This window comes from Physella acuta, unplaced genomic scaffold (genome assembly GCF_028476545.2).
Source record: "Physella acuta isolate Inbredline_101_S28 unplaced genomic scaffold, ASM2847654v3 ptg000065l, whole genome shotgun sequence".
In the NCBI taxonomy this organism is placed as follows: Eukaryota; Metazoa; Mollusca; class Gastropoda; family Physidae; genus Physella; species Physella acuta.
Genome location: NW_026731585.1, coordinates 55,705 through 185,000, shown reverse-complemented (window position 1 = coordinate 185,000; position 129,296 = coordinate 55,705). Strand labels below are relative to the sequence as shown.

Below are 129,296 nucleotides of genomic sequence, written 5' to 3'. Positions count from 1 at the left end.
CGTACACAACTAAAAATGTAAAGCCTATAAAGAAATATTCCTTTTACCTTTCTTTTGCGTGTTTCAAGTAGGGAACCATAGATTTTGTCTGTTAACTAGAAGTACATGAAAACATACAGGAAGCTTCTGTATCATAAACATTTTACCCATCATGCAGTGGCGGAACTAGAAAAAAAGGGCCACCCCGCAAAAAAATTTTTAGCCCCCCCCCCCCCCCCCCCCCCATATATATATATATATATATATATATATATATATATATATGTATATATATTTATCAAACTCGACATACGAACATAGGATATTCATTGTTGGCCTGTTCGGGCTTTTAAAAAAATTGTTTTTTTTTTCAATTAAAACAAATTACAACACCATGCCATGTGTGTAAGTGCATTAGTGGTGAAAATCAGTTTTATTCTATCTCTCCTATACGACCTCATAACCTAAAGTCGTTCAAAAGAATATAAATCATGAAAGCTTTGTATGTAAGTTATGGTGTCTCGTGTTATGTTTATTTTCATGTTTTTTTTTCGAATTTATATTATTCATTTTAAGTACATTTCCTATTGATACAATGTCATTTATATGTAAGTACTTAAAAAATGATAATAAAGAGAAGTAATTGCTTTTTAATTTGTTAAGTACAAATCTATTAAAAGGAGCTTATGAGCACCCTTATTTAACTATTTAAAAAAGGGAAATAAGTCATGGAAGTGGTTTGAACGTTTGCTTAGCTTTGATAAGTTTTATTGTAGGAGAAAGAGGACTTGGCTTTCACGGTGGTTTAAAAACAAAGGAAAAATATACAAGAGCGTGGGATGGTGTTTATAGAAGCTACGGTAAACTTTTTTACAAAACAACCATCAAGTCAAAAAAGCAAGGAAATTATTTTTTTTTAAATATAAAAAAATTATTTTGGTCGGATGTGGGCCCCTAAATGGCGTGCCCCCCCCCCCCCCCCCCCCCGCATTGCGGGGTCTGGCGGCACTGTAGTTCCGCCCCTGCCATCATGTCAGATTTTAAATAGTTTACCAGTAAAAATGTTTTTTTTTTAAATTGATACATGTATTCAATATTGATCGAGCTCAGTAAATAGTTTATACAGATAGCGCATTATTGTTTTAAAATAAATCTTTTTTTAAATTGTAATTGGTTGAGCACTAGCATCGTTTGAGATGATGAGAATCAGACATTTCGTGACGATCAATTAAAAACTCATTGCAAAATTCCAGAATAAATAACAAACCTTTTTTATTTCAAGATCCTTCTCTTTTATCAGCCGTCGCACGCAGCGATCACATCGGCAGTCTGTTGTGGTCTGTGGCTGACTCTGTAGAGCATAGCAGGGGAGACTATCAGTTTAAGCTAAATACAAAGATTTCGGCGATTATGGCCCTTGCATTAAAAAAAAACAGCTAAATTTTATTTATTTAATTCTACATCGGACATTTTTTTAACATTGCCTTTATCTAAAATAATATAGGCCTACACCGTTTTTATACTAGAATTTGGAAATAAAACTAGATGACGTCATCGTTTCCCATTCGTGTCCAAGTTACATGGGTCAGATGAAGTAGAGTCCATCTGTTTCAATGACATTGTTATACGTGGGGATAGTGGTCAGCTTCCCTAACTTGAGTAAGGCACCCATTAGAGATGAGTGGTCTCAGTGGCGTTTTACAGATTACATGCCTATCAAAGATGGGAAAATTAAGGCTACTGGAAAAGGTAGACTTTACTACGAGTATTAAATAAAATAGCTGTTTTAATAATAAAATACTGAAATCTGTAAAGGTGATCTTGTTAAAATCAGTTTAAATTGTAACTTAATGTAATAAATGTCTACCTGTCCATTGCTTTCTCCAGCCTGTTCCTCAGAAAGCTAAGACAAATACATATAAAGTACAAATTAGGCTTCTTAATTAAGTAGGATTGTTAAATTAATTAGCTAATCATCTTTCAATAATTACATAATGAATAAACTATATATACATATATACATGTATGTATGTATAAATGTATTCTTTGCTCACTACATTAAAAATTACATCTATTTTGAGTAGACCGTAAACAACTAAAAATGTATAGCCTATAAAGAAATATTCCTTCTACCTTTCTTTTGCCTGTTTCATTGAGGAAACCAAAGAGTCGGTCACTCAACTAAAAAGTACATGAAAACATATAAATGTAGATTGTGTATTAAGTACAACAGAATATATAAATAAACCAGTAGTGATCTCCCATAAACTTTCTCGAATATTCTCATATAACGTCTACAGGAGTTGGCAACTCGGGATATAGACATGATTTTTTACTCCATTTTTAATTACTTAACCTTTTTTAAAATATAATAGAATCTCGTAGAAAAAAGAACTGTGTACGAATTGAACGCCAAACAATATGTGTATTATAGTGCGGAATATTATTACTTTATAAATTCACATACGTTTATTTAGAGAAATCAGAAATAGCCTAAGTTACTACTTCCGGTCAACAGAAGCTACTCAAAATTTGATAGAAGGCAAAGAATTAGATCTTTTACTTATAAATGAAATTTAATTAATCTATCTGAAACAGTACCCAATTTATAGGCTTTTCGAAAAAAATTGAAAGACGAATAAGTTCCAGTTCCGTTTACCAGAAATCGCTGAAACGTTAATACAGAACTACAAATTTGATTTTTTTTTTGCACGATTACAATACTTCCTCTATACTTCGTATACGAGAAAGTAAAAACTGGGATGTTAAACTGGCACATGTTAAAAACATTTTACCCATTATATCACATTTTATATAGTTTACCAGTATTTTTTTTTAAATTGATACATGTATTCAATATTGATCAAGCTCAGTAAATAGTTTATAAAGATATCGCATTATTGTTTTAAATAAATCTATTTTAAATCGTTGTGGCCTGAGCACCAGCATCATTTGAGATGATGGGAAACAGACACTTCATGACGATCCATTAAAAAACTACTTGCAAAATTCAAGAATAAATGACAAACGTTTTATTTCAAGATCCTTCAAGTGCAGCCGTCGTCTGAAGCAACAACCACATTGGCAGTCTGCGGTGGTCAGTGGCTGAGGCTGTAAAGCATAGCAGGGGAGACTATCAGTTTAAGCAAAATACAAAGATTTCGGCCATTATTTCCCTTGCATTCTAAAAACAGCTAAAAAAATTTAATTCTACATTGGCATTTTTTTTAAATTGCCTTTATCTAAAATAATATAGGCCTACACCGTTTTTATACTAGAATATTTGGAAATAAAACTAGATGACGTCATCGTTTCCCATTCGTGTCCAAGTTACACTGGGGCAGATGAAGTAGAGTTTATCTGTTTCAATGACCTTGGTTTACGTGGAGATAGTGGTCAGTTTCCCTAATTGGATCAGGCACCCATCAGAGCTGGATGGACTCAGGGGCGTTTTACAGATTAGGTACCCATCAGAGATGAGTGGACTCAAGCCTTTATTCCTCTCTATTCTAAGATTTTAATAATGGTGTATTAACTATTTATAATCATTAATTAAACTGGCAAAAAGCATTTTTCTTCTAAAATATTTTGTAATTTTTCGCCATGGTGTCACCCCCCCCCCCCTCGCGACGCCTCTGGTATTAAGTACAACAGTGAGCATAAAAAACATGGCGTCGTGAGTGCACGTTCCCTTATAAAACTAAATGCAAAATTCAACACTAAATGAGGAACCTTGCCATTTTCCTTGTCCTTGTTCAGCAGTCGAACGGCGCAGCATACACATTGACATTCAGTGGTTTGGCCAAGTAACCCCTGATACAAAAGGAAGGAAAAAGTCTTGTAATTATACAAAATGAGGGAATGGAACAGGGTGGCCGGTGATACGTTTATAGAAGTGAAGTGTTTTACGGATTGTGAGTTATGTTAAATGCAGGTGTGTGGTTGTGTTCTTGACTTGTACAGCCGTCTGTTAAGAACATGTCTAACTGTGTGGTGTTTACCTAGGTGTGTTTGTGTTCGTCTAAATAATGTGTCTACACAACGCTACGTGTTATGACGTAGATGTACACACTAGCTCACTAATGATAAAGTAAGACATAGATTATAAAGGCACACGACTGTTTTAATGACATGCATCTCTACATTGTTATAGTATGAATGGACTATAAAGTGACACTAGTTTGATGACATGCATCTCTACATTGTTGTTGACATGGATGAATAAACTGGAATAAAATTGATAATTTCAGAATTCATAGTAAATAAATGTATTTACTTTGAGGGTTATTTTTTTTAAGTAGCGCGTATGTGTGGTATATCTTTAACAGTTATGCTACCATAGCGTATGTGTGGCAGTGGCGGAACTAGAAAAAAAGGGCCACCCCGCAAAAAAAAATTCTGGGCCCCAGAATATATATATATATATATATATATATATATATATATATATATATATATATATATATATATATATATATATATATATATATATATATATATATATATATATATATATATATATATATATATATATATATATACAAACACAGAATACAAACATTAGATACTCATTTCTGGCCTGATCGGGTTTTGAAAAAAAAATCTTTTCTTTTTCAATTTATACAAATTACAGCATATTATTATTATGTGTGTGAGCGCATTAGTCTGCTTCGTATTTTAATTAGGTTTAGAACTAGTTTGCGTTAATGCTGCCTATCCTCTACTTTGCAGACGGTCAAAAGAATATAAAACATGAAAGCTTTGTATGTGTAATGGTTTCTCGTGTTATGTTTATTTTTATGTTATTTTGTATTTATATTATTTGTTTTAAATATATATCTTTTTTATGCTCTAATTTTTAGTATATATTTTTTTAAAAATAATACTTAAGAGAAGTAATTGCTTTTTAATTTGTTTAGTACAAATATATTAAAAGGAGCTTAAGAGCAGCCCTTTTTAACTATTTAAAAAAGGGAAATAAGCCACGGAAGTGTTTTGAACGTTAGCCTATCTTTCACACTACAGCTCAGGCATATATATTTTTTTACGCAACAGCATGTGTTAGCTACTGTATAACATCACTACTGTAGTAGATCTATAGTAGATGTTGTAAAAGCTTTTACCGTCAAGTAAAAAATGAAAGAAAATTATTTTTTTTTAACTATAAAAAATTTATTATGGTCGGCTATGGGCCCCTAAATGGCGTGGGCCCCCCCGCATTGCGGGGTCTGGCGGCACTGTAGTTCCGCCCCTGATGTGTGGTATTTATGAGTTATGCTACCGTATTAAACTGAGGAATCCTTTGTGTATTTTTCGATTACCACGTAATGACAAGGAAGAGCCAATTTGTTTTTGCCCTTATAAAAAAATATGTTAAGTTACCGAAAATATATAAAAAGTCAAATTTATCCCAAAAAATCTCTCCTTTATAACAAAATATTTGAATAGCATAGCAAACTATTTTTAAAATATATAATGAAACATTCGAGACTTTCTCACGGTGTAGTTTATTAAGAGCCGTTCACACTTTTATATTATACGTAAACAATATGATTGGAGAGTATTTGCTAGTTTTTTTTTCGCTTGCTAGAGTATGATTGTGTAGTGTGTTTGACGCGTTAAGTACAGAATAGTGTTGTAGAAAAGACATGGGGATCAGGTGATTGCTGGCAGGGAAACAAGAAGCATTGATGCTAGTGTAGACGATAAAGAAAAGGTTCTAAGAATTAGTCATGCGTACTGCAAATAAAAGTTGTGTAGGAACATTAATCCTCAAGGTGTGATATTCATGGATGGAGAAATTGTCAATGCCGGATACATGCAGTCTAAAGATTTGGTTGTAGAGTTCGTCAGATAAAGTTCAGAAACCAACCATCCATCTCACTATGGGTCATTGCGGCCAGACTGTTCATTTCGGGTGTAGGGAATCAATTCAAAGATCTTAAATAAAAAAGCCTACTATGTTAGTATACAGAGCTTTGGGTAGAATCTTGTAGTGTGTATATGGGGGGAAATGGGTCTGGGTTATGGTGAGTTTTGGGTCAGGGTCGAGTTTCACGATTAGTTTTATACGTGTCTTAAAAATGGGGGGGGGGGGGGGGGGGGTGGGGGGGGTCTTAAGTCTGATACACCACATACACACTTTTGTGGAAGTTACCTAAGCCGTTATGTCCCATGGACATAGAAAGGTGTCTATGTTGATTCAGCCGTTAAAACTATTGTAAGTTTAAAATATATAAACTAGAAAGTAGACATGTACTAAAACGGTTCGCAAAAAAACGGTGTTAAATGTACTCACAAAGGCTATGTTCCCCATTACTGTAAGGTTTGTTGGTAGCGGCTACGGACGAGGGCTTGTTGTGTAAGGATAAAGATGACAAGTTAAATGAAGGTTTGAACACTGCCTTGAATCGTGTTTGGAGTTGAATGAAAGTTCGGTCGTAACGAGGGAAGGGGGGTAGCGGGCGAGCCGTTCACATTCGTGAATTGTGTTTTGAATATTGTGACGATCTGAGTTCAGTTCAAGACAGCTGTTCCTGGTTTGTGTATCTGTATGTTAGAGATCCTGAAAAATGTTAGTTCTAGTCAACTGTATGCTGCCACACATAAATGTTCCTGCTACACCAAATTAATTAGCCGGTTGATTGCTAAATAATTAGTATATCTATTGCTAAATAATTAGTCGATTGATTCCTAATTAATAAGTCAATTGATTGCTAAATAATTAGTCTGTTGAGTTGATTGTTACATAATTATCTCGTTTCAGAAAAAAAAATTTGATCAACTTATAAATTTATTTTATAAAAATATACGGCTAAAACATATTTTTTTTAGTCGACATAGTATTGTTTACTATTTTATTTTTATTTTACCAGTAGAAATTGAAGGATGATATATTTTCATTTAAAATGTAATATTTCTTGTAGTTAAGGGCCTACATCTGTTTTGTTCTGATTCTCTCCTTTGTCTCGCTTGTTTATGATGCAGTATCTTCCATCAATCTTACACATACATATTCATCACAAAAATCTTGCTTCCTCCTACCGCTTTCAATCGGTGTTTCTTCGATACTTTTCTCCGGGGGAGGGGGAACTTGATATATTTGGGGGTGAGGGGTGGGGGGTGCGGACACTGGTAAAAGTATATGTTTTCTACATAAATTCCATTTCGTTCACGCGGAGGTAGATAGACTTTCTCCGAAGAGATGCCTGGAAGAAACTCTGCCTACAATATACCACACGGCATCTGAAATCACTGTAATTAACGTTTAATTATTGAACGTCCTCAACAGCTAGGAAATTTTCCCCATGAATCATCGCGCTAAAATAAATCTGAAGTCTTCCATATTTACAGATAATTATCTGAGCTTTACCCCATTGTCCCTAAATTAATCCCGCCAAATTTACCGTGAACGTCTGCTAACGAAACCAGGTCAAGGTTCTTCGTGTTGACTTACAGACGTGTCGCTGCCTCGTTTTTTTTTTTAAAGTAGGTTATAGTTTTACTGTGTAGTGATGTTGTTGTACTTCCCTAATGTTGCTGTGTCGCCACATCATCACCTGACACGACACACCAACCAACACATCATCACCTGACACGCCAACCACCACATCAAAACCTGACACGACACACCATCCACCACATCAACACCTGACACGACACACCAACCACCACATCATCACCTGACACACCAACAAACACATCATCACCTGACACGACACACCAACCACCACATCAACACCTGACACATCAACCACCACATCATCACCTAACACACCAACCACCACATCATCACCTGACACACCAACCACCACATCAACACCTGACACGACACACCAACCACCACATCATCACCTGACACACCAACCACCACATCATCACCTGACACGACACACCAACTACCACATCATCACCTGACACACGAACCACCACATCATCACCTGACACACCAACCACCACATCATCACCTGACACGATACACCAACCACCACATCATCACCTGACACACCAACCACCACATCATCACCTGACACGACACACCAACTACCACATCATCACCTGACACACGAACCACCACATCATCACCTGACACACCAACCACCACATCATCACCTGACACGACACACCAACCACCACATCATCACCTGACACACCAACAAACACATCATCACCTGACACGACACACCAACCACCACATCATCACCTGACACCCCAACCACCACATCAACACCTGACACACTAACCACCACATCAACACCTGACACGACACATCAACTACCACATCATCACCTGACACACGAACCACCACATCAACACCTGACACACCAACCACCACATCATCACCTGACACACCAACCACCACATCATCACCTGACACACCAACCACCACATCATCACCTGACACACCAACCACCACATCATCACCTGACACACCAACCACCACATCATCACCTGACACACGAACCACCACATCATCACCTGGCACACCAACCACCACATCATCACCTGACACACCAACCACCACATCAAAACCTGACACGACACACCATCCACCACATCAACACCTGACACGACACACCAACCACCACATCAACACCTGACACACCAACCACTACATCATCACCTGACACGACACACCATCCACCACATCAACACCTGACACGACACACCAACCACCACATCATCACCTGACACACCAACCACCACATCATCACCTGACACACCAACCACCACATCATCACCTGACACGACACACCAACCACCACAGCATCACACGACACACCAACCACCACATCATCACCTGACACACGAACCACTAAGAAATCCGGTAAATTTAAAAAGTTGAACTAATATCTTCCGCCTGAAGTGACTTGGGTGTGAAACCACGCAACACACATCCTGTTGAGTCGCTGAAGCCGAGGACCTTTTTATTTCTCGGAAACGAAAGGAACAGCTGTTCTTTATATCTATTTACAACTTGTATAGTGTGAACATAGCTGTTGTCGCTACTTGTATAACCTACACGGATCATGTAAGTTACGGCTTTCTATGTACTACTTGTTAATCTTTGCTGCCGTTTTATTTCCGCTGTTGTTAATGTGTTTGTTTACTAGGTCTCTTATCGTGTTCAGTTCAATGAATGCTGGATTAGGTTTAGAGTTGGGTTTAGAATTAGTTTAATTTTAATGTTTAGAATTAGTGTTAAAAGACAGGAGTGGTAATGGCGAGGGTTAGGACTTGGGTCAGGTATCGTGCTTGTAAACTATTGCATCTAAAGTATCGAATACGTTCGTCTTTTTGTCGATCCTACACTACACATGAATCAGCGGGGTATTTGTGAATATTTGTGACATATTGTTTGCTGACTAAAGTGTATGTCTAGCTGACCGTTTGATGCTACATACATCCCATACTAAACATAGTTTCAACAAGTCTACTGAGACAATTGTAGGCTCTCCTACTGTCTTAAAGCTAGTCGAGTCTAGACCTACAGGAATATTGCGAATTATTAATTAAAACTTTCCTCACTCGACCAAAAAAAAACTACGACCTTTTCCTTATACGCTTAGGTTACTCAGCGGTTCTAGAAATATAAAAACCATATGTTCTAGATATCACCTCGATTACGACGATTCGGTTCCTGGAATATTTTACGACAAAATCCACCCCCCACCCCCCTCGTGTTTAGGAAAACCCACCTTTCCTAGTTTTTTATTTGCTTGAACCAAGTTTTTAAAAAGTTTAACCATAAAGTCGAGTATTTTAAAAAGTTAAAATTAATGACAAAATGTAACTGAAGATGTTTCATTCCATGTGGAATTTCTGTGTGTACAAATGTGACAGACTCAGGAAATGTTTTCTTTTAGTACACACTGAACACACGTTAGTACACACAATACACGTTAGTACACACAAAACATACGTTAGTACACGCAAAACATACGTTAGTACACACAATACACGTTAGTACACACAAAACATACGTTAGTACACACAATACACGTTAGTACACACAGAACATACGTTAGTACACACAATACACGTTAGTACACACAAAACATACGTTAGTAGACACAAAACATACGTTAGTACACACAAAACATACGCTAGAACACACAAAAGACTCGCCGACACACGTCTATTAGATAGCTGAGTGTGTTGGTAGTTTATCCGAGTCGACACACCATGACCTAGATAACCGACGACCCAGAAAAAAAATTGAAGTTTCAGTTTCGGATTTGTTTGTGTGTGCTTGTAGGCCCTGTGTGCTTGTGTGTGATTCAGTCACATATGGCTATAGACGTGTCAAATTCTTTCTAATTGAAGGATTATGAACTAACTCATCTGTATATCAAACCACATTAAAAAGTAGGGTTTTTTTTCAACGCACATTTAGACCTTGATCTAAATCTAGATCTACATTCATCAACGTTGTAATAATACAAGATTATGACGAAAATAAATTGTATTTTGTTGGTTCTCATTTACAGAAACATTTTTTAAATAGTTTTACTTGTAACTTGATATTTAGTACTACTTACAAGTGGGTTATATAAAAACTTTGATTCAAAAGATATGCAATTAGATTCTATCTCAATTTGAATCTATCATGTGATACTTGATGCGTCATTCTGGTTCTTTAGCTGACATACTGACAATATAAAACAGCGGGAGGTGCGTTTCACACTGTGGGTTAAGTGACGCTAAAAATATCGTTTTGTTTTCCTGGAATTTTTAGTTTTTGCTATAAAACTTTAATTCAGGTTTTTACTTTCCAACTTTTCTAGTAATCAGACATAGAGGGGCTACAATTGTTTTTTTCTTTTCTTTACAGTCATCGGGGGATTAGAGGATTAGGACCAATGTCCAGAAACACACGCAACACGTGACATGTAGGAGCACGTGCATCAGCTGTGTAAAGATGTAAGTTAACCCCCCCCCACCCGTTCTATGATTCACTATGACGACACGTGACCTGCTCATTGCCACAGTGGTTCTCACTCTGTACTCACACTGGGGACGTGGGGACATTCCGTGGTGCTCACTGGTGGAAGAAGGGGCGTCTCTCAAGGTGGACTGTAGCGGTCAAACTGGGGGCAATACGTAAGGCTATTTTTATTTTTGACAAATATATATATATATATATATATATATATATATATATATATATATATATATATATATATATATATATATATATGTAGATATGTAGATATACATATATGTATGGATACGGATAGAGATATTCATAATTTTCTTTTAAATACTACGTATCACAATATATATATTGATAGATATACAGATATAGATAGAGATAGAGATAGAGATGGTAGAGAAAGAGATGATATAGATATAGATATAGATATAGATATAGATATAGATATAGATATAGATATAGATATAGATATAGATATAGATATAGATATAGATATAGATATAGATATAGATATAGATATAGATATAGATATAGATGTAGATGTAGATGTAGATGTAGATGTAGATGGAGATGGAGATGGAGATGGAGATGGAGATGGAGATATAGATATATAGATATAGATACATATCTAGATATAGGTATTAATATTGATAGAGATAGATATTGATAGAGATAAAGATAAAGATCTTAGTTTATTTTTTAATTCTACTTATCACAATATATGAAATGCAATCCTTTATACTTTAAACCAACTCAGCAATGTAAACAGCTGTACACATCATGTTACTGAGTGAGTTTACTACCAGTGACGTTTATGTTTTCACTGGCACATGAAAATACAATTTTCTTTAATTCCTTATTTAGAAATGTTACAATAGAGATTTTAAAAATTCAATTTTAATGTTGGTAGATCGTCTAATTTATGAAATATTTTACAAAATAACGAATCTTGTAAATATGTTTTATTTCAGCTACATTGTCTGGGAAATGGAGAGAGATGGAAATTTTGAGTCCATCAGCCGCTGTTCAACTATTGTGTCTAAATGTGACTCTAGCAAGGCCGGTATCTCTGTTAGTAACTTCCCCGTGGGAGGGAGATTCAACAGCAGCATGACGATCAGAACGGTGACGTCATATTTCAGGGATTCTAAAATTAGCTGCGGAGTTTGGGACGGGAAGAGCGGCCAAAAGCACAACATTGTGTTGTGCAAGATGGCGGTGTTCAGGCTGGGTGACGCCATTCACTGCAGCGCCACCTACAACCCTACGGACGACAACGCCGTTCTAGAATGCGTCAGTCAGAATGTGTTCCCGGGGTTATCCTGCCGGATGTTTGAAAAAATTGACCGTCATCTGACACAAAAAAACGTTTCTATGAGTTCAAGGATTTCCAACAAGGGAGGTCAAGTTCAAGGTTCCTGCCACACTGTCGTAAACATCCGCAGACCTGGACAATACAACTACGACTTTTCAGTATCCGTCACTACCAACTCAAACACCTCTACGGAAGAGCGAGCGTTAAAAACTGTGTTGAAGTCCACGGTCCTCGACATACCTTACCCACCTAAAGTCAAAGTCCTGCACGACAAAGTTTTCCTATGCTCACAGAAATCTGTTCAAACCAGGATGACATGCTCCGTGAAGTGGTTAAAAACGGTGCCAGAATTTAACTTAACACTAGCGGGGAAAACTTTGCCGACATTGACGCCAACGTGGAAATATGATGAAAAAGACGAGTACAAAATCTACACGGCCGTCGGTGAGTTCTCGGTGGTCCGCTCGAGTAAAGATGCAATGTTAGCTTGTGATGTGATGTATGTGGACGGTGGGGTCCGGAAGGTTGTTAATGACACCAAACGCTTGCAGGTGAGCTGGGCACCGGAGACGGCGCCCAGGTTCAAGGTCAACGATTCTATCGTGTTAAACGGTTTCATCGAGACCAGTAAAGATGACGTCATCAGCATCGTCTGCTTGGTAAATGGAGGTCAGCCGGATGTTTATGTTTTAAATATTTCATGCGCGGACAGAAACGGAAGTGTTTTTCATTCAGCGAGTAGTATCTCTAGTTCTGTGAGCGTGGTAGCTTTATCAGACAGATTCCTGGGGGAGGGGTCTTGCACGTGCACCGCTGAGCACGAGACCAACTGCCCTCAGCTGAGCTCACGTCTGTTCGTCTTTGTGGACAGGCCCGCCCCACGGTCATCACGTGGTTACCGCGACGTCCTCAGCGGTATGACCCCTGTGTACTACGTCATCTTTGCCACCCTGGTCCTACTGGTGGTGCCTTTCATCATCGCGTTCGGCGTCTTCCTCGCCCGCCACGGCCACGGGCTCTACGCCGTGTACCAGAGCAAGTACAGAAACGTCAACATGGCTCTCACTCGGTCACCTGCGCCCAGGGATCAAGACCAACCGCCGCCCGTCCCCGGGCCGAGAATACCCCCGCGGGTCGCCAATAACGGCGCCTCTGAGCACACCGCCCTGAACAATTCTACCGACGACTCTGAGGGCTGGGAGGAGGATAATATTTCAATCTCTCTTAAGGCTAATCCGCGGGAAGTCGTTGTGTCTAATGACGTCAGCTCGGCTATTTATAACCCGAATGAAGATTATCTAGAACCCCTGCCTCTACGAACACAACCCATCCCCCCTCCACTTCCCACATCCATCAATTCACAAATCCCCCCTCCCCCACCCATCCAAACACAAATCCCTCCTCCCCTACCCCCACCCATCCAAACACAAAACCCCCCTCCCCTCCCCCCACCCATCCAAACACAAATCCCCCCTCCCCTCCCCCCACCCATCCAAACACAAATCCCCCCTCCCCTCCCCCCACCCATCCAACCCCCCGTCCACTCGCGTCTTCCATCACCCACAACCCCTCCAGTACCCCCCCCTCCCATTGTCCACCCCACCCCCTCTCCCCCCGAGAAACGAATCCTTCTCAACCTCCCCAATCGTGTACACCACTGTACTTCCCCATCAGCCTACCACATCCCACGACAACAACGATTCCAGCCACACCCCCCTCAAGACCGACACCCCACCGCCTTTACCTCCCCGACCCCCGGGTCCTCGTCACCAGCCAGAAAGCCCACGTGACTCGCTGGTCGCCTTGACCCAGACACTCCTCGGGAGTGACGACGAAGGGGGCGCCAGTCCCTGCAGTAGTGTGGGGCTCAGCACGCCCCCCGCGCGACGCCTTCAGCGTAACGGCAGTTTAAAATCTTTAAACGGAAACGAAGACAGTCTAACCGCATTAATGCTCACTTCGTCTAAAATAAATTCCAATCACGTTCATTAGCGTGAATCCATCACGTGACCTATTAAACTATAGAACAAAACAAAGCTGTTGACGGGTGGAACTAATCTGAAGCCTGACAATGACAAAAATACAATTCTTGTACGCCAACTGACCGGAAGTAGCCAAAGAAAAAACTAGAGCTTCACAAAACCAAAGACCTTTATGAAGTGTGATGTGGTCAAAGCGTAGAGACCACCATCATTCACCCAGAATATTGGGTTCAGTTACCGACTTGAGCCCTTAGCACAATCCACTCAGCTCTAATGAGTACCTGGCATGATTCTGCAAACCTACCGTAGCCCCAACCAGCTGGGATCTGTATATGAAACAAGTCATAGTGCATACCGTCCTTTCATAAGCCGGAGCCAACCACACAGATTGACTCTACTTCACCTAAACTGTTAAACCATCAAGTGTTAAAATCTACTTTCAAGTGATGAAAAAAAGAAAGTATTAAAGTCCAACTGTTGATAGTACTGTTGAAACTAATGTTGATACTACTGTTGGTACTACTGTTGGTACTACTGTTGATATTGCTGTTTATACTACTGTTGATATTGCTGTTGATACAACTGTTGATACAACTGTTGATACTACTGTTGGTACAACTGTTGATACAACTGTTGCTACAACTGTTGGTACAATTGTTGATACAACTGTTGATACTACTGTTGCTACAACTGTTGCTACAACTGTTGGTACAATTGTTGATACAACTGTTGATACTACTGTTGCTACAACTGTTGCTACAACTGTTGGTACAATTGTTGATACAACTGTTGATACAACTGATGATACTTTTGGTATCTAAACACACAAACTTTGTCAGAAAGTCAAATCCACTATGTCACGTGGCAAACTGTGATTGTGTTTTGTGTTGAAATATATTAAAACTAAAGTATCTAAGGACTGAACAGATATTTGTGTATGAAATCTCAGTATTTTACGAGAGAAGATTGTCTGCAGTATTGTGTAGATGTAAAGATTATAATTGTATCCGTAATTTCTTAATTTCTAGACATGTGAAGTTTTATACTTAACATTTTACTTGTGGTTTTTATAAATACAAAGAATGAAGTCAAGTTAAAAATTGGACTAACGAAAATTATTATTTTTTAAATGAATAAAGACGAAACAAGAAAACTTTGTTTCTATTTTTAAACTACCAGTTTGGGCTTCCAATTGTACTCTTGCTAGCAAATTTTAAATACAAAAATGCTGAGTCAGAACTCTTCTAAACCCGGACACAATGTCGAGAGATTATTTCTAGAAATTCTCGACTTTTAAAACTCCCAGCACAGTATAAGCTGTTTTACAACATCCATGCTTTCTGTCTTCTGCCACTTATTTCTCATTCCATCCGTTCTTTCATCTCCGTTCTTTCATCTCCGTTCTTTCATCTCCGTTCGCCTTCAGCTCTTTATTACAATGCTGCATGGTGTTAGCTGATGACGTCATGGGATAGATCTTTCGACATGCAGAAACTATCAGAACCCATCCAAAACCATCCACTTTATCCAGTGGCGTAGCGAGGTCGGGTGTCACCCGGTGCGGCACTTAATGGTGAGTAGTATAGTAGGTCCCCTTTGGGTCGAAAGAGGAGGAGGAGGCGAGGGGGAGGAGGAGGAGGCGGCGAGGGGGAGGAGGAGGAGGAGGAGGGACAATTGTTGATTATGAGGAGGAGGCGGAGGAGGGACAATTGTTGATTATTTTGACCGTTATTGATTGATTTTTGCCCACCTGTTGCATATGTTGACCGTTATTGATTGATTCTTGACCACCTGTTGATTGTTTTTACCCGTTATTGATTGATTTTTGACCACCTGTTGATTTGTGTCCCTGTTTTTTGACCAACTATTGATTTTTTAGCCCGTTGTTGATTGTTCATTAACCAACTGTTGATTGTTTTGACTAGTAGGGTATTGTTTTGATCGGTATGTTGACCATTTGACCACTTGTTGGTCAGATGTTGTTTTACATTGTTTTATTAACGGTTATCATAGAGGAGGAGGAGGTTATTGTTTTGATCAATTGATCGATATATTGACCAGTTGACCAACTGACCAGTTGTTGCTCAGATGTTGTTTTACATTGTTTTATTAACGGTTATCATGGAGGAGGAGGGTATTGTTTTTTCCATGAGTTATCCAGTTGTTGACCAATTGACCCCTTGAGCTATTGTTTTATTAATGGTTAAATAATAATGTTATACATTTGTTGACCAGTTGACCAACTGACCAGTTGTTGACCAGATGATCAGTTAGTTTATCGATTGTTGCCCACTTGACCAGTTGTTGGTTGTTTTTATTGACCTGTGTTAGTTGACCACTTGGATTTAAATTTTTGTCTTATTTACACCCTTTGTACTAAATATAGTTTTGTAGAAATAGGTCATGACCTCATGACGAAGCAGGTGCTGTCTGTGTGAGCATGTCCTTTTGTGTTTGACGCGACTCGCGCGCTCGCGCGCTTTGTCTACCCCGACCCATTCGTTATGGTCTATTGTTAGGCTAGCTATATTGAATAGGGCTGGTCTGGTCTTATCCCAGTTGTTAGTGTTTTTAAAAACATTGATATTTTTCTAAGATAGTGACCAGGGTCAGACATCAAAGAGTATATTAATCAATTATTGTTAACAATTTAAAAAGTAATTTAGGATACCAATGGTTTAACAGAAATTACACTAAATACCTTTGATTATGTTTTTGTTTTAGTTTCAAAGTCGGTTATGTTTCAAAGCTCAAGTTTTGTAAATTTCTTTTGAGACTATGTTGTAATCACTACGTTTTTCTTGTTTTATTTATTTATTTATTTATTTATTTATTATTTTTTTTTTTTTTTTTTTCACCACCTTTTAATTTTAAGGTTCTATAATTCTACCATATTGACTTCCACTTAAAATATATGTTTAAATACGTTTTGTTTATATTTTTATAATTTTCTAAAAAATATTAATATAGAAGATAAACAAATAAAATTTTGTTTCTGTGACCTCGGCATATGAAGAGCTAGTGTGTTCATCACTATACGCACCCGGCTTTATTTTCCCTAACGTTAGTTAGGAACCCATCAGTACTCTGAGAACTTCTATTGATTTGGACCGGAATTCTACTCTTCCATGTCTATAGAATGGGACTTCTGTGACAGTGGGGAGGGAGTGGGCTGGTTCACCCCTAAACTAATCCACGACCACAACGATACATCTTTCATCTTTTATAGTTTTTAATTGTCCCCCTTTAAGCATTCTCAAGGACGAGAACGCAGTGACATACATTACCATATCGACAATGGAACGATGTAGCCCCGCGCGTTTATTGTTTACATTTAAAAACGAGTGACGCGTGCGCTGCTCGCGTTTTCCCTAATAGAGCAACGAAGGTAGAATCCGATGTTCTATAATTAGAACAGTCTTGTTTACTTTCACAAATAGCTTCACATAAATTTTAGGATCCCAATGGTTTAACTGAGGACTGATACGGATTTACAATAGTGATCTTTTTGACTTGAACTTTTTTAATTTAAGAAGGTTTACTTATACATAATTCAATACGTCTAATTACAATTTTATTTTTTGCAACTTATTTTATTTAGTTTTTCTATATCTTGCATTATCAGCTCAATTTTTTGACCAGCTTAGTAAATTTTGCTTTTAGATTATAAATTAAAAGTTTAAAAACGTTATAGTAGTTCGTATCAAATGAGACAGCGTTTAAATGCGTACATTTAAATTTCACCAAAATAACGACGTAAAAACTAAATACGGTATGCCTTTTTATAAATTAAAAGTTTAAAAAACGTTATATTAGTTCGTGTCAAATGAGACAACGTTTAACATGTCTACATTTAAATTTCACCAAAATAACAACGTAAAAACTAAATACGGTATGCCTTTAGCATACATATCCTTCAATCAAATCACTTTTTAAGTACAAATCAATAATTTTGATTGATTAATGATCTTGGCGAGTTATTTTTATCAGTCATTCTAAACATCAAATAGGGTAATCTAACACAAGACGAGTACTTTGTTGAAATTAATTCAAAGGAGAAAACCCTAAAAATATTTACTAATGTACCGCTGGTGTAATCTTTACAAGCTTGCAAAACATACACGCGTCATTCATTCTAGCATTTTTAAGTCTCACAATCGCGCGCGCCCAAATTCCATTGAATACCCCGAGGACAATACCCATTGTATGGGTAGCTGAGCGGCGGACAATAGGCTTTGAAAACCCCAAAGCGCATGGGCGGTTAGAAAATAAAGCGAGGTATCTTTTCCGCGGAGCGAGAAACAGGTGAAATAAAAGAAAGTCGGTTTTTGTATTTTAAGTCTCAATCAGGGTGGCGCGATTTTTTTTTTTTCTTTGTATCCGTGTTGTAAACAAAAAGTATGAGGAGAAAGGGCAATGACCTACCCTCCGTGTGTTCCATGATGGCAAACACAATTCTAAATGTGTATTTGTTAGGTTTTAGGAGCGATATATTTTCTACTTGTTTCTTCCTTGTGACGGTATTAGCAGGGGAGACGATTCGTTTTGAGCTACCCTTCAAGCATTTACTAAATCACCGCTCACAACATTAGCGACGCGTACATGTAAAGGGTATTAATTAGTTTACACAGCGACTTGTCTTACTTGTTCGGTAAAGGGAGAGAACGCGAGGCATAAATTAGCATGCCACCTATGAAGGCGTCTGTCGTTTTCTTTGCATAAAAGAGTTTTTTTTTTTTTTTTTTTTTTAAACCGTGTCACCATCCCATTGTCACTTTCGCAGCGGCTTTTATTTTTAGCTCGAAGAAATTTATTTTTTAACTTCACGTTGAGTCATTTTTTTATTTTTATTTTTATTTTTTTATTTTTATTTTTTTATTTTTATTTTATTATTTTTTTTTTTATTTTTATTTATTTATTTTTTTTTAAACGCGTATTTGTTACGTTTTAGTAGCGAGATATCGTCTACGCGTGTCTTCCTTGTGACGTCATTAGCAGGGGAGACGATTCGTTTCCGCGGAGCGAGTCGTGCGTCATTTAAAGACATATCAAATAGGGTAATGTTACACAAGACAAGCTTTTAGTACTCTGTTGAAATTAATTAAAGGGAGAAAACCCTAAAAAAGATTTACTAATGTCCCGCTGGTGTAATCTTTACAAGCTTACAAAACATACCCCATCATTCACTCTACGCATTTTTTTTTTTAAGTGTTACGAAAGCACGCGGCTACCTTCCATTGTGTACCGTGACCACAATACCCATTGTATGGGTATCTGAGCATAGGACAATGAATCAAACAGACTGTGTCGGAAAAATACTTCCACACAACACCCTTTTCTCTCGAAGACAATTTTATTTTTAACTTCACGTTGAGTAATTTTTTATATTTTATTTTTTAAAAGTGTTTTTGGTACGTTTTAGTAGCGAGATATCGTCTACTCGTTTCTTCCTTGCGATGTCATTAGCACGGGAGATGATTCATCTTTTACAGTGAGCTAGACCATCTCTTTTCCAAGTGCAACGTACGCGAAATAAAGACACTAGCTTTTGTATTTTATATCGCAAGCAGGTGACGGAATATTTATACATCTGCTTGGGCGTTGTCGGCGAAACTTGTTTTAAACATTATTAATACGCTAAAATTTTAAAATATTTTTGTTTCATACACCGATCTCAAGATAGAGTTTTTAATCAGATCTATTGTTAACAAATATTGTCATTTTAACACACTTCGTAACCATCAAGTTGAATCAACCACACCTGATGTTACCACTAGTAAAGTCAAGTCTTCAAGACAAAACACTGATACTAAACAAGACATTAAACTGAATTATATGCCACTATGTGATATAACTAATATTGTTTTTGCAATGTTAAAAGAGGGGGGTATAACTTGTATTGAGTATAGATGTATACGTGTTTAATATTTAATGCATAGAACACAGGACAAAAAACAGATTTACATCCCCGCAACATCCGACATAAGGGTTGGGATGGGTACGGGGAGGGCGGAGGAGAAGAAAAAAAAAACACCAAAAAATGTTTAACGCTACAAATGTTTGGTTTTATTCAACGACTTAAGAGTAGAAATGTGCTATAATTTTATGTATGTCTTCATTGTAACAGTCACAATTTCAAATGATTAAACTTTATGATTTTTTTTTTTGTGTGCGAGAAATGCTACCAGGGTGATTGCACCAAGTCCTGCCACAGACCATTTAATTAATGTTTTAAAAGATGGCCAATCTCTGTGACTTTCAGTGCGGCGTGAATAAAACTCAATCAGACCTTGCTGTAGAAGATAAAAAAGAGAGACTCAATTTCTTAATGTCCCTATCTTGAAGATAGGTAATCAGTACACTTTATAGTCATGTGGAGAGGGATTAAAACAAGTCAATATACTGATTTAGATTCTTCTTAACAGGTGATATAAATTTGATATTATGATGTATGCATATAGAAACTATTCTTACCCATTTATCATTAGACGTCAACCATTCTTGTAAGTTAGTGTCGATATATGAGGTAACCCATTCAACAACATTATCTGCCAAATGGCTTTTATTATGTACGAAACAATATACCACAAAGCATCCAGCGAAGCCTAAAAGCGCCACAATCCTGCCCCAGTTAACACCATCAGAGAAGGTTTCATCAACTATTATTTTAAAAGTATCATAAGCGTTGTTATCAGTAATATTAAGCTGTTCAATCAAATCATTGAATCTATTTCTAAATCGTTCCTCAAATTCATCACCAAGACTACGCATTGCCGCTTGGACAACATTTGGAGTAACACTACTTTGTCGTCCATCATTTTCCCACTGATAACCTTCCTTCGCTACTCGATGTTTGATATAATCCACTACTATTGAACGAGTATTAGAAGATTCCATGTTTTCAGACAATTCACTCGAACTTAACACATCTGTTTTAAAAAACTATCTCAAACTTTAAATGAGATTCATTTATATTACACAAAAACAAAAATGCCTAATTCAGCAAACAAAAAAAAAAAAAAAGTGAAGACCTTTTGTTATTCGTAGCAACTAAAGCGCCAACCAATCTTACGGCCACCTCCATAATCGATCAAATTATAGAAAGAACGTGGTTTGCATCGCAAATTTAAAAACATGGCGATGTTTACCTATGCTTACAGACCTCAACCAAAAAAGGCAATGAAACTATAAGAAGGAGGAATATATATCTTAGTCATGCAGCAGATTACCTGCCCATGTTCGCTTTAGTATTACAGTTTTCATCAAACTTCTTTTTGACTTGAACTTCTTTAATTTAAGAAAGTTTACTTATACATAATACATTACGTCTAATTACAATTTTTTTTTTTTTTTTTATTTTTACCACGCAATGTATTTGGTTTTTCTATATCTTACATTGTCATCTTAATTTTTGATCACCTTAGTAAAAATTTGCTTAAGATTATAAACTTCAAATTTTAAAAAACATCAACGTTAGAGTACGTCGTGTCAAATCACACCCCGTTTAAAATGTCTACATTTAAATTTCACCAAAATAATGACGTAAAAACTAAATATGATATGACGTTAGTATACATATCAGTCAATCTAATCACTCTAAAGTACAAAGCAATAATTTTTATTGATTAAGGGGCTGGGTGAGTTATTTTTATCACTATTCGCCCTCCCCCTTCCTTTTGTCCGCAACCCCTTTCCCCTTCTCCCATCCCTAACCTCAATACCAACCGATAGATACACAGACCGTACCACTACCCATTCTATTTCATTTAAGAGACAAAGGATGTATGACAATCTTACAGACAAATATTTATTCAACTAATATCACAACTCCTAGACACTACTCCAACAGACTGGAATATTTAACTTGTAGACACCAAGCCTCGTTGAATATCTCTTGCAGCCTAGCCACCTATGTCCGCCGCCCTCGCCCCATCCCTAAACACCCGCTAGATAAACAGACCGTAACTCTACCCACACTATTACTTGGACAGACAAAGGACAATGTAACAGACAAACTTGTATCTGTATTCAACTAATGTTACAAGTGACATCGTTCCCATCTAACTCCGAAACATTCATGGCCCAATTTCGAAACCAGCCTCGTTTGAAAACTCCCCTGACCCTAGTTTAACTTTGCCTGACCAATTCCAAAACAGTCCTGTACCAAACATCCATGTACCAACTTTGAAACCTGTCTTGTCGAAATCAAAGACCGTACCACTCTAGTGTAAACTCTAACCCAACCTATTCCGAAACATGGATGGTCCCAGTTTGAAACCTGTCTAGGTGAAAACAAAATCCATCCCACTCTAGTATAAGCTCTGCCCCGATCACTTCCAAAACATCCATGTACCAAGTTTGAAACACGCCTCTGTGAAACCCAAACTCCCCCGACGCTAGTTTAAACTCTACCCCCAGTAATTCCAAATCATACCTGTAACAACTTTGAAACCTACCTAGGTGTTAACAAAACACCTCCGACCTTCGTATAAACTCTACCCCTCATCTATTCCTAAACATACATGTAACAACTTTGAAACCTACCTCGGTGAAAACTTCACCGACCCTAGTATGAACTCTACCCCTGTCCATTCCTAAACATGCATGTACCAACTTTGTAACCTGCCTCGGTGAAAATTTCACCGACCCTAGTATGAACTCTATCCCAACAAATTCCAAAACATACATGGTCTAGCTTCGAACCCTGCCTCGGTGAAAACGTCACCGACTCGTGTATAAAATCTGTCCCAACCAACTCCAAACCTTCCCTGGGCACCCGAATAAAAATAACTCACCCAGCCCCTTAATCAATAAAAATTATTGCTTTGTACTTTAGAGTGATTAGATTGACTGATATGTATACTAACGTCATATCATATTTAGTTTTTACGTCATTATTTTGGTGAAATTTAAATGTAGACATTTTAAACGGGGTGTGATTTGACACGACGTACTCTAACGTTGATGTTTTTTAAAATTTGAAGTTTATAATCTTAAGCAAATTTTTACTAAGGTGATCAAAAATTAAGATGACAATGTAAGATATAGAAAAACCAAATACATTGCGTGGTAAAAATAAAAAAAAAAAAAAAATTGTAATTAGACGTAATGTATTATGTATAAGTAAACTTTCTTAAATTAAAGAAGTTCAAGTCAAAAAGAAGTTTGATGAAAACTGTAATACTAAAGCGAACATGGGCAGGTAATCTGCTGCATGACTAAGATATATATTCCTCCTTCTTATAGTTTCATTGCCTTTTTTGGTTGAGGTCTGTAAGCATAGGTAAACATCGCCATGTTTTTAAATTTGCGATGCAAACCACGTTCTTTCTATAATTTGATCGATTATGGAGGTGGCCGTAAGATTGGTTGGCGCTTTAGTTGCTACGAATAACAAAAGGTCTTCACTTTTTTTTTTTTTTTGTTTGCTGAATTAGGCATTTTTGTTTTTGTGTAATATAAATGAATCTCATTTAAAGTTTGAGATAGTTTTTTAAAACAGATGTGTTAAGTTCGAGTGAATTGTCTGAAAACATGGAATCTTCTAATACTCGTTCAATAGTAGTGGATTATATCAAACATCGAGTAGCGAAGGAAGGTTATCAGTGGGAAAATGATGGACGACAAAGTAGTGTTACTCCAAATGTTGTCCAAGCGGCAATGCGTAGTCTTGGTGATGAATTTGAGGAACGATTTAGAAATAGATTCAATGATTTGATTGAACAGCTTAATATTACTGATAACAACGCTTATGATACTTTTAAAATAATAGTTGATGAAACCTTCTCTGATGGTGTTAACTGGGGCAGGATTGTGGCGCTTTTAGGCTTCGCTGGATGCTTTGTGGTATATTGTTTCGTACATAATAAAAGCCATTTGGCAGATAATGTTGTTGAATGGGTTACCTCATATATCGACACTAACTTACAAGAATGGTTGACGTCTAATGATAAATGGGTAAGAATAGTTTCTATATGCATACATCATAATATCAAATTTATATCACCTGTTAAGAAGAATCTAAATCAGTATATTGACTTGTTTTAATCCCTCTCCACATGACTATAAAGTGTACTGATTACCTATCTTCAAGATAGGGACATTAAGAAATTGAGTCTCTCTTTTTTATCTTCTACAGCAAGGTCTGATTGAGTTTTATTCACGCCGCACTGAAAGTCACAGAGATTGGCCATCTTTTAAAACATTAATTAAATGGTCTGTGGCAGGACTTGGTGCAATCACCCTGGTAGCATTTCTCGCACACAAAAAAAAAAATCATAAAGTTTAATCATTTGAAATTGTGACTGTTACAATGAAGACATACATAAAATTATAGCACATTTCTACTCTTAAGTCGTTGAATAAAACCAAACATTTGTAGCGTTAAACATTTTTTGGTGTTTTTTTTTTCTTCTCCTCCGCCCTCCCCGTACCCATCCCAACCCTTATGTCGGATGTTGCGGGGATGTAAATCTGTTTTTTGTCCTGTGTTCTATGCATTAAATATTAAACACGTATACATCTATACTCAATACAAGTTATACCCCCCTCTTTTAACATTGCAAAAACAATATTAGTTATATCACATAGTGGCATATAATTCAGTTTAATGTCTTGTTTAGTATCAGTGTTTTGTCTTGAAGACTTGACTTTACTAGTGGTAACATCAGGTGTGGTTGATTCAACTTGATGGTTACGAAGTGTGTTAAAATGACAATATTTGTTAACAATAGATCTGATTAAAAACTCTATCTTGAGATCGGTGTATGAAACAAAAATATTTTAAAATTTTAGCGTATTAATAATGTTTAAAACAAGTTTCGCCGACAACGCCCAAGCAGATGTATAAATATTCCGTCACCTGCTTGCGATATAAAATACAAAAGCTAGTGTCTTTATTTCGCGTACGTTGCACTTGGAAAAGAGATGGTCTAGCTCACTGTAAAAGATGAATCATCTCCCGTGCTAATGACATCGCAAGGAAGAAACGAGTAGACGATATCTCGCTACTAAAACGTACCAAAAACACTTTTAAAAAATAAAATATAAAAAATTACTCAACGTGAAGTTAAAAATAAAATTGTCTTCGAGAGAAAAGGGTGTTGTGTGGAAGTATTTTTCCGACACAGTCTGTTTGATTCATTGTCCTATGCTCAGATACCCATACAATGGGTATTGTGGTCACGGTACACAATGGAAGGTAGCCGCGTGCTTTCGTAACACTTAAAAAAAAAAATGCGTAGAGTGAATGATGGGGTATGTTTTGTAAGCTTGTAAAGATTACACCAGCGGGACATTAGTAAATCTTTTTTAGGGTTTTCTCCCTTTAATTAATTTCAACAGAGTACTAAAAGCTTGTCTTGTGTAACATTACCCTATTTGATATGTCTTTAAATGACGCACGACTCGCTCCGCGGAAACGAATCGTCTCCCCTGCTAATGACGTCACAAGGAAGACACGCGTAGACGATATCTCGCTACTAAAACGTAACAAATACGCGTTTAAAAAAAAATAAATAAATAAAAATTAAAAAAAAAAATAATAAAATAAAAATAAAAAAATAAAAATAAAAAAATAAAAATAAAAATAAAAAAATGACTCAACGTGAAGTTAAAAAATAAATTTCTTCGAGCTAAAAATAAAAGCCGCTGCGAAAGTGACAATGGGATGGTGACACGGTTTAAAAAAAAAAAAAAAAAAAAACTCTTTTATGCAAAGAAAACGACAGACGCCTTCATAGGTGGCATGCTAATTTATGCCTCGCGTTCTCTCCCTTTACCGAACAAGTAAGACAAGTCGCTGTGTAAACTAATTAATACCCTTTACATGTACGCGTCGCTAATGTTGTGAGCGGTGATTTAGTAAATGCTTGAAGGGTAGCTCAAAACGAATCGTCTCCCCTGCTAATACCGTCACAAGGAAGAAACAAGTAGAAAATATATCGCTCCTAAAACCTAACAAATACACATTTAGAATTGTGTTTGCCATCATGGAACACACGGAGGGTAGGTCATTGCCCTTTCTCCTCATACTTTTTGTTTACAACACGGATACAAAGAAAAAAAAAAAATCGCGCCACCCTGATTGAGACTTAAAATACAAAAACCGACTTTCTTTTATTTCACCTGTTTCTCGCTCCGCGGAAAAGATACCTCGCTTTATTTTCTAACCGCCCATGCGCTTTGGGGTTTTCAAAGCCTATTGTCCGCCGCTCAGCTACCCATACAATGGGTATTGTCCTCGGGGTATTCAATGGAATTTGGGCGCGCGCGATTGTGAGACTTAAAAATGCTAGAATGAATGACGCGTGTATGTTTTGCAAGCTTGTAAAGATTACACCAGCGGTACATTAGTAAATATTTTTAGGGTTTTCTCCTTTGAATTAATTTCAACAAAGTACTCGTCTTGTGTTAGATTACCCTATTTGATGTTTAGAATGACTGATAAAAATAACTCGCCAAGATCATTAATCAATCAAAATTATTGATTTGTACTTAAAAAGTGATTTGATTGAAGGATATGTATGCTAAAGGCATACCGTATTTAGTTTTTACGTTGTTATTTTGGTGAAATTTAAATGTAGACATGTTAAACGTTGTCTCATTTGACACGAACTAATATAACGTTTTTTAAACTTTTAATTTATAAAAAGGCATACCGTATTTAGTTTTTACGTCGTTATTTTGGTGAAATTTAAATGTACGCATTTAAACGCTGTCTCATTTGATACGAACTACTATAACGTTTTTAAACTTTTAATTTATAATCTAAAAGCAAAATTTACTAAGCTGGTCAAAAAATTGAGCTGATAATGCAAGATATAGAAAAACTAAATAAAATAAGTTGCAAAAAATAAAATTGTAATTAGACGTATTGAATTATGTATAAGTAAACCTTCTTAAATTAAAAAAGTTCAAGTCAAAAAGATCACTATTGTAAATCCGTATCAGTCCTCAGTTAAACCATTGGGATCCTAAAATTTATGTGAAGCTATTTGTGAAAGTAAACAAGACTGTTCTAATTATAGAACATCGGATTCTACCTTCGTTGCTCTATTAGGGAAAACGCGAGCAGCGCACGCGTCACTCGTTTTTAAATGTAAACAATAAACGCGCGGGGCTACATCGTTCCATTGTCGATATGGTAATGTATGTCACTGCGTTCTCGTCCTTGAGAATGCTTAAAGGGGGACAATTAAAAACTATAAAAGATGAAAGATGTATCGTTGTGGTCGTGGATTAGTTTAGGGGTGAACCAGCCCACTCCCTCCCCACTGTCACAGAAGTCCCATTCTATAGACATGGAAGAGTAGAATTCCGGTCCAAATCAATAGAAGTTCTCAGAGTACTGATGGGTTCCTAACTAACGTTAGGGAAAATAAAGCCGGGTGCGTATAGTGATGAACACACTAGCTCTTCATATGCCGAGGTCACAGAAACAAAATTTTATTTGTTTATCTTCTATATTAATATTTTTTAGAAAATTATAAAAATATAAACAAAACGTATTTAAACATATATTTTAAGTGGAAGTCAATATGGTAGAATTATAGAACCTTAAAATTAAAAGGTGGTGAAAAAAAAAAAAAAAAATAATAATAAATAAATAAATAAATAAATAAATAAAACAAGAAAAACGTAGTGATTACAACATAGTCTCAAAAGAAATTTACAAAACTTGAGCTTTGAAACATAACCGACTTTGAAACTAAAACAAAAACATAATCAAAGGTATTTAGTGTAATTTCTGTTAAACCATTGGTATCCTAAATTACTTTTTAAATTGTTAACAATAATTGATTAATATACTCTTTGATGTCTGACCCTGGTCACTATCTTAGAAAAATATCAATGTTTTTAAAAACACTAACAACTGGGATAAGACCAGACCAGCCCTATTCAATATAGCTAGCCTAACAATAGACCATAACGAATGGGTCGGGGTAGACAAAGCGCGCGAGCGCGCGAGTCGCGTCAAACACAAAAGGACATGCTCACACAGACAGCACCTGCTTCGTCATGAGGTCATGACCTATTTCTACAAAACTATATTTAGTACAAAGGGTGTAAATAAGACAAAAATTTAAATCCAAGTGGTCAACTAACACAGGTCAATAAAAACAACCAACAACTGGTCAAGTGGGCAACAATCGATAAACTAACTGATCATCTGGTCAACAACTGGTCAGTTGGTCAACTGGTCAACAAATGTATAACATTATTATTTAACCATTAATAAAACAATAGCTCAAGGGGTCAATTGGTCAACAACTGGATAACTCATGGAAAAAACAATACCCTCCTCCTCCATGATAACCGTTAATAAAACAATGTAAAACAACATCTGAGCAACAACTGGTCAGTTGGTCAACTGGTCAATATATCGATCAATTGATCAAAACAATAACCTCCTCCTCCTCTATGATAACCGTTAATAAAACAATGTAAAACAACATCTGACCAACAAGTGGTCAAATGGTCAACATACCGATCAAAACAATACCCTACTAGTCAAAACAATCAACAGTTGGTTAATGAACAATCAACAACGGGCTAAAAAATCAATAGTTGGTCAAAAAACAGGGACACAAATCAACAGGTGGTCAAAAATCAATCAATAACGGGTAAAAACAATCAACAGGTGGTCAAGAATCAATCAATAACGGTCAACATATGCAACAGGTGGGCAAAAATCAATCAATAACGGTCAAAATAATCAACAATTGTCCCTCCTCCGCCTCCTCCTCATAATCAACAATTGTCCCTCCTCCTCCTCCTCCTCCCCCTCGCCGCCTCCTCCTCCTCCCCCTCGCCTCCTCCTCCTCTTTCGACCCAAAGGGGACCTACTATACTACTATGGTGTCACCCCCCCAGAGGCATAGAGACCCTTCCCAGGGACAAACTTTTCGATTTGCACCCCCCCCCCCTCGAGTTTTCGATTTGCACACCCCCCCTCAAACTTTCGATTTGCACCCCCCCCTCGAGTTTTTCTCTATATATTTTGCTATTTTTTGCCTTGGTGTCACCCCCCTAAATGGTGTCACCCGGTGCGGTCCGCACCCCCCGCCCCCCCCCCCCTCGCTACGCCCCTGACTTTATCCAATTCCACACAAACCATCCACTCCCACTCACCACCTCCCACAAACCTGATACTTTCATCCAATTCCATACAAAATATCCAATACCACTCAGCTTGTTGGTATCGTACCGTCCTGGTATCGTAAGGTTTTAGTTAACGTTGAAATCTAAGTATCGCAGCTTGTATGTATCGCATCTTGCTAGTATCGTAGTTATTAACATACTTAAATGATGTGCTGTTGGTTTCTAGGTACCGCAAGTTGTGTGTGTGTGTTATGTGTGAGTGATCTTTGTGTGAGTGTGAGTGTTTTGTGTGAGTGTTAAGGGTTGTCTGTGAGTGTTAAAACAAATTAGTTAGGTTTTTGGTTTTGGTTGTTATGTCGGTGTAGGCGTGGCTAATTAATTAAAACAAAAATTCCGTTTAAGAAACTTTATTTTATTACCCCACGTTATTATCTTATTTTATCTTGGTCTTTGTGGGGTTGACTCCTTACACCCCCTACACCACCACCCCCACCCCACACCACCTACATCCCCTACCACCCCACCAAGAAACCTTGCCCTACACCGCAGTTCACGTCAGTCATCCCACAAGTCTGTGGGGTACATACCCACAAGTGTGTGGGGTACATACACACGTGTGTAGGGTACATACACACGTGTGTGGGGTCCATACCCACAAGTGTGTGGGGTACATACCCACAAGTCCATCCCATACATAGCCCTAACCCTTGACCAGTGAAGCGTTGTGACGTATAAGATAATCTTTTGCCGTGGTTCTAATATTGTAATACGAAACATGGCTAAAAAAAACACACGTTCTAAAATAACTACTATTACCTTTGGACGATTAACAACCGAAATTGGGTATTCTAGTTTCTAAATTTAGATTAGGGCATATCCTCGAACCGGATATTTTGTGACTCATTATTGTGTTTTATTTCAGTTTCGGTTTGTAACACTTACTAACATGTCATTTTAGCCGGCAAGGGCAGACAATCCTGCTGAAGAAACGAAAGTGAAACTACCGCATGTGCTTCATGTGTTTATGCAGGAAGTTAACTAGTCATAATGTGTACTTGCGTTACATCAGTATATCATACAACACTCAGTTCTGATACATACTTACTTTATATCTGTATGTCAGTCGTTAGCCAGTTCTAATGTGTAGGCTACTTATTTTAAATTCGTATAACTCCAGTTTGCCTGTAAACTCAGTATGACCTGAAAACCAAATGTGCGCTGTAAGTGATACACCTTCTATAAGACTTTAGCAATACAGCAAAGTGTTTATCTTGTAGTTCTACCAGATCCAAATTCTTGCAGAGATTTCAAGACTTATCAGACTCTCCAGTGTGTTGAAGCTTGGAGCTTAGTTCTCCACGGTTGAGTTCTCTTCAGTGCTGACCTTTGAACTTCTGCCGGCACCATCTAACCTTTGAACCACTGCCGGCACCATCTAACCTTTGAACCACTGTCAGCACCATCTAACCTTTGAACCACTGTGAGCACCATCTAACCTTTGAACCACTGTGAGCACCATCTAACCTTTGAACCACTGCCAGCACCATCTAACCTTTGAACCACTGTGAGTACCATCTAACCTTTGAACCACTGTGAGTACCATCTAACCTTTGAACCACTGTCAGCACCATCTAACCTTTGAACCACTGTGAGCACCATCTAACCTTTGAACCACTGCGAGCACCATCTAACCTTTGAACCACTGTGAGCACCATCTAACCTTTGAACCACTGCGAGCACCATCTAACCTTTGAACCACTGCCAACACCATCTAACCTTTGAACCACTGTGAGCACCATCTAACCTTTGAACCACTGCCGGCACCATCTAACCTTTGAACCACTGTCAGCACCATCTAACCTTTGAACCACTGTGAGCACCATCTAACCTTTGAACCACTGTGAGCACCATCTAACCTTTGAACCACTGCCAGCACCATCTAACCTTTGAACCACTGTGAGTACCATCTAACCTTTGAACCACTGTGAGTACCATCTAACCTTTGAACCACTGTCAGCACCATCTAACCTTTGAACCACTGTGAGCACCATCTAACCTTTGAACCACTGCGAGCACCATCTAACCTTTGAACCACTGTGAGCACCATCTAACATTTGAACCACTGCGAGCACCATCTAACCTTTGAACCACTGCCAACACCATCTAACCTTTGAACCACAGTGAGCACCATCTAACCTTTGAACCACTGTGAGCACCATCTAACCTTTGAACCACTGTGAGCACCATCTAACCTTTGAACCACTGTCAGCACCATCTAACCTTTGAACCACTGTGAGCACCATCTAACCTTTGAACCACTGTACCATCGAACCTTTGAACCACTGTGAGCACCATCTAACCTTTGAACCACTGTGAGTACCATCTAACCTTTGAACCACTGTGAGTACCATCTAACCTTTGAACCACTGTACCATCTAACCTTTGAACCACTGCCGGCACCATCTAACCTTTGAACCACTGCCGGCACAAAATGGAGTCCGCACACACGTGGTTGACGGCAGCGGCCATCTTGGTGGTCCAGCATCACGTGACCTGTGTGTTGGCAGTCACGTGGTGTGGCTGGTCACGTGACGGAGATCGTCTGGTGCTCGAGTGTCACGCTACGGGTGGACGGACCGGAAGACAAAGGTAAGAAACTATGTTAAGGTTATGGCTCCGGCCAAATGTTTGGACTAATATTAAGGTTCAAGGGTGTATCATGCTATAGCAGTGGCTTAGGCAAGGGGGGGGGGGGGGGGTTATAACCCCTCCCATGGACTCACACCCCTATATATATATATATATATATATATATATATATATATATATATATATATATATATATATATATATATATATATATATGTGTGTGTGTGTGATTTTATACATATGGAAAAATATTTGAAACCCTCCCATGACCATTTCCTATCTACGCCACTGTGCTATAGTAAAATTAAAAGCAAAAATGCCGGCTTAAACTACAACTTATATTTTTTTCTAAATAAAGATAGGAGCTAAAAAAACGTAAGATTAACTAGATTGAAATGATAAACAACTTTTTTAAAATTTTATTTCAATTTTATTTTTATAATGTTCAATTCTGCTAGTTTCCTTAGAATTTTAATTTAACAAATCACAATTCATTTTTTTTCGACAGAGAATTCCAATAAATTATAAACAATAATCCAGTTTATTTTTACAAGCTTTTATTTAACTCACTTCCTCTGTCTGTCGTAAGTCTGTCTAGACGGAAACGCAGGAGTGAAAATTCGGAAACTTCTACTTGACCGATACGATTCACACTTGGCACGTGGGTCAAGACATGAAGACAATGCAATCTGAAACTAAATTTGACTTAATTGGATGCCTAATTAATTTTTTATGAATGAATAAAAATTTGGACCGAATTAGTAGGCATGTCTAGCCAACCACACCACATGCGTCATCACCTTCAATAGCTGCGCCATCACGTAATGGCTGCGTTCAAAAACCATTGCGCGCCTACTGAACGTGATGTTCAGTAGGCGCGCAATGGTTTTTAGTCATGTAACTCTATTGTAAATAAAACATGTAAAGTACTGAAAAAAAATTTCATAAAAAACGTTTTAATAACAAGCTTTTATGTAATGATGCACTAAAAAGTAGAAAATAAATTATAGACTACTATTTAAATAACTATAAAGAAAAGCGTGGGTGTCTTCCTTAACATTAGTAAAGGTATCCAATAGATACTAAAGTGACCCACGCTTTTCTTTATAGTTATTTAAATAGTAGTCTATAATTTATTTTCTACTTTTTAGTGCATCATTACATAAAAGCTTGTTATTAAAACGTTTTTTATGAAATTTTTTACAAGCTTTTATTTAACTCACTTCCTCGTCAGTCGTCAGTCGTCAGTCTAGACGGAAACGCAGGAGTGAAAATTCGGACAGTTCTACTTGACCGATACGATTCACAGTTGGCACGTGGGTCAAGACATGAAGACAATGCAATCTGAATCTAAATTTGACTTAATTGGATGCCTAATTAATTTTTTATGAATTAATTAAAATTTGGACCGAATTAGTAGGCATGTCTAGCCAACCACACCACACGCGTCATCACCTTCAATAGCTGCGCCATCACGTAATGGCTGCGTTCAAAAACAATTGCGCGCCTACTGAACGTGATGTTCAGTAGGCGCGCAATTGTGTTTAGTCATGTAACTCTATTGTAAATAAAACATGTAAAGTACTGAAAAAAAATTCATAAAAAAACGTTTTAATAACAAGCTTTTATGTAATGATGCACTAAAAAGTAGAAAATAAATTATAGACTACTATTTAAATAACTATAAAGAAAAGCGTGGGTGTCTTCCTTAACATTAGTAAAGGTATCCAATAGATACTAAAGTGACCCACGCTTTTCTTTATAGTTATTTAAATAGTAGTCTATAATTTATTTTCTACTTTTTAGTGCATCATTACATAAAAGCTTGTTATTAAAACGTTTTTTATGAATTTTTTTTTTTACTCTAAAAGCAATTATAATTTTGTGTTGTGTTCTGTCGTCAGCACCATCACATGGTTCAACGACAACATCATTGCCTCCTTATGTCGAGCCTCAGAGCCCAGTTGTCGTGTGTTGGATCCGAACCCACGATTCACAGTTGACCAAAACACGACGCGCAATGGAAGCCACTATAGCAGACTCACCCTACAGCAGGGCCGTGCCGGACTCCCCAGGGTAACGTGTAGGTCTGGGGGTGACGGGAGGGTGGAGACGGCGTCTTGCACGGTGCCAGGGTTTGTGGGTACGGGCAGAAAAGTGGTCAAAAGGTCGGTTGGGTGTGATGTTAGGATGGCTCCACCCCCGGGCGTACTTTGTCAACATGAATCCAATTTTCCGGCACGTTCGCTTGGCGGTGCCCCTGTATTCTGGGTCAAGGACGGGGCGGTTCTAGACACATTCGCGGAGATTTTACCTGGGGAGAACTCGACTTTTGAATGTCAGGTGGCCGGAGGTGAACCGGAAGTGATGAACGTCACGGTCACGTGCCAGTTTTTAAACTGTTTCGCGGTGTTTCAAGGTCACGGGAAAACCGTACAGTTTTCACTACCGGAACGGGAAATGACTGTCTGCACATGCGCAGCGAGACACAGAACCGGCTGCTACAGCACAAAGACCGACGTCAGATTTTATTTCCACAAGGCAGAGCCCTACACCGCCTCTCTACCCATAATCCTCACCGTGACCTTGACCTCAGTAGCTCTATGTGTGTTAGTCAGCGTGTTTGTTTACCAACGGGCCGGTCACATCATGTTCTGCCTACACACACAGAAGGAAATAAAGAAACAACCCGACCCGCCCTCAACCACGGCGTCGCTTCAGGCAGAGTATCATCGCCCCCAGCTGCCGCCCCCTCGCCTCCCCCCGCCGAGGGCGCCCGCCCCTAAGGACGCCCTTTACCACGACTCGACCGACGAGTCTGACGGCTGGTCGGATGACGACATCATGGTGCCGGAGCTGCAGGAAGCGGTCCGTGCCATCAGGCTACAAGACCTCAGGAACCAGCTTTGTCAAGGCTACATTGTGCCAAGTCAAAGCTGCAAACTTCCGCCGGAAGTCTACAATTTATTACCTGAAGGCCACACCTTAACACCTGCGGGCCACACCTTCCCAGCTCCGGGCCACACCTTACCAGCTCCGGGCCACACCTTACCACCTGCGGGCCAGACCTTACCACCTGCGGGCCAGACCTTAACACCTGCGGGCCACACCTTCCCATCTGCGGGCCACGCCTTAACACCTGCGGGCCAGACCTTAACACCTGCGGGCCAGACCTTAACACCTGCGGGCCAGACCTTAACACCTGCGGGCCACACCTTAACACCTGCAGGCCACACCTTCCCATCTGCGGGCCACACCTTACCACCTGCGGGCCAGACCTTAACACCTGCGGGCCACACCTTAACACCTGCGGGCCAGACCTTAACACCTGCGGGCCACACCTTATCCAACGAGACACGAAAGACTAAGCGCCCGTCCCAAAGAAAGCCTCACTTGCCAATATCCACAGATGGATATCTCGCCCCTAGACAGGTTCGCCAACACACGAAGAACCGTGTCCAGCCTGACGCCCCTCCCCGGGGTGCCAGGGATCCACAGTCTACACCTCAAGCCACCCCTGACCACACATACGCCCAACTGTATGATTACAGCGTATGTACATTAACAATCTCCAAGGGCTGAGTAAACAAACGAAAAACAAAGCAAATAAAAATGCCCAGTCTATAATTTCAGAGATTTAATGAATCAAAATATTTCTTCCGAAACGATTCTTTCAAAAGGATACAAAGGAATATACAATGCCGTGTTTGTTTTTAAATAAATGAAAAAACAATTGAGCCGGCAATCTTAGAAAACAAATTATCCTAGAATATCAGTGCAATTTAGATTCTAGCCAGCTAATGTTAATGTAAAATCGAATTTTAACAGCTCAAAATCGCTAATGGAGTATGGGCCACCAACTGCAGCTCTCTAGAGATCTCTGTCCTGTTGGAGTATGGGCCACCAACTACAGCTCTCTAGAGTTCTCTGTCCTGATGGAGTATGGGCCACCAACTACAGCTCTCTAGAGTTCTCTGTCCTGCTGGAGTATGGGCCACCAACTACAGCTCTCCAGAGTTCTCTGTCCTGTTGGAGTATGGGCCACCAACTACAGCTCTCCAGAATTCTCTGTCCTGTTGGAGTATGTGCAACCAACTGCAGCTCTCCAGAGTTCTCTGTATTGCTGGAGTATGGGTCACCAACTACAATTTTAACAGCTCAAAATCGCTAATGGAGTATGGGCCACCAACTACAGCTCTCCAGAGTTCTCTGTCCTAACTTGCCCTCAAGTACGAAACACTTATACTTTTAACAGTATAAATGTGTGTTATCGTTTATGAAGTATGATTCATACTGTGTCGTTCGTTGTGTTGTTATTTAACACGAAAGCGCATCGTAAAGATATGTGTGTGGTTAATTGTTAAACAGCTTTATCAACAAAAGAAAATATTTAACACATCTGCTGTTGTTTATAAAACAAAATATGAAATCTTTTGCTCTCTATTGTTTTTTTTTCTTTGTTGTACTGTTGATTTTTCCAATTCTTTTTTTGGTGTTTTGCGGTAAATTTTACAGTAAATTTTACGCTATTGCCAACGTTTTCCATACATTTACGACATGACCATAATTTGCTAAACTATGTTTTCAATACATTTTACGACTTACTATACCATGGTTTATTTAATTCGTTTTCCGTAAATTTTTATACTCTCCTGTATCTTGATAAAATATTTCCCTAACAAAAGCTGAGATTTGTGTAGTCTAGAATCCAGCATTTAGGAAATAAAATGAAACTTTATAACAGTTACAAGCATTGGCAATATGGCCTCTGTTCACGTTCGCCGTTAGATTTATGAAGGGAAAAAAGTTAGATTATAAATAGAAATTTTGAACTTGAAAAGATCAGTCAATGAGCTACAGTATCAGAACATGTAGAAGTACCAACATTTGATGAGTGGCATAATGATTGACGCCATGTTGTGATGAATGTGGTGACAAGTTTTTCTATTGTTTTCTCTGAGAGATTCTTACTCTGAGTTTCTTTCTCCGCCCTCCGCTCCCCCCCCCCCCCCCCCCGCCCCGAATAACGTCTACCGCCCCCTCCCCGAACGAAATAAAATTTACATAGAAAATATATACTTTTACCAGTGTCCTTCGCCCAGGAAATTTTAGTCCGCCCAACACCCCCCCCCACCAAGAATTTCAAGTGCCCCCCCCCACCCCCTCATCCCGGAGAAAAAATTCTGGAAGAAACACTTTTCGTACTTAGCGTGAGTGTCAGTCCAAAGTTCTTGACAGAAGATGTGATTTTTACACATCACACGCCGTGTTTAGTGTGTGTTGCATTCAGCTAGTCACAAAAATGGACTTGGTGGAAATATAACAAGATGGTACACTTGACAAACTACGCGAGATGTGACTGAACTAGATGTGACTGAACAAGATGTGACTGGGAACATGACTTGGTCCACACGGCAACATGACTGAACGGAACTAATCTAGTAAATCCCGTAGTAAACAAAATGTAAAATATTTTAAGAAAAATCAAATTGATTTCACAGAAAATATCTAAATAGACTAAAGTTTGACATTGAGCCTGAGATTAGCATGCTTAAGGCTGGGGTTATAGCGTGTCGTGATAAGGACCCCACTGGTATCTCCACAAAGTACAATTTACAACAATCACAAAACGGCAAATCGAAAGAGTTTATACTTAATAACATTTTTTAAAACAAAGCACCATTAGGCCCATAACGACTCTGATTCTGGAATTTTTCCTGAAGGCCCACCGGGATTTTCCGCACGACCTAGCGGCACTGTCCACCCTGCCCGTTGGTCAAGTCTACCACGACATATCTGGGTTTGCCTTTGTTGATAAAGTAACGACCCCTTGGAAAACCCGCCACCTTACCTTACCCATTCCTAGCAACCCCTTACTTCCGCTGCTGTTCTATCATCTTTCATGAAGATGGCGTGGGGCGAGGATTAGGAAGTTAGCAAACTTGATCTGTACCTACCCAGCCCATTCATAACTGGTAGACACGCTTATTACAATGACCCATTCCATTTAGATCGGATACAATTACGCTGTGTTGAATAAGGTCCTGCCATTTTTATTGCACTCTGGCATTGAATCAGTTCCAGATTTACAGCCTACCCCCTGACTCTCGATTGCCATCAATGTCCGCATTCCTGCCCGCACCCCTCACAACCTTAAAAATCCCCCCCCCCCCAATATATAACCAGACCTGCAACCCACCACTGTCACAATTTCCGGACGTCCCCATCCCCCTTTACCCCTCCCCCCCACTACACTTTTCGACAAGCCACATCGGGCCACCCATTCAGCCCCCCCCCCTCCCCACTCCCTACCCTCGGTCCCGAGACACTGAAAAACAACGTGGGTGTAGGTGAAACCCCTGAATTTGATTTCCGGTTAACATTTTTTAGTTTCGAAATCGATTCAGGTCAAGTAGTTTTCTATAGCAGACGTAGGCTGGTTCTGCAAACGACTCGTACGGTTTCACACAACGGTGAGACTGCGATGAGGCGTGCCTGTAAATGTATGCACCATTCCAGTCAGCATGGCCGTTAGCATGATGACAACTGTTCATCTGCTAATGTCGTGACATCTTCAAGCAATGGTAACTTACCTATTTTGTTTACATTTATTATAGTTATAATTTTATAGCTTTTAGAAAATTCTGGTTAATAAAATAACAACTTCAGCGTATTTTTTATTTCTGGTGTTTAAAGATGATATTTGTCGTATTATTATTTTATCTTAAGACGGGGCCATCCTTAGTCAACTGTTTCCATTTCTGCACGTCTTTGCCAACTTTCTTACTTTTACCTCCGTAGAAAGTCAGAAATAAAGATTAAAAGATCATTTCCTTTCAATGAAGGCAGTTCGGTTATGTAATTTATGTAATCTATTTCAGAAATCGCAAAGATTTTGTGGTATAAAATTGTGTTGTTGTTTGTTAGGGTGTGGGCGGAGAAAGGCGCTCCTTGAAACGTCAAATATGATTTTCTAAAGCAATACTATAGAACTTTCTCTGGTGTGGGGATGCGATCTATCTTACCCAGATATTTTAAAAGGGCCTCTGCCTTCAAAGCGTTCAAGCGTAAATGCAATTCACGTGACCTGGAATTTCCGTTTGATTCTGACGTGTTGTTTTTTTCCACAGTCAGGTGGGCAGACTGTGGATGTTAGCAGACTGTGGATGTTAGCAGACGTGTGGATGTTAGCAGACTGTGGATGTTAGCAGACTGTGGATGTTAGCAGACTGTGGATGTTACCAGCAGACATATGGATGTTAGCAGACTGTGGATGTTAGCAGACGTGTGGATGTTAGCAGACTGTGGATGTTAGCAGACGTGTGGATGTTAGCAGACGTGTGGATGTTAGCAGACTGTGGATGTTAGCAGACTGTGGATGTTAGCAGACATATGGATGTTAGCAGACGTGTGGATGTTAGCAGACGTGTGGATGTTAGCAGACTGTGGATGTTAGCAGACTGTGGATGTTAGCAGACTGTGGATGTTAGCAGACTGTGGATGTTAGCAGACTGTGGATGTTAGCAGACTGTGGATGTTAGAAGTGTGGATGTTAGCAGACTGTGGATGTTAGCAGACTGTGGATGTTAGCAGACTGTGGATGTTAGCAGACGTGTGGATGTTAGCAGACTGTGGATGTTAGCAGACTGTGGATGTTAGCAGACTGTGGATGTTACCAGCAGACTGTGGATGTTAGCAGACTGTGGATGTTAGCAGACTGTGTATGTTAGCAGACTGTGGATGTTAGCAGACTGTGGATGTTAGCAGACGTGTGGATGTTAGCAGACGTGTGGATGTTAGCAGACTGTGGATGTTAGCAGACTGTGGATGTTAGCAGACTGTGGATGTTAGCAGACTGGATGTTAGCAGACTGTGGATGTTAGAAGTGTGGATGTTAGCAGACTGTGGATGTTAGCAGACTGTGGATGTTAGCAGACTGGATGTTAGCAGACTGTGGATGTTAGAAGTGTGGATGTTAGCAGACTGTGGATGTTAGAAGTGTGGATGTTAGCAGACTGTGGATGTTAGCAGACTGTGGATGTTAGCAGATGTGGATGTTAGCAGACTGTGGATGTTAGCAGACTGTGGATGTTAGCAGACTGTGGATGTTAGCAGACTGTGGATGTTAGCAGACTGTGGATGTTAGCAGACGTGTGGATGTTAGCAGACTGTGGATGTTAGCAGACTGTGGATGTTAGCAGACTGTGGATGTTAGCAGACTGTGGATGTTAGCAGACTGGATGTTAGCAGACTGTGGATGTTAGCAGACTGTGGATGTTAGCAGACTGTGGATGTTAGCAGACTGTGGATGTTAGCAGACTGTGGATGTTAGCAGACTGTGGATGTTAGCAGACTGTGGATGTTAGCAGACTGTGGATGTTAGAAGTGTGGATGTTAGCAGACTGTGGATGTTAGCAGACTGTGGATGTTAGCAGACTGTGGATGTTAGCAGACTGTGGATGTTAGCAGACTGGATGTTAGCAGACTGTGGATGTTAGCAGACTGTGGATGTTAGCAGACTGTGGATGTTAGCAGACTGTGGATGTTAGCAGACTGTGGATGTTAGCAGACTGTGGATGTTAGCAAACTGTGGATGTTAGCAGACTGTGGATGTTAGCAGACTGTGGATGTTAGCAGACTGTGGATGTTAGCAGACTGTGGATGTTAGCAGACTGTGGATGTTAGCAGACTGTGGATGTTAGCAGACTGTGGATGTTAGCAGACGTGTGGATGTTAGCAGACTGTGGATGTTAGCAGACTGTGGATGTTAGCAGACGTGTGGATGTTACTAGCACGTATGGATGTTACCCATCAGACGTGTGGATGTCAGCAGACTGTGGATGTTAGCAGACTGTGGATGTTAGCAGACTGTGGATGTTAGCAGACTGTGGATGTTAGCAGACTGTGGATGTTAGCAGACTGTGGATGTTAGCAGACTGTGGATGTTAGCAGACTGTGGATGTTAGCAGACTGTGGATGTTAGCAGTAGACTGTGGATGTTAGCAGACTGTGGATGTTAGCAGACTGTGGATGTTAGCAGACTGTGGATGTTAGCAGACTGTGGATGTTAGCAGACTGTGGATGTTAGCAGACCGTGGATGTTAGCAGACTGTGGATGTTAGCAGATGTGGATGTTAGCAGACTGTGGATGTTAGCAGACTGTGGATGTTAGCAAACTGTGGATGTTAGCAGACTGTGGATGTTAGCAGACTGTGGATGTTAGCAGACTGTGGATGTTAGCAGACTGTGGATGTTAGCAGACTGTGGATGTTAGCAGACTGTGGATGTTAGCAGACTGTGGATGTTACCAGTAGACTGTGGATGTTAGCAGACTGTGGATGTTAGCAGACTGTGGATGTTAGCAGACTGTGGATGTTAGCAGATGTGGATGTTAGCAGACTGTGGATGTTAGCAGACTGTGGATGTTAGCAGACTGTGGATGTTAGCAGACTGTGGATGTTAGCAGACTGTGGATGTTAGCAGACTGTGGATGTTAGCAGACTGTGGATGTTAGCAGACTGTGGATGTTAGCAGACTGTGGATGTTAGCAGACTGTGGATGTTAGCAGACTGTGGATGTTAGCAGACTGTGGATGTTAGCAGACTGTGGATGTTAGCAGACGTGTGGATGTTAGCAGACTGGATGTTAGCAGACTGTGGATGTTAGCAGACTGTGGATGTTAGCAGACTGTGGATGTTAGCAGACTGTGGATGTTAGCAGACTGGATATTAGCAGACTGTGGATGTTACCAGCAGATTGTGGATGTTACTAGCACGTATGGATGTTACCCGTCAGACGTGTGGATGTTAGCAGACGTGTGGTTGTTTCAGCATGACATTAAACCAAGCCTAATAGCAGACCGAATACAAATGTAATTAGATGCCAAAAATACATGGAAAAAAATCAACAACAAAAAACAGATCCACTGAGTTCAACGTAACACAGGTGAAACAGAGTTCCTCTATTTCTTTTATTTTGGAAAATACTTCCAATAACATTTGCTATAATTTATACTCTTAACTTTCTTTAGGAATTTATTGACTTGAGGTTATCTAGGAAAAAAACGAACCAGTGAACCACCACAGGAAGTCATGCTGACGTCACACACGGCCGGGTCCTGGCTTCTCGCTGGCGTCTGTATGGCCGTGCTAGTCACGTGCGCCTGCTCACCCCCCACCACCCCAAAGTTAACTCTAACTCACGAAACAGGCGACACCGTGACCTTGACATGTGAAGCAAACGACACACACATGGTCAACACGTCTTCAATGTCTTGTGGTAAGATCGCTACCGCCAACACGTCCCATATCGTATCCTTGGAAATTCCGCTCAACAAAACCTCAACTCGTCTGAAATGCGACTGCGTCATTCATTACCATGACAACAGCGCATCCACAACAATCCACCTAGTGTTAAACAAATGGGCGACAACTCCAACGACGAGTCTGTGGTGTGGTGTGGTTGAGCCCCTTCTGCTCGCGACCTGTATAGCATGTCTGATTGTTGTTTCTGTCTACGCATACTGCAAGAGTCAAAGGCTGACTAAATACATTTTAGTGAACGATAACCTCTCATCCCACCACTACGAAGAGGTGGCAGATATTTCACCAGTTGCTTCCCCTGCCGAGTTAAACAACAACCCATATGAAAATGTGTCAAGTCGTCACCTGATGAATGAAGAAATATCAACCAATCAGGAAAGAGAATTCAGGAGTGTAGAAAACCATGAAAATAACATTCTGTCTCCATTGTATCACGACACCGGAAATGAAGAAAGCGAAAGTGAAAGTAGCTTCCCACCCTACCGGTGTGTTCATTGTTCATCAACTCAGGCAGTGCTGCCGCCCCCTCGAGCACATTCTTTCAGACGCACGAGTAGAGTTCAAAGGTCAAACACTGTGAGTGGTGTATGGCAGTCCTCTAACTGCGAGAACGACAAAAGACCCAAGCATGACGCTGAGGGTACCAGACCCAACCATGTGGGTACCATACCCAACCGTGTGGGTACCACACCCGAGGGTACCAGACCCAACGCTGAGGGTACCAGACCCAACCATGTGGGTACCAGACCCAACCATGTGGGTACCAGACCCAACCAAGTGGGTACCACACCCGAGGGTACCAGACCCAACCATGTGGGTACCAGACCCAACCATGTGGGTACCAGACCCAACCCTGTGGGTACCACACCCGAGGGTACCAGACCCAACCATGTGGGTACCAGGCCCAACGCTGTGGGTACCAGACCCAACCAAGTGGGTACCACACCCGAGGGTACCAGACCCAACCATGTGGGTACCAGGCCCAACGCTGTGGGTACCAGACCCAACCAAGTGGGTACCACACCCGAGGGTACCAGACCCAACCATGTGGGTACCAGGCCCAACGCTGTGGGTACCAGGCCCAACCATGTGGGTACCAGAAACAACTCTGTGGGTACCAGACCCGAGGGTACCAGACCCAACGCTGAGGGTACCAGCCCCAACCATGTGGGTACCAGGCCCAACCATGTGGGTACCAGACTCAACGCTGAAGGTACCAGACCTAACCATGAGGGTACCAGACCCAACCATGTGGGTACCAGACCCACCATCCCGGCCTGGTGGTACATGAATGCGAGCGCTCTTGCGAGACGTCAGACCTCATCGGTTGGGCAGACATCTGTCACCCAGAGATCAACTGTCAATCAAACTTCAACTGTCACTCACGTGTCTCCTGGTAATCAGGCTTCACCTGACAAACTACATACAGCACCCGACAGACAGACTTCACCTGTCCGATGGATGGTGCCTGTAAACCATAAATCACCTGCCAATCAGGTCTTACCTGTTGAACAATCGAACTCGCATCGAGAACAAACCGTCCGTGTTTTGAAGAAATCTGTTGCACAAACATCCGTCAGTCAGAAAATAGATGAGACACAGATTTCGCCTTTTCAGCTCAAACTACCAGTTACATTTAGCTCCCTTGTAAATCCCATTCCTTCTGTGACACAGAACTCTACTGTGAAACAGACTTTATATGTCACACAGACTTTACCTGTCACACAGACTTTACCTGTCACACAGACTTTACCTGTCACACAGACTTTACCTGTCACACAGATCTCAAACGTGAAACAAACGTTACCTGTAACACAGACCTCAAACGTGAAACAGACTTTACCTGTCACACAGACTTTACCTGTCACACAGACTTTACCTGTCACACAGATCTCAAACGTGAAACAGACTTTACCTGTGAAACAGACTTTACCTGTCACACAGACTTTACCTGTCACACAGATCTCAAACGTGAAACAGACTTTACCTTTGAAACAGACTTTACCTGTCACACAGACTTTACCTGTCACACAGATCTCAAACGTCAAACAGACTTTACCTGTGAAACAGACTTTACCTGTCACACAGACTTTACCTGTCACACAGACCTCAAACGCGAAACAGACTTTACCTGTGAAACAGACTTTACCTGTGAAACAGACTTTACCTGTCACACAGACTTTACCTGTCACACGGACTTTACCTGTCACACAGACCTCAAACGTGAAACAGACTTTACCTGTCACACAGACTTTACCTGTAACGCAGACTTTACCTGTGAAACAGACTTTACCTGTGAAACAGACTTCACCTGTCACACAGACCTCAAACGTGAAACAGACTTTACCTGTAACACAGACTTCACCTCCGAAACAAACTTTACTTGACACACAGAATTTACCAGTTATGCATATCTCACCTGTGACAAAATCCTCAAATGTAAAACAGACTTTGCCTGTACAACAGACAACACATTTGAAACAGACCTCACCTACAATACCACATCCGTGTGTCCTAGATTCTGGAAAACTTACCAGCGAAGAACTAGCAGAGACTATCATATACGCTGATTACGCCACCCTGACACAATTGCGATAACCCCACAATGCAGAAACTACCCAACCGTGTGAGACACTTTTAACTTTAGTCCATCAAGGCAGATGTAGAATTCCAACACATTATATATCCCATTGTTTCGACAGAATTCATCTTTTCAGACTACCATAAGCCTTAACACGAGGGGATGGGGGGGGGGGGGGGGGGGGGGGGGGCGATAATAGCATCAGCTCTCTGACTGTGTTTTGTATTAAAACTTTCGGTGGTTTTTGTAGCATTCACTTTTTTCCAGTCCTTTTTTCAGTAGACAAGTCTAGTATAAGAGTAAACTCTCTTGACAAGGGTTTAGCACTGGCAATGGATTAACTGTCACGAGATTACCAATGTCAAAGGATTAAATCTACTAATTCATTAGCTTAAACAAAGTATTCATAATGTATATTAAATATGACTGAAATAGCAATAACTAACAAAGTGCGGTTATTCCAACATTTGAAAAAAAAATTCTCAAAAATATAATCTTACTTTTGTATTTACTTTACAAACTTTTAGAAAGATTTTTTTTTAAACTAAATGAAGATGGTGGCTTAATATGCATGTAATGATCTGTCATGAAATAAATATTTAAAAAAAAACTAATGTGTGTTGATGTGTTAGTGTGTGTGATGGGTGCACCCGAGGTTGTTTGTGTGGGTTGTTACAGAGGCCTAGCCCCCACCTCAACCATCTCAGTTATATACGTATTAGCGTAGTTGAAAAAAAATCGTCTACCCCCTTACTTGAAAAGGTCAGGGCGCTTTTTAGCAGTCACTTTCCATTTTATTATGGCTTCACAAAATTGCTGTAAAAAAGAGTTTAGTAAGTCCGTCAAGCCATGTAGGCCTACCATTACAATAAGCTTTTAATACATTTTATTCTATCCGATTAGGCGCTCCCACATGACCCGCCCTCCCCTCGCTACGCCTATGTGTTGATGGTGTGAGGGTAATGCGTAAAATGCTTGTTGGTGTGTGATTTACGTGCCACATCTCTACCAGAGTTTCTTCCAGGCATCTCTTCGGGGTGGGGGGGGGGGGGCGAAAGTCTACCGGTTCCCCCCCCCCCTCCCAATCGAGATGGATTTTATATAGTAAACATACACTTTTAGTAGTGACCGCCCTCCACCCCCCCCCCACCCCCCCCCCCCCCCCCCCCGGAGAAAAAAGTCTGGAAGAAACACTGATCTCTACCCGTCACTCCTGCTCGAATTGGAAACTTATTTCATCAACACTCATAAAATCTTTTCTTGAACAAGAAGACTAGTTTTTTTTTAAATAGAACTTTTACTATGTAATTATATAGATTATATAAATTAAAAAATCAAATGAATAAATTACTATCCTTTATAATCTTTACGAAAAAAATAAAAATCTGTTATCTTACTCAAAAAGTTAAGCAAAAATTTCATTTAAATATCACAAATTATTTTTATTTTCAAAAATGTAGACTCAAGCATACTTAAGGTATGCAACAACATAGCAAGATCTAAATTTATAATTAGTAGTCATACTGGAATAAAACAATCTAAAAGACTAGCTATTCGAATACTCTCATTTTAATTAGGTTTACCATTTTTTAAATGTTTAAATGAAACAAAAGGATAATCATATTTTAGATGACAAGATTTGTGATTTTTTTAAAATTATTAGTTACCTCTCTTTATTCAGGAGTTAGCAAAGTATTAATTAAAGCGTGCCATTTTAAAAAAGACAATGGCTGCTTCCCACAATTAAGCCAGATACTACAAATAATCAATGACATTATACTAAAGTTTTATTTTTTTATGAAACACCATACACACTAAGCTAGATTCTAGATCTATATAAAGATCATGATAATTATAAATTGTTATATTAAAGACCTTTTTACTAATGCTTATTCTAACAGTTTATATCACAGGTAAAATAAAAAAAATTAATAGTGACAAATGCATGTATTAAAAAAATAACTCAATTATAAACATTAGTTGTAAAATGTAACTTGTATGCAAAAGCATTGGAAACAACACTATTATAATTTTCACAAATATAACATTTACACAACAATTACAGTAATTCTTCATTAAAAAGAGCAAAAATATACCTAACATAAAAATAGTTAAAACAAAATTAAATCTCATTTATTTTGAATGTTCTAAGCCTTAACTGTCTATGGTGAAAAATGCCTCATGTCGTTACAATTAATTTGACTCTTAGCTAAATTAAAACAAATGATAATGTCTGAATTTTAATCTTTAAAATAATAAATGATCCTAGGGATAATCTAAAGCTGATATTTGAACTTTCACTTATGCTGTGGGTAACATGGACAAATTCATTGTTTCAAAAACTAGTTTACTTTTATCTTCATTCCATTTATACTGCAACATTTCTTCATTTTTTATTCTCAAGTATTCATTTAATGCACTGGCTATAGCTTGATAATTGTTTTCTTTCTGGGTAGCTACAATAAGTTTATTAAGGAGCTTTTTACTTTCTTCTGGTGCCTTGGACTCTTTGACATTTGAATTTGTATTGGGCTTTTTAAATTCTGCACCTGTATTCGTTTTGGATCCTTTTTGTTTTTCAGTTGCTTTTTTATTAGTCTCATCCTCCTTTATTTCTGGTATCTTAATTTAAGAAATATGTTAAAATAATTAATCAATTTTTAATGTCTGTAATTTTTTTTAAAGACTTTTTAAACAATCAACATATTTTAATCTTTATGTAGTCTAGTAACAATGTAATTAGTGGTGATTATCACACAATAAAATAATCAACAATTATATTGTAACTGGTAAAACAAAATTAATTCTATTTGTGTCACAATTCTGTCCACATATTGTTAAAATCTAATTATTTTATCTACCTTTTATTAAAATCTTAACATTGTGTACATATTTTGTTTAATCATTAATATTTTTCCAACATTTTTCTCTAAACTGATCAAGTGACACTTCACGCTGAAATGCTGACATTGGCGCTTAGACATAAAATATCTTAAACCAACATAATAAAACATTTGCTAGAAAATAAAACAAGAATACTTGATACAAAGAATCAAACTGTACCTTCCTTAAAGATTCCACTATTTGTTTTTCAAACTCAATGCTGACAAACTTTCCAGGAATGTTTATTAACACAACAGCCAATATAATGATGTAAGTTTCAGCTTCTTTAGGTTTTAGAAAGATAGTGCTGCAACATGTGTCCTCCATCTCATTAGAACTGTGAGAAATATTTTGTCATTTGGAAGAAAGCTTTAACATATACATATATAGATTATATATATATATATATATATATATATATATATATATATATATATATATATATATATATATATATATATATATATATATATATATATATATATATATATATATATATATATATATATTTTTTTTTTTTTTTTTAAATTTTTAAATTTATTTATTTATTTATATATATATATGTACAAAATGTACAAAATCAGTGTCATTTTTGTAATGAAGATTTGAATATTGAATACTATTTGGGAATTGTACTAACATTCACTCTGTAATGATAGTTTTTGTTGTTTTATTTCTATCCAAATTGAGAATCAAGAAATTTTTATTTATATTATTTTTTTTATTATCTGATATAGTTATAACAAGGATATCAATTGGCATCATTTGAAAACATGTCTACTTAAGAGTAGAGAGAGGGAGGGGGGGTAAACTTCCCTTCCAGCACATGTGTAAGCTGGAGGAATGAAACAATCAGAAATAACTAGCATGAATTAGTTCAAGGCAAAGTGACTCAGCCATGGAGGGTCAGATCATGCATATCTGTATATCCTGATAATATATAAAAACCCATGTGTGCACTCTCTTTCTCTCTTTCTCTCTCTCTCTGTCCGCATGTCCAGAGCCGAAGAGGTCAGTATCTTTAGTGATATATGCAGAACTTAAAGATATGGACTTTTGTTGTAAATAGTATGGTAGATGTTTTAAAAGTATTAACTAAGTTTTATTTAAAGAAAAAAAAAATAAAGCAATATTTGAATGTAGATTCACTTTTTCAATTGTTCAACCTGAATCGCAATAAACAATGACATCACATGACACTTGTTTAAACTACAGAAAGAACACAACACTAATGGCTTCAACTTCCAAATCTAGATTTTATAAACCTACTTATCAAGATGTACGCTATGAAATGTATATAATTTTCTCAGTCAACTTGAGTCAAGTGAATACAAATTGCTTTAGAAAACAACTTAATGACCATTGAACAGCTGGAATCATTTAAGTCTCTTGATCAGTGTACGCATTTAATATAGTTTTGTGTTGACTAATTATTGATTTAATTTGGTTTTTCTCAAAGGCATTGGTAGCCTATGTTATTGTAAATGTGTCAGATTTTTAGCTATTTAGTTATTTCTTTGCTTTGTCACTAACATTGATCAAAACATATAGCATATAGGTTTTTGACCAGCAACTATTTTTTAATTTATTTTTCCAAAAAAGTATAACAGGAAAAATACATAGGCCTAAAATTCATGGGGATTGGGTACCCATGGTATGTAGATGTAGACCTAGTAGTATTCTGAATTAACAAATGTATCTACTCATTTAAGTTTCTAAATCATGTTTAAAATTTAACTTTTTTAAAATCAAAGACATGTATAATAGTTAAGTTGTTAAAATGGAGTAAGTTTAAAACAAATGTTAACATAGAGCCCTACCTATTTTGTTTAGTTTTGCCAGGCACTCTGATCATTGTGGTCAGAAACTGAACCAGTTTATCAAATTCTTGTGTTAAAGAGCTCTCATCAGCAGCTACACCACCAGTTGCATCCATTGTGCAAGCTTTAGCCAGCAAATACTTTCCATGGTAAGATTTTGGTAAAAACACTAAGCTGCATGGATTTTGTTCCTTGTAAAAGATAAAATCAATTACATTATTTGAATTATATTCCTTTTCACTCTTTCTTTTATTTTCTTGACTTACCTAACTGTTTTGCAGATTGGCTAAACTTTGATAATTACAAAATTAGCATTCTCTTTATTATCTTTAGATAGATATTATCGGTGGTATTTTAAACTTGAAAACATGACCACTATCTGTATCTAAATTTAGAGCACTATGCTTGTAACACATCTCTTTGTCTTTGTTTTTGATTGTCCTCTCAGATGGGATTGCCTCCAACATAATTAAGTATTACGTGTCAACATTTTATGCACCATAATGCCTCACATTTCAGCCTGCTTTTCTTTGAGGATTTGCTTGTCCAGCCAAAAACAATCTACAAGGTAGCAGTTGTTTGATTTTGGATTTTCTTTTGCCTAGATAAACTTTTGTCCACAGCTAACGACCACAAACTTCCACTTGATGGGGGACACACATCTACACATACTGCTCACTAGTCCCTTACGCCTAAAACATTTCTGCCACTTGCTTGTATAGTGTTTTAGAAGCAGATCATAAAAGAAATTATAAGCAGCTACCTCTTGCTTAATGCAACAATAAATGAGGAATCTAATTATTTTTACTAACTCGCAGCATAAAATTATCAGCTTACCTCTGTTTCTATAGTTTTTAACTGTGATTGGTCTGGTTGGTTCTCATCTTTTTTTAATAGACTGAGTTCACTGTCTTTTGTCTTTGCTGCATTCTGGTAAGGATTTTAAATTGTATGCATTATCCAAGGGTATATCCAGGTATTAATATAATATTGTACAACATATAAAAGACAAATTTCATAATTCTACAAACCTTTGTCATGTTGAACCAAATTGAAGAGAGATGAATTTCCAGCCAATAGAAGAGCTGCCTAGTTCCAAATATTCTTATGTAGGAAAAATTTGAAATTATTTTAATAAAACACTGAGTTGAAGCTTCTTCCTTTCCTTCAACCCAAAACTGCAACAATTCTTCAAACGTCAGTCCAAGATTTTGTAAATCTGGTTTATTTTTAGCACTTTTTTCCTGGGAAATTATTTTTAAATGTATAATTTTTATGTTTAGAGATACATTTTTCATGCAGCATTAGGAAATAGAATAGAAATAAAATACCAGACAAGATTAAAAAGAGATTGTAATCTTGAAATAAATTTATGTTAAAATTGCATGAGATTGTAGTTTAAAAAATAGTATTAAGTTTCAGTAGATTTGTCTAGTCTACTTAAAATGAGTACAGTAAACAATTTTTAATAAACCATTTATTATTAGTAGCTTACCATTTTGACAGAGAGCTGCAGTTTCAAGAGAGATGCACAGAAATTGGCTTCAGCAAACTTTTCAAGAGAAGTTAATTTCTTCCTCTTCCAATCATCAACTTGGTCTTGATTGTACTGTATATATCTAGATGATAAAAAACAAATCTTTTCTTAAAGCAAATTTAAACTTTTTATCACTTTGTCTGTGTTTAGTCGGATAAATTATTATATATAAAAACAGTTTGAATATTTACTTGACTACTTCATCCTGAAAATCATTTTTTTTTCTGGCTTCAGCCAGGATTTTTTCTACCATTTCTTCATTATCAAACTTAGGCCTGGAGTGCAAACATTGCAGAAATTGAACAAAATCTTGAATTTGGTCCCATCTTGAATTTTCAGGAATTAGTTTTTTAAATTCTGAGTTGAAACTGCTTGACTTTAGTAGTGAGGAGATTTCATTTAAACAACCATCTAACACAACCTGTTTTAAAATTAAAGGATAAGATTTCATTTCAACAACCATCTAAAACAAAATATAATTAAAATAAATAAAATTCATCCACTTTGATGATTAATAAAATATACATTTAAAAATTATTGTTGCTAACTTTACAAATTTATTTTCAAAAATGTATTGAACTTTTTTTATTTTATGTCAAAATGTGTATTTGATTAGTAAAAAGTTATAAAATTATTTTGTAAATTATTGTTCTATGTAACTGAAGATGTCATTAATATTTAAACAGAAACTTTGATATTTTAGAAAATATGGTAAACATAACTGAAATTATAAAACTTATATTTTGAAAAAGTTTAAAATTTAATTTCTTTGTCTTTAAAATTCTAAAGCTAAACGAGATGGAAAAACAGTTCATAATCTTTAAGTCAAAATGTGGATTGTTTTGTAATCAAGTGACATGTGATTTGCCACAACCATGTCAGACTACACCAGATTTGCCCAGCAAAGATGGACTTCAAATGTCCTATAGACTTGACATGTACCAGTAGTGTTAAGAAAGTTCTTTAGACTGGCATTCTAATTCTTTCTACAGAATTTGTAATTGCATGCTCTAAAAATATCCAACCACCACCCCCTCCACCTTCAGCAAATTAAGAACAATGTTGCTTAATGTTTATAAAGTTTTAATATATCTCTATTTTGACAAATAATATGACATTTTTTATTTAAAAGACTATCAGGCTTACATCTAAATGAAACAAATATCTAAAAATTCTTTTAACATGAGTGAAAGAATTTGGAATAGAACTTACTGAGCATTTCAGTAAATTAAAATTTTCCATATTGTCATAACAGTTGCGCCTGTAGCATTTAATGTTATGCTGCAGCTTACAATTTGCTTCACTGCACTTTGGGTTGCAGCATTTGACACCATGCCACTTCCAGCAATTCTTAGCTTGTTTGAAGACTTTCCTTACATTCACAACAACTGTCTCCAGCCAGCTGAGAATGTGCTGCACTAACAAACCAATGGCCTGGAATATTTAAAATGCTCACATTTTTACTGGCAAAATGTTTGTGTTAGTACAGTGTATATCTTTTAGTACATTCTAGATTAAGTTACAGGCAAAGGGTGAAAATGGCTTTAAAGTTTAAAAAAATTAAACGCCTGTCATTGAAGAGATTTAGTTGCTGTCATTTTTATAAATTTTCTATTAAGTAAACTTTATATGTTTCTATTCTTTATAGCTGATACATATTTTAAGGATGGTGGCATATGGTGATGATGGGTTGGTGGCCTATGGTGATGATGTGAGTGGGAAGCCTATGGTGATGATGTGGGTGGGTAGCCTATGGTGAGGATGTGAGTTGGTGGCCTATGGTGATGATGTGAGTGGGTAGCCTATGGTGATGATGTGGGTGGGTAGCCTATGGTGATGATGTGGGTGGGTGGCCTATGGTGATGATGTGGGTGGGAAGCCTATGGTGATGATGTGAGTTGGTGGCCTATGGTGATGATGTGAGTGGGTAGCCTATGGTGATGATGTGAGTGGGTAGCCTATGGTGATGATGTGAGTTGGTGGCCTATTATGATGATGTGGGTAGGTTTACCTATGGTGATGATGTGGGTGGGTGGCCTATGGAATGTTAGTTGGGGGTTGATAAACTAAAGTCTAAATTTTGAATTCCATTATCAATTAATGCCACTCTAAAAAAGCATGAGCAACTGCATGGTCAGATGTTAGAGCTTACAACTGCTAACATGATAGCCCCAAGTTCAGATCCCAGGCTTAAGACTCACTTTAGGGAAACTAAGGTTGAAATACCCCTCTGTATGCCCAGGTCATAGAAACAGATGAAAGTCTAGTACAGGTGTGGGCAAGCTGTGATTAGAGAATTAAGTTGCTACATTGTTAATTTTAAAGAAATAAAATTCCTACATACCTTAGTCACATTCACTGTAATAGTGAAATGATTTTCTTTATTTTCAATGTCATTATTTAGTCTGGAATAGATTGAATATTCTGAAGGATGATAGCTGACTGTATCTAGCTTAGAGTTCAGAGTTAGACCATAAAACTCCAAGTACATCTTAAAAACATCTCTTTTGTCCTTTCCTAATAGTATTCCAATAACCTGCAATATAGAAGTAGAATAAGAAGCAGACATTTTTTTTTTATTTCTACTTTCCTAAAATAATCAGCTGTTATTGTTTCAACAAAAGTGGCTGGCTGATTCTTTTAACCAGTCCTTACCCCTCCCCCTTTTTTTAAGGAGAGTGAGGCATTGGGCTAAATAGAAATATAATATTTATAATTTTAAAGTAACTGAATATTGAAAGTTACATTTTACTATGTTGTCTCACAATAAAAATACTAGTGTAACAAAACAGTTCATACATTCTTGCCCTGAACTACTGTTTGCAGAATAGCATTGCAGTCTTTTGAAGTGGCGTGGTGAGCGCCTATGTTTTGGCACTCACGAAGTTGGCATTCAAGTAAACCTGCAGCGTTGATAGGCTGGCCCTTCTTAAATGCTGACTTGGCTGAAATGACAAAAGGCTTGGGTTAAAAAAATTCTTCTTTCATTTTCAGGTCACGCTATTTATAAACATTCTGTTATCGCTAGATTGTTTTTTTAAAATAAGAAGTTGTCAATATATAATAACGGGGGAGTTACTCTAACTTAGTGGCGTAGCGAGGGGGGGCAGGGGGTGCGGATCGCACCGGGTGACACTATTTAAAGGGGTGACACCAAGGCAAAAAATAGCAAAATATATAGAGAAAATAATAATTCCACTTAATTAAGTTATTAATTCGAGTGTTAAAAACTCTTTTAAGAGCAAATTTGACAAATTGGAAGGGGGGACGCAAATTGAAAGTTTGAGGGGTGGGGGGGTGGGCAAATCAAAAATTGAAAGTTTGTCCCCTGGCACCGGGAAGGGTCGTTAAGCCTCTGGGGGGTGGGGGTGACACCATTAAATGCCGCACCGGGTGACACCCGACCTCGCTACGCCACTGCTCTAACTTATGTATTGACTACTAGATACTTGGGATGAGTGAGGGTGTTTAGAAAATCTGGTACCTTTTGCATATTTTAGACAAAATGTATGTGAAAAAAACTTAATTTCATTTTTAATTATGATAATCTTATGGGGAGAGGGTGAAAATTAGTGATGTAATTTGGGAAGGGGTCCTGTCTTTGGTGATGTGCAATTTAAAACGAGAGCGGTAGAAAATCTTTGCAAAAATTGAGGGAATCATATATTAACAGCCCCCAATATAAGAAGATTACTCACTTACTATAAATAGTTTGATTATCAAAAACAGGATTTCAAAATGTGTTTAGTGTTTAGTCCACTGAAACAAATCTTATCAAAATTTTGTGCAACTCTGCTTTAAATAATGAAGTTGTTTTGTACAACAAAAGTAAATTTATTTATTACAATATTTTTGTGACTTCATTTTTAAAACAAACTGCTGGCATAGCTTTGTGCTCCATCATCCTGTGTAGACTTAGAAAATTGAAATTAACAACTTCTTCAATTAATCTGTTAGTTTACTCCTAAAATATGTTTTTTTTAAATTTTTAACTTTTTTTTTAATTTACTATTCTTTTAAAATTTAGCAAAAACATTATAAAAGATACAAATTAAAAATTTAAACATATTTATAGGTCTAAATATCAGTCATCAATACCATGGCAACCAGTACTGCCATATGCGGCTATATATTATTTTTGTCTATAGTTTAACAAATATTAACATATGAGTTTATCAAACACCCTGAAACATGTTCAATTAAAACAAAACATTTTAATCTGCGGTGTCTAGCCTTAAAATAGGTCTAAATTTCAGTCATCAATTCTCACCACTTTTTATTATATCAGGATCTGCTGCATAACATCCAACCAAAAACTTGACCTGAGCTTCACCATTTGAGTCCCCCAACTCACAATAAACATTTTTAGCTGCTGTTGCAAATGTCTGGATTCTGTTTTCATTTTCTTCTTTCCGCTGTAGATTTAAGATTAGTTATCATTTTCTCAATTTAACAAGATAGATTTTAAACTTGTTAACTATAATCCAACTAAACAAAGACAGCAATAAATATTTATTATGGAGAAACTTTGACGATATTAATTTAGTGAACTAGGAACTTTTTAAAAAGGATAAAGAAGATCAATAACAGATGTATAATATATCTTTACACTAAAATTGTATCAAGAGCAATGTAGCCTTTAAAACTTTTAGAATAGAAGAAATCCTTTTCACATCTTTATCTTATAAAGTAAAAATGAAAACGTCTTACTTCAGTTAGTTGCATCTGCAAGAATTTCCTCAGTAGAGACATGTATATAAAAGCCACTAAAGGCTTGTGAAATCCCTCTTTGGCATACTGTAGGGCACTGTCGTATTCCCCAGTCAACAACATACACTCTGCAGCTTCTCTGGTGTTACCTAGTAAAAAAATTTATACTGCTGCTGTCTACAACATTAATTTCTATCAAAAATGTTTTTAGTATTTCTGAAAATGGGTTTTACCAAAAAGTACGTTACATCCTAGACCTAGTGAAATTAAGGGTAGGGGCACAAATGACATTTAAGGGGTGGCAAATGTGGAGGTTGCCCTTAACCCACTCTTCAAGGGAGTAAAAGCTTTATTTAAAACATGAGCAACAAAAGCAAATGTTGCACTTAGATAGCACATCATATTAAGCAAATTATTTTCTGAATCTATGTCTTCACATTAAAACTTATATTGGACAACATAATGTAGTTAATAGGCCAAATAATCATCAGTTTTTTTTGCTTTACAGAAATTAAAAACTGTAGATTGCAAATTGAAGAAAATGTTACAAGTGCAATTCAGGTAGTTTTATCCAGCCATTTTGTGTGTAAACAGTGTATACAGCATCATACCAATGAAGATGGCTACTTATACCCTTGCTTCAGGTACAAGCAAATTAATGACCCCTGGTCCTACATGGATAATCATATTTCATATTTTCCCCTGGGTTGGGGTTTCTGATTTATAATAATCATCTATAAAAGGTTATTGGGGGGGGGGGGGGAGGTAAAGACAATAAGATGCAGCATTTCAGAGAAATAAAAATTAAAAACAAGACCACTGAGTATAAACTGGGAGTAAGAGTCAAATTGACTGATGTCAATTTTATGACCCCCCCCCCCCCCAATGATAAACTAGACCCCACATTTCATACTGACCTAATTCTCTCTGCAACAGTGCCACATCTAGCCACATCTCCAGTTGTGTGAATAGATCAATCCTCTCCCCTGTCCCAGGCAGCATTGAGGCAATAGACCTCACTTCAGCTAGTTTACCTTCATCCTTGCAGAGCTTAGCTTTCCTGGTTAACATTTTAAAATACTACCATATACACTTACACAGACAGCCATTAACATATAGATATTATATATATATATATATATATATATATATATATATATATATATATATATATATATATATATATATATATATATATATATATATATATGACATATAAGCATAAATATACAAAAATAAATGTATAGACACACCCTAGGAATGGACATATAGGCCTAATCATTGACATATAGACATAGATATAGACATTAACATTTAGATATTGACACACAAATATAATGTCATACAATATAGACACATACATATGTAGAAATACAGAAATGGACAGTAATGTCTGCTTTACTATTTAAATAAAATAGCTCTTTTTAAAGTTTTTACCTGAAGAGTATTTTGGACCGCATGTTTTTTTGAGGTTTACACTCCAGAAGTTCCTTTGGAATTTTTTTGTCCTGCAGTTGCTAAAAAAATATTCATTACAAAAATGGTACATTTTTGTCATGTTTCTCACATTTGTAACTCAATAAACTGACAAGAAAACTACCTCTATAAGTGTGTTGTATCTCTCCAGACACTCTAAAGCTTCATCTAAATAATCACGTGCAAACAGCAGATCTATAGCTTGATTGTATTTGCCCATTGTTTCCAAACAGCGACCTGCATTTATAACTTCACCGCACCTTATATAGTGTTCAACTGCAGTTTGAAACTGTCAAAAAATTAATTGGCACGTATACTTGTTGCTTCCCTAGAGCCTGACTGTTTGAACTACACTTTTCAAACATGTTCACAAGGCTTTAAATTATTGTTTTGACATTTATTGGTGAAATTGAAGGGATATGGCCATGGAATTTTTCTTCTTGTTTTTATTATAAAAAATTATTTTATTATTATATTATTGTAAAAATGTATAAATCTTGATAAAGCAAAAAAAAATAGAGCCTGGTTCTAGGGAAGCAATGTGTGTGTAGGTTGTATGCATGCTAGTATGTATGTATGCTCATTTAAATTTTACCAAAGCAGGTTTAGAAAATAAAACTAAAATTCTAAATGTCAACTCCTTACATCACCATTTTTCTCATTGAGTGTGGCGGATAATGAGAATTCTTCAACATGTTTCAGACAAGTGGCTGCCATCTTTATTTCATTCAGTTTTACAAAAGAGATTGCTGTTTTTATAAATTCAGACTTTGAATCCAGTGGATTTAGCAAGTTGCTCAACTCTTTAAACTTTGCAAAAGTTAGGGCCTTTTCTTCACAAATTTCCTGGTTAGCATGTCTGCAAACAAAAAACAAATTATCATGATTTAGTAAATAGAAAATTTATTTTGAATTAAATTTTAAATTAATTTTTTTTGAAATCTTATTTAAAATAATATTAATATTAAAATTATGCATTATATATACATCAAATTAAAAAAATGTAAAAATATATATTCTTTATTTACTTGTAGCATTTTGCTGCCAAAATATACTCCTTTTTTACCATAAACTCATCTCCACGTTTTTTCCAATCAGTTATGTCTGAAGCTTTAGCAAAGCTCCCTGATAATAGGATTATCATAGGATTTATGCATACAGAAATGATGATTGTATACTTAGGGGTTCATGAATATTATTGAAATGGGAAAATAGATTCATTCAAGGACAACTCAATATTTAATTGTGAGAGAATCAATATGAGAATAAAAACAGATGTGTGATTTAATTGTAATGCTGGGCGTAATTAGTTTTTAACCTTAAATGTGATATTATTAGTGATCTCAGTTTGCTTTTAAACTTTAATCTAAAAAAAAAATTTATGATTTTAATCTTCTACCATACCTGATGAATCAGTAACTAACTTTCGCACTCTGAAATATTCAAACATGGGAGCCCTTTTTTTGTCATCTTCGTCAAATATCCAAACATTAGCTCGAGCTCGGGTTAAAGCTGTATAAAGTTGCTTGAGCTCTGAGCTAAGAATTTTGTGCTGATTTGGATCAAAATCCAAAGGGTGAGGACGGTTAGCATGTTTCAATAGATCTGTAAAGAGGAAAACTAATTTTAATTGTACTGTAGATTTTTTTTCAACAATTATTTAACTTAAGATTTTTTAAAATTTAATACTGTCTCTGAAAAAAATCAATTTTATAATTCTGACATAAATATAATAAATAAAATATTTTAAAAATAACTTTTTTTTACATGTATTATTTCACGAATGTTTACAGTTTTGGTAGTTTTTAGCTTATTACCCAGATTCAAGTCACCTTCACCTTCACACAATGTATTTAAATATTTAGTTACAGCTCTCCATTCAGAATCAGCCTGTCACAAGATATCATAGAAATAATCTCATTATTTCTTTGAATTTGTTTTCATTAAAATGTTACATTTGATTCTGCTTGTTTCATATAAATATTAGATATGTTTCTGAACACACAAAAAACAGTCTATGTTTTAATTTTTTTTAAAGATTTTAACATTACATTTTGTTAACAAAATTTGAAAAAATATGTTTATATATATATATATATATATATATATATATATATATATATATATATATATATATATATATATATATATATATATATATATATATATATATATATATATATATATATATATAATATATTTAAAACACCTACACTAAAACATGCACACAAAAAATTCTAAAAGCTGATGTTTTAAAAAAACATCTGTAATAACATCTGGAGATCATCAACTGTAGTTTTCAGTGAGTTAAAAACTGTACTCTACTTCACTGTGATTTAGAATTATACATCTTTGTATACATTCATATATATATATATATATATATATATATATATATATATATATATATATATATATATATATATATATATATATATATATATATATATATATATATATACATGTTATTATTAGGTACAAAAAAAAAAACTTACAGCAGAGTCTTTGAAAAAGTTGTACAGAAGCACGTCATCAAACTCAAGCCCTTTGGATTCAAATATTGTCAGAACTATAGCATGCTTTAGGTCGTGGGGCAGTTTGTCTTTAGCCTGGTCATTGACCACTAGAATAGCTTGGTCAGCACCAAACTCAATGTGAGATGTCTCCCTGTTGTTTCCAGCCAAAAGTAGAAGCAGTTGCTCTAAAAAAAATTAGACAGAAATAAAAATAGTTTTCTTAAGCTCTGAATTGGTTCCCATGTTAATGAAGAAGTAAAACATTATTTGAAATCTGTCTGGTTGTTTCTTATTGTACCTTATTTGCTATTGTGTTTTAATTATCAGTTATAATAAGCTATATTTTAATATATAGTATATCAATCAATCTGTATTATTTAGTTAAAACTTATTGAACATAAATTGCAAAAGAAAATTTTGCTGTTTTTAGAAGTAAAGAGTTCCAAAACTTTACCAGAGCTTGATGACTCAATAATCGCAGGCTTTGGGCCATCAAACATGCCCTGATCTCGATCCAGCTGATCAAATGATCGAGGAAAAAATTCTTCAAGCAAATCCAGTACAGCTGATGCAAGTGCCAGAATTCCTTTATGTGATCTATAATTGTACTTCAGATGAAGAAGGGGTACCTGTTGCAACAGTATATATTTAGGGAAAACAAAGCCAACAAACTCAGTTCAAGATGGGAAAAGAATGTTTCAAATGAAAATAATAATATTCAAGTCTCATAGTTTATTAAGATGAAAAAGGTAATGACTTTAAATTTAGGACAAGATCTGTAACTGGCAAATTAAACACAACCATGATAATTCTTCTTCAATCTACATTATTATTAGAACATAATGCAAAATCTGTTCCAAAATTTAATTTTTATTAGTAAAATTTAGATGAAAGTTGTTAAAATATGACCAATGCTAAAAATGGGTTTAAATTCTATTTATTAAAATTTACATGGTTGTATGGTAATAGATCTAGATCTATGCAAATAAGGTCTAGAAAAACACTGAAGTAATTAAAGGTAATTTACTTAAATGTGTAATAGATCCATTAACCTGAATATTAACATGATATAATAATAATTAATTCAGATAGAAAAATTAAATTGTGATATTTTAAAAAAAAACGTTGACATGTTTATTAGTTAGCTACTTAAAAGTATTTGCATTTACACTGCAATCTAGTTGCTTCTTTTCTACTTCTGCAGAATGCTTTGTCTGATAAAAAAGTGTTCCTAAGTCCACGAAGCGAAATGATATTCCTTTCAGTATATTTTGGGCAGTATCACCAGTAAGAAACATTTTGTTGACATTTTTACAAAGTAAAATCATAAGTGCCAGTTCAGCTACTGTGAAGTCTTGAGCTTCATCAACATAAATTTCATCTACTGTCCAAGGAAATGATTCCATCTAGAATAAATTTACAAGATTTATGTTAGATTCTTTTTTTTTTATTGTTACGCAATTTATCAAACAATTATTTTTACCCACTAAATTTTAGACTAAAAGTGTCTAATTATGTCATTTGTCTCAATTTCAAATTTGTTATACAATATTTAGGCGCTTCAAGAATGGTGTTTGAAATTATATGCTCTTTTTAGTCTACATACTTTTTTCATTCTCTTGTAAATTTGAAAAACAACATCCATCTCATCAAACATCCCAAGTTGCTTCTTCAATTTTTCATAATGTTTATAGCATTCATAAACAAGAGGGCGGCTTTCAGTAAAATTAGGAGCCTGCTTAAAGCCAACAGCTTCATAATCTTCCAGATTTAAGAAACCTTTTTCAGTGAGTAAAGCCTCTTGCGAACCTTTGATAAATGACATGATCTCAATCCAAACTAGAGAAGGGTGGCAGTTAATCTATGGAAAACAACAAAGGCTGGTTGAGGATCTTAGACACTCAAAACAAGCATGAGAAATTAGTTATACTATATCAAAAATTATTATAATTGTAGGACCTAAATAAATATTTATAAAAATCAGTTTCAACATATGTTGAAATGTGTAGAAGTTGAAGCCACACCATGTCTGGCCTATAAAGTTGAAACAAAAAAGAGTCAATTTTTTTATTTGCCAAATTAAAGTTTTATCTATTGTAATATTTTTATTATTAAAAACACAAATGATGACAGTACCAAACATTAACCTTGATTGATTGAACTATATTTTATTGGTCTGTATAGTATAGGCCTACAATTGGGTATTTAAAAAAATTAATAACATATTTTTAGGCCTGCATTTTAAAAAATATAAGACTAGAGATAAAGAGGTATCTGACGCTTAAAATTTTCAATTTAAAATCTCACACTTTACCACTTGTCATAATTAATAAATGCTAATTAATCTGATACAAAATTGAAACAAATTAACTTAATAAAAAATAAAATTATCAATGAAGTTGATTCATGGAATTAATAGTTTAACTTCAAAGACTCATAACTTTCTGTGTCTTATTTAACCAAAATGAGAGTACCTGAACTTTCTGCAAAATACGTTTCCAAAAGGAAGAGCTAAACACGTCATAAGTGCATTCCTGTTGCTTTTGTTTCCTTTTCCCTTCATTGCTATTCAGTGCTAAAGTAAATAAAAGACATTTTGTATTTCAATAACTTATTAAAAACAGTTATGTATATAATTGTAATCAAAAGAAAATGTATTTAAAATATTAATTGCAAACCCAGTGAGAAATGATTTTTAAAGCGCACATTTTTCATCTCATATTCTAAGATTGTGTGTACCTTCTATATATAACTATTCTTTAAAAAAGTTCATTTCTAACAGACAGCAAGAAAACACTGAAGGTTACTGACACTTGTTGAAATAGGACCAAAATCTCCCTTCATGTTTTAAAGAACATAGCAGTACAAAGCAATTGTTTAGTGAGCTATTTCGTAATTTAGCCATACCAACAGTTTTTTTATTAACATGGAAGGTTGCTAATGCTAGCCTGTAGTTCAGACATACTGACATTTAATTCCTAACATGGAAGGTTGCTGATGCTATCTTATAGTTCATCCATACTGACATTTTTTATTAGCATGCAGAACTTTATTTATGATACTTAAAATCAATAGAGCTATAGGTCAGCATTAGCTTTAAGATTAGGTGAGAGGTAAGTTCATGGTATAAAAACCATTATTAGCAAGGTTAATTAATTAATATATACTTATTTATGAGACACGTGGCCTAGCGGTAGAGAGATAAACTGCTAACCCAAGAGTCTCAAGTTTTAATCCCGGTTCAAATCAATGGAACGCCCGTGAGTCCACTCAGCTCTGATGGGTACATAACTTACATTATGGAAACAAAGGCGGTTGTGCATAGTGACCACACTACCTCTTCATATGTCAAGGTCTCTGAAGCAGATGAACTCTAATTCATCTGCCCCATGTGTATTGATATGATGGTGATATACTTATTTATATTTATTATAGAAGTTAACACACCTGCTTTTTTTATTGCATTCAAACAAGGGTTTAAGGAGCATGGAAACCTAATGTGTATCAATTTTTTACCTGTTTTTTTATTCCCCTCAAGCAAGGGTCTAAGGAGCATGGAAACCCAATGAGTATCAATTTGCTGTTCCCAGCCTGGAACTTCTGTCTTTAGGAAACCATCTTCGTCTCGTGGGAAAAAAGTATTTCCATCATGCACATCAGCTGAGTCATCCAGTAGAAGAAGGAGTTGTTTGGATGTCATGAAAAGAGGATATGCTTTGTCCTCAATGCTCTAGAAAAAAAAATAGTCTTTGTTTAAATTAAGTGTCTTTAAATTACAATTTTCTACATCAAAATTTAAACTAATTAGCTCAAGTGTAGGGTCTAATACTTGAATAAAATTTCATCAGCTAAATGATGTGACATATACAAATATATTTTGTAATGTGCTTTGCTCGGTTCTGGTATTTCTGCTCTCCAAAAAGCAGGTTTTAAATTTTCATATTTTACTGAAGCTTAGGTTTGCAGCTATTGTGATAATAAAATTGACTTGCTAAGTTAAACCTTACCGATAAAGTTGTGGGTAAAGAAGATTCAGGCAATGCGTTGTGCTCAAGTTGAGAACCTAATGCCCGTCGCATCTTCAGAAAACTTTGTCTCATCTCCTCACATAACACAGGATTTTTTGTTACAAATATCTGAAATGGAAGTAACAATTATCATATAGTTAATTATTAATTAATGCTAAAAATCATTTTGATCCAGTTTAAATAAAAAAAACAGCTGTACTGTTGTGTATATAGCTGTGTAAAATGGGTCTGGTTGAGGAAGAATGAAATGGTTGGCCAACAAATGAAAATGGTAGAAATCATTGTAATAACCAGATCTAAAATTTTGAGGTTTTAAATATTTAAACTAACATATGCGAACTAAAAATGTTATGTATTATAGTGAAATACAATTTTTCAAAGTTACAAACAAAATTCAATTTTAAAACAAAATATATTTTAACCATGATAATTTAAATTAATTTAACCTGATGAATATACTTCTGCTGGTATTCTTCAAAACTTTCTTCTTCAGAGCTATTGTTGGTGTCTTCTTCAACTTCAGAATTTATTGGTGATTCTGTTTTTGGGACAATCATAAAAACATATTATTATTCACATATTTTTTTAATTAATATCAAACACTAGTAGTGGCTTTTATTTTTAAATGTAGAGTGATTACTAGAATTACTTGATAATTAATACATTAAACTGACAAATTTTTCTGATGAAAAATAGTAAATGAACAGTAAATGTAAGTTAAATTAATTTAAAAAACAAATTCATTTTTTATTTATGTTAACTATTTGTTGTCACATAGGGCTTATATCTCCAAGATCTATCTATCTCACTTTAAATTTAACTCAGTTGTTCTCAGCAGCATTGTCCTAACACTAAAACAAATATCTTCATGTGCATCACACACTGACCTGGAATCTTGTGGCAATCATTTGATTTGGTGGCCTCAAGAAATCTCTGCCAGAGTCTGTAAAGGCAACATGTTGTTTTTCCCGTCCCACTGCGTCCCAGGAGCATTATTGGTTTTTCCATTTTACAGTTGATTATATCAAATTCTAGTTCAGTCACTTTAAAGGGAAAATCTATCTAAAAAAGGGATGATTTTTTTAAATTTTATTTTATTGATCTACTTAAATATAAGAAATGTTATATTTTTGGTGGAATAATTAGTTGTCATTTAGGTGTAATTTCTATCTAGGTGAGCAAGAAATAAATTGATACTGTGAAGTTCATCACATTATATTATTTATCCAGTTATAACCCAAGAACTACCCTTACAACACTATGAAAAACAATTCTGCTTTGGTCTTAACAGGATTTAATTTCCAAAAAATAGTTTAAACATCTATGCGAAATTACACCAAAAACAAATGAGTTTAATTTAATTGATTAACAGTTTTAATTTTTTTTTTTAAATGCCTATAACTTACACAGGGATTCTAATGAAATGAGGATGAAGATGATAAAAACAATCTTTAATGCTACCTCAACAAAGTTGCAGTCTAAAATTGCAGATACCATAGTTGGTGCGAAAGAATAAAATTTCATTATATGAAACTCATTTTTATGAATACTCGTTGGAAGAAATAATTTGCGCATGCACATATTTGATTCCTTACAACCATCAGGACGAGATTCAGAAAACAGTATTGGTATTCTCTGAGCAGATTCCCAACCAGCTGTATACCCTACTAGTGTTTTCTGAAACATGTTAAACAAATTAGTTTATTCAACTTTTAAAAATGCATATAGACCTAATATTTTTAAATATTTAAAAAATGTAATCATGCAAGTGATAGGAATAGATTAACAAAACAAATTCTTGATGCAGAAAATATTTTATTTTAAAAATAAACCATAAACTCAATTCAATAATCTGATAAATATCTGACAATATAAATGAAACAAATTATAACTTTGTAAGAATTCATAACTTACCTGTATAAGAGATGTTTTCCCTAGCTTGTGGGAAGTAACGATCTTCTGTACAGTGGCTTCTAACTCTTTTTCCTTTAAAACAATATCCCACAGTCTTAAAACTTCTGAGTATACTTTGTCTGTGTTTCCTTGTAGTTCATCTGTTGCACCTAAAAGACTTTCTTTGCTACATCTTGGTGAAAATGCCACAGCTACTTCTATCAGTAGACAAAAGCCATGTGGGAGATCAACTGTAAAGATCTCCAATGTGTCAGGAACTCCATTCTCCAAAATCTGGAAAATTAACTTCACGTTATTTATTACGCAATGAATGAATCTTTTACCTAGTTGAAAGCTGGGGTAAAATATCAAAGTATAATGTAAAATAGTTATACTATACAGGTATTGTTATCTCCTTTCTTTTTTGTTCTTTGTAATATTGAATGGGTCGTCCTCCTACAGTTTATTATTCAACATGTTTTGCAACATATGTCTTCAGCCTGTTTTTCTTTCTGGATTTGCTTCCATAGCCTACCCAAGGACAATCTGCAAGGCATCAGTTGTTTGATTTTGGATTTTTCTGTCCTATATAGGTTGTTGATCCCAGGGGTCTGTTTTAGCAATTATTTGTTCCACTGCCCAATCACATCATCGGAAAGGTATCATTGTGATATGTTTATTTTTATACCAAGTAGGTTACCATTAAAAAATTGTGTTATTGTTTAAAATGTATAGTTAACTTGATTGAAAGAATAATATTAATGCTACCTGTTTTTCACAGTCAGAAAATGCAGATGCCAATTGATAAATCTTTCTGATTACATATTGTTTAAAAGAAGATTGGGAGAGTTCTTCAATGCTTCTTTCACTTATGTCCAATAGGCCTATATGTAGCTTTTGATCTAACTGCACTTTCAACACATTCCAAAACCTTTCTAGAATTGGGGAGGTGATAAGAGAGTATTAATTTGATCAATCCTAGCATTAAAATGGTTTATACAATTGCTTGTTATTTAATTTGTAACAAGAAGATATGAATACAAAAATATGGAACAACAAATTTATTTCAATTTTTAAAACCTATACTTTCAAAAGGCTTTTATACTTTGTTTTCAGTGCACTTTATGAAATAGCATTGTTAATTAATGTTTGAGCCATCTAAAATAAAAACTTGTAAATATAATACAAACACAAAAGTCTAAATTTCAATTTAAAAATAAGAGCTACCTGTGCATTCAATTTCCCAAGTTAACTCATCAAATTTTGATGGTTCTATAATGGTGATTGTGTCATCAGTGATAATCTCATCTAGAGAGCAAGAGTGTCCAAGAATAGAGTTATTGATGTTTAGGTCTAATGGTTGTAGGATAGTGATACAGACAAAATGCCAATACAGGCTTGGACACACTATGACAAAAGCATTACACACGAACACATCACATAGAAAAATAAAAGGATAACAATGCTAAAAAGACTACACAGTGTAAGGGCATACATAGTTTTCTAAAACTCATTTCAAATATTATTGCAAAAAAGTGTTAAAAATTGAATCTTTTCTTTGAGAAATTTTCAAACAAAACAAATTATGTTAGTATAAAAAGTCACCTTTTTGTGGTAGAGTAAAAATATCTACTCCAGTAGCTAAAGAAGTATGGACTCTCGTTAAAAATCCATTATTAGCATCAGGCAAAGCACTAAACATTGCCTGTGCTCTTATTGAAATCTGTAACGTCAAAAATAAAATTTATAAAATGATGTAAAAAAACCATCACAAATGAATAATGATTACATTATAATCTGAATAAATTGTAGCAATTGTTTTCCTTAATATATATATATATATATAATTATATATATATATATATATATATATATATATATATATATATATATATATATATATATATATATATATATATAATTATATATATATATATAATTATATATATATATATATATAATTATATATATATATATATATATATAATTATATATATATATATATATAATTATATATATATATATATATATATATATATATATATATATATATATATATATATATATATATATATATATATATATATATATATATATATAATTATATATATATATATAATTATATATATATATATAATTATATATATATATATATATAATTATATATATATATATAATTATATATATATATATAATTATATATATATATATATATATATATATATATATATATATATATATATATATATATATATATATATATATATATGCTTAAAGGCTATAAATCATAGATTACCTGATTTAATGCATATTGTTTCTTTTTATCAGTAGAACCTAGGCGTAAATAAATTTTTATTAAAAAAGGCAATGCAATTTTTGTTATAAAATTACTGAATAGCTTACAAAATATCTTCTATTCTCCACTTTTGTTACAAGTGGGTAATTTTTAGTTGAAAAAATTTCCTTTTTGAATCTGATGGTCCTTGAGGCAATTGAAGTAGATTTTACCTGTTTCTGTGACTTCGGATAGTGTGGTTTGCATTATGCTAAGCCACCTTGATTTTCCCATCAGGTACCCATCAGAGCTGGTTGGATTACAAGACGTTCTAAGGACTTGAACCCAAATTAGAACTGTCCCATTCTATACATTTAGGTAGATTGAATTTTGAATTTTTCCTAAAAATGAATAACTACAGTGTGTCTTCACCTTTAACACTTGTTAATATGGGTTTTCTTTTATCATCATCAGACAGATATGAAATAGGCAGCTTTTTTACTTTGTTTTCTTTTTCTGTTGGAGCATCGTGATCAAACAATAGTTCTAAAGCTTTCATAGAGTTCTCATTACAACTTGCCTGTTGATGGTAAAAATGATACAACTTTTTTAGCTACAGTAATAAATGATGGGATACTTTCAAAAACAGTACTTTTAACTCCATAGTGACTTCAACTGATTCAGTTTAAGTTAAATTATGTCCTTTGTCACCTTATCTGTAGACCATAATAGCATTTTATTTGTTTATGGAATCTCATTCATTTAACTTCTTTGGAAATGCGTGTATCAATAAAAAATCTCAATACTTGATGGACTTAATGTATATGTTAATAATATGTCTTTGTTTATATGAAGAAACTTATTCTAATACAGATTGAATTAAATTCATATAGACAGCATTACCTGAGCTACTAAATGCATTAAAGTATTTCCCTCTGAATCAATAGCATTAATGTCCAAGTGTTTGTCTTTTTTATGCATTTCTAGAAGTTTCTCAAAAATAATAAAACTTCCTGAGAAATAAAATAACAAAAAATGTGTTTATCCAAAGGAGAAGTGTTCTTCCAAAATGCTAAATACTCTCCAACACTTGCATACTGAAATTCTAACCTGGGCCCCCTCTCAGTGCAATCTTTAGAGCTTCATGTAATGGACAATCTGTTTTAGAATTCCATTTCAAAAACATGATACAGAGCTGAAATATGTGAAACCAAATTAGTCGCAGAAAATTTTTTTAAGTTTTTGAGTAACTTGAGATGTGACTGAAGGCTATCAAGTACTTGTTAAATTTTGATCTGCTAAACAGGCAAATAATATAATAGTAACACTGGGTGTTTTCCAACATTAATGCATTTGACTATGTTGATATTTTTTACAAAATCAGTTATTTATTTGGTTTTAATTTTACGAATTTTTTTACCAAGGTTTTATTTATGAAATTTATTCCTTGCAGTAATTAATACATTTTAAAATGTAAGCACCTTCCACTCTTGCATTTGTATGCACACATCTAGGAAAGTATTATCAGCCACAGCTCCAAATTTGAGAAAAAATAACAGAATTTTAACTTTTTCCTTAGAATTCCATTTCTCATGCAGTGAATTTAAAACAGTCAACAGTGTCAGAGAAGATGCAAAGTTTTGGATGGACTTTTCTTTTTGATACAGGTTAACTAATGTAAAAATTTCTTCCCATTTCTGAGATGCTATTAGAATTTTCAGAATTTTTTTCAAACTTTCAATGTTGATGTCATGAAAAAGTGAGGCATTTGCTGAAATGTAGAAATAATATTGCATATTCATTATAATAATTTTAAAAAAAATTTTTTTTAAATGTATGCCTCAATATCTAAAAGACAAAAAGTAACTTAAAATGCAAATTCTAACTTTATAACAATACAGTTTATTAAATAAATTTTACCTCCTGAAATATATTGTGGAAGTAAAGATGATAAAAGTTTTACTTCATCCTCTGTATGCAGTTGTTTCTTTAAAAGAAATTTCATCTCTGTAAAGTTAATAGTTAATAATCAACTGTTTTATTTATATAAAAATGAACTAAATGTTTAAGGAACAGAATGGCTATTTGATAGGGCAAAATACTTCTAAGTTAACCCATGAGTTCTTAAGTTAGCAGGCGCATGCTGTAGCTATAGTCTGACCACATAATCACTTCATATTAATAAATGTGAACTCTAATTCTTCTGCACTATTGAGGTAAGGTATACTAGGATAATGTACTTATGTGATTATTACACATTTTAACAATTTCCTGATGACTAATTTTTATGTGCATGTGAGCTAATGTGGGCTACATCAGAAGGTGTCATGATTTAGTTTTTATAAAAAGGAAGGGAGGATAAAACTAAAACTTAAACACACATTTCAAAATGGCTGATCATTTTTTTTTTTGGTAGTGCTTATTAAGCAATCAGAAAAGTTTACATAATTGCCAAATACAGAAGCAATAACCTGTTTCTTTTAAGACTGACATTTTTTCAAAATAAATCTATTTATGTAGTTAATAAAAAAAATGAGACGCCATTGAAAATACAGGGTTTTTTAAAGACCACTCGTTTTTAAAGAAACAAAATTATGCTACTTTAAAATTGCTAAAAAAAAAGTATTGTATTACCTGCTTTTAAAAGAAGATCTCTGATTTCATCTGACAGATCACAAAGCTCTGATGCAAGTTTTCCATTACAGTTTCTTGCCCGTACATCTACCCTTTCTTTCAGAAAATATTCTACAAGTTCTTTTCTCCCTTGCATTGGAAATTTTGTCTCCTAAAATAAAATTGCATTCCACTTTTTACATTATTATAGGCCAACACCTTTTGACTTTCTATTACTTAAACATCTAGACGTCATGAATTTAACCTTGAATTAAAATTTTAGTTTACGAAAGGATATAATATTGAGGCCAAATTAAGATTTAATTCAATCTGACAAAACTTTAATTAATGAGTTAACGATTCACTTTTAGACTGAAACATAATTTGTATCACATTTAGACTTAAAAGAATGTTGAAAAACAGAATAAATTTTATTAATAACAGCAGTAAATAATTAACTTGTATTTGATGTTCAAAAACAGAATAATTGTTATAAATAACAGCAGTAAATAATTAAATTAAAATTTCAAACTGGCCAAACTTACTGGATCAGACAAAATGTGCAAAACTGTGTTTCTATCTCGATCTCTCAAAGTAAGATTTTCTTTTTTCATCCCCAACCTCAGTAGTTTTTTAAGTAACTCATTGTCTTTTAATGCATGAGAACATTTCACAGCTGCTTCTAGGAAAGTATCACCAGCATCATATTGAAAACTTTCAAAACTGGTTCCCATGTCTAAAAATAACAAGAGCAGATCTCCTAGCCACCTGCAGATTGAAAATTTTGTTACATTTTTTAAAGATTTCATGTAATATTTGAAGTAAAGAAATTATATATTTAACTTAAAGAACATTAAATGCCTTTTCAACATTTTATTTTTGAGATTGGAATAATGTTGTATTTGAGTATAAGAAAAAGCTACAAAACATTATCTGGGTTAACAATGCACTCATAAGCAAATAGTGTTAAGGTTAATTAAAGTTAAAGTCGATCATTTGTTTTTATAACTGTTTAAACCAAATTAATTTAAAACAACAGTATGTTGCATGGAAGTTGGATTTTTTTTAAATATGCAGATTTTCAGTAACAAACATCTAAAATCTTATAATATTTCAAATAAATTAACTCACTTTTCAGGGTTCAAAGCTATATATTGACAAATGTATTTGAAATCAACATCCATGTTGTGTAAAGTGCCTGAACATTTCTCTCCCCATTCAGCAGAAAACCTGGCAAACTCCCAGTTGCCTTCTTGTATAAAAGCATAAGCCACTCTAAACCACAAGTCTTTAGTAGAATTTTTCAAAGTTTTGCATAACAAATCTCTCAGCTTTGCTGTGAAAAAAATTGTTTAGAATTTAAAATTGTTCAAGACTTACTTTAAACAACAGCACACTCTCTTCACTCTCTGAAAAGGTGGTAAACAGGAATTAATAATATAATAAATTCAATAAACAGATAAATCTTTTATTATATTATTATAAGATTTTTAGAGTCACCAAGAATTCATTATTTTAGCTGAGCAGCACTAGATAAAACTTAAGCAGGAACTTTAGTTAGATTAGTTTCATTAAAAGCAAAAGCGGATAAAAATATTTAATAGTCAATAAAATAATGTCATTAAAAAATAATCAAAAGGTTTATACTGTCTTGTTCCGTCATCACCAATGCCTCTTTCAATATTTGACACTGAACATCAATTTTACTGCAAAAACAAGCATTGGCAAAAGCTATAATAGCCTTTCTTTTATCACCCATAGCAACATGAACTTGAGCCTTTTTTAGATGAACCTGCAATGCAGTAGAATGATAGTTTTAATAAATAAAAGATGGAGATGTAAATTAGGGAACATTAACACTCAGCCCACTGAATAAACTATGCATCAAATAAGAATGAAAGAACAAAAACATCTATGTATTTAAGTTTATCAAATACCTCGACATTGGTATCATCCAAGTTTAAGCTTTTTTCCAGATCTTTTAAACAGTTTTGATAGTTCTCATCAGCTTTTTCATATTCCCAACAATCTGATCTTTTGCTGTAAAGTTTAGCTAGATTCCTTTTTACTTTTCTTTTTGTAATAACTGGAATTAGTTTTAATTTATTTCAATATTTAAATCATGTTTTCAGATATATTTTTTTTTTACTTTTGTTTTCTTTATAAGATTATTTAATAATGATTATAAAATAATACCTGAACTTTTCAAAAATTCTTCAATTGCTTGTGAGTAAATCTTTAAAGCTCTTGATTTGAAACCATTTTTGTATTCTTCATCACCTTTTAGCATTATTTTGTGCCATGATCCTACATACTCCTCATCAGTATTTTCAAGCTGAACAGCAGTAGGACCCAAGACCTCATTGTTTACTAAACCTGGATAACTTTTTCCAGAAATTAAAGGTTCACATGTACTGGTTATCTTTGTCTGGGATGTTTCTAGAAGAATAAAATGTAGCAATTATCAAATTATACAAACTTTTAGTACATTTTAACAAATATTAATTTAAAAAGACAGTTATATGAAGTGAAGATTGAAATATTAAAATTTTGAAGCAAAAGTAGCATTTAAATATTAAAAGAAAAGACAAAGTTTGTTTCAATGTTAATTGTTTTTAAAGCTGTAAAATTTAGGAAAATTAAAGTATCATAAAAGCTACTTCCAGAAAAAAAATGCACATTTTTTCAGTGTCTGTATAATAAAAACAAAAATTCAAATTTGTTTTACATTTTTAATTTTATTATTATTGGAATCTAATTTTCACCAAGCTTAATTGATTAAGTTTCTATTCAGACTAGAAGATTAGCATACATACTTTCTATTATTTTATATGCAACAATTGTAGGTGTTTAACTATTGATAGTTATAATTTAAATACATGTTTAAACTTTTTCTAACTTTTATGAATAAAAATAATCTTACCACTTATTAGTTTCTGTATTCCTTCCTTTAAATTGGATGAAGTCATTAAATAGTCTGTTGCATATCTGTTGTATTGGTCCTTTATTTTTATGCTGACTCCACTTTTTAGAAGTATTCCAGCTAGCTCTAAAAAAAAATTCTCAACAATTTTTTTCCTTTCAGCTTCGACACATAAAGTATGGAATGGCGTACGTCCTTCAACATCAACACATGACAAAACCTCATGCTTCACATCCAAATCCAATATTAGTTTTAAATTTGTGATGTCCACTGTGAGAAAAGTACAAATAAAAAAGTTATTCAAATGTTAAAAAGAATTGAAAAAAAGATTATAATAAAATTATATTTTATAAAATGATATTTGAAGATAATTGTTCAATTCAAGTGTAATAAGGCCTACAATTTTTAAACCAGGCAAAAATTTGTTAATTCAATTTTAGCACTTTCTGTTAAGGTTGATTGATATCCATGACCAAGAAGTATCAATTTAAAAAAATTCAAATCTTGGAATAATAAACAATGAAGGTTAATATAAAAGTAACAAAAAGTTTAAAAGAAAGTCAAACCTACTGGTGATACAACTGAACCTGATGGCAGCATGAAAATGTGTTTCCTTAACAGAAGCTGCAAGACTGTTTGGGTTGGCTCCATTACGCAAAAGTTGTGTCAAAACATTCGGAGCATCGAAGTCTTCAGATAGAGCATGAAAGATTGTAAACAGTGTTGCTTCACTGGCATCTATGCTGGTGAATATTCTGCTTTTTGAACTGTCATGAGCTAAAAATAGAAAGATTTCATTCATCAAAGGCCTAAGTTTATAATTGTTAAAAAATATATTTTTATCTTTATTACAAACACATTGAAAACTATTCGTTTTAGAGTTTAGTTTAAATTTTAAAATTTTAAAACAACTCAATAGGAATTTTAACATAAAACTTAGTTTTTGTACATTCCACATTAGCTACCTTATTTCAACATACAATTTAGTCATAATGTCATTAGTTCTCTTCAAGTATTTTTATTTCTATCAATAATTCCCTAACAATACTTATGTGCAGTTACCATTATTTCCATCAGTGGTTCCTAAAACAAAGTGGCTTAGACATTTCCAAGACTGCTTGGGTGGCCAGGATTTGCTTTTTGATAGATAACCTATTATTTCTTTACTGCTGTGAGTCAGCATGAATTTCACCTTCAGTGCCATTGAATGCCAAGTTTGTGCTGTTGGTTTAGAATACAATCATTCCGAAAAATAAAAAAAGATACTTAGATCTTGATTTTTAAAATCCCAATTTAGGTTAATTTCAGTTCAGGCCTAGAGTCAGAATTTGAATTAAGGCTAGGGTTATGGCCAGAGTTAGGACTAGGGTTTTGGCCAGAGTTAGAGCAGTGACACTAGCCAGAACAGTTTTAATCATCATGCAACATAGAATATCTAATAACTAAAATAGAATGCAATGGTTTCAATATTTCATCACCTATATGCAGCTGATAGAGTGAAGTTTTTATGCACCATATTAATGTGATTCATGATTTCAACCAAGTTTATATGTTCCTATGATTTACAAAGGGAGGGGGGAGGGATATTGCTTCCGTCTCTCTTTCAAATATCATGCACAAAAACAGTGCTATTAATGCAAATGCTGTTCATGACATTAGATTGCTTCATTACCCATTGTTTTTATACTAAAATAAAATATTATTTTACAGTAGTTGTTTCTGATGGATGTTTCTATATGGCAAGTGATATGGTAAGGGTTGGTTTATGAATAATATATGAGAGGTCTTTGTCCTTAGTCAGATAAAAAAAAACTGTTTATTTGATAAGTGTTAATGATAAGATTGATTTAGAAATAGTAATGTATGTTTGCCACCAAATCTTACAATGTAGCCTACAACTAGAGGATATGTAGGTCCACAGCATAAAATGTTTTTAACTTTCAAATATTAAAACCTTAATTCTAAAAATAAAAACAGGACAAAAATTACCAGGAACGAGTAGAAATAAATCTGTCGCCATTTTACAGAATGTGATTTTATCTTCATGAGAACAACATTTTTTGAATCCAGAAATGTAAGCATCTATTGCTTCTGCCATGCGGTCTAATTTACATAAAGCCTTCCCCTTGTGAAGATAGTTCTGTGGAGTAATTTTATATAGATCATAAGCAACAGATGGCTCTTGTTACCTCATCCCCAAGCATTTCTCTTATGCTAAAAGTCTCTAGTTTAGTTCTCTGACTCAAGCCTGTTGGGCAGGGGTTCCCAACCCTGTGCCCGCGGGCGCCATGGCGCCCGCCGAACGATTCGTATGTGCCCGCCTCTCGCTATTCGACAGAGACAGATTTTTTTTCATAAACATTATTGAAAGGTTGAAGAGGGATGGAAATTGAAAGTTTGAGGGGTGGGGGGGGAGGGGGGGGTGCTAGTAGAAAGTTTGAGGGTGGGGGGTGTAAATCGAAAGTTTTGTCCCCGGGCGCCGGGAGGGGTCGCTACGCCTCTGGAAGGAGTTTGTCGATTTAAAATAGGTGGTGCCCGCCTCCCTACTGATATTTTACAATTTGCTCTAGAGTAAAAAAAGGTTGGGAACCCCTGCTTTAGGGTAACTACCTTATTTGTCAGGAAATTTAGATTGACAGCTTATGCAGTGGTAAATGAAAAAAGAGAAACTCTACTACATCTGCTACATGTGGCCTATAAACCAGAGATTCTTTACCTGGGTTCGATCAAACCTCAGGGGTTCAGTGGAGATAAAGATGCACACTCAACTAATATGATTCAAGATCTGATTTTGTCAGTTTGGAACTAGAGGGGTCCAGTACTTCCCAAAAGGTTAAGAATCACTGCTATAAACTATCTTGATAGCATACATAATTAACTTGCACATAAATGATAAATAAGTTTTAATGAATGTCTAATTTTATTTTAAATAATTTAAAACAACTTTTACATAAAACAAATAAATAAATCAAACCTTATAATATTTTGGCTGTACTTGTAACCCTTTTTCAGCAAAAACCAAAGCAAATTCATAATTTTTTTTATGGTGATAAATTAATGCTATATTATGATAGAGGGTGGCCAGTTCAATTTTTATATTTATATCTATTTGTGCCATTTGAAAATCTGAAGTCAGCTTTGTGGCTGATATGTACAGTTGTAATGCAGCATCTTCTTGATTAGCTTTGTATTCTTTTGTTCCCATTTCATGAATCTTTTTTTGCCTTTGAAGTATAAAAGCACCTGCAAATAATTAACCTATTTTAATATTTAAATGCAATATTTTTTGTGTTTAACTGTTGCAGAAGTTCCACTCAATAGATTACATATAAAATAGCATTAGAAGATGTCATTAGTTGCTGAGTGAGGAAATACAAGAATTTTAATATTTACATTTCTATAAATAGTCTGAGATATCAAAATAATGTCTCCAGATAAGTTATGGTAAAATTGTTTTTGTTACAACTAGAATTTTTAATTTCTTTTTAAGTTTATGGAGTTTATTCCAGGCAGGAAGAACTTATTGTAGATATAGGTCAAGTTAAGTAGGTCAAGTGTAGATTCTGAATATGTGGAGCCATAGGTCATGTGTAAATATATGTCATGTCATGTGGATATGTAGGTCAAGTCATGTGTAAATATAGGTCATTTCATGTGTAAATATAGGTCAAGTCATGTTTAAATATAGGTCCTTTCATGTGGGGTTTAGGTCAAGTCATGTATAAGTTTAGGTTATGTCATGTGGATATGTAGGTCAAGTCATGTCAATAATAGATAGATCTCTTCTTGAGCTTAAATATACCAGTAAAACAATAGACCAGCTATAGAGTAAAGATAAATATTTTACTACATCCTGAATGGTTTACTTTTTACTCTAATCTCTAGAGGCGAATTTGAAACTAGTAGTGTAGTTAAAATAATTCCCTCCACACTTACTTGGTGCTTGACTAGCTTTTAACAGGGTTTCATTTAATTTATTTTTCTGTTTGCCTCTTCTGCCTACACTCACACACTGGTATGGAAGATTTCCTGCATTATTTGCCAAATTTGCTAGACATCCAGCGCTCAATAAAGTTTTTAAAATTTTCTGAAAAAATTCAGAAATAAACAGTCAATAATTTAGTATTTATACTTGTAATATCGTATTGATAAACTGAATTTTAAAGAAAATAATGGAAAAACAAACAGTATGAATCAAGGGTTAAAAAAATCTATTGCATCAAATGCAATTTAAATAAAAATTCTCAGCAGGACAAACGTTTCTAAATCTGCATTTATTATAATACTTTTCTAGTAATAATACTGTTGACAGCAGCATAAAATAAAACTTTTCTCTACAATTTTCTTTGTAGCAAATATGTGTCTACAAAGACCCCTACTCTGTGACAGTAGTTTACCTTCCCAGCTGCGGTTACACTTTTCGAGTGTGTGGCCACCTCATGCAGGGGTGTGTTCCCCTGATCATCACAGAGATCACACTCCAAGGGAGATAATGTTCTCAATGTACATTCTAGCAGTTGATCATTTTCTAAACAAAATAACGTCATTAGAAACTTTTTATATTTTAACAAACCTCAAAATTTAAATTCTCAAAATAAAATGGCCTAAAAAAATTAAGGACTTGAAAAAAAAATTAAATATTTAATATTAAATATAGGGCCTAAATATACACATTTGAGGTTCTGTTATACACAATATTCAATATATGAATGTCTGAAGCCATATTTCATTTTGCTTTACAGACTGAAAACACAACTTCGCAAATAAAACTATCCTCAACTGAAAGTCCAATATTTATACTACAGGAGATAAAAATTATTAAATTGTATTGGACTGAATTAATTGTTTTTTAATATTGCACCAAAAGCTATTATTCAACTCTGCAACATTAGGGGATTTGTTTGTTTGTTTGTATTTTTTAAATTTTTTGTTAAATCAATAACCAAATCGTGTATGATACATTTGTAATAGCCTACAATCTAATATTAAGACTTTTAAAAAGACTTACCTCCCTCTAAACAAAGGGACACTACTGCTAATAGCATAGGTTTATTGAAGCTGTGTTGAATCGTCTGCAAAGCAGCCCCTAAATCTACAAGCTTACAAGCAAGTCTTAGATGCCAAATCTTGACACCTGCAACAATTTTAAGTTGTTTACCTGAGGTGTTTTTTTTTTAATTTTAAACGTTCTGATTATACTAGCTCCCACCAGAGCAGTTACCTTATATAATATATATATATATATATATATATATATATATATATATATATATATATATATATATATATATATATATATATATACTATATATAGGCCTATATATATATATATATATATATATATATATATATATATATATATATATATATATATATATATATATGGTGCCATTGCTTGGGATCTGTGAATGTTGGTGTGCTAATGATTGGGATATTTAGCTTTTTACAGACAAACTGCTAAGTTATCACCTATCGGGTTAGGTTATGGAATATGGACTGTATCGGTCATCAATAAACGACACGTGTTTTAGCCTAGATTCTATATTTGATCCCCACCGTTACAAAAGTGACAATAGGCCGGTCCTCCCTCACTAACATAAAATCACAAATCCTAAAACCCCTATGCAATCAAAACAGTAAAGAAAGTGAAGTTCTTATTTGTAGGCCTATCCAGCACTAAAATGTATAAATGCTACTTCACATTTGTAAACATTCGTTCAAAAAGTCTTATCATCTTATCCATCCCCGTCCTTTATGGTGACGTCCAGTGGCGTAGCGAGGTCGGGTGTCACCCCGTGCGGCACTTAATGGTGTCACCCCTTAAGGGGGCAGTATCACCCAGACTAAGGGAGGAAAACAAAAATATTCACCAAAAAAAAACTATTCGACATACATAATAATATGTCAAAATTGTACAGCAGTAGTAACGTTTCTTCTGCTATAATACAGTATATAAATGGTAGGGTATATGTATAGCAACAAATTTGCAAAAAATTATTTTGTTAATATTTTATTACATTTTGAATTTTTTGTAAACAATTTTCCGAAACCATAAGTAAATTACTTAAAATTTGGTATAAATCTTCCTTGCGTCAATGGCTATCGTCGGAACTAAAATAATAGGATTCTAATGAAGGATGAATTATTTCTCGGCCTTTTGGCTAAGATCAAAGTGTAGTATCTGTTATGGATCTACACGGATCTTAGCCATTTGGTTGGTCAGTCCTTTTTAGGGCTGGCTGCCGGGGCCGAGAGGCGGTCAAACCTACTACTCTAACTCACGCAAATCTCGCCAACGACCGCTGTGGGGTTGCTCCCACACATCCCTCGAACGCACACGCTCTCGAGATGAGTCACCCAGTACTTGTATTGGGTGGCTTCAAATGTACGAGTGGCTAACTTTTCAATCTTTTATTTTTCAGCCTGACGACACCCATCTAGGAGAAATCTTAGGTGGGAGGTCTGTCTATCGCCAACAAATCGAACTCATCTACTACGTCTAACGCAACTACCTCGCTCAACAAATCGAACTCATCTACTACGTCAAACGTATCTACCTCGCTCCCAACAAACTCACTAACACTCTGACGACACCCACCTAGGAGAAATCTTAGGTGGGAAGCTTCCGTCAAAACACTAGCAAATCAACTAACCATCTCTCAAGATCATCTACTCAAAATAAACAATCGCCAACAGCTCTACCTCGCCCACCTCAACACTTCACCAAGCTCAAAACCATCGACTCAGCAACATCAGCAAACTTCACTCTTCAACGTCACCTCGCCCAACTCAATTACTCGACTACTTCACGTTACTCCTCCTCAAATCACAATGAACAATACTTCAAAGCAACTCACCCCGAAAGATCTCTCAACACAAGGACCTACCCAACTCATCTCCCCAAGCTTCAATGCATCGAACAACTCTACTACCATGCGCATCATTCCTCATCTCAACGCAAGAACACTACCTCAACCACCCTCTCCAAGTTCTACACCATTCGACCAACTCCACCATCAACGTCAAGACACCAAACTCACTCTCACCAAGTACAACTACCAACAAAGAATAAACCATTATCAAACCAAGAGCGTATCAAGCACAAGAAGAAAGGCCAAAAAACAGAGAAGCGATCATGTTTGTACTGTCCTGTACTTTATGTCATAGCAAACCAGAAACAAAATCAAGAAAGAAACAAATGGAACCAAGAAACCGGAACAAAGAAATCAAAGAAACATGGAACAAAGAAATCAGAAGGAATATTAAGACATTGTAAATCTTTTTAATGTTATACTATGTATCACATTGTAATTTTTTAACATGCAACCTATCCACTTGTGGAAGGAACAATATTAAACGCCAAACGGCACAAAAAAAAAAAAAAGTATCTGTTCTTATAATAAAAAAAAAAAAATAAAAAAAAAAAAATTATTTAGAAAATTTCTAAGTTCAATTTTTTTGGTCTGACTTTGAAAAAATCTAAAAATTTCAAAATTTGTCACAATGGATATCTTCTAGTTCCAACGATAGGCTATCCTGTCATACATCTCCCAGTGTATTTTCAGCAGGAAGGGCCTAAATGTTGGAAAACCGCAGCCACAAATTACTTTGTAAAAATTTTTTGGTTAAATTATTTATAAAAAATGTTTGCATCATACGTTAACTTTCTTTTATGTGCTGTTTTATAGCTCCTTATTAATTACTATTATGGTAAAAAAATTATGTGTGTATGTGTAATAGTTTTTTTTTGGCAAATTTTTTCGTCAATTTTCAAATGTCTGGGTGATACTGCCCCCTTAAGAGGCGTAGCGACTCTTCCCGGGGAACAAACTTTCAATTTTCAATTTGCACCCCCCCCCCTCAAACTTTCAATTTGCCCCCCCCCCCCCCCCCTCCCCTCAAACTTTCGATTTGCATCCTCCCCCTCAAATTTTTCTCTATATATTTTACTATTTTTTGCCTTGGTGACACCCCCTAAATGGTGTCACCCGGTGCGATCCGCACCCCCTGCCCCCCCTCGCTACGCCTCTGGTGACGTCATAAATGTACGTCCCTAAATCAATAAAATCGCTGAGACCATATAGTCTACCTGAAGTGGTGACCTTGTATTGTAAATAATTTTTGTTTACACCAGTTAAAGTAGGCCTACTCTTTCCCTGTGCTTATTACTTAATTTACTGTGTATGGACAAAAAAAATGGTTACCCTGTTTCTGTTTCAAGACCATCAACATCCGGCCTACGTTGACCTGATTGGCGGGAAATTCGGACAATGTTGCCAGCTCGCTGATGATGGTGGGGAAAGGGTCAAGGTCGATGAAAACACCGGTGGTGAGTAAAGCGACAGCCTCATATTCGTCCGTGTCACACAGGCGACCGATGATACGGCTCCACGAATCTGGCAGCTTGGGTAGTTGTAGAGGAAACCCCCTCAAACTTTCATACACTGACTTGTCTGCAGATTACATGGACATTTTTAGAAGCGCAGGCATCCGCACGCACTAAATGCCAGTGACTCGCATTGATAGGAAAAATTGAATCAAATTTACAAACGCATTTGATAATTAAAAACGCTTTGTGTAATTTTTTTATACAGTTTTTATATAATTATGTTCAATTAATTAAATTATCTGAGTGCTCTAATTTATAAAACGGCGGCAAATCAGGGTGACTTTCCGTTAAATAAATGACTGGGTGGCTGTGCCTAATGCCCAATGGTATGGCAATCAACGAGTTGACAAGAATCCTTCCATCACTATTGTTGACAGATAAAATCGAGTTTTTGACAATTTTGTCTGCATAGCGGCCGAAAAAAAATAATTAAAAGTTTGAAAAAAATGTATTAAATTTAATGTTTTAAGAATCAATAATAAAAGCTGAACTTAATGTAGAGAACTTGAAAATATTTGTTTGTGTTTAAGGCCATATATTTCTATTCATTTTCATAAAGCCTAATGTATAACTTTTAGTTTCACTTTCGAAAGACAATAATTGATTGGCTGTACAGGAACTCCATTCGATCTTCTGAAGACTCCACTTTCTTGTAATTTGTAATCAAAACTTTGCCGATAATAGTTTTTAAATAAATTGTTTTTGGCATTTGAAAATAATGTATTTAGTTACTTAAAATACTTAAAACATCAAATGTTTAGTAAAGCCCGACTAAAACCAAACAGCCTGGTTTTTGTTACTAAATTTATTTTTAAAATAATATTAGACTATATGATTTTTAAAATATTCAATGGAACTTTCGACTAATTTCGCGACTATTATTGTTGGTGACATTATAGTTTTTAAAAATCTTGAACATTCATAAGGCTATTTAATTAAGGGGAATGTGTAGCCTAAGGCTATACGGGCAAGCAGACACTAAAGTTCAAATGACGTAATTTGACGAAAATAATTTGCTAGGATACTACATAGGTCTAATAAATTGTTTAGTGGGCAATGAAATTTTTTTCGCAGATTTCCTCGAATAATTTTTTTTTATAATTCTACTTTATAAAGAGCACTGAAATTTGTCCTTATCCACTGAATGATAAAAACTTAAAAACTAAAGAGTCATCCCAGGGACGTTGATTTCCAGTTTTAACACAACTGATCTTAGTTCTGGCCTAACAGCATTGAATTTCTTCCTGTTTATCCAAAATATAAGATTTGATTCATTCGATTTTATTGATTATTCTAGTATCGACCCACTCGTTATACCAAGTTACAATCAATCCATATCCACGTGCTTAAGGCTAGTGCTACGTTGCGTTTAAACTGGTTATACATTGTGTGATAAGCGTTGTGTTTACCGGGGAACACATTGTGTGTTTACATTGTGTGTTTACCTGTGTTTTAATCACATAAACACACCAGATTACACGGAGGAGGTAAAAATATCTACACTGCAGCATATCGATTTAACATCACATAAGCACTCTCTGTTCAGTTATACCTATGGGATCGTTATAAGCGTTAAACAACAAGAACTCAATGTTTCTTCCAGAGTTTCTTCAAAGAAAGTCTACTGCCTCCCCCCCCCCCCCCCCGAAAATTTCAAGTACCCCCCCCCCCCCCCCCCGAGAAAAAATTCTGGAAGAAACACTGGTTTCTTCATACAAATAAGAGTACTACACAAGAACGATTATTTATAGGAGTTTTCAGATTTCAGAAAAAAAAATTACCTTTTACCACATCACGAGCTAGATGAATGATGTAATCCTCAAACCAAAAAACGTTTGTCCCAAGAAGTTGGGAGATGGTCAGACACACGTCTTGTGGGTTCATGGTCAGACACACGTCTTGTGGGTTCATGGTCAGACACACGTCGTGTTACTGCATTCTGTGGCGCTCAGATCTAGGGTGGAGATGTTTAGGTGCGAGCCATTTGTTGGCAGTGTGCGGTATTATATTGACACACGACAAGGATGGAATGGATGCAGGCAGCTTGAGGGAACAAAGGGGTTTGTGTGTCAGATAGCTCACATCAACCGTGTGTAGTTAAAGAGGTGTGTTCTGGTGATGCCTTACAGTAGTTTAATTATTTTGTCTAATGAGCAGCAAACTGCAATGTCATATAATTATATATATATTATATATATATATATATATATATATATATATATATATATATATATATATATATATATATATATATATATATATATATACATGCCCTATATATATATATATGCCCTATATATATATATATATATGCCCTATATATATATATATATATGCCATATATATATATATATATATATATATATATATATATATATATATATATATATATATATATATATATATATATTTATATAGTTTCACCCCTACCCCATGACTAATCAGTCACTGATTTTTCCTATCCAATTCCCATTATTAGACTGAAGTAAGAATGCGTTAACACAAAGTCCTACCAGCTAGGCTGAGTCGGTAGTGAAATAATTGATTTAAAAATCGCGTTAGATAGGTGCAGCCGTGGCAGAAGGGGGTTGGACTAAATGTCATGTGACCACAAAATCAGTCAACCTGATGGGTAACGTTAACAAGTGAAGAGTACTCACACGTAACTGTCGTAGAAATCGCAGGTTATTTTGTTGTCTGTTTACATCGTTTCAACGCAATACGGTCCTCTTCCTCCCCTCTCTCTCTTCAATGAAATGTTAGGTAATATTATTGTTAACCGGGTTGTTCTAAGAATAATACTTCGGATATTCCCGAAAAAATTTTTCCCGTTTTAGTTTCAGTATTACCTATGGCGTAAGAGGTGTGTTTGAATTGGGGTTTAGTAACGATAGGCACAAAAGTGTTGCATGTGGTTGGAGTAAAAAAGCTCTCAGGATTTTTGGTGGTTCTCACATAACACCAGTGTTTGGGACAGGCAAGCCGACCGTATGGATTCGAATACATAACAACAAACTGTACGCTTTTTTAAAAAACTAATCACAATTTAACGTAAGCTATATTTTTCTTTAAGCTAACCTACATCTTGTAGTCTTTCATTATTATTGTTTACGTTTTTAATTAACTCAAATAGTGCGGAATTAACTTTTCTAATAAATTTTTTACCGATTTAATAAGAATATTCATGTTTTTTTTAAATACTAGCTGGCAAGTGCAAGAACGAGAAGTGGCCTACTTACATTAGTCTAATGGACTTTTGTTAGAGAGCCTTGAGAGAGGAATTTCGAAACGATGTGTTACAAGGACAAGGGGGGGGGGGATTAGAAAGTTGTCATATTGTTGCATTTCATTCTTTAACATTTGTTATGTATTTTTAAGGACTTTTTTGATACTAGTATTGAAAATCAATCTTGAACCGGATTTATCAACATTGCAGTATTAAATAGTAATTAGCGATCTCATTGTATTTAACTGTTATTCTTTTGTTATGTCCCCTTACAAAGAGAAACAACTCTATTAATAATTCAGAAATCGTTTTAAAACAGAAACTTTTATATTTGAGGTGTGGTGATGGCTGAAATGTGGAGAAATTGTCAGATTTTGTGTAATGTTGTGAGTAGACAGAACTGACTAGTTGCTTGACGTCTGCTAGCAAAACACGAGTTGTCTTTAATCGGCAGACGTGAAGAAACTGATTTTAGACTTGACTCTCGACAGCCATAGACTTGCGAGTCTGCTATCAATGCGTCATAAGATTTTCCGCGTCTGCTATCATTGCGTCATTAGATTTTCCGCGTCTGCTATCATTGCGTCATTAGACTTTCCTCGTCTGCTATCATTGCGTCATTAGATTTTCCCCGTCTGCTATCATTGCGTCATTAGATTTTCCCCGTCTGCTACCATAGCGTCATTAGATTTTCCCCGTCTGCTATCATTGCGTCATAAGATTTTCCGCGTCTGCTATCATTGCGTCATTAGATTTTCCCCGTCTGCTATCATTGCGTCATTAGATTTTCCCCGTCTGCTACCATAGCGTCATTAGATTTTCCCCGTCTGCTATCATTGCGTCATAAGATTTTCCCCGTCTGCTATCATTGCGTCATAAGATTTTCCGCGTCTGCTACCATTGCGTCAGACTGTCCCCGTATGTTGCCGAAAGTCTTGTGATGATTCTCGTTACGTTTATGTTGTCAACCTCTCCACTGGGCCAGTTTTCAATTTAGAAAAGACTCAGTTAAAAGACCGAATTAAGTTTAAACCAGTACAAATAATACAATAAATTGGCGATAAAAGATTATTTATTCTACAATGTTTTATTTCAACACTCTTTTTCCGAAAATGTTACAACACAAGGATAATAATTTAGCATCAATACATAGGATCTATACATTAAATTAGAATGATTAACAATTTGTTTCAACGACACGGTAGACCATCATTGCTGAGGAATTTACTCTTTCGACATTGACATTGGCTAATAGCAGGCTAGTTGTCGGCTAGTAGGCAGCAAGTAGGCAGCTAGTAGGTAGCTAGTAGACAGCTAGTACCCTCTTTGATTGGGTCCACTTTTGACGATCTTGACCTCTCTAGCTAGTTGACACGTAGCGCAGGGCATGCAGCAGTAGGAGACCATACAGTCGCCACATATGGAGCCCTGGGGGTTGTACAAACAGGGGTCATATAAAACATGGGTCATATAAAACAGGGGTCATATAAAACATGGGTCATACAAAATATGGTTCATACAAAACATGGGTCATTATAATAGTGGGTCATACCAATAGGTGGTTATATTAATAGTGGGTCATAGCAATAGTGGGTCATAGCAATAGTGGGTCATACCAATAGTGGGTTCTACCAATAGTGGGTCATACCAATAGTGGGTCATGGAAAACATGGGTCATACCAATAGTCAGCATAGTAATAGTGTATTATAAATTGGGTGTTACCAATAATGGTCCTTCCAAATGGGGCATACAAAAAGTGGGTCATACAAAAAGTGGGTCATAAAAAATGGAACATGTAAACAGTGTGTCACACACAGGGGGTCATGAGAGCTAAACAAAAGCCACCTAGACAAATGTCTGCTGATGACATACAAATGTCACCTAGAATGAATGACACAACAAGTCAATGTCATCTACAGACGATGACGTCACTCACCCCGATGTTCTCCTGGGTCCTCAGCTTAACCCTCATGGCCACCGTTGAAGCAGGAACGAAGCAGACGATACACAGGGTCTCGTCAAGTTCTGATGCCGTCTGCATGGCCAGGATAGGGCAACAACAGGCGCCAAACATACCTGTAGGGGCGGGGGGGGGGGGGGTGGATGGAAGGCAGGGGGGTAAGTGGGTGGGTGGGTGATTGAGTGGATGGTGGATGATTGGGTGGGTTGATGGAGGGGTGGGGGAATAGGTGGGTGAGTGGATAGGTAGGTGGGTGGATGAATGAATTGATGGACACGAAGGTGAATGTTTGTGTTGATTAGTATGTGGATGTTTATGCAGGTGAATGAGAAGGTGGTGGGATATGTGGATTAATGGAACTTGAAGAACGGATGGATAAATGGATATGTGCAACGATGTATATATATATATATATATATATATATATATATATATATATATATATATATATATATATATATATATATATATATATATATATATATATATGTATGTATGTATATATATAAATATATAAATATACATATATATATATTTATATATTTATATATATATATATATATATATATATATATATATATATATATATATATATATATATATATATATATATATATATATATATATATATATATATATATATATATATATATATATATATATATATATATATATTTATATATATGTATATATATGTATATATATATATATATATATATATATATATATATATATATATATATATATATATATATATATATATATGTACTTACAAGTGTTGCAGTCATCGAAACATTGACACAGCCCTGTGTTCCAGTCCCTTCGATGTTTTGGAGCGTTTGGCTGTCCCGTCACCACGATGCTGTTGATAGTACCTGGCTGTTGTTGTACAGGCTGTAGCTGCATCGCAGGCTGTACCTGCACGGTAGGTTGTACCTGCACGGCAGGTTGTTGCTGAAGTAGACAAGGTTAGGGCGAATGGTCACATATCTTACATAGACCAAGCAGCTGATTACACGAAAAACACAGAGTCTAAGAACAAAAATCAAATACCCGTACCACAAAATGCATCTTTGAATTCTTTCTTTTGAATGTTTAGCCTTTTTTTTCAACCTGAAATAAAGCAACAACAATTTTTTGAGCAGAGAGTATAAAGAACAACATAGCAATGATTCATGTGTTGTATGTGGTTCTAAGCGTGTGTTGAGAGTGTAAAGAACAACACAGCAATGATTCGTGTGTTGTATGTGGTTCTAAGCGTGTGTTGTTTTAGTTGACCTCTATTAATTTAGTGCTCGGATATTAGAAACTTCAAATGTTCAATTTAAGACAATGACAAAAATACACCGTCCCTGTGATGATAACTTTAGGAAGAGTCAAACAGCTTTTCTTACCCACCGTCTTTCCTACCAAACTAGCTCTCACAGTTTATTCAATTTTCGATGTGTTTCTTATTGATTGTCTTCACTAAAAAAATAACTTTAATGCCTATTTTTCATAAAGCTGGACCTTAGCTAATTCGTATTATGTTACAACGTGTTCTTTGCTTTAAATGTATTTTGAAAACTGGCTTTTTTTCAGGAACGTTGAGCGAGAGACTAGTACAGATCGTTGATGATGTCTACAAAGGTCCTTAAAGGCTTTTTTTTTAAAGCTTTTCATAAAAAAATGAAAATACCGATATATGGGAAAACAGAACATCGATATCGGAATAAGATATGGCCGATATCAGAATAAACAATTGGCCTATATCAGAATAAACAATTGGCCTATATCAGAATAAACAATCGGCCTATATCAGAATAAACAATTGGCCAATATCAGAATAAACAATTGGCCGATATCAGAATAAAGAATTGACTAATATTAAAATGAATAATTGGCCGATATCAAAATAAACAATTGGCAGATACAAGAATAATCAATTGGCCGATATCAGAAAAAAGAATTGATCGATATCAGAATAAACTATTGACCGATACAGAATAAATGTGCTCACCTATATAAATGAAGTGACTTGCGTTATGTGTGACGAACGACTTATGACGGACACTGATCTAACACTGCCATCGTCGCTTGGGGTTTATATTCTGTAGCTGCATGTCACGTGATAGGTTTATCCTGATTCGGGACAGGTATGTATGTGGGTGGGATGGGGGTGGGGTAGGGGGTTGAGTGGGGTGATGAAATCAACGAGGCGTGATCGCAAAAACTATCTGATACATTGGGAGACTAAAACAGCAAAAATGACCTGATACGTTTGGAGACTAAAACAGCAAAAATGACCTGATACGTTTGGAGACTAAAACAGCAAAAATGAGCTGATACGTTTGGAGACTAAAACAGCAAAAATGACCTGATACGTTTGGAAACTAAAACAGCAAAAATGACCTGATACGTTTGGAGACTAAAACAGCAAAAATGACCTGATACGTTTGGAGACTAAAACAGCAAAAATGATCCGATACGTTAGAAGACTAAAACAGCAAAAATGACCTGATACGTTTAGAGACTAAAATAGCAAAAATTATCTGATACGTTTGGAGACTAAAAGAGTGTGAAGAAGAGTATTGTTATGTTGGAATCATGACGTCACGAAACATGTATCTAATGCCTTAATTATCTCATAAACGCACACACACACACACACACACACACATTTTCCTACATTTCAAAATTTCGTCTTCGGCGTACGCAATCGCATAGTCCATTACTTGAAAAAAATGTCGCACTTCTTCGACAAGATACCTATAGATGTAAAATTTAGGGGACTGCGTGGTCCAATGGTATACCATACGACTGCTAACTCGAGTTCGTATCCGGGTTCAAGTAAGTACAATGTCCCTGAGTCCACCCAGCTCTGATGGGTATCTAACTTACGTTAGGGAAATCAAAGGTGGCTAGAGATAGTGCTGACCACACTATCCTTACTATACTGAACTCACAGAAACAGGGAATTACTTTATTTACTTAAATTTACCAAACCAGTGAAAACAAAACTAAAATGTGTTCCATACAGATGAAATGTTTCGCAATATCTTCAACTAGATTAGGAATGTGGTCAAATATTTTGTCGTTTGAGATGCAGCGCTTTATTTTAAACTACTGCCAACAATAGCACGTAAATAAACATTTCTACCTAGTGCAATCGTTGTGACATCCTGTTTCTGGTAACTGGGGTATATGTGGCAATCTCTTCCAAACATTCACGGATCGCACCTTATATATATATAATTATATCATATGTACATTCACACAAACATATATATATATATATATATATATATATATATATATATATATATATATATATATATATATATATATATAAAACACATGTATACGTGTTGCATGAGTATGTGTTTGTAGACGCCTAAATTGGTAGACTTTTGTTTATTATTTATGGAACTATATGGGTGCTCTCCAGGCTTAGGTGTATGTGTGTTTAATCATGTGTTTTATGCTGTGTTTTATGCTGTGTTTTATCGTGTTTCCTTGTGTGCTTTTCTTTATCGGTGTGCTTTTTCGTGTTGTTGATGTATTTTGTCATGCATTTTAACATGTGTTTTGTCATGTGTTTTATCATGCATTTTACCATGTGTTGTCATGCATTTTATTATGTGCTTTGTCATGCGATTTATCATGTGTTTTATCATGTATTTTAACATGTGTTTTAACATGTTTTTGGTGAGCTGGTCTGGAGTTGTGTACCTTCACATTCTGTTTATAACCGACCCCCCCCCCCCCCCCCCCAGATCAACCAGCCTACCAACGTTCAACTGACCGTCACATCAGCGAACTTTGACAGACTTAAAGTAACATTTTTGTTTCTCACAAGAGAGTTGTCAACCTGCGATCATTTTTGGAATGTTGCGATGGTGACTAGACGACTAGATCTATCTAGCCGGGTGTTCAGATGGTGACTAGATCTAACTAGCCGGGTGTTCAGAACACCGTGACAATGCTGGAAAAAAAAACTTAATTTCAAGAAATAGTTTTTTGTATCATCCTGTTTCCAAGAATGAAATATTTAAAACCTTTCGAAACGCTGAACGTAATACATAAGTATATTTATTGCATAACTTGGTGATATTAGTGAGGTGTGGTGTGAAGTGTGTGTGATCCTAGTGAGGTGTGGTGTGAAGTGGATGATCCTAGTGAGGTGTGGTGTGATGTGTTTGTGATCCTAGTGATACGTGGTGTGATGTGGATGATCCTTTTCTATAGATCTATAATTTTATTGACACCCCCCCCCCCCATTCAGCCCACCCTTTCATCATATTAAACTTCCCCCATTTCACCCATTCGAATAGTTTTCAAGCACATTCTCCTTTAATTATTTTACCAGCGTTAGGCTACCTGCAGTCTTTAAAGGCATGAAACAAACTACATTATTTAAATTGTGCCAATCAGGAGCTACACAGACAGGAGCCACACAGTCAGGAGCCACACAGTCAGGAGCCACACAGTCAGGAGCCACACAGTCAGGAGCCACACACCCAGGAGCCACACACCCAGGAGCCACACAGTCAGGAGCCACACAGTCAGGAGCCACACACCCAGGAGCCACACACCCAGGAGCCACACAGTCAAGAGCCACACAGAAGCTACACAGTCAGGAGCCACACAGTCAGGAGTCACACAGAAGCTACACAGTCAGGAGCCACACAGTCAGGAGTCACACAGACAGGAGCCACACAGTCAGGAGCCACACAGTTAGGAGCCACACACCCAGGAGCCACACAGTCAGGAGCCACACACTCAGGAGCCACACAGTCAGGAGCCACACACCCAGGAGCCGCACAGTCAGGAGCCACACAGACAGGAGCCACACAGTCAGGAGCCACACATCCAGGAGCCACACAGTCAGGAGCCACACAGACAGGAGCCACACAGTCAGGAGCCACACAGTCATGAGCCACACATCCAGGAGCCACACAGTCATGAGCCACACAGTCAAGAGCCACACAGAAGCCACACAGTCAGGAGCCACACACCCAGGAGCCGCACAGTCAGGAGCCACACAGTCAAGAGCCACACAGAAGCCACACAGACAGGAGCCACACACACAGGAGCCACACACACAGGAGCCACACACCCAGGAGCCGCACAGTCAGGAGCCACACAGTCAAGAGCCACACAGAAGCCACACAGACAGGAGCCACACAGACAGGAGCCACACACCCAGGAGCCACACAGAAGCTACACAGTCAGGAGTCACACAGACAGGAGCCACACAGTCAGGAGCCACACAGTTAGGAGCCACACACCCAGGAGCCACATAACAGGAGCCACACAGGAGACACACAGTCAAGAGCCACACAATCAGGAGCCACACAGTCAGGAGCCACACAGTCAGGAGCCACACAGAAGCCACACACTCAGGAGCCACACATCCAAGAGCCACAGATTCAAGAGCCACACAGTCAAGAGCCACACAGAAGCCACACAGACAGGAGCCACACAGCCAGGAGCCACACGGTCAGGAGCCACACAATCAGGAGCCACACATCCAGGAGCCACACAATCAGGAGTCACACAGACAGAGCCACACAGACAGAGCCACACAGTCAGGAGCCACACAGACAGGAGCCACACAGTCAGAAACTACACAGTAGCAATACAGTCAGGAGACACACACACATCAGCCACACAGTTAGGAGCCAAACACCCAGGAGCCACACATGAGCCACACAGACAGGAGCCACACAGACAGGAGCCACACAGTCAGGAGCCACACAGACAGAGCCACACAGTCAGGAGCCACACAAACAGGAGCAACAAAGTCAATAATCACTCAGGGAACAACTGTCTAGATTCATAAGCTTTTAGCCAGAGGTTAATGTTTTGTGTTCCAAAGTCAGGGGCCCTAATATCGGGAGCCCTAGTGTCAGGAGACCTAGTATTTGGAGCACTTGTATGGGGAGTCCAAGTATCAGGAGCTCTTTTCATGAGCCCTTTTTCAGGAGCCCTAGAATCAGGAACCCTGTATCAAGAGCCCTTGTATCAGGTACCCTAGTATCGGGAGCCCTATTGTCAAGAGCCCTAGTATCAGGTACCCTAGTATCGGGAGCCCTAGCGCAGAGAACGCTAGTCATGCGTCAGGAGCGCTAGTATCAGGAACCCTAGTGTCAGGAGCCCTACTATTTGGAGCCCTGTATCAGGCGCCCCATTATCAGGAGCCTTTATCAGGAGCCCCATTATCAGGAGCCCTGTATTATGAGCCCAAGTATCGGGAGCCCTAGCCCAAGAACGCTAGAGTCAGGGGTAAAAGAGTTGAGAGCCATTGAGCCTGGAATATTTGCTCTGAGTCAATTTCTTGCCTGAGACTTGAGCGCCAGTGATGGAATTTCCGTTGTCATATTTCGGGAGCCCTATGGCATACTCGGGGAGCCCGGAGTCAAGTGCTCCTTTAAATTTACACGAGTAACGAGTCCCATGGTTAACCAGGGCCCCCAACTTGCGTGTTTGTTCTCTCCAGAGAGGGGGGGGGGGAAGGACACTTGAAATTTTCGGGAGAGGGGGGGGAGGACTAAATTTTTCAAAGGGCTTGGGTGGGGGGCATGCTTTCAATGGGTGGCTGATACATCCACACCACCTCCAATGACACTCTATTTCCCTTGCACGTGTTGGAATTTCCAATAATATAAAAATAGACATTGACCTACATCCATAAACTTGATGAGAAATGACGCAACTATTGAAGGAGGTCAAATCAAATTAGATGCTAATAATTTTATAATTTAATTATGATTTAGAATATAGATGCAACTAATTTTTTAAAAGCAAATTTGCATATTTTTTGAAACTTTCAAGTCGTAAGATTAATTATTTTTGCAAGGAATTTATATTTTAAAACTACATCGATATATAGGCAGAAGGCAAAGAATTTAATTTTTAATGTTAAGACATATATCTTTGATTGGCTGAAAATGTTGTGCAGTTCCGCCCCACTCCGTTCTGTGCTGTCAAAAAGTTCACGAAAGAGTTTAAGGAGATTGCAGCAGATTAGTCTTGAAGGACTGGGGCAGACTGTAGTTTCACATCCAGTCTGAGGAGACGGCAAGTGTGGAATCATTTTATCGTCGCTACCATGGCATCAATACCCAGGAAAGCTTCCGTTAATTTATTGGTGTCTTTGATCAGCAGATCGAACTTTCACCGTCTTGCAAGGCGATCAGTGCATGGTTTGTTTCATGGAGGAAAGATTGTGTACAAGGTGCGGAGTGGGGCAGGTGATGGTGTCACTCCTTTGGTGGCAGGTCATGGTGTCATGACTTACTCGTGCAGGGCAGGTGACTGTCGAACGTTTGACACACATGACTGCAAAGTCAAGCCGAAATTTTTGCTCGGCATTCCATACGACGAAACGTGAGTATTGCTAGACCATTCGATTCTAATAATTCTATGTAATAATAAATAGACTGTTAGATAAATAATTAAATATACTGATCGTTCGATTCTCTAAACTAGACCATTCAATTATCTAGAATAGACTATTAGATAAATATACTAGAAACTTCGATTATGTAGACTGTTCGATTATCTTTAGACTTTAGACCATTCGATTATCTATACTAACCCATTAGATTATCTTTAGACCATTCGATTATCTATTCTATACTAAATACTAGACCATTCGATTATCTATACTAGACCATTCAATTATCTTTAGACCATTTGATTATCTATACTAGACCTTTCGATTATCTTTAGACCAGGGGCGTAGCGAGAGGGGGGCGGGGGGTGCGGACCGCACCGGGTGACACCATTTAGGGGGGTGACACCAAGGCAAAAAATAGCAAAATATATAGAGAAAAACTCGAGGGTGGGGGGTGCAAATCGAAAGTTTGAGGGGGGTGCAAATCGAAACTTGAGGGGGGGGGTGCAAATCGAAAATTTGAAAGTTTGTTCCTGGGAAGGGTCTCTATGCCTCTGGGAGGGGGGGGGTGACACCATTAAGTGCCGCACCGGGTGACACCCGACCTCGCTACGCCACTGCTTTAGACCATTCGATTATCGGATGATTTAGACACCGATGTCCGATAATAGACTTCTCCATAAAATAGGTGTTTTGGTTTTATAGTAATATTGTAATATCGACTGGTTTTATGGTTAGAAATTAGGGTTAGCCCCGTTAGGCGTATGGTAGCACTAGGGTTGGAGTTAGGGGCAGGGTTAGCATTTGACATTAGCCGCCATGTTTGTATTTAGTTAACGACCAGTAACCTAACACCCCTTTTTAAAGAAGATTCTATTATCGGACACTAGTATACAAATTCCCCCCTACCCCCGATTAAATATTAACTAGGCCATTCGATTATCTATACTAGAGTTAGTTAGACGTAGTATTAAATTATTTGTCGTTGATATTGAGGGACTTTTTATTCTAGAATGCCATAGAATCTGTAGAACATGTGTGATAGTTTGAGTTCATGTGTGACAGTATGTGTGTGATAGAGTGAGTGCATGTGTGATAGTGTGAGTGTATATAGTATATGGGATAGTATGAGTGTGTGTGTGTGTGAGCGTGAGCGTGTGCAGAGTTTCTTCCAGGCAAAGCCCCCCCCCCCCCCCCCCCGAAATTATTTTACCGCAACCCTCCCCCGCCCGAACGAACCCCCCCCCCCCCCGAAAATTTCAAGTGCCCCCCCCCCCCCCCGGAGATAAAAGTCTGGAAGAAACACTGTGCGAAAGTGTGAGTATGTCTAGCGGACTATGCTCAGATGCTGATACCGGGGTGCCGGAATGTATGCATCACGCGAGGTACTTGTACTATGTTTACAAAAGCGATATGTCCCTACAACATATGAATCATGATCTATTAGTATTAGTTTAAATCTTAAGTCTCGTGTGACGTCAAACCAATCAACACAAAACGTCACAATTTTAACACAATCTCGCGTGACGTCAGAGAACATGACTTTCGGTTATTGCATATTGACCATGACATTTTCCTCACCAGGAAACACGACCCCAGCGGATGGTGGATGAGCGAGAAACTGGACGGTGTCAGGGTCATGTGGGATGGAAGGTCAGTCAGGGTCACGTGGGGTGAAGGTCAGTCAGGGTCATGTGGGATGGAAGGTCAGTCAGGGTCATGTGGGATGGAAGGTCAGTCAGGGTCATGTGGGATGGAAGGTCAGTCAGGGCCATGTGGGGGTGGGGTGGACGGTCAGTCGGGGTCATGTGGGATGGGGTGGACGGTCAGTCGGGGTCATGTGGGATGGGGTGGACGGTCAGTCGGGGTCATGTGGGATGGGATGGAAGGTCAGTCATGGCCATGTGGGATGGAAGGTCAGTCAGGGTCATGTGGGATGGGATGGAAGGTCATGTGAGGTGGAAGGTCAGTCAGGGTCATGTGGGATGGAAGGTCAGTTAGGGCCATGTGGGATGGGATGGAAGGTCAGTCAGGGCCATGTGGGATGGAAGGTCAGTCGGGGCCATGTGGGATGGAAGGTCAGTCAGGGCAATGTGGGATGGAAGGTCAGTCTGGGCCATGTGGAATCTAAGGTCAGTCAGGGCAATGTGGGGTGAAAGGTCAGTCTGGGCCACGTGGGGTGGAAGGTCAGTCAGGGCAATGTGGGGTGAAAGGTCAGTCAGGGTCATGTGGGATGGAAGGTCAGTCAGGGCCATGTGGGATGGAAGGTCAGTCAGGGCCATGTGGGATGGGATGGAAGGTCAGTCAGGGCCATGTGGGATGGGATGGAAGGTCAGTCAGGGCCATGTGGGATGGGATGGAAGGTCAGTCAGGGCCATGTGGGATGGGATGGAAGGTCAGTCAGGGCAATGTGGGATGGAAGGTCAGTCTGGGCCATGTGGAATCTAAGGTCAGTCAGGGCCACACGGGGTGGAAGGTCAGTCTGGGCCACGTGGGGTGGAAGGTCAGTCAGGGCAATGTGGGGTGGAAGGTCAGTCAGGGCCATGTGGGATGTAAGGTCCGTCAGGGCCATGTGGGATGTAAGGTCACTCAGGGTCATGTGGGATGTAAGGTCCGTCAGGGCCATGTGGGATGGAAGGTCAGTCAGGGCCATGTGGGATGGAAGGTCAGTCAGGGCCATGTGGGATGGAAGGTCAGTCAGGGCCATGTGGGATGGAAGGTCAGTCAGGGCCATGTGGGATGGAAGGTCAGTCAGGGTCATGTGGGATGGAAGGTCAGTCAGGGCCATGTGGGATGGAAGGTCAGTCAGGGCCATGTGGGATGGGATGGAAGGTCAGTCAGGGCCATGTGGGATGGGATGGAAGGTCAGTCAGGGCCATGTGGGATGGGATGGAAGGTCAGTCAGGGCCATGTGGGATGGGATGGAAGGTCAGTCAGGGCAATGTGGGATGGAAGGTCAGTCTGGGCCATGTGGAATCTAAGGTCAGTCAGGGCCACACGGGGTGGAAGGTCAGTCTGGGCCACGTGGGGTGGAAGGTCAGTAGGGCAATGTGGGGTGGAAGGTCAGTCAGGGTCATGTGGGATGTAAGGTCCGTCAGGGCCATGTGGGATGTAAGGTCACTCAGGGTCATGTGGGATGTAAGGTCCGTCAGGGCCATGTGGGATGGAAGGTCAGTCAGGGCCATGTGGGATGGAAGGTCACTCAGGGTCATGTGGGGTGAAGGTCAGTCAGGGCCTTGTAGGGTGGAAGGTCAGTCAGGGTCATGTGGGATGTAAGGTCCGTCAGGGCCATGTGGGATGGAAGGTCAGTCAGGGTCATGTGGGATGTAAGGTCACTCAGGGTCATGTGGGATGTAAGGTCCGTCAGGGCCATGTGGGATGGAAGGTCAGTCAGGGCCATGTGGGATGGAAGGTCACTCAGGGTCATGTGGGGTGAAGGTCAGTCAGGGCCTTGTAGGGTGGAAGGTCAGTCAGGGTCATGTGGGATGTAAGGTCCGTCAGGGCCATGTGGGATGGAAGGTCAGTCAGGGTCATGTGGGGTGAAGGTCAGTCAGGGCCATGTGGGATGGGGTGGAAGGTCAGTCATGGCCATGTGGGATGGAAGGTCAGTCAGGGCCATGTGGGGTGAAGGTCAGTCAGGGTCATGTGGGATAGGATGGAAGGTCAGTCAGGGCCATGTGGGGTGGAAGGTCAATCAGGGTCATGTGGGGTGGGATGGAAGGTCAGTCAGGGCCATGTGGGGTGGAAGGTCAATAAGGGTCATGTGGGGTGGGATGGAAGGTCAGTCAGGGCCATGTGGGATGGGATGGAAGGTCATGTGGGGTGGAAGGTCAGTCAGGGTCATGTGGGATGGAAGGTCAGTCGGGGCCGAGTGGGATGGTATGGAAGGTCAGTCAGGGCCATGTGGGATGGAAGGTCAGTCAGGGTCATGTGGGGTGGAAGGTCAGTCAGGGTCATGTGGGATGGGGTGGACGGTCAGTCGGGGTCATGTGGGATGGGATGGAAGGTCAGTCATGGCCATGTGGGATGGAAGGTCAGTCAGGGTCATGTGGGATGGGATGGAAGGTCATGTGAGGTGGAAGGTCAGTCAGGGTCATGTGGGATGGAAGGTCAGTTAGGGCCATGTGGGATGGGATGGAAGGTCAGTCAGGGCCATGTGGGATGGAAGGTCAGTCGGGGCCATGTGGGATGGAAGGTCAGTCAGGGCAATGTGGGATGGAAGGTCAGTCTGGGCCATGTGGAATCTAAGGTCAGTCAGGGCAATGTGGGGTGAAAGGTCAGTCTGGGCCACGTGGGGTGGAAGGTCAGTCAGGGCAATGTGGGGTGAAAGGTCAGTCAGGGTCATGTGGGATGGAAGGTCAGTCAGGGCCATGTGGGATGGAAGGTCAGTCAGGGCCATGTGGGATGGGATGGAAGGTCAGTCAGGGCCATGTGGGATGGGATGGAAGGTCAGTCAGGGCCATGTGGGATGGGATGGAAGGTCAGTCAGGGCCATGTGGGATGGGATGGAAGGTCAGTCAGGGCAATGTGGGATGGAAGGTCAGTCTGGGCCATGTGGAATCTAAGGTCAGTCAGGGCCACACGGGGTGGAAGGTCAGTCTGGGCCACGTGGGGTGGAAGGTCAGTCAGGGCAATGTGGGGTGGAAGGTCAGTCAGGGTCATGTGGGATGTAAGGTCCGTCAGGGCCATGTGGGATGTAAGGTCACTCAGGGTCATGTGGGATGTAAGGTCCGTCAGGGCCATGTGGGATGGAAGGTCAGTCAGGGCCATGTGGGATGGAAGGTCAGTCAGGGCCATGTGGGATGGAAGGTCAGTCAGGGCCATGTGGGATGGAAGGTCAGTCAGGGCCATGTGGGATGGAAGGTCAGTCAGGGTCATGTGGGATGGAAGGTCAGTCAGGGCCATGTGGGATGGAAGGTCAGTCAGGGCCATGTGGGATGGGATGGAAGGTCAGTCAGGGCCATGTGGGATGGGATGGAAGGTCAGTCAGGGCCATGTGGGATGGGATGGAAGGTCAGTCAGGGCCATGTGGGATGGGATGGAAGGTCAGTCAGGGCAATGTGGGATGGAAGGTCAGTCTGGGCCATGTGGAATCTAAGGTCAGTCAGGGCCACACGGGGTGGAAGGTCAGTCTGGGCCACGTGGGGTGGAAGGTCAGTCAGGGCAATGTGGGGTGGAAGGTCAGTCAGGGTCATGTGGGATGTAAGGTCCGTCAGGGCCATGTGGGATGTAAGGTCACTCAGGGTCATGTGGGATGTAAGGTCCGTCAGGGCCATGTGGGATGGAAGGTCAGTCAGGGCCATGTGGGATGGAAGGTCACTCAGGGTCATGTGGGGTGAAGGTCAGTCAGGGCCTTGTAGGGTGGAAGGTCAGTCAGGGTCATGTGGGATGTAAGGTCCGTCAGGGCCATGTGGGATGGAAGGTCAGTCAGGGTCATGTGGGATGTAAGGTCACTCAGGGTCATGTGGGATGTAAGGTCCGTCAGGGCCATGTGGGATGGAAGGTCAGTCAGGGCCATGTGGGATGGAAGGTCACTCAGGGTCATGTGGGGTGAAGGTCAGTCAGGGCCTTGTAGGGTGGAAGGTCAGTCAGGGTCATGTGGGATGTAAGGTCCGTCAGGGCCATGTGGGATGGAAGGTCAGTCAGGGTCATGTGGGGTGAAGGTCAGTCAGGGCCATGTGGGATGGGGTGGAAGGTCAGTCATGGCCATGTGGGATGGAAGGTCAGTCAGGGCCATGTGGGGTGAAGGTCAGTCAGGGTCATGTGGGATAGGATGGAAGGTCAGTCAGGGCCATGTGGGGTGGAAGGTCAATCAGGGTCATGTGGGGTGGGATGGAAGGTCAGTCAGGGCCATGTGGGGTGGAAGGTCAATAAGGGTCATGTGGGGTGGGATGGAAGGTCAGTCAGGGCCATGTGGGATGGGATGGAAGGTCATGTGGGGTGGAAGGTCAGTCAGGGTCATGTGGGATGGAAGGTCAGTCGGGGCCGAGTGGGATGGTATGGAAGGTCAGTCAGGGCCATGTGGGATGGAAGGTCAGTCAGGGTCATGTGGGGTGGAAGGTCAGTCAGGGTCATGTGGGATGGGGTGGAAGGTCAGTCAGGGCCATGTGGGATGGGGTGGAAGGTCAGTCAGGGCCATGTGGAATCTAAGGTCAGTCAAGGCCACACGGGGTGGAAGGTCACTCTGGGCCACGTGGGGTGGAAGGTCAGTCGGGGCCATGTAGGATGGGGTGGAAGGTCAGTCGGGGCCATATGGGATATAAGGTCAGTCTGGGCCATGTGAAATCTAAGGTCAGTCAGGGCCACACGGGGTGGAAGGTCAGTCTGGGCCACGTGGGGTGGAAGGTCAGTCAGGGCAATGTGGGGTGGAAGGTCAGTCAGGGTCATGTGGGATGGAAGGTCATTCAGGGCCATGTGGGATGGAAGGTCAGTCAGGGCCATATGGGATATAAGGTCAGTCTGAGTAATGTGGGGTGGAAGGTCAGTCAGGGCCATGTGGGATGGAAGGTCAGTCAGGGCCATGTGGGATGGAAGGTCAGTCAGGGCCATGTGGGGTGAAGGTCAGTCAGGGCCATGTGGGGTGAAGGTCAGTCAGGGCCATATGGGATGGAAGGTCAGTCAGGGTCATGTGGGATGGGATGGAAGGTCAGTCAGGGCCATGTGGGATGGAAGGTCAGTCAGGGCCATGTGGGATGGAAGGTCAGTCAGGGCCATGTGGAAGGTCAGTCAGGGCCATATGGGATGGAAGGTCAGTCAGGGTCATGTGGAAGGTCAGTCAGGGCCATGTGGGATGGGGTGGAAGGTCAGTCAGGGCCATGTGGGATGGGATGGAAGGTCAGTCAGGGCCATGTGGGATGGAAGGTCAGTCAGGGCCATGTGGGATGGAAGGTCAGTCAGGGCCATGTGGGATGGAAGGTCAGTCAGGGCCATGTGGGATGGAAGGTCAGTCAGGGCCATGTGGGATGGGGTGGAAGGTCAGTCAGGGCCATGTGGGATGGAAGGTCAGTCAGGGCCATGTGGGATGGAAGGTCAGTTAGGGCCATGTGGGATGGAAGGTCAGTCAGGGCCATGTGGGATGGGGTGGAAGGTCAGTCAGGGCCATGTGGGATGGGATGGAAGGTCAGTCAGGGCCATGTGGGATGGAAGGTCAGTCAGGGTCATGTGGGATGGAAGGTCAGCCAGGGCCATGTGGGATGGAAGGTCAGTCAGGGCCATGTGGGATGGAAGGTCAGCCAGGGCCATGTGGGATGGAAGGTCAGTCAGGGCCATGTGGGATGGAAGGTCAGTCAGGGCCAGGTGGGATGGAAGGTCAGTCAGGGCCATATGGGATGGAAGGTCAGTCAGGGCCATGTGGGGTGGAAGGTCAGTCAGGGCCATGTGGGGTGGAAGGTCAGGGCCACGTGGGGTGGAAGGTCAGGGCCATGTGGGATGGAAGGTCAGTCAGGGCCATGTGGGATGGGATGGAAGGTCAGTCAGGGCCATGTGGGATGGGATGGAAGGTCAGTCAGGGTCATGTGGGATGGAAGGTCAGTCAGGGCCATGTGGGATGGGGTGGAAGGTCAGTCAGGGTCATGTGGGATGGAAGGTCAGTCAGGGCCATGTGGGATGGGGTGGAAGGTCAGTCAGGGCCATGTGGGATGGAAGGTCAGTCAGGGTCATGTGGGATGGAAGGTCAGTCAGGGCCATGTGGGATGGGGTGGAAGGTCAGTCAGGGTCATGTGGGGTGGAAGGTCAGTCAGGGCCATGTGGGGTGAAGGTCAGTCAGGGCCATGTGGGATGAAGGTCAGTCAGGGCCATGTGGGGGTGGGATGGAAGGTCAGTCAGGGTCATGTGGGGTGAAGGTCAGTCAGGGCCATGTGGGGGTGGGATGGAAGTTCAGTCAGAGCCACGTGGGATGGGATGGAAGGTCAGTCAGGGCCACGTGGGATGGGATGGAAGGTCAGTCAGGGTCACGTGGGGTGGGATGGAAGGTCAGTCAGGGTCATGTGGGGTGGGATGGAAGGTCAGTCATGGCCATGTGGGGGTGGGATGGAAGGTCAGTCAGGGCCATGTGGGATGGAAGGTCAGTCAGGGCCATGTGGGATGGAAGGTCAGTCAGGGCCATGTGGGGTGGAAGGTCAGTCAGGGTCATGTGGGATGCAAGGTCAGTCAGGGCCATGTGGGATGGAAGGTCAGTCAGGGTCATGTGGGATGGAAGGTCAGTCAGGGTCATGTGGGATGGAAGGTCAGTCAGGGTCATGTGGGATGGAAGGTCAGTCAGGGCCATGTGGGATGGAAGGTCAGTCAGGGCCATGTGGGGTGGAAGGTCAGTCAGGGCCACATGGGATGGAAGGTCAGTCAGGGCCATGTGGGATGGAAGGTCAGTCAGGGCAATGTGGGATGGAAGGTCAGTCAGGGTCATGTGGGATGGGATGGAAGGTCAGTCATGGCCATGTGGGGGTGGGATGGAAGGTCAGTCAGGGTCATGTGGGATGGGATGGAAGGTCAGTCAGGGCCATGTGGGATGGAAGGTCAGTCAGGGCCATGTGGGATGGGATGGAAGGTCAGTCAGGGCCATGTGGGATGGAAGGTCAGTCAGGGCCATGTGGGATGGAAGGTCAGTCAGGGCCATGTGGGATGGGATGGAAGGTCAGTCAGGGTCATGTGGGATGGGATGGAAGGTCAGTCATGGCCATGTGGGGGTGGGATGGAAGGTCAGTCAGGGTCATGTGGGATGGGATGGAAGGTCAGTCAGGGTCATGTGGGATGGAAGGTCAGTCAGGGCCATGTGAGATGGAAGGTCAGTCAGGGCCATGTGGGATGGAAGGTCAGTCATGGCCATGTGGGGGTGGGATGGAAGGTCAGTCAGGGCCATGTGAGATGGAAGGTCAGTCAGGGCCATGTGGGATGGAAGGTCAGTCAGGGCCATGTGGGGGTGGAAGGTCAGTCAGGGCCATGTGGGGGTGGAAGGTTAGTCAGGGTCATGTGGGGTGTAGGTCAGACATGGCCATGTAAAAATATTTTTAAATTCCTTCCTTTCCAGTTGTTTTGTGTCGCAGATGGGGAACCTGTTCCTCGCGCCAGAATGGTTCAGCAGGGTATGTGTCCATTTCTTCTGATTGATAATTAATTACCTTTAGGTAAGTGCTTGTAGTTAAGCCAGGCAGGGTATGTGTCCATTTCTTCTGATTTATAATTAATTACCTTTAGGTAAGTGCTTGTAGTTAAGCCAGGCAGGGTATGTGTCCATTTCTTCTGATTGATAATTAATTACCTTTAGGTAAGTGCTTGTAGTTAAGCCAGGCAGGGTATGTGTCCATTTCTTCTGATTTATAATTAATTACCTTTAGGTAAGTGCTTGTAGTTAAGCCAGGCAGGGTATGTGTCCATTTCTTCTGATTGATAATTAATTACCTTTAGGTAAGTGCTTGTAGTTAAGCCAGGCAGGGTATGTGTCCATTTCTTCTGATTTATAATTAATTACCTTTAGGTAAGTGCTTGTAGTTAAGCCAGGCAGGGTATGTGTCCATTTCTTCTGATTGATAATTAATTACCTTTAGGTAAGTGCTTGTAGTTAAGCCAGGCAGGGTATGTGTCCATTTCTTCTGATTTATAATTAATTACCTTTAGGTAAGTGCTTGTAGTTAAGCCAGAGTTAGGTAGAAAGACACTGCTTTCTTCTATCCCCATTTTTTTTTTTTTTGCGTGGCTTTAAAAGCTGGTTTGGCTTTGGCCATGTGTGTTTTAATTTCATTGATGCAGCCACCTTCAAGATTGTCCAATGACAAGGCTCAAATTAGCACCTCTTTTTGTTACCAATACAAATCTTACCAATACAAATCTTTGGTGTCAGACTGCTCTAATTTTAGCCGCTGACATAAAGGGACGCAATCAACAATATACGCATGAAGTCATGACCCAAAGGTTATCGTTCTTGTTAAGCTGTGCTCAGTTTTTTTAATAAAACATTGGTCTCTAATATTCAAATACACCGTAATATAAATCGATTCATTGAAATATGTGTAGGAAGAAAAAAACTCACCTGACACACACTCATCTGACACGCAAACCGTCAAAAACATGTTTCTTCTTCTTTTTTATTTTGTTGTTTCCCTTGTTGAAGCATAAGTAGGGTTATCTACCCTGGCGGAACAACTAAATAGTGCAAGACTTTTATGGCTTTAGTTTCTGAAAATGTATTGTAATTATGTGAAGCGTTATTTTACATGAAACATGAATAAGTGACATTTGGTGTTTTATATAACATTAAGACGTGACATTTGATGTTACATGTAACATGAACAAGTGACATTTGATATTACATGAACACGTGACATTTAATGTTACATGTAACCTAAACATGTGACATTTGGTGTTATATGTAAAATTAAGACGTGACATTTGATGTTACATGTAACATGACCACATAATATTAGATGTTATATGTAACATGAGCAAGTAACATTTGATGTTACATGTAACATGAACAAGTGACATTTGATATTACATGAACACGTGACATTTGATGTTACATGTGACCTAAACATCTGACATTTGGTGTTATATGTAACATGAACACGTGATATTTGATGTTACATGAAACATGACCACGTAACATTCGACGTTACATAAACACGTGACATTTGACGTTACATGAACACGTGACATTTGACGTTACATGAACACGTGACATTTGACGTTACATGAACACGTAATATTTGATGTTACATGAACACATAACATTTGATGTTACATGAACACGTGACATTTGACAAAAATACGATCACGTGACATTTGACAAAATCCGATCACGTGACACCCTCTCGTGCAGGATTTCCCTGAAGATTGTGTGCTGGATGGAGTGTTGTATGCTGGACCAGGTCAGCGTGACCTCACCGGCAGCGTCATGGAGTCAGAGGATGATCCAAGATGGGAGGATATCAAATTTCACGTGAGTCCTCAGTAATTAGTTGGTTAATTACAAGAATTAGGGGGGGGACATCAAATTTCACGTGAGTCCTCATTAATTAGTTGGCTAATTACAAGAATTAGGGGGGGACATCAAATTTCACGTGAGTCCTCCGTAATTAGTTGGCTAATTACAAGAATTAGGGGGGGACATCAAATTTCACGTGAGTCCTCAGTAATTAGTTGGTTAATTACAAGAATTAGGGGGGACATCAAATTTCACGTGAGTCCTCGGTAATTAGTTGGTTAATTACAAGAATTAGGGGGGACATCAAATTTCACGTGAGTCCTCAGTAATTAGTTGGTTAATTACAAGAATTAGGGGGGACATCAAATTTCACGTGAGTCCTCGGTAATTAGTTGGCTAATTACAAGAATTAGGGTGGGAGGACATCAAATTTCACGTGAGTCCTCGGTAATTAGTTGGCTAATTACAAGAATTAGGGGGGGGGTGACATCAAATTTCACGTGAGTCCTCAGTAATTAGTTGGCTAATTACAAGAATTAGGGGGGGGACATCAAATTTCACGTGAGTCCTCCGTAATTAGTTGGCTAATTACAAGAATTAGGGGGGGCATCAAATTTCACGTGAGTCCTCGGTAATTAGTTGGCTAATTACAAGAATTAGGGGGGGGACATCAAATTTCACGTGAGTCCTCGGTAATTAGTTGGCTAATTACAAGAATTAGGGGGGGACATCAAATTTCACGTGAGTCCTCATTAATTAGTTGGCTAATTACAAGAATTAGGGGGGGACATCAAATTTCACGTGAGTCCTCATTAATTAGTTGGCTAATTACAAGAATTAGGGGGGGGGAGTAGGACATCAAATTTCACGTGAGTCCTCCGTAATTAGTTGGCTAATTACAAGAATTAGGGTGGGAGGACATCAAATTTCACGTGAGTCCTCGGTAATTAGTTGGCTAATTACAAGAATTAGGGGGGGACATCAAATTTCACGTGAGTCCTCATTAATTAGTTGGCTAATTACAAGAATTAGGGGGGGACATCAAATTTCACGTGAGTCCTCGGTAATTAGTTGGCTAATTACAAGAATTAGGGGGGGACATCAAATTTCACGTGAGTCCTCATTAATTAGTTGGCTAATTACAAGAATTAGGGGGGGACATCAAATTTCACGTGAGTCCTCATTAATTAGTTGGCTAATTACAAGAATTAGGGGGGGGGGGAGTAGGACATCAAATTTCACGTGAGTCCTCCGTAATTAGTTGGCTAATTACAAGAATTAGGGTGGGAGGACATCAAATTTCACGTGAGTCCTCGGTAATTAGTTGGCTAATTACAAGAATTAGGGGGGGGAGACATCAAATTTCACGTGAGTCCTCCGTAATTAGTTGGCTAATTACAAGAATGAGGGTGGGAGGACATCAAATTTCACGTGAGTCCTCAGTAATTAGTTGGCTAATTACAAGAATTAGGGTGGGAGGACATCAAATTTCAAGTGAGTCCTCGGTAATTAGTTGGCTAATTACAAGAATTAGGGGGGGCATCAAATTTCACGTGAGTCCTCATTAATTAGTTGGCTAATTACAAGAATTAGGGGGGGGGGAGTAGGACATCAAATTTCACGTGAGTCCTCAGTAATTAGTTGGCTAATTACAAGAATTAGGGTGGGAGGACATCAAATTTCAAGTGAGTCCTCGGTAATTAGTTAGCTAATTACAAGAATTAGGGGGGGGGGGCATCAAATTTCACGTGAGTCCTCATTAATTAGTTGGCTAATTACAAGAATTAGGGGGGGGGGGGAGTAGGACATCAAATTTCACGTCAGTCCTCAGTAATTAGTTGGCTAATTACAAGAATTGGGGGGGGGGTACATGCATGTGATTTGTTTCTATGAGCCAATTTCATGTAGAACTCAGTGTCTATGGGATAATGCCGCGAAAAAAAAATTGACCGGTCACACTTTTTTACGTGCCAATATTTTCTGTCTGCCCTTCTTAAACAGATGTGTTGGTAGTTTTCTTAACAGAAATCTGGAATGTTCTTTATATTCAATTGGTCAGTCTGCGTGAATTTTCTAGCCATATTTCTGATACTGCTAAAACTGTTTTTGTTAAGATTTTTTTATGTGCTAATTTTTTCTTTAAATGACCTTTTTATTTGGTGACTTTTTCTTTAAATGACCTTTTTATGTGGTATCATTTTGTTTAAATGACCTTTTTTATGTGGCGACTTTTTCTTTAAATGACATTTTTTATGTGGTAATTTTTTTTAAAATGACCTTTGATGACTTTTGTGACTTTTCTTACCTTAAGACGACTACTGCGCCATTTGTGACGTGGCTTTATGACTTCTATGGCGTTTGTGACTTTGAGTTTATTTATTACTAAGTGACTTGGAATTAATTATCTGTGACCTGTATGATTATGACCTGTAGCTTTATGATTTATGAAATTTCGACATGATTTGTGACTTTTGTGACCTTCATTAAAATGTGTGACTTCTGTTTTTTTATAATAAATCATTTTCTGACTTCATGAACGATGACTTTATGATTGATGACTTTGTGACTCAGGTGTTTGACTGCCCAAGTGCTGAGGATAAACCTTTTGAAAAACGGATGGCAGAGCTGGATAAAATTTTTGGAACTCACAGGTAAGCCCGGGGGGGGGGGGGGAGGGGGGGGGGGTTCAGGTAAGCCCGGGGGGGGTAGGTAAACCTGAGCGCTGTGGTAACGGTAACTGGAATAAAAAAAAACTTTTTTAGAACGGTAGTTCTACTTTCTGTTTTAGCTTAATTATTTTAATTTATCATGTCTATTTAGTTTTAATGACAAAAAACGGGTAATTAATCAGTGATAGAAAAAAGTGATTATTGGGTTTGAGCAGAGATAGGACGGTGAGGTAGAGGTGAGGTGACTTCAGTCAAGTAACATGACTGATGAAGACGTCTGATTATGAGTTTAAATCCACACAAAAATATCGAGAGAGCTATGTGATTTCATGTGCCATGAATCCTTTTATTTAATTGTATATAGAACGTCATCATTATATCTTAGTTTTCATTTTTGTTTTGTCTTGTTTGTGTTGTGTCACCTCTAAGTGTGGTGTCACCATGTCGTGTCACCTTGGTGTGTTGTGTCATCTTGATGTGCTGTGTCACATTTAAGTGTGCTGTCCCCATATGCCATGTCACCTTGATGTGTCACATCGACGTGTGATGTCACCGCGTGTCATGTCACCTTCGAGTAATGTCATCCTGCTGTCATATAATTTGTATGGTTTATATCACCGCATGTTGTGTCACCTTGATGTGTTGTATCACCTTTGTGAGTCGTGTCACCTTGAAGTCAACCATGTGTGGTGCGTCACCGTGTATAATATATCACCATGTGCCCCATCACCATGTGCCCTATCACCATGTGCCCTATCACCATGTGCCCTATCACCATGTGCCCTATCACCATGTGCCCTATCACCACGTGCCCTATCACCATGTGCCCTATCACCACGTGCCCTATCACCATGTGCCCTATCACCGTGTGCCCTACCACCACCTCTAGGCCCGAACACGCCGTCCGGGTCGAACAAGTCAAGTGTGACGGCAGGGAGCACCTGGAAGCCGAGCTGTTACGGGTTCGAAACCACGGAGGTGAGGGACTCGTCCTGCGTCAACCTATGACCTGGTACGTGGGGTCAAGGTCATCCACCATGCTCAAGGTAAAACATTTTTCTCTACTGTTGCGGTACAGTAGTCCATTAAGCCGTACGTCGGGGTTCAATGCCCTTCACAGTTATGACCCAAGTGAAAGCTGATCCAGTTGTGGTATTACTCGTCAAAACAAGTGCAGGGTACCCATAAGAGCTGATCAACTCAGTTAATAAGCAAAGAATCTCGTGTAGAAAATCAAGCCTGTCTAGATGTCTATCGATTCGGATTCACAAAAGGATACAATATTTATTGTATTTAGTTGCATCATCTTTTCCCATTGGTGCCAAAGACACGTGGGGTAGATGAAGTAGAGTTCATCTGTTCCAGCACAATGCCGTTTTCCATTCCCTACCGTGAGTTGGGCACATAATAGAGCTGGGTGGACTCGGGGAATTTTCGCTGAACCTTAACCCGGAATCGAACTCGAGACTTTCAGTTTAGCAGCCCAGCACTCTAGGTCACCAGAGTTTCTTTTAGGCATCTCTTTGCCTCCACCCGCCCCCGGAAAATTAAAATTTCAAGTGCTCCCCCCCCCCCCCCACCCCACCCCGGGAAAGAGGCTGAAAGATACACTGTAGGCCACGGATTTAATCCCTTGTATTTAATTTAAGCATAGCGAATTATTTTTGTAAGTATTGAAATTAATGACAGCCTATGTATGCAGGACTAATTAAAATAATGTACAAATAAAATAATTTTTTACGCTATGTGGTTTCAAGCTAAGTTATGCATGATTAATGAAACAATGAATACATGGTTGTATCGCCAGGCTAAAGTGAAGAAAGTTAAGAGAAACTACAGATACACTTCAGCATCAACAAGTGGCTTCACACGACGACAAATACTGAAGGAAGGATTGTGGCGGTTCGTATCAGGGGGGATAATTCCTGGTTGTTGTGTTTCTGTTTCAGGGTTGTTGTTTTTTTTTTTTCATTGTTGAGTTGTGTCCCTTTTAATGTTGTATCATTTCTCTTGTTGTTTTTTTTTTACATATTCTTTTGTCACCCTAGTTCTCCTGCCTGCCTTGTTGAAAAGTCTCAGTTGTTCAGTTCTCTCCCTTGTTCTGTTCTCTCCCGTTGTGTTCTCTCCCCTGTTCTCTTCTCTCCCTTGTTTTGTTCTCTCCCTTATGTTCTCTCCCTTATTCTGTTCTTTTGTCACCCTAGTTCTCCTGTCTGCCTTGTTGAAAAGTCTCAGTTGTTCAGTTCTCTCCCTTGTTCAGTTCTCTCCCTTGTCCTGTTCTCTCCCTTGTTATGTTCTCTCCCTGTTTTGTTCTCTCCCTGTTTTGTTCTCTCCCTTGTTCTCTTCTCTCTCTTGTTCTCTTCTCTCCCTTGTTCTCTTCTCTCCCTTGTGTGGTTGTCTGCCATGAATGATGACATGCCTAAAGGGACTTAACTCGTCACTTTGATCACATCTATGTTAGTATCAAATATTTAACCTGGAGGTCAAACTATCGTTTAATTGTTCCCTCTACTACATTGTATCATGTATTTATATCATGAAAAACAGTTAAAACCTTTCATACACCAAAGCAATTATAAAAAAAACAACTTTCAGACTAGAACAAGCCCAGAATAGAGAAATAGATAAGATCTTCAGGTCTGTGATCGCTGCCCAAGCCAAGAGAAATGATAAGAAATCCCGGACAAAAGATCTTGACGACGTCTGGAGATCTTTGGGCGGCAGGTCAAAGGGGGAGAACTCCGACTCGAAAAAGCCGCTGAACTCTGACCTTCTGTGGAACCTTGAACCCAAGCTGTCCCACCTGACTGGCGAGCAGAAGACAGCCATCCGGGACCTTATTTTCAACTACGCCATTTTCCCGGATGCGCCCAGGGAGACAACACTTTGCGCCCATGATATCGATGTGGGTGAAGCGCTGCCCTTGACCTGCCGACCATACAGAGAGCAGCGACCAGAGAGGTTAAAGGTCATACAGGACCAGTTGCGGTACATGCTGGAAAATGACATCATCGAGGTCAGTCAAAGCCGCTGGAGTTCCCCATGTGTCCTCGACCCCACCAGCGACAACTCCTACAAACTCTCAGCTAACTATACCTTGCTCAACGCACTGACCAAGATCGATGACTATCCACTTAACCGTGGAGTGAAAGGCATCATTGATCGCATAGGTCAGGCTAAATTTGTCTCCAAGGTCGACCTTTTAAAGGCTTATTGGCAGGTCCCTCTGACTGAGAGATCTAAAGAACTGACTGCCTTCGTCACTCCCCACGGGTTGTTCCAATTTAAACGAATGCCGCTTGGGTTGGTCAATGGTTCAAAGACCTTTCAGCGGATGATGGATGGCTTGGTTCACGATATTGACAATTGCCACGCCTATGTTGATGACATAATAATATATTCAGATACTTTTGAAGACCATCTTAGGCAGTTGCATCAGCTCTTTGAGAAATGCCGTGTGGGTAATTTATCTGTGAATTTGGTAAAATGCGAGTTATGTCATCCGTCAGTAAACTACCTGGGGTATCAGGTAGGGGGAGGTTTTGTCAAGCTGCTCCCCTCAAAAATCAACGAGATTCTTGCCTACCCAGCTCCAAGAGATCTTACTGAACTAAAAACATTTCTCAACAAAACTAAGCCCTACAAACGTTTCTTTGACAACTTCTCCGGCGTGTCAGAACCACTTTCTCGCCTGTACAAGGCAGACTCTTTTATCTGGGACACCACAAGTCAACACGCTTTTGACCAAGTTAAGGCCTTTTTTCCCAGGGATCCTGTGCTTGCTGCCCCTGATTTCACTCAACCGTTTCATTTATCTGTACAAGTCCATGACGTCAGCATCTCGTCTGTGCTATTCCAAGAAGGCAGCCCTCATCCGGTTGGATACTTCTCCAGAAAACTTGAACCTTCCAAGACCAGGTACTGTGACCTGGAGAAAGAAGCGTTGTGTTTATTTGAGTCACTGGGTCACTTCAAGCCTTACTTCAACTCTACTGCCCCTGTGTACGTGCAGATGAACCACGACTGTCTGTCCTATGTAAATACCAACATGGACGCCAATTCCCGCTTGCTCAAGTACGCCCAGCTCTTTATGAATTACAACATCGTTTCTAAACGCAAATAGTTCAGGGATAACATGTAGTGAAGACAGGTTGTTAACATATAGTGTAAGGACAGGTTGTCAACATATAGGTAATTCAACGGTGACGACGATTCATTTCAAGTTAATTCTATTTTTTTTTCCTTAAAATAATTTTGAGGGCAACCTTACATGACAGATTTCGTGTCTTCTCCAACTTTGTGAGAAGTTTCTTGTTTGTTCACTTATTGGAATCTCTTCTTGGCTTAACGTGAGAACCGCTCCTACATTCGTTGCGGGTATCACAACATTGTTCAATCACATTTTTTTTTTCCCACGTTTTCTTTAACTTGCTTTCTCTGTTTGTTTGTCTTTCCAATCAAATCTTGCGATCGAAATTTCTGGCACTTCCCAGTTAGCTAGCGCGCTGAAATTTTCAGGGAAGCTTTCTTTTGGATGACCATTGAATATTCAATTGTTATTATTACTAAATTGATCAATGGAAACATTTTATTGAGCATTTTAGACCGCTATATAATCTATATATATAATTCTCCTCTGCTAGCCATTAGAAAAAAAACCAGCGACGCGTACCTCGCGCGCAGTGAAGCGAACGATCACATGTCGCCACAGGCTTAGGGGCAGAGAATTTAGCTTGAACCGAGTTTAAACTTACAGGAGGTAGGCCAGTTTGGGGGAGACGATATGGTCGAGTGGTTGGGCACACGATTGCTATCCCACTCGACACGGGTTCAAATCTATGTGTTCTAGTCAGTAACGTATTCAAACAACGTGTTTTTTACGAGTTGTCTTTTTACGAGTTGTCTTCGTTTACCCAAAAAAAGTGAAAAGATAAAATCGATAGCAAGATTTTAATGCAAACAAACAGACAAAGACTAAAAAGTAGAAAATAATAATCATTAAAAAAGTTTTAAAAAACCAACGTTTTCTGATTGAACTAAAAAGTAGAAAATAAACGCTATACATCACAATAATGCTAGCGATCACTCTACTATAAGCGATCAAAAACGTGGGGCGCCGAAGTAAAAGTTATATTACTATTGATTAGATAATACTATTGACTTGTAGAGAGTCAACAGTATTAGAAACTGTAAGAAAATCACGGCGCCCCACGTTTTTGATCGCTTATAGTAGAGTGATCGCTAGCATTATTGTGATGTATAGCGTTTATTTTCTACTTTTTAGTTCAATCAGAAAACGTTGGTTTTTTAAAACTTTTTTAATGATTATTATTACCTGGCTAAGTTCTGAGGATTTTTGTCTCTTTCGTTTTCATAAAAAGGTTTGAGAACGAATTTGTTACTTACTTAAAAGTTTATGTTTTGAAATGGAAAGTTGGGTAATTACTTGTATTTTATGTATTAGATTATTAGTTAATTTATTAGATTAAATTATTTCAAGTGATCAATAAAGATATATTTAATATAAAATGTATCATTAAAATCTATTTACATAAAATTTATTGGTTTGAAAAACCTTTTATTTACATTGAGATGATTTGGTCTGGTATAGTTTTCCTACCAAACAAATCTCTTCACATATTTTAATGACTGATGAAAATATTTATTAAAAAATGTATTTTACCATTTTAAATGCGACAGCAGTCTTCTGTCATAATTAAGAGATATTTATGTTAATGAACATATTTTTACCTAAAGTCTGCAGTTCTATATATATATAGTTTCTCCATTGTGTTTTCATGTCAAATCTATTTTTATCTTCACCCTGGGGTGCTTTAATTCGGCTGTTTTCGTGTCTTTGGGTGTGTACGGTTTTTACATTTTTGGCTTAGCTGATTTAAAATAAAAGTTCTTTAATAATTCATTTGTTTTTTATTTGGGGTTTTTTTGGGGGTTGTGGATCACCTGTATGTCAAAAAATGTAATCGAATACAGAGAGCATTCATACACACAACAATGTCATTTTTTTTTACGTCTTCTCCCAACTATTACGTGACAAATCTCTCACATTAAACATACTTTCAATTCCTGATTTTCGCATTTGACCATCCCATAAATTCGCCTAGCTCTCACAGGTTTTATCTATTGTACACAGATAATAAATTTCTTTTTTTTTTACTCTCTCGTATATACGAAGTATAGAGAAAGTCTTGTAATCGTGCAGAAATAAAGTCGAGATTTTTTGCAGATCTCGACGTTTTACACCTCACTGATACGGAAAAACATAATTTTGCAATCTTGTCCGTGTGTCTGTAAACACGATAACTTGAGTACCGTTACAGCTAGGATGAAATTTCATGGAAGTATTTTATCAAAATCGTAGGTCCCTGTCGACTTTTGAGCAATTTTCGATAACCGGAAGTGGTACTTTTTCTACTTTGAATTTTTCAAAAGCCTATAACTTGAGTACTATTTCAGATAGATAAATACAATTTCACAAGTAAAAGATCTAATTCTCTACCTTCTGTCAAATTTTGAGTAATTTCAGTTGACCAGAAGTACTAATTTACGCTATTACCGATTTCTCAAACAACGCATGTAACTTTATAAAATACTAATAATATTACGCACTATTATGAAGATCTTTATTTGGCGTTCGCTTGGTGCGCAATTCTTTTTTCTATGAGATTCTATTTTAAACAGTTTAAGTATTGAAAATGGATTAAGAATCATAACTATATCCCGAGTTCCCATCCTCTGTTGTTTTATACAAGAATATTCGAGAAAGTTTAGGGGAGATTAATCCCAGTTTATTTATCTTAAAAATGCAAGATTTTGAGGGTTTTTTCTATATAAAGCAATGTTATTGTGATAAGAACAATGATGAACAAGTTATACCTCAATATTTAAGGATAACTTGGTGATTTGTTAATGCATTTATTTACATCGATGCTCTCCGGGTTAGTTTTTGTCTTATTAACTTCATATCAATTAACTTCGAATGTTTTAAGTCTAAATACACACTAGTTCATCAAGTGATATATTAAGTCTGTACATAATGACACACACACAGGTTTATCATGTGATATAATGAGTCTGAACATAATGACACACACAACTAGTTGGGGAGTGTAGGGTGTTAAATATTTCTTTGACATTATAATAGACGAGGGACCATTGGTTGTGGCTGTTTAAAACATGAACAAAGTTGTTTCACAGCTGTTAAGGGCCTTCCATAAATGACGTCACACGCTAAGGGGGGAGCTTAGGTTTGATCTGTATCTTTAAAAAAAAAACGTAATTTCAAGAAAAAATTTGTATAAGTCTAATCTGTTTCCAAGAATTAAATATTAAAAAACTTTTCAAACGCTGAACGTAATACAGATGTGTATTTATTGCTGAACTCGGTGATCTTAGTAAGGTGTGGTGTGGTTTGGACGATTCTTCTCTATTGATTTATAATTTTATTGACACACCCACCCCTCATTGAAACCTTTTACCCATTCGAACCGTTTTAAACACTATCTCCTTTATCTATTTTATCGGCATCCCAGCCAGGTTACATGCAATCGGTAAGGACATGTAACAAACTACACTGTTTATATTGGGCCAAAAGGGGCCACACAAACTATACTGTTTATATTGGGCCAACAGGGGCCACACAAACTACACTATTTATATTGGGCCAACAGGAGCCACACAAACTACACTTTAATTCGGGCCAATCAGGAAACACACAAACTACACTTTAATTTGGGCCAATCAGGAGCCACACAAACTACACTATTTATATCGGGCCAACAGGAGCCACACAAACTACACTATTTTTATCGGGCCAACAAGAGCCACACAAACTACACTATTTATATTGGGCCAACAGGAGCCACACAAACTACACTATTTATATTGGGCCAATCAGGAGCCACACAAACTACACTATTTAAATTGGGCCAATCAGGAGTCACACAAACTACACTATTTATATTGGGCCAACAGGAGCCACACAAACTACACTATTTATATTGGGCCAACAGGGGCCACACAAACTACACTATTTATATTGGGCCAACAGGAGCCACACAAACTATACTATTTATTTTGGGCCAATTAGGAGCCTCACAAAGTTCACTATTTATATTGGGCCAACAGGAGCCACACAAACTACACTATTTATATTGGGCCAACAGGAGCCTCACAAACTACACTATTTATATTGGGCCAATCAGGAGCCACACAAACTACAGTATTTATATTGGGCCAATCAGGAGCCACACAAACTACACTATTTATATTGGACCAATCAGGAGCCACACAAACTACAGTATTTATATTGGGCCAATCAGGTGCCCCACACAAACTACACTATTTATTTTGGGCCAATTAGGAGCCACACGAACTACACTATTTATATTGGGCCAACAGGAGCCACACAGACTACACTATTTATTTTGGGCCAATTAGGAGCCACACGAACTACACTATTTATATTGGGCCAACGGGAGCCACACAAACTACACTATTTATTTTGGGCCAATTAGGAGCCACACGAACTACACTATTTATATTGGGCCAACAGGAGCCACACAAACTACACTATTTATATTGGGCCAACAGGAGCCACACAAACTACACTATTTATATAGGGCCAATCAGGAGCCACACAAACTACACTATTTATATTGGGCCAATTAGGGGCCACAAAAATTACACTATTTATATTGGGCCAATTAGGGGCCACACAAATTACACTATTTATATTGGGCCAACAGGTGCCACACAAACTTTACTATTTATATTGGGCCAATCAGGAGCCACACAAACTACACTATTTATATTGGGCCAACAGGAGCCACACAGACTACACTATTTATTTTGGGCCAATTAGGAGCCACACAAACTACACTATTTATATTGGGCCAATCAGGAGCCACACAAACTACACTATTTAAATTGGGCCAACAGGAGCCACACAAACTACACTATTTATATTGGGCCAACAGGAGCCACACAAACTATACTATTTATTTTGGGCCAATTAGGAGCCTCACAAAGTTCACTATTTATATTGGGCCAACAGGAGCCACACAAACTACACTATTTATATTGGGCCAACAGGAGCCACACAAACTACACTATTTATATTGGGCCAACAGGAGCCACACAAACTATACTATTTATTTTGGGCCAATCAGGAGCCACACAAACTACACTATTTAAATTGGGCCAACAGGAGCCACACAAACTACACTATTTATATTGGGCCAATCAGGAGCCACACAAACTACACTATTTAAATTAGGCCAACAGGAGCCACACAAACTACACTATTTTTATTAGGCCAATCAGGAGCCACACAAACTACACTAATTATATTGGGCCAACAGGGGCCACACAAACTACACTATTTATATTGGGCCAACAGGAGCCACACAAACTACACTAATTATATTGGGCCAACAGGGGCCACACAAACTACACTATTTATATTGGGCCAACAGGAGCCACCTAAACTACGCTATATATATTGGGCTAATCAGGAGCCACACAAACTACACTATTTATATTTGGCCAATCAGGAGCCACACAAACTACACTATTTATATTGGGCCAACAGGAGCCACACAAACTACCCTATTTATATTGGGCCAAGAGGAGCCACACAAAGTACACTATTTATATTGGGCCAATCAGGAGCCACACAAACTACACTATTTTTATTGGGCCAATCAGAAGCCACACGGATGTCAGCGGTCTAGAATCATGAGCCTATAGCCTGAGTCTAATGTTTTGGGATTTCAAAGTCAGGAGCCCTAATTTCAGGAGCACTGGTAATAGGAGCCCCAGTGTCAGGAGCTCTTTATCAGGCGCCCCTTTATCATGAGCCCAAGTATTGGGAGCCCTAGCACAAGAACGCTAGAGTCAGGGGTAAAATAGTTGAGAGCCCTTTAGCCGGGAATATTTGTTCTGAGTCAATTTCTTGACTGAGACATGAGCGCCAGTGATGGAATCTCCGTTGTCATATTTCGGGAGCCCTACAGCATACTCGGGGAGCCCGGAGTCAATTTACACGATTAACGAGTCCCCTTGTATTTTTTATTCTCCAGGAGGGGGGGGGGGAACGACACTTTTTCGGAGAGTTGGGGGCGGACTAAATTTTTCAAGCGGGGGGGGGGGGGGGCTATGCGTTCAATGGGTGACTGATGTATCTCCAATGACACTCTATTTCCTTGCAGGTGTTGGAATTTCCAATAATATAAAAATAGACATTGACCTACACCCATCAACTTGATGAGACATGACGCAGCTGTACTCTGAAGGTCAAATAAAATTAGATGCTAATAATTTTATAATTTAATTGTGATTTAAAATATGGATGCAACTTATTGTTTTTAAAAGAAAATTATATATTTTTTTAAACTTTCAAGTCGTAAGAATAATTATTTTTGCACTGAATTCATGTTTTAAAACTGAATTGAATTCTACTAGGCAAAGGGGTCATGCATAAATGACGTCACGCTTTTTTTTAACGATTTTTGCCTTGTCAGAACTCTGTCAACACAGAGTATTTTGATCAATTCCTTTTAAAATTTATTAAAACCATTTTCTAAAACGCGAAATAACGGCTAAAACTAGTTTTCTAACATTGCTTTTTTATAATGCAAAAAAGTGACGTCACAACATCTGAATCCCCCCCCCTCCCCCTCATCACACACCGTCAATAAATTACGGACCCTCCCCTTCCCTTCCCCCTACGAGTGTGTCGTCATTTATGGAAGACCCCGAGGGATTAAATTTTTAATGTTAAGACAAATATCTTTGATTGGCTGAAAAAGTTGTGCAGTTCCGCCCCCTCCGTTCTCTGCTGTCAAAAAGTTGACGAAAGAGTTTAAGGAGATTGCAGCAGATTTGTCTTGAAGGACTTGGGTAGACTTTCACATCCAGCCTGAGGAGACGGCAAGTCTAGAATCATTTTATCGTCGCTACCATGGCATCAATACCCAGGAAAGCTTCCGTTAATTTATTGGTGTCTTTGATCAGCAGATCGAATATTCACCGTCTTGCAAGGCGATCAGTGCATGGTTTGTTTCGTGGAGGAAAGATAGTCTACGAGGGGCGGAGTGGGAGATTTATTGCATGCAGTCATAGGAGAGGGACAGGTGATGGTGTTAGTCCTTTGGTGGCAGGTGATGGTGTCAGTCCTTGGTTGGCCGGTCGTGAAGTCATGACTTACTCCTGCAGGGCAGGTGACTGTCGAACGTTTGACACACATGACTGCAAAGTCAAGCCGAAATTTTTGCTGGGCATTCCATACGACGAAACGTGAGTAGTTTTAGACCATTCGATTCTCTGTAATAATAAATAGACTATTAGATAAGTAATAAAATATACTGATCGTTCGATTCTAATTTCTATGTAATAATAATTATAATTATATTTATAATAGACTATTAGATCTAGATCTAGATTAAATGGTAACCTATCGTTTCGGCCGAGGCTTGTAATGTTAAAAAGTTGCCTAATTGTTAGGCTTTAATATGTCACTTTCAAAACATAAAGTCTCCTAAAAATGTGAAATAATTAAATTACTAAAATTCAATGAGTCACCCTTGGTTCACATTACTAGTTGCGGCCGATTCTACGTACCTAAAACGATAGATAACCAATTACATATACTAGACAGTTCGATTATCTATACAAGGCCATTCGATTATCGATACTAGAGTTAGTTAGACGTAGTCAAGATTATTGGTCGTTGATAGAGGTACTTTTGTACTGGAATGTTATAGAATCGGTAGAACATGTGTGATAGTGTGTGTATGTGTGACAGTGTGTGTGTGTGATAGTGAGTGTGTGTATCTGATAGCGTGTGTGTATGTGATAGTGTGTGTGTGTGCGATAGTGTGAGTATGTAGTATGTGTGTCATAGTGTGAGTGTGTAAAAATGTGAGTGTATGTGTGTGAGAAATAGTGTGTGAACGTGTTAGTGTGTCATAGTGTGAGTGTGTCATAGTGTGTGTGTGTCATAGTGTGTGTTACTTGAAGCGACAAAGGGACTCAAATAAGCACAACTTTTCATTCTCAAAGTTCAGTTCTCTCCCTTGTTCTGTTCTCTCCCTTGTTTAGTTCTCTCCCTTGTTCTGTTCTCTCTCTTGTTCTGTTCTCTCTCCCTTGTTCTGTTCTCTCCCTTGTTCTGTTCTCTCCCTTGTTCTGTTCTCTCCTTTTTCTGTTCTCTCCCTTGTTCTGTTCTCTCCCTTGTCCTGTTCTCTCCTTTTTTCTGTTCTCTCATTTGTTCTGTTCTCTCCCTTGTTCTGTTCTCTCCCTTGTTCTGTTCTCTCCCTTGTTCTGTTCTCTCCCTTGTTATGTTCTCTCCCTTGTTATGTTCTCTCCCTTGTTCTGTTCTCTCCCCTGTTCTGTTCTCTCCCCTGTTCTGTTCTCTCCCTTGTTCAGTTCTCTCCCTTGTTCAGTTATCTCCCTTGTTCAGTTACCTCCTTTTTTCTGTTCTCTCCCTTGTTCAGTTACCTCCTTTTTCTGTTCTCTTCCTTGTTCTTTTCTCTCCCTTGTTATGTTCTCTCCCTTGTTCTGTTCTCTCCCCTGTTCTGTTCTCTCCCTTGTTCAGTTACCTCCCTTGTTCAGTTATCTCCCTTGTTCAGTTACCTCCCTTGTTCTGTTCTCTCCCTTGTTCTGTTCTCTCCCTTGTTCTGTTCTCTCTCCCTTGTTTTGTTCTCTCCCTTGTTTTGTTCTCTCCCTTGTTCTGTTCTCTCCCTGGTTCAGTTACCTCCCTTGTTCAGTTCTCTCCTTTGTTGTGTTCTCTCCCTTGTTATGTTCTCTTCCTTGTTATGTTCTCTCTCTTGTTCTGTTCTCTCCCTTGTTTAGTTGTCTGCCTTGTTCTGTTCTCTCCCTTGTTCAGTTACCTCCCTTGTTCATTTACCTCCCTTGTTTAGTTACCTTCCTTGTTCAGTTCTCTCCCTTGTTCTGTTCTCTCCCTTGTTCAGTTCTCTCCCTTGTTCTGTTCTCTCCCTTGTTCAGTTCTCTCCCTTGTTCAGTTCTCTCCCTGGTTCAGTTACCTCCCTTGTTCAGTTCTCTCCCTTGTTATGTTCTCTCCCTTGTTATGTTCTCTCCCTTGTTATGTTCTCTCTCTTGTTCAGTTCTCTCCCTTGTGTATCGGTCTGCCTTGAATGACGACATGCCTAAAGGGACTTAACACGTCAATTTGATCACATTATGTTAGTATCAAATATTTAAACCTGGAGGTCAAACTATCGTTTAATTATTACCTCTACTGGATCTAAATTGTATCATGAATTTATATTATGAAAAAAAAAGTTGAAACCTTTCATACACTAAAGCAATTAATATACGTCTTTGAAAACCTATGTAATTTGTTTTTCAGAATTGCACAGTCCCAGAATAGATATATTTACTCGAAAAAGCAGCTCAACTCTGACCTTATGTGCAACCTTGACCCCAAGCTGTCCCACCTGACTGACGAACAGCAGACAGCCGTCAGGGACCTTATTTCCAACTACGCCATTATTTTCCCTGACGCGCCGAAGGAGACAACCCTTTGCGCCCATGATATCGATGTGGGTGAATCGCTGTCCTTGAACTCCCAACCTTTCATGGAGCAGCAACCAGAGAGGTTAAAGGTCATCCAGGACCAGTTGCGATACATGCTGGAAAATGACATCATCGAGGTCAGTCGAAGCCCCTGGAGTTCCCCATGTGTTCTCTACCCCACCAGCGACAACTCCTTCAGACTCTCAGCTAACTATACCTTGCTCAACGCACTGACCAAGATCGATGACTATCCACTTAACCGTGGAGGGAACGATCTCATTGATCGCATAGGTCAGGCTAAATTTGTCTCCAAGGTCAACCTTTTAAAGGCTTATTGGCAGGTCCCTCTGACTGAGAGATCTAAAGAACTGACTGCCTTCGTCACTCCCCACGGGTTGTTCCAATTTAAACGAATGCCGCATGGGTTGGTCAATGGTTCAAAGACCTTTCAGCGGATGATGGATGGCTTGGTTCACGATATTGACAATTGCGACGCCTATGTTGATGACATTATTATATATTCAGATAGTTTTGAAGACCATCTTAGGCAGTTGCATCAGCTCTTTGAGAAATGCCGTGTGGGTAATGTATCTGTGAATTTGGTGAAATGCGAGTTATGTCATCCGTCAGTAAGCTACCTGGGGTATCAGGTGGGGGGAGGTTTTGTCAAGCTGCTCCCCTCAAAAATCAACGAGATCCTTGCCTACCCAGCTCCAAGAGATCTTACTGAACTGAAAACATTTCTCTACAAGGCTAGGCACTACAATCGTTTCTGTGAGAACTTCTCCGGCGTGTCAGAACCACTGTCTCGCATGTGCAAGAAAGACTTTATCTGGGACACCACAAGTCAACACGCTTTTGACCAAGTTAAGGCCCTTTTTTCCAGGGACCCAGTGCTTGCTGTCCCTGATTTCACTCAACCGTTTCAATTATCTCTACAAGTCCATGACGTCAGCATCTCGTCTGTGCTATACCAAGAAGGCCGCCCTCATCCGGTGGCGTACTTCTCCAGAAAACTGGGATCTTTCAAGAACAGGTTCTGTGACCTGGAGAAAGAAGCTTTGTGTTTATTTGAGTCACTGGGTCACTTCAAGGTTTACCTCAACTCTACTGCCCCTGTGTACGTGCAGATGAACCACGACTGTCTGTCCTATGTTAACACCAACGTGGACGCCAATTCCCGCTTGCCCAAGTACGCCCAGCTCTTTAGGGATTACAACATCGTTTCTAACCGCAAATAGTTCAGGGACAACTTGTAGTGAAGGCAGGTTGTTAACATATAGTGTAAGGACAGGTTGTCAACATATAGTGTAAGGACAGGTTGTCAACATATAGATAATTCAACGGTGACGACGATTCATTTCAAGTTAATTCTTTTTTTTTTTACATAAAATAATTTTGAGGGCAACCTTACATGACAGATTTCGTGTCTTCTCCAACTTAGTGAGAAGTTTCTTGTTTGTTCACTTATTGGAATCTCTTCTTGGCTTTAACGTGAGAACCGCTCCTATGTTCTTTGCGGGTATCACAACATTGGTCAATCACTTTTTTACCTAAGTTCTAAATTTTTTTGTCTCTTTCTATTTCATAAAAAGGTTTGAAACCGTTTTTGTTAATTACTACAAATGTTTATGTTTTGAAATAGACAGTAGGGTAATTACTTTTTTATGTATTATATTATTAGATAATTTATTAGATTTTTATATTATTTGAAGATATCATTGAAGATGTATTTAATAGATAGTGTGTTATTAAAATCTATTTACATAAAATGTATTGGTTTGAAAAACCTTTAATTTACATTGAGATGACTTGGTCTGGTTTAGTTTTCCTACCAAACAAATCTCTTCCCATATTTTAATGACTAAAGATAATATTTATTAAAAATGTATTTCATCATTTAAATGAGACAGCAGTATTCTGTCATGTTTAAGAGACCATATTTATGTTAATGACCATATTTTTACCTAAAGTCTGCAGTTCTATATAGTTCCTCCATTGTGTTTTCATGTCAAATCTATTTTTATCTTCACCCTGGGGTGCTTTAATTCGGCTGTTTTCGTGTCTTTGGGTGTGTACGGTTTTTACATTTTTGGCTTAGCTGGTTTAAAATAAAAGTTGTTTAATATTCCATTTGTTTTTATTTGGGTTTTATTTTTTTGAGGTTGTGGATCACTTGTGGATCACCTGTATGTCAAAAAATGTAATCGAATACAGAGAGTATTCATACACACGACACTACGTTTTGTTTTACACACAACATTCAATCTTAGTACCAACAATTTCATATTTTTCTACGTCATCTTCAAGCTATTACGTGACAAATCTCTCACATTACACATTCTTTCAATTCCTGAATTTTAACATTTGACCATCCCATAAATTTCGCAGAGTTCTCACAGATTTTATCTATTCGTACAAAGATAATAAAATTCTTTTTTTTCTGATTTAATTTTTTATCTTAAAAATGCAATATTTTGGGATTTTTTTCCTATTTAAAGAAATGTGTTGATAAGAACATTGATGAACAAGTTTTGCCTCACATTTATCGATAACTTTTGGTGTTTTGTTAATGCATTTTTTTCATCGATGCTCTCCCGTTTAGTTTTTTACTTATTAACTTCCATATCAATTAAATTCGAATGTTTTAAGATTAAATACACACTAGTTCATTGAGTCACATTATGAGTCACAGGTTTATGTGAGGCTATTGTATTGGACGTACAACTTCTGGATATGTATTCCACGCTCGTGACCAACTTCAAGAATCCTAACCAAGCTGGGGGGGGGGGGGGGGGGGCTCTAGCAGGTCTGAGTCAAAGACAGCACTGTACTGAAGTTCGAACTTCGAGTCAACAGCCAAAAATACTCAGATTCGAACCACGAGTCAAAGCTTCACTCCACTGAGGTTCGAACTTCGAGTCAACAGCCAACAATACTCAGATTCGAACCATGAGTCAAAGCCATCACTCCACTGTGGTTCGAACTTCGAGTCAAAAGTCACAAAATTTCAGGTTCGAACTACGAGTCAAATGCCAGCAGTCTAATGAGGCTTGAGCTCCGAGTCAAGGACCGACAATCAATTGAGGTTCGAACTCCGGACTATGGTCGATATTTTACAATACTCTAAAACTTTGATACGGTTTTACTGGCGAAATGTAGCGGCGATTGATCGATATGTGATCGATATGTGACCGGCAGGTGGCAGGGCTTTAAACGTTTGCCGTAGAATACAGTTACCACATCGGGTGGCCAGGAATGTGATCCAGCGGCGTCGCTGAGGGGGGTGTAAGGGGGTTCCGGCCCCAGGTGGCGCCTTGTCTAGCGAAGGTGTCTATGTAAACAGTACTTCTTGGGCGCCGTATTACGTAATCCGCCAATATTTTAGATTCAATAAATGAATCAGTTAATATAAATAAAATTTGTATACGTCTAGTGTCATAATGAACCAAAAAGTCTACAGTTGAAGTAGAGCTCACGTGTTTTCTATGATCTCGGTATATGAAGAGTTCGTGTGGTCAGCACCACGCAAACTGCATTTAATTTTCTCTAGTCGTCGCCCAACTCTACTTGCCCTACCACGCCGCTCATTAATTAGGGGCAAGCTAAGTTTTATCTGTAATTATCTGTTCAATTAACAAATAATGCATAATTAATCTTCACATACCAGTGGCCACATTACACGTTGAGATGGATGTGATCGTTGGAAAGTAACCTTAAACTAAAAGCTCAAAAGTTAACAAAGCATTTATTTTTAAACCTTTCATTAATGCTTACCCTAACACATCTAAAATTAACTATAGTTCAGTCTGAGCCTAACTATATGTGTTGTTTGAGTGGTGTATTATTGTATAATTTATCAAAGTAAGAATAAAAAATACCCCCCCTCACACACACACACACAGAGCACCTAGCAGTGTTGTGCTAAGTTTAGAAAAACATGTGGTAAGGGGTGTCAATACATTTTTAAACATAGGCCTAATTAATAGGATTCGCCTGATATCAGGTTTAGATAGGCTTACATAGGACCCTTGGTCAACAAACATGTTTTTAACTGTAACTAGCCCTGTTTCCACTATCAACAAACATGTTTTTAACTGTAACCAGCCCTGTTTCAACTATCAACAAACATGTTTTTAACTGCAATCAGCCCTGTTTCAACTATCAACAAACAACATGTTTTTAACTGTAACCAGCCCTGTTTCAACTATCAACAAACAACATGTTTTTAACTGTAACCAGCCCTGTTTCAACTATAACAAACATGTTTTTAACTGTAATCAGCCCTGTTTCAACTATCAACAAACAACATGTTTTTAACTGTAACCAGCCATGTTTCAACTATCAACAAACAACATGTTTTTAACTGTAACCAGCCCTGTTTCAACTATCAACAAACATGTTTTTAACTGTAACCAGCCCTGTTTCAACTATCAACAAACATGTTTTTAACTGTAACCAGCCCTGTTTCAACTATCAACAAACAACATGTTTTTAACTGTAACCAGCCCTGTTTCAACTATCAACAAACAACATGTTTTTAACTGTAACCAGCCATGTTTCAACTATCAACAAACATGTTTTTAACTGTAACCAGCCCTGTTTCAACTATCAACAAACATGTTTTTAACTGTAACCAGCCCTGTTTCAACTATCAACAAACATGTTTTTAACTGTAACCAGCCCTGTTTCAACTATCAACAAACAACATGTTTTTAACTGTAACCAGCCCTGTTTCAACTATCAACAAACAACATGTTTTTAACTGTAACCAGCCTTGTTTCAACTATCAACAAACAACATGTTTTTAACAAGAGACAAACAAATGACACCGACACCTCCAAATACGTCACTGAAATTCCAGCCACAGACTAAAATTCATCGCCAAATTCCTGAATTCGCAGTTCTTCACCTCATTACCGGCAAAGTCACGGTACTGCCGGCCAAGTCACGGTACTGCCCATCAACAATAGCTCAGCTTGAGACCGGTTGTGCCGGCACACGTCATCCGTTATGCCGGCAGATGTCAATGACCGTCCGGCTTCTCCGGCGAACAGCTTTGTGGGGGTACATTAAAACAACCAACATGACAGTTAATGGTGTAGGCTACAGGATTGTCTGGCATTCAGGAGTCATTAGACGATCTGTGGGGTGGTCTCCGATGGCTGATCATGTATTGATTGATTGATTTGTTTTTATGCCGTAGACTTGATCAACAGGGCTATTAGTTTTGGTGAAGATACAAGATTGTGTTTGTGTACATAGGGGTTTGTCTGGGCTGTTTTGGTATTAATTTGGGATTGTTATTGTTGTTCTGTGTGTATCACTTTGTGTTTGTTTGTTTGTCTTAGGTTGTCATGTTAAGACGGCTTAGGGTAGGTTAGGTTAGGCTGAGTTGGGTTAGGTTGAGTTAGGGTTGGGTTGGGTTTGATTGGGTAAGGTTAGGTTATGTTAGGTAAGTTGGGTTAGTTTATGCTGGGTTGGGTTCGGTTAGATGTACGTGTTGCTTGTTTATAACTTAACATTTTATAAATTGTTATAATTTGTTATAAAAAGTTATAAAACATTTTGAAACCAAAACATTTACCCGTTGTGATTTCGTAATGTTGTGTCAAACGACGTCAAGCGTGAGGTCACGTGATTAATCACGTGATACAGAAGGTGACCTGATTTTACCTGGTTCATTATTCTGTATGCACTTAATGCGATCGTTAAATGCAACAAAACGTATGTTGTGTACCTGTAGAAGGCCCTGTATTGTCCGCATCGATCATGCTCGTGATTGATGTTCAATACTGGCTGAACTATCACGTGAACATCACGTGACCATCACGTGGTGCAGTCAAGCGGAGAGTCCAACAGAAACCGTCTGAAGAAATTCTACAAGCGCTTCTCTGTGACTCGCGGACTTTGGGCAGAGGGTGTAGAGTTCATCTGTTTTTGTGGGGATGTGTCAGCAGTGTGCCTGGACATAACACCTAAAATATGCGGGGTACTTATAAGGTCTGACTAGACTCAATGAGATACTTCATTAAACAATTTTTATCAAAGATAAAACTGACATGACGCAAAATCAACACACTAAATACGCAATCCAAAGCTTCAAAAACATCTTTACTTTACAATTTTAGTTTAATTTTGTTTTGACATATGCACAGAAACGTCATAGGCCTTAATTGCAATTTTGCCATTCTAATTATTATTAGCAACAGTTACAATTGTGCCATATAACAATAAATTATAACAAATTATGTCATATAACAAAACATAACATTCAAACCATTAATTAGCAAGGCATTAAACGATAGTAATCACAATCAGGTACAAAGGTCATGAAAGACTTATAAATACAACAAAATGTATTACATATTCAAAACATGTCATTGTAACAATATTTAAACTGATCGTGTATATAAAATACTGACAGGGGCGGGGCAAGATCATATGGTTATATTGTGTTGTGTAGGGTATTAGTGGTAGAGAACAATTGTAGGGGGGGGAGGAGGAGGCTATGTCCTCAACTTTTTTGTTACTTTGGGTAAAAGTAAAAATTTTATGGAGATGGCGACCCACGGGGCAGGTGAAGTAGATTTAAGCTGCGACCTCAGGATAGTAAGGGATGATGTAGTCAGCATTATGGTCATCCGCCTTTACTTTCCCCAAGTCAGGCAACCATCAGATGTATTACGGGAAGTTCTAACAACTCCTGAGATTCGAACTCGAGACTTTCAGGTTGTGAGCCGTGCGAACTACTACGCGACCACCCCGTGGACTTTATTGTTTTCTTTTAATTTTAGAATTGTTTATTTTTTATGGACAATGATCTCTATCATTGATGTAACAACACATGTTCTCAAATATAATGTGATTTCTGTCACGTATTTTTAAGATGACATCAATTTTGTAGTTGTCGTTCTTGGGCTAGGTGTGTAGTACTCCTAGACAAGATGTTTATAATATAACGGGTTAAGATGCGGCATTGATATAAAAGTTGTATAGCGTGGGAGAGGCAGAATGCGTTTTTTTTTTATTATCGATATGTGATATGTGTAAGATTTCTAACTTAACATCTGAAATTATTACACAGCAAAAAATAAATTAGATCTGATAAAATACGTTATGTAACAAAATCCAGATCAAAATAACATTTCACATTATTATATACATAGTAGAATAGTCCCGATAAGCTAGCAAATCGTTTCACGCGAGATTTGATAACAGAAATTGTACATTAAATGTATTTAAAGAAAGTGTTTCCATACTTTTCACTAAAAACACCCTTATGATTACTGCTCATATAAACAAGAATGTTTAAGGAGAAATATATACAAGAGAATTAAATATCTACAGACAATTTCCTGTTGATTGATGGTGTATACATACGTTTTACAATCACCATCGAGTTTCTCCTTGGTGCGATTGCTCAAAAAATAAACTTTAGCATGTAGTAAAGTACAATCTAACTGTCTACTTGATACACACGTTTTACAATCATCACCGAGTATCTACTTAGTGCGATTGCTCTAAAAATAAACTTTAGACTGCAGTAAGATACAATCTAACTGCCTACTTGATATGGTGAGGGTAGGGAGGGGGATCTAAAAACTATCACGTGATATGTTTAAATGTGTTAATATCATTAAATAACGTAGCTTATTAAA

The 129,296-nt window shown here is 38.0% G+C and overlaps 5 protein-coding genes and 1 pseudogene across 5 annotated transcripts; 3 read left to right on the top strand and 3 right to left on the bottom strand.

The window, feature by feature from the left end:
* Window positions 1–46,231: 46,231 nt before the first annotated feature.
* LOC131951351 (TPR and ankyrin repeat-containing protein 1-like) lies at window positions 46,232–63,533 on the bottom strand. The gene is made up of 25 exons (XM_059313728.1): window positions 63,325–63,533; window positions 62,283–62,383; window positions 61,415–61,669; window positions 60,978–61,214; window positions 60,263–60,437; window positions 59,788–59,993; window positions 59,110–59,182; window positions 58,697–58,897; window positions 58,321–58,417; window positions 57,938–58,151; window positions 57,417–57,581; window positions 57,254–57,333; window positions 56,734–56,876; window positions 55,817–55,965; window positions 55,377–55,521; window positions 53,906–54,051; window positions 53,451–53,642; window positions 52,319–52,540; window positions 51,298–51,527; window positions 51,065–51,188; window positions 50,601–50,813; window positions 50,407–50,499; window positions 49,570–49,760; window positions 47,930–48,086; window positions 46,232–47,488 (listed from the first exon to the last, which is right to left on the bottom strand). The coding sequence occupies exons 1-25, from the start codon at window positions 63,506–63,508 to the stop codon at window positions 47,168–47,170; spliced, it is 4,314 nt and encodes a 1,437-aa protein (XP_059169711.1). The 5' UTR covers window positions 63,509–63,533; the 3' UTR covers window positions 46,232–47,167.
* A 123-nt stretch (window positions 63,534–63,656) lies between these two features.
* On the bottom strand, window positions 63,657–84,666 carry LOC131951253 (uncharacterized). The gene is made up of 32 exons (XM_059313611.1): window positions 84,590–84,666; window positions 83,711–83,883; window positions 81,745–81,993; window positions 78,549–78,674; window positions 77,938–78,068; window positions 77,477–77,627; window positions 76,515–76,783; window positions 75,530–75,680; window positions 74,603–74,761; window positions 74,111–74,317; window positions 73,541–73,810; window positions 72,814–73,056; window positions 72,555–72,703; window positions 72,265–72,409; window positions 71,749–71,953; window positions 71,163–71,385; window positions 70,639–70,789; window positions 69,925–70,011; window positions 69,486–69,775; window positions 69,115–69,199; window positions 68,908–69,017; window positions 68,437–68,584; window positions 68,026–68,063; window positions 67,335–67,452; window positions 66,957–67,037; window positions 66,498–66,664; window positions 65,751–66,023; window positions 65,298–65,513; window positions 64,724–64,898; window positions 64,283–64,374; window positions 63,816–63,944; window positions 63,657–63,716 (listed from the first exon to the last, which is right to left on the bottom strand). Exons 2-32 carry the CDS (start codon window positions 83,838–83,840, stop codon window positions 63,657–63,659), a joined length of 5,028 nt encoding a protein of 1,675 aa, XP_059169594.1. The 5' UTR covers window positions 83,841–83,883; window positions 84,590–84,666.
* LOC131951550 (uncharacterized) lies at window positions 79,682–79,841 on the top strand (annotated as a pseudogene).
* A 1,647-nt stretch (window positions 84,667–86,313) lies between the features above and the next one.
* LOC131951343 (placenta-specific gene 8 protein-like) lies at window positions 86,314–88,056 on the bottom strand. The gene is made up of 3 exons (XM_059313716.1): window positions 87,890–88,056; window positions 87,093–87,232; window positions 86,314–86,583 (listed from the first exon to the last, which is right to left on the bottom strand). The coding sequence occupies exons 1-3, from the start codon at window positions 88,020–88,022 to the stop codon at window positions 86,470–86,472; spliced, it is 387 nt and encodes a 128-aa protein (XP_059169699.1). The 5' UTR covers window positions 88,023–88,056; the 3' UTR covers window positions 86,314–86,469.
* A 3,436-nt stretch (window positions 88,057–91,492) lies between these two features.
* On the top strand, window positions 91,493–92,401 carry LOC131951246 (paternally-expressed gene 3 protein-like). Its single transcript, XM_059313600.1, has one exon. It carries the CDS (start codon window positions 91,493–91,495, stop codon window positions 92,399–92,401), a length of 909 nt encoding a protein of 302 aa, XP_059169583.1.
* A 1,808-nt stretch (window positions 92,402–94,209) lies between these two features.
* Window positions 94,210–98,745, top strand: LOC131951240 (collagen alpha-2(I) chain-like). The gene is made up of 5 exons (XM_059313585.1): window positions 94,210–94,487; window positions 96,082–96,203; window positions 96,630–96,737; window positions 97,650–97,720; window positions 98,656–98,745. Exons 1-5 carry the CDS (start codon window positions 94,210–94,212, stop codon window positions 98,743–98,745), a joined length of 669 nt encoding a protein of 222 aa, XP_059169568.1.
* Window positions 98,746–129,296: the final 30,551 nt, after the last annotated feature.

Excerpts from the sequence above, each read along its gene's own strand:
- LOC131951253 (XM_059313611.1), bottom strand. The coding sequence starts at position 83,840 with ATGAACCCACAAGACGTGTGTCTGACCATGAACCCACAAGACGTGTGT. Across the intron at positions 73,811-74,110 it reads CAGGTTCAGTTGTATCACCA|TGGACATCACAAATTTAAAA; the intron begins GTAGGTTTGACT and ends CTTTTCTCACAG. Across the intron at positions 70,012-70,638 it reads AGATCTTCTTTTAAAAGCAG|AGATGAAATTTCTTTTAAAG; the intron begins GTAATACAATAC and ends TTAACTTTACAG.
- LOC131951240 (XM_059313585.1), top strand. The coding sequence starts at position 94,210 with ATGGCATCAATACCCAGGAAAGCTTCCGTTAATTTATTGGTGTCTTTG. Across the intron at positions 94,488-96,081 it reads GGCATTCCATACGACGAAAC|GAAACACGACCCCAGCGGAT; the intron begins GTGAGTATTGCT and ends TTTCCTCACCAG. Across the intron at positions 96,738-97,649 it reads AGGGTCATGTGGGATGGAAG|GGCCATGTGGGATGGAAGGT; the intron begins GTCAGTCAGGGC and ends AAGGTCCGTCAG.
- LOC131951343 (XM_059313716.1), bottom strand. The coding sequence starts at position 88,022 with ATGCAGCTACAGCCTGTACAACAACAGCCAGGTACTATCAACAGCATC. Across the intron at positions 87,233-87,889 it reads TTTCGATGACTGCAACACTT|GTATGTTTGGCGCCTGTTGT; the intron begins GTAAGTACATAT and ends CCGCCCCTACAG. Across the intron at positions 86,584-87,092 it reads GGACCCAGGAGAACATCGGG|GGCTCCATATGTGGCGACTG; the intron begins GTGAGTGACGTC and ends TACAACCCCCAG.
- LOC131951351 (XM_059313728.1), bottom strand. The coding sequence starts at position 63,508 with ATGACATCCAAACAACTCCTTCTTCTACTGGATGACTCAGCTGATGTG. Across the intron at positions 58,898-59,109 it reads TGAAGGTGACTTGAATCTGG|ATCTATTGAAACATGCTAAC; the intron begins GTAATAAGCTAA and ends TCCTCTTTACAG. Across the intron at positions 53,643-53,905 it reads CAGTAGTTCAGGGCAAGAAT|GTTATTGGAATACTATTAGG; the intron begins GTATGAACTGTT and ends TCTATATTGCAG.
- LOC131951246 (XM_059313600.1), top strand. The coding sequence starts at position 91,493 with ATGAAACAAACTACATTATTTAAATTGTGCCAATCAGGAGCTACACAG.